Below are 104541 nucleotides of genomic sequence, written 5' to 3'. Positions count from 1 at the left end.
AAGAAACAAAGTCACCTACATCTTGGATGCCCAGACATCTGGCACTGAGTGAATTATCTGCCTTATACAAAGAAAAAAAAAGATTATTTATTTAGGTTAATTTACAATCCTTCTGTAACTCATGTTCACTAAAGTATGTAAAACATTTCTTCTCATCGAGTCATAACACAAATATGAAACGATATATTGAATTGGGGATCCACTCTTAAGATCCATGGCATCTCTTAACACTATTATTCTTAAAAAATTATATTAAAGCAGAAAACCCCTCCAGGACTCAGCTAAGCTGCACAGTACAGAGCCATTACAGTTTCACTCATAAAATTTGTTAGACAAGGTACTGAGTTTACTGTGAACTGTTGAATGATCCTTTAAGATTTATTTGAAAAATGCCACTGTATATAAATCTCAATCATCAATCTATTGCATATGTATTATTTCATGCAATCGAAATTAACATTTAAGATTGTTTTATTTTATTAATAGATGTATTAATTAATAAAGCCTCCTCATCTACAGGATCCTGTATAAAAGGACATGCAGTTTTTGTCACAGACAACACCAAACAAACCACGTAAATTTGCTCGCAAAAGAAATATTAAAACATATACAAAAATAAACGCCCTTTAGTGGAAATATGAATGAGGAAGTCAAATGTAAAGCACCTGAGCAACATCACTAACCTTTTTACACAGATTCACATAATCCACCGCCTTTCTAGCAGCTACACGAAAATCATGATAAAGGTTCCTATGAAACACTTTGATGTTCCGTAAAGAATCGATTCTGGATGTTTAAATTTTTATAGTTTAAATAGAGAAACATTAACTCTGAACATTTACTTTCACTTTTTATTCGAGACAACAAACAAAGATCGGTCACTCCTCTCACCAGCATTGCTTAAGGGAGCGTCCTTAAACTCCACACGCTGTGGGAAAACCTTTGCGATCAAATAAAGTACACGTTTTAGCCTACAAAATTATTTGTAAATATTTAGAATTTGTATTAAAAAAAATCATAAAAAGGGAACAGAGTAAAATCAAGCAGCAACCTCCCCATCTCTCTCGAAACCAACATGAAAGTGACTTAAAATGCAATTCATTGACTGGCCGCTAGAGACTCGCTCCAAAAGGGAGTCAGGCCCATAGACCTCCCATGTTAAAATTTACAACTTTAAAGGGGTCATATGAAGCAATTTGTAACTTGTAACTCTCTTTGGAGTGTTACAAGCTCTTGGTGCATAAAGAAGATCTGTAAAGTTGCAAAGACTAAAGTCTCAAATCCAAAGAGATATTCTTTATCAAAGTTAAGACTCTGCCACGCCCCCCTAAAATGGCTCGTTTAAACACTCCCCCACATCTCTACGTCACTATGTTGAAATAATTGTGTAATGCCACCCGAATGTTCACGTAAAGACAGAGTGTGTGGTTTCGTTAACACAGTTAGTGTTGAATCAGTCATGTCAGAGAGATGCTGTGTGTATCTAGGCGAAAGCGAAAACAATTTATTTGGCCTTCCGAAAGTAGATACATTTAAAGTGTACAACTTTAAAGGAGTCATATGAAGCAATTTATTTTTTTCCTTTCTCTTTTGAGTGTTACAAGCTCTTGGTGCATAAAAAAGATCTGTAAAGTTAAGTGTATCTACTTTCGGAAGGCCAAATAAAGTGTTTTCGCTTTCGCCTAGATACACACAGCATCTCTCTGACATGACTGATTCAACACTAACTGTGTTACCGAAACCACACACTCTGTCTTTATGTGATTCTCATAGATTCTTTCTGGGGTTCAGGTCTGGTGAGTTTGCTGGCCAGTCAAGCACACCAACACCATGGTCATTTAACCAACTTTTGGTGCTTTTGGCAGTGTGGGCAGGTGCCAAATCCTGCTGGAAAATGAAATCAGCATCTTCAAAAAGCTGGTCAGCAGAAGGAAGCATGGAGTGCTCCAAGATTTCTTGGTAAACGGGTGCAGTGACTTTGGTTTTCAAAAAACACAATGGACCAATACCAGCACATGACATTGCACCCCAAATCAACACAGAATATGGAAACTTAACATTGGACTTCAAGCAACTTGGGCTATGAGCTTCTCCACCCTTCCTCCAGACTCTAGGACCTAATGAAATACAAAACTTAGTCTCATCTGAAAAGAGGACTTTGGGCCACTGGGCAACAGTCCAGTTCTTCTTCTCCTTAGTCCAGGTAAGATGCCTCTGATGTTGTCTGTGGTTTAGGAGTGGCTTAACAAGAGGAATACAACAACTGTAGCCAAATTCATTGACACATCTGTGTGTGGTGGCTCTTGATGCCTTGACCCCAGCCTCAGTCCATTCCTTGTGAAGTTCTCTAAAATTATTAAATCCAGTTTGCTTGACAATCCTCATAAGACTGCGGTTGGGGAAGTCGTGGCCTAATGGTTAGAGGGTAGGACTCCCAATCGAAAGGTTGTGAGTTCTAGTCTTGGGCCGGACGGAATTGTGGGTGGGGGGAGTGCATGAGCTCTCTCTCCACCTTCAATACCACGACTTAGGTGCCCTTGAGCAAGGCATCGAACCCCCAACTGCTCCCCGGGCGCCGCAGCATAAATGGCTGCCTACTGCTCTGTGTGTGTGCATTTCGGATGGGTTAAATGCAGAGCACAAATTCGGAGTATAGGTCACCATACTTGGCTGAATGTCACTTAACTTTAACTTTTGTTCTCTTGGTTGATCGTGCAACTTTTTCTTCCACACCTTTTCCTTCCACTCAACTTTCTGTTAACATGCTTGGATACAGCACTCTGTGAACAGTCAGCTTCTTTGGCAATGAATGTTTGTGGCTTACCCTCCTTGTGAAGGGTGTCAATTGCCGCGTTTCCACTGAAATTACCCGGAACATTTGTACCAGGAACTTTTTTCCCAGGAACTTTTTTCCCCCCAGACCTGTTGCTTTCTGAGTTTCCACCGTGGTCTAAAGTACTGGGAAGATTAGGCAAATAGACTGGTGACTTAGGTCTGCGTGCATTTCTCAATACAAAGCTGATTTTGGACATGCATCCTCGGTAGTTCAGACTTTGTTAATTCGACTCGGGAGTGTGATGTCCGCGACAATGCAAGTCCGGTAAATCTGCAATCACCAGCGTACTTGATAACTTCAGTCAGCTGACCATGGCTACTGCAATGTTCCTCTCTGTATATTTGCAATAAAACGAAATAGGATATCAAATACCACTGACTCCTTTCGTTTTCATTTAAACATAATAACAGCTGCAGAAATTTACTTAGTTCAGGCAGGAATATGTGTATATATACAGCCATTACAATGAAAATAAATATTATATAAATTTGCCTTTTTTATTTTCATTTCAACATATAGATAAATCAAATACAGACCAAAGATAACCTGTTAGATTTACCCAAAACTAATGATATTTTATGTTTAACCACTAAAGAGACATCAGAGCCAGTGGCACATATCAGAAGGTCTAGCCGAGGTGAGGCTGCTTCTCGGTGGATACATGATCACTGAGCTCCCAATGATCACGTGGAGCTCACCGTCACAGAGATCGGCGAAACACATTTTTAACTAGGCGCTGTCTTTATAAATAAACAACAGATTTGAGTTTTAAACAACTACATTCTCGCATGAAATACTTTCAAAATTACATTTCATGACAAAATAACAGTAATATTTTGAAAATGATCCGAATAAATTGTGGTTGAACTCAACTAGTGATGGGAAGTTCGATTCTTTTCCGCGAACCGGTTCTTTCGGACGGTTCGATTCAATAAACCGGTTGAAAAAAACGGTTCATCGGTTCTTTCACGCTCGACGTAATGACGTCATTGGCGATGACATAATGGCGTCACGTCTATCAAACATTCAAATATATAAAGTCAGTAATCATAACTTTAGTCAGTTAAAACCTCATAATCATGAAAAGTTTACATTTGAGTTTTGCAACAACACCTAAATACAGTAACAGCAATAATGTGCATATGAGGATTTAAGTCTTGAAGATATAAAGTAAATAAATTAGGTGTCATCAGCGCAGAAACCATGATCCACTTACTAAACATAATCCATTGCGATGTATTTGTTATTAAATGAACTTACATTTCGCCAGATTGCCCTTCATCCAAGCCCTCGAAATACCCGCGCTCATAACATTACTAGTACAGAATCAGAATCAATCACCAAAAGAATCCCTTCGGTTCAGACATGCTGTGAGTCAGTTGGCTTCACGCTGAATCGCGCATGCGCAGTATCATCAGTTCATCGGTTCTCAATTCGGACGCATCCGAAAGAAACGATTCTCGGTTGAGTGTACTGATGATCCGAAAACCAATGCAACCGGTTCTTGACTCGAGAACGAGAATCGCTCTAACCGGCATGTGCTGCAGTTCAGTGTCATCACCTGCTCTACTCGTGTTCATGTTCTGTTTACTACAAACTCAATTTGTGAATGTGTCATCATTAACTATAAATACAGTACAGATATCTCATAAATCATCCCTCAGAGTCTTTAGAGTCTTAATTATTGTCCAACTTCCCTGAAAACCCATTTGGCCTATACATTATATACAATATACAGATTGGAAACATCAATCTAAAAAAATAATAATAAAAAAATCAAAATAAAATATAGTTATTTTATCACACTTTCCTATGTTTAACAAAATACTTACAAAATTACACGCATGCGCAATATCATCAGTTCATCGGTTCTCAATTCGGACGCGTCCGACAGAAACGATTCTCGGTTGAGTGTACTGGTGATCCGAAAACCGAAGCAACCGGTTCTTGACTCGAGAACGAGAATCAGCTCATCGGTTCTCAAATCGGACGCGTCCGACAGAAACGATTCTCGGTTGAGTGTACTGGTGATCCGAAAACCGAAGCAACCGGTTCTTGACTCGAGAACGAGAACTGCTCCAGCAGTGGGCGTGTTCGTTCATTATCTGGCTCGGCTCGGTGTTCATCTTCAGTTCGGTCTTCACAGCATTTCATTCAGTGTACTGTTTGAGTAAATGGATTACCCCGGGATATTGGTTTATTCTGACTAAGAGGGAGTTTCAGTCACGTTAAAAAAGTTAACAGCCTAAGTAATTTGTGAATTTATGCTTATTGGAGACGTGAACCGTTTCAAACGATTCAGTTCTATTTGGTGAACTGGTTCAACCGGTTCGCTAAGAAGAACCGGTTAAATTGAACGATTCGTTCACGAATCGGCCATCACTAAACTCCACCAGTGCTGCGTGAACTCAACCAATCAGGATGTTTAGCGCCCAAGTCCCGCCCCCGAAAGTTCCGGAACTCTGAAAAAGTACTACCTCGCCAGCAGGGACTTTCTGAGGGGCATTTTTTTTCCCTGAACTTTATTTAGTTCCTGGTTCCTGCGGTGGAAACACACCAAGTACCAGGCCAAAGTCCCTTGTTCCTGGGTAAAGTTCCTGCGGTGGAAACGCGGCAAATGATTGTCTTATGGACAACTGTCAGATCAGCAGTCTTCGCTATGATTGTGTAGCCTAGTGAACCAAACTGAGAGACCATTTTGAAGGCTCAGGAAACCTTTGCAGGTGTTTTGAGTTGATTAATTGATTGGCATGTCACCATATTCTAATTTGTTGAGATTGTGAATTGGTGGGTTTTTGTTAAATGTGAGCCAAAATCATCACAGTTAAAAGAACCAAAGACTTTACTACTTCAGTCTGTGTGCACTGAATGTTTTTAATACACTTGTATCACAATTTGAGCTGAACTACTGAAATACTTTTCCACGACATTCTAATTTATTGAGATGCACCTGTATACTTACTGCAAGTGGATTTTGCAGCATGTAAGCAGGACTGGACTGGGGTCCAAATTCGGCCCCAACAATATCCAGCCCACGAGTTCCCCCATGAATGTTCTGCTGGGTTATAGGGCCTTCAAGTGGAGTAAATAAATGAATAAATAAACCAGGACAGAAACAAATAATGATAGATATTACTGAAATTCAAAGCAAATGCATTTTTGTGAGAAATGCACTTGAAAGTAAAGCAATGATTTTGAGCTAGAATGTCCCCCAAAATTAAGCCTACTTCTAATGGATTCTGTCATCCTTTCCTCAACCTCAAGTGATTGCAAACCTGTATGACTTACTTTCTTCTGTGGAACACAAAAGACGATATTTTGTAGAATTTGACCAAACCATTTTGCTTATACCTTTGATTTCTTCTGCATGGACAAACATAAATTCATACAGGTTTGGAATGGCATGATATTGAGTAAATGGTTATTTAAATTTTTTGGGGAACTATCCCTTTAAAAAACAACTTTATAATAGACACTGATTTTTATATTTAATCAGGCTCTAACATAAATAACATGTTAATCCTATTAAAATCAATTAAAACTAAAAATCTAAAGATAGAAGTTCTTGCTAATAATTAGTATGCTGTACCGTAACAGCCGCACTCATTTGAGAGCTATTGAGTAGGAAAATAGATCAATTGACGTAGCCTATAAAGTGATTAGTCTGATTAACATTACACACACAGAGAGAGAGAGAGAGAGAGAGAGAGAGATGAATACTCAAATTGAAGAATTATGTTGTTTCAGGTTTCTAGATTCTATGTTTATCACTGTCAAATACACTTTGCATTCTGCTCTTTTTGTGTATGTATGTATGTAATAGATATGTATATCTATTTCAAGTTTTTTAGTTCTTACAATAATACATTTATTTTAAATAATTTTATTTGCTTTATGCACTTGTTTTCATTGTTTCAGAGTTAATATACTCAAAAGTTGTCACTAAACTTCCTTTCTGAAACAGTTCTCTGCAATGTACTAAATATTTAGGCCTACCTTTAAACAGTGAATGTGTTAAACACTGCACATGGACTTCTGGGAACACTTTGAACTAATTGGTTGCATTGGTTTTATTTAACCAGCTCATTGCCTGAAGAGATATAATAAAATGAATCAGACTTCAAGAAAGCTCTACAAAGCATCAGAAGTGTCACTAACTCCTCTCGATCACTGGAGGTCAGTGTTTGTGTGTCTAATACACTGCAGCCTCTAAAACACCAACACCAGAGATTCAGACTGAGAGCAAGTTCATTTACTGTAAAGAACCAGCTTGCTTTCTGACAAAACACTAAATAGCCCAAAGTAACTTTAATTTGCTGACAGTAAACACCAAAGTTTGTAGAAATCATAGAGTACAAAAATAACAAACAAGACATTATTATATATATTATATTTTATGTCTTTTTATGTCTGTGTCTTTTCAGGATAACCATTTAAAAAAAAAGATATTTCAGCTGAAGTTTAATGACAATTTAATGACATAAGAGAAACAGTTGAGATATTAGTGTTTTGTTGTTGTTGTTGTTGTTTTATGATGTGAACATTTTAGTTTGTATTCTATATCCAGCATATGTAAAGCAAATTAAACCATCATTATCAAAGCATAAGTTAATCATGCAGGTTTTGGTAATTAATAGTTTATATAGTAGGATCAATAGTCATAAAATGCAGAATAAATAATAATACCAACTCCAGCACTGGGTTATTTCACACAAGGAAGCAAGATGCCTCCTATGTTCCTGAAGACGAAATATGTTCTGGATGAAGCCTATCAGATTTCCTGGAGAGAGACTACTGGAATATTGCTATATTGAATTATCTGCAGGAGTCTGAGAAGGTGGCTAATAACATGGGCTTCTTCTTGACCTGGTGAAGCAGTTAATGTCACGCCAGTGAAACGCTGAGATGTTTGTCCAGTGTTGAGGGTGTCCTGAAGCTCAGCTGGTGATCCTGGAGCAACTCCATCACGGCTTTATCGTATTCCAGCAAATATCAAAACAGTTAGTTAAATGAGCTGGGATTTTTTTTTTTTCTGAGCTACAACGGTGGAAATGTTTAAGAGTTGTTTTTGCAGTCAAGATGTTAAGGTTTATATCTCTGCACAAATTACTCAACTTTCTTGTCAAATGTGGCCATTTTGAATAGAAAATATAATTTAATTGTATTTAATTAATGGGATTAATGTTGTTCATAATTGAATGCAATGAAACAGGAATTGAGACTTTTTTATTTTAGTGTAGTACGTTTTACAAAAATATATATTTTAGTTAAATTTATTTGACATTTAATTCAATGTTCTACTTGCCGATTTATTGTATAGCCCTGATGTTTGAAAAGTTTACTAGCGATTTCTGGATAAAAAAATCTAATAAAAATTCTGTCACGTTAGACCACCTTTATTTATATAGCACTTTTAACAATATAGATTGTAACAAAGAAACTGAACAGCATTAAAAAGGAAAATAGTGTGTCAAAAAAGCAAAGGAAAAATAAAAAAAATAAAATAAGGCAAAATCTGTACATTACTAAATATTCTAGTTATTTTACCACTTTTCTTTATTCTGTTAAAAGCCTCTTTGGGTCTCCATCATTTTGGGATCATCACAGTTTTATTTTGACTTACAGATGTACAGAAGTTTTATTTTACTACACCATCGATTAAAACATGTTGTTCATGTATCTAAGAAAATACATTGTGACAACTAGCTCTTCTCTATGTCTTGTTTCAAAGAGTAAATTATGAATTTAAGCCCAACTTGAACACAGAAGACAAAATGCTTTGCCCATCTCACAAAAAGCACAGAACATTAACAGGACGATTAAGCTCAGAGTTGGTTAGGCAGGTTATGGATCACACCTTTCAGATCGATTACATCTTTCCTCAACATCCTTATGCTAAATTCCAGTTTGTTCTACTCTAAAGGTCTAAACCAAACTTTAACTCAAATTGTAATTTTTCAATTGACTCTTTAGCTACTGTGGCGAGTGCTCTAGAAGTGCTCTTGATTGTCACATCCAGTTATTTAAATGGCCTTCTCGAGGCCAGGAGCTGGAATGGAACAATATCCTTTGGCTGGCTCCAGTGCTTCTCATTTATTTTTATGCGTAGCCGGGACAGAGCTTTGGCACCTTTCCACCGTGAAGGTAGTCCAGAGGAGCCCGACTCCTGAAGCCATGCGATGAATTAGTCCATTACAGTTCAATAAAAGTGCACAATTGCTTCTTTCTGCTCCACTTGGCTGCGATAGCACTCGGAGGGCCGGTGACGGGGGGTAAGTGAGACAATATAGTGAAATCATGAAATGCCTTACTTCCAATTACAGCACAAGAACTTTATTATAACCACAGGTATGTGTCCACATCTGTCCTTTAGTTCCTGAAGGGAAACTGTAAATGTCTTCACTCCTTTAGTCACACTTTAGTCCAGAAACTGCAAACAGCGTTCTGTGCAAGTTAAACATTTTCAGCAAAATGAGTCATTCATATAATACCTATTTTTGCCTGGTTTTACCATTGTCACATTTTTATTGTTTAATTCAGCTCATGTTTATTTGTATAGCACTTTCACAAAACATGGAGCTTTACAGAAAATGTAATTTCTAATATATTTAGCTTATCAGTGGTGACTGTCAGTTAATGTAGCTACATATGGCAGAAATGTACAGAAAAATCAATTAAACACGTAATCAAACAGATGATGAACACTATTAAAAGCAATTATTATATGATGCAATCAAACTTATAACAAATTTTGTTAGCTCTGTATGTTGTGTCAGGATTAGCATCATCTGAGGTCCTCTGAGGGGTCAGCATCATCTCTTCTCAGGTGTTCTGGATCCAGACTTTATATTGTGTAAATCCTAGTTACATCCCATGGCGAAACAGAGAAACAAATACAGACATCATTAGCGTATCTGCTGTTCCATGCAAGCTAAAGAATAATAATGTGCATTTGATCAGATAAAACTGTAGTGAAAGATTATGAGGTGCATTATTTAAATGCTTGGTGAGAGAGATGCATTTTAATTTAATCTAGATTTAAACAGAGAGAGTGCTGAACATTATAAGGAAGGCTATTCCAGAGTTTTTGGAGCCAAATGCGATTTTAATGATTTTTAGCGTTTTGTGACCTTATGGAGTGTGATGGGCTGTAGCGTGGTAGAAGGCTAGTTAGGTACGCAGGAGCTAAACCATTTAGGGCCTTATAGGTAAGTAATGATAATTTGTAACTGATACAGAACTTAATAGGTAGCCAGTGCAGAGACTGTAAAATTGGGGTAATATGAACATATTTTCTTGACCTCGTAAGGACTCTAGCTGCTGCATTTTGGACGACCTGTAGCTTGTTTATTGACGAAGCAGGACAACCACCTAGAAGTACATTACAATAGTCCAGTCTAGAGGTCATGAATGCATGAACTAGCTTTTCTGCATCAGAAACAGATAACATGTTTCGTAGCTTGGCAATGTTTCTAAGATGGAAGAATGCAGTTTTTGAAAAGCAGCAGTGATGGCGTGAATGGAAAGCTGGCAGTTTTAGTTTCTATTAAAGTTGTGGTGAGGTATGTCTGCTGGTTAAGATGATGTTCTGATAGCAGCTGCTGAGTTCAGTCCTCCTCAAGGTCAAGAATGAGGAGCTTTATACATCGACAGGACAGCTATAGCGGTTCTGGGCCAGAGCCAAACTGATAATGGAGCGACTGGCTACAGCACAGAACAAAACAAACTGAGCTCAGTGTGATTCTGACATCAGGCGATACAGTTCACAACATTTATCATCCTTTTGATGATATCCAGCATCCAGTACTCAACTGGGCTATTTTGAGACACCATGCATATGAACTAAAACGTGCATTTAATATACTATCTCTGTATTAAAAAAAGTATTTAGTTACCACTTGTAGTGCGCATGAATCCATCTTTCATACACTTTAAAATATACTCAGCATACATCGAAAATAGACTTACGAATTATTTAAAATATAAGAATAATATATAATAAGTATATAAAATGTATTTGTAATTCATTTCAGATTTAACTATGTTAACTCACTGCCCATCAGCGCCGACCTTCACTACATGTTAAAGGTGTCTTTAAATGATACAGTCAAGTACACTATTAGTATGTCATTATTAGCACTTTTTCACATTATAAAATATAGCACTTTAAGTACTTCATGCAAAAAGTATAATTACTGTTAAATTGTGAATTTTATTAGACATTTAATCTGCATGTTTCCAGCAATAAGGTTTAACACAATCTAAAATTATACATATTGTGTATGTTTTGTGTAGTATACTTTATTTCAATGCACTAAAAATCCATTTAAGTATTAGTGGTGTGTAGTATACTTTTTCAAGTGCACTTGAGTAGACTACTACTTAAGCAGAGATATACTTTTAATTAATATATTTATGGTGCATAAATATTACCATTTTATTTAGCACAAAAATAAGAATGTTCTAAATATGTACTTGTATTTAAGTGTTTATTTATTTATTTATTTTATGTTTTATTTATGTCATTGTAATTATGTATCTGCACTGAAATGGCTTAAATGTCAGTCAGAGGGAAATTAATCATTGCCATTTTATCTACTTAAAAGTTAAACCCACTTTGAATGGGTTTTTATTTTTAAATTTTCCATTTAAAATTTAGTTGTTTTAGTCTTTTTTTTCATAAGTTTTTTTTTTCTTTTTACGTGTGGTATATAGCTTTTATAAACATTTATTTTTAATTATTGTAATAATTAAAATTGAGCAAAATTTAAATGTGAAACATTGCATTAGAAACTAACTTAAAATATGTAGAATTTTTACAAATATTTTATGTAATTTAACATTATTTTATTTCAAGCAACAAACGTATTTGTCATGGTTTTTATTTTTGTTAATTATAATAACCCTGATTTGCAACAATATAGCAATGCGCATGAATAAACATCAATTGTTACCTTAAGAGACATTTTAATAAGACATTTTAATATATTACAAATGGCAATAGCAACGTTTAAACCAGAGACATATAGATGTGTTTTGTGTTTACCGTTCCAGATGAATTTGAGGGATTTTGCAGCTGAATCAGTTCACCAGAGTAACCAGAGGCTGAACAAACAGATGGAGGAGAAGGAGCCAAGCAAGATCCTGATTTATCTCAGTCTATGGGCAGTTTGGTGAAGCTTACATGGACGTCTGTGACTCCTGGGTTTATGAACTTGGAGGTGAAAGCCGTGTGAGCTCAGCTGGATGGAGAAACTCTGTATTGATGAGAACATATTTTATGAAAACAAATAGCTTATCACTTTCTAAAGTACTCATGTTTTGTGTTGACAAAACAAAATCACAAGTGTGTACTTTTAAAAAGAGAACATCATGTCACCATTATTTCTCAATAATATTATTTCTCAATCGTAGTATGCACTCAAAAACAACAGTTTTTCCATCTTCAGATTCTACATCTCAGAGCTAAAAGGTCAAGGTTCGTCTGGTTAGTACGACCTGGTTATGCGCTGCTGGTAGATTTTATAACTAAACCATTTTAATTCCAGAAAGCATCATACTGATTCTGTTAAACAATAAAGCTCTTCCAGTGACAAGCTCTTTCTGAGAAGATTTATAATGAAGCGGTTCAGAAAGAAACGATTCACTTACTCAGTCCTCCTCATTCCTGATAGCTTAATAAAGAGCATATTTAATGCACAGCTTATTAGCAGTATTTTAAACACACATAGGTCAAAAAAACAACAACATTGTAAATCATGCAAAAACATTTTTATAATAAACAAAAGCTTAATCCAGCATGTTTTCACATGAAAACACTACTTAGGTATTTCTACCTCAAAAATGCATGTTTAATTCAATGTGTTATTTTCTTTGTAAGTACTTGCAACCTGCAAAAATTTTTTTTTTTTACTATGTATATTTTTTTATATATAATTTCTAAAATCTGCAAAAAAAAAAATGGCCAAAATATTTTGGTAGAGAATATATTTAAATATATTTTGATGTAAATTTTGGTAAATATATAAATATTTTTTGACATTTTTTTATAATTTGAACTATCATCTATCTATCTATCAGGGAAAAAGCTTTGTGAGTTGAAGAAATATTGCTGTGATTATTACAGTATATATCTCACAGCACACTGGTTCGGTGTAGAAACCTAGAAATTGCAAGTAAATTTCACAGTCAATTACAAATAAATGGCAATTAACACATTTAATTACTCATGAAATGTTGAAGTAGAAAAACGTTCTTCTAAATTGTAGCGTTTGCATATTTCTAATTTGAATTTCTTTTTTCCACTGAATGAATATACTTTTACAGTAAGAAAACCGTTCTCAGTCCAGTGGTCATTTCCATGTTTATTTGATTTAAACCTAAATTAGAAGATTATGAGTAACTGGCATAAAACATGAGCGCTTTATAATATTTCAGGTAAAAACGACATGTATCTGCAATCCTGTAATTGATCACATAATTATAAAGTTCAGCCAAGTGTGTGTTTGATTTCCTCACATTTCTTCACAGTGCTGTAAGTATTTCATTATTAATGTGAGAGATGTTTCTTATGAAAGCCTCATGGAAGCAATTACTGCATGACAACAAAAGAAATGACCTTGTTTTGTTCGGCTGTTGTCATGCGCTAAAAGCTCGTCCGAGACTCGTTTGGTCATTTTGATTTGAACAAGCTGCCATTCTCTCATGACTGACCTGAACACACAACAGAAAACACGTGTGTGTGTGTGTGTGTGTGTGTGTGTGTGTGTGTGTGTGTGTGTGTTTGTGTGTGTTATATTATTCTGATATTATGAGCAGAACATAGTCTGATCTCTCTAAAGGACAAAAATTCTTCGTTTCTCAGGATCTTCTGAGGACCTTGATTTCTTCAGCTCTCAATCTCTGTGTTATATGTGCGGATCATTTACATCTCATCTCACTGACACACATTACTGGAGATATAGAGCACAGACTCACATTCAGATCAGTTTATATCAATATCTGATCTGTTATAAACATCTCACTGAACATCATATAAATATCATCTGCAGCACATTCATGTTTTTGCTCAGTTTGAGTGATTCTCACTAGATCAGACTATATGAGCCATAAAAGCTTAAAGGGATAGCTCACCCAAAAATGAGTATTTGATGTTTATCTTTTTACCCCCAGGGCATACAAGATCCACAAACAGAGGTTTTTATCTCAAATTGTTGCAGTCTGTCAGTCTTATAATGTCAGTGGATGGGAATCACGGCTTTGAGAGTAAAAAAATCATATACAGACAAAACCAAATTAAACCCTTCGGCTCGTGATGATACACTGATGTGTAAAACACAAAACGATCGGTCGTAAACTGAACAGATGTTTTCTCTTTGATGGACCAACACAGATTGGTCGACAGGTAATGGCCTGAATCATCTGTAAACAGGAGCAGAATTCATGCTGTCAGTTAAAAATCATCTATATAAAGAGTCACAAAGGTGCGTCTCTCACAGTTAGATCCATGTTTTTCTCATTAGCTGAGTAACTGTCCTTCCCTTTACCAGAAGACTTTGTCACATTCAGCTGACGTTAAAACACAACATGATAATGAGTGGAAAACATTAGCTGACAGTGAATCTGAAGCTCTCTAATGAATCTCATTCATGATCACAGCCTTCACACATTCATGATCGCTGCCCTGCGCCTGAATACAACTGCAGAAAATCACAACGGACAGCTCTTTCTGTTTCAATAGGTACCCTCAAATATGAAATATATAAATAAATTATATTTATGTCTCAACTGTATATATATATATATATATATATATATATATATATATATATATATATATATAATAATAACAAAAAATGGAGTAAATAAAATAATTGATGAAATCATTGCCTGAAATGTTTCTCTTAAACAGTGAAAAATTATTAATATTATTAATTTATTTAATTATTTTGCCTTGTACTCATTCTGGATCTTCAGTTTAGAGAGAATCTCATTATCAGGAGACCTGACACTCGATCTGCGGTGTGACCTTGTTCTGCTCAGAGGTCGACCGAACGCTGCTGAAATCACTGCTCTGAACTAAATCTGAATCAGAGTTTCCATTAATAACAGAGGAAGTCTCCACTGACCGGCCCATCTGACCTCGAAACTCACTCAGAGCTTCATCTCTACTGTTTCATGAGCGGCAGAATCAATCAGTACATGACACGAGAGTCACTCGAATCATCAGAGAGACTCGGATTCACTGAAGATCAGCTAATTACAGAGAGAACACAGAACAGATGAACGTCTGTCTTTCAGTCAGTTCACACAGCATGTTTCATCCTAAACCATACTGTTATTTAAGATTGTTTTGTTTTATCGCTGTATTGTTTTTTATTTTAGAATTTTATTTTTAATTTTACACCATATACTATATTTTATAATTTTATTTCATTTTAGAATTTCAGGGTCATCAGCACATTTAATTTGACACCACAAAATTTTAGTTTAGTTTAGAATTCAAGGTTATCAGCATATTAAATGTTGCGCTGTAATATTTTATCTTATTAATGATTTTTTATTTATATTATTTTAGAATTCAAGGTTTGTCAGAATATTTGATCTTATTTTTATTTATTTTTTAATTTTTTTAATTTTTTTTTGAGCATATGTAATTTTATAACATACACTAATTTTATTTATTTTAGAATTTCAGGGTCAGAAGCATTTTTAATTTTCATGTACTGATTTATTTTGTTGCTTATTCTGTTTTCTAAACATTTAAATATTTCTAAGATAAAAGCAATAAACTGATTTTAATTTTTTTATTTCATAAAATCGAATCATTTTTATTCATCTGTCGCGTGCAGTTCTTTCTGACGGCTCATCATCAGTCACATGACCTCTTCTCCTCTTTCGGTCACATGACCTCTGATCTTCCATCGGTCACATGACCTCTGAACGCTGCAGGTGTCTCTCATGTGTTTCTGTCCTTCACAGCACTTAAAGAAATGCGTCTCTGTTGAGAAATCTCAAGGTTTCTCCTTCATTCCTGCAGACAGCGTGCAGCGGCTCGGCTGTTAGTGCATCCAGATGTGCAGCTCGTCAGCCCATCATTTCTGCTCGTTTATCCCAAACAAATGGCTTGCACATGGGCCAGCGTTCAAACACTTGACACGGCGTTTCAACGTGAAGCAGAGCAGATGTCTGATTGATTTATGGCCATTCCTCTGTGATGAGCACAGAGCAGACATCAGACGATCACTTACTAACCAGCCAAACCCTCACAGAGACGAATGATGAGCTCACATTCACACCGTCTTCTTTAAACCTGATCTCTGTGCTGCTACCTGACAGATTCATCAGTGGAATGAGATCAGAAGATCATCAGTACACACACGCACAAAAACAAAAAAACACACAATTACTAAAACTTAAATGAAAATTTAAACTATTAATTAAAACTTTTTTAAAAATCATGAAAAATACATAGAAATGAAAAAAAATATGTAAAACACAATACAATTATTAAAACTGTACCCATAAAATTAATACAAATTTGATAAAAATGAAAACTCAAAAAATGTCAGTAAAACATACAAACACTATTTACAGAAATGATGAAAATAACAAAATTAGTAAAACTTTAACTAAATTTATAGCAAAAAAAACTAATTTATACTATTAATTAAATATTTAATAAAAATCATAGAAAAATAGATTAATATAGAAAAATATAGAAATTAAAATGGCAAAAGCATAACAAATTCACTAAAAGTTGACCTAAAATTAAAATGAATATTGTAAAGAATAAAACCTAATTTAAACTGTTAATAAAAACTCAAATGACAATTCATAAGACCTGTATAGAAAATATAAGAAAAAATGCCCGCCCCTAAAAAAAAAAAAAAAAAAAAAAAAACTTTACATAAAATTTAAATACTAAATGATCAAATAACTAGTTCAAATTATTAATAAAAACTGAAATAAAGAATTAAATATGAAATAGCAAAAATGAAAAATGAAAAAATAATGAAAAAATATATGAAAAATTTCACATAATTAAAACTATTAATAGAAAAAAATATGACACTATATTTAGAAATTATAAAAGTAATGGCAAAAAAACTGAGAAATTGCTTCAAATTTACTTATAATTATGATGAACATTATAAAAATAAAAATGAATTCAAACTAATAAAAAAGTAAATTACAAAGTCATTAGAAACACTGAGTTTAGAAATTGTGAATAAAATTTAAAAAAAAGGGGGGGGGGGTGCAAAAAACACAATTTCATGATAAAATCACATGTAACTAGACTCCATCCTGTGAAAGCCTGTTTCCTCCAGAGGATAAAAAAATATACTCTGCGTGTCTCAGAGTTCAAGATGAGTCATGAATATTTGCTGCATATTTGTGAAAGTGATTTAAAGTGTAGAGATGAGCTCAGCGCTGAAGATGCGGATTAAACATCGCTCTCATTTCATGGCATCTTTAACTCATAACTGACCTGCACCAGTCACGCTTTCTCTGATTTTATCCTGAATTAATATATTTCCTCCATATAAACAAGAAACCGAAGCACTGAACTCTCGTATAAACGTTTCCCATGAGGCCTTGCGGCTGGCAGGCCGCTCCACGGGACCTGTTCGGGGTTTTGTGAAGTTCAGTGGATCTTACAGATGTTAAAATCATTACAGCGTCCACAGCTGTTGTAAATGTCAAAGCGTGACGTGTGATCGGGACAGAAATCCACATAAACATGAGCGTCCAGTCCCTGAGCTTCATCTGAGTCAACACTTGAGGGTGATTTAAACACTCCTGATCGGGACATTTCATTGTGCTCTCAGTAATTAGTGAGTGATTATCTATCTCACTAGTGCTCATGATGGTGATTCGAACAGACCCAAACCCTAAGAGCTATGATTCATGCATCAATGATTCTTCAATGGAGTAAAACTCCTGAAGAAGTGGAGGAACCAGGTTAGGATTATTACAATTAACTAAAAACAAAAGTAAAATAATAATAAAAAAATACATTGTTACATTTCCATTTAGTTTAACTTGATAAGTTAAGTTAATGTGTTTAAAATTAAAAGTATATGTATAAAAAAGATAATTATTAAAATAAAAAATAATTAAAAGTTTAGATAAAAACAAAATAACTTTATACAGTATATAAAAATGGCAATACAAACACAAAAAAAAATACTAAATTTCAATGATTCTACAAATAAATGCAAACTATTAATAAAAAAAAAACTGGAAATAAAAATCCTAAGCACATAAAAGTATAGAAAATAAAAAATGGCAAAATTACTAATTCTTTATCGAAATTTAAACTAAAAAATTATGCAAGTAAAAAGAAAATCAAACTATTAATAAAAACTCATTTGAAGTACAGATAATAATAATAATGTTCAAAAAACAACAACAAAAGAAGACAAACTAATTCAAACTACTAATAAAAACTAAAATAAAAATATTTAAAACTCCATACATATATATACATATACATAAAATATAATAGATAAACAAAACCAACAAAATTACTATATATAAATAGTACAAATGGCAATAAAAACAATTACTAAAATACTAAAACCTCGCCTAAAATTAAAATGAATTCAAACTACTATTAAAAATCTAATATATATATATATATATATATATATATATATATATATATATATATATATATATATATATATATATATATATATATATATATATATATATATATATATATATATATATATATATATATATATATATATTTAAATCAATATATTAAACTATATATTTAAAAAAAAACTACTTTGTATATATGAAATGAAAGTCATAAGAACTACACCTGATGAACAATAAATAAAAAACTATTTACAAATAATTAATAAATAAAGAAACTATATATATATATATATATATATATATATATATATATATATATATATATATATATATATATATATATATATAATGATACAAAAAGAGCACTGAACTAGACTAAGCTGTTGAACAATAAATGTGTTAGAAAGACAGTGTAAAAGAAGTAAAATCATGAATTTAGATGTAAAGCTGATTAACTTGAGTTGATTAAAATCAATCATAAGCAGCAGGAGCTGTGGAGCAACAGCTTGTGTTTAAATCATAAAGCTTCCCATAAATGAAGAAAATAACAATGTGTTAAGAAAATGGCCAAATCTCTAAATGTTCACAAAAATAATTTCGTTTTACGAGCACTTCCGAGTCTGGTTCCAGGAAAACTTTTTATTAGATTTTTCCCCATGTCAGTTTTCCTCCAGAAACTCATTTAATATTTCACAAAGCGTAGTGATATCAGCAGTCACTGGCAACAGCAGAAACCCGTTCGTCTCTTAAAGCTCTTGGAGCAGATCATCTGGACTGAGGGATCCCTTCCAGGACTCTTTACAAGTTCAGCGGGAAACATAAAAACCTACGCTTTACTGCACAATCTCCATCAGCGAGATTATGATTAACATTCGGACGATAATAACCAACCTCCTTCTGTCCAGAGAAGACAATAATCGATCACCTGGAGCACAAATCTGTCCAGAAAACACAGAAAAGCAGAGCGAAGCTGGAAAATCAGTTCCCTGTGGATCTGCTTTGAATGACAACATTAAATACGCTCTAAAGTTCAGATCCTGGACATCTGACTGCGTCTCACACTTATAAAACACCTCATAATTAAACAAATCAATCCGGTTTATCAAATTACAGTCTTTATTTTTCACTCTTTGACTTGCAAACCATTTATGATTGCATGCAGTCATTTATTTGACTGATTTGATTGTTTGAAGTGTTTCATAATGTGAAGCTGTTTTTACACTGACTTCATTTATTTAATATTAGTTTTCTGCAAATTGCCATTTGACATTTTATGTGCTTTACTTTACTTTTTTAGCATTTAATAATCAATTTGTAATTTAAATGCAGGTGAAAAATTATTTCACACTTTTTGCTTTATATGACACTTGATACGAAAATTACACAATGAAATGGAATTATAACATAATTATACAAATAAATTTAATTATAAAAAGATTACATAAAATATGGAGTCAATAATTTGACCATTTTAAGTCTTTTTAAACTTATGTGAAGCTGCATTTATACTAATTTCATTCAATGTTAGAAATCTTAAATTTATTATATATTTTTTATACATTTATATCCATATAAAATGTAAATAATATTTAATGTAATGTTTAAATATTTGTTTTATTTAATATAACATTTTTAGCATTTAATTTTAATTTATATTTAAAAGCACAAACATTAATAATGTCCCTTTTTTATTTAATATGAAAATGACATAAAAAAATGGCATTATAAAATTACTTTAATATAATAAAAATAAAATTGGTCCTAAGCATAGTCATTAGAAAATTTTCTCACACTATTTTCATTAGTTTACTATTAGTAATCTTAAAATTTGTATTGCATATATTTAAATTCACACAAATAAATAATTTCATATCAATATCAAAATGATAATAAAATAAATAAATAAATAAATGGCATCCAAACATATGGCATTCATGTTAAAAAAATAAATACATTAAAAACATGATGATTTGAGTCTTTTAGTGCTTGAATCATTTTAAACTCGACTGTTTCATAATTCATAAATTAATTTACTATGACTGATGCCAAAACTGTCAATTCCATGCATTATTTACATTTTAGTATGTTATGAGATATATTATTTCAACTACATTGCATAACATTTCATACATGCAAAATGCACAAAATTAAATGAATAAAAATAGATCAAATTAATTAATTAGAAATTACATAAAATAAAAATATTATTTTCAAAGCAAAATAAATGTCATGACAGAAAAAAATCATTTACTAGTGCAAACTGCTATCCCACAACAACAACAACAAAAAACACACTTAAAAAGCATTGATTTAATTTATATCTTCTTTATATCTGTTTGTTAAGATCCTTCTATTATCTATTGAAACACATAATAAAATTTAAAATATTAGTAAGTTTATGTACTTTCTATTGGGAGGTTGCTCTCCCGAACTCAACTCCGAATCATTTCAACTTGAAAATTATATTGAAATATTATTATTATTAAAAAGAAATTTCATGACACTACCGAAACAGTGTGTTCTAGTCCATTGGCTGAAACTGATTTGAACTAAACCCATAATATTCCTGATGTGTCACTCTCTATGTGTCACGTATCGGTTTCTATTTAGTTCTTGTCTGTCCTTATTTGGTTAATTTCCTGTTTTCATTAGTCATCATGGTGCATTCAGTTCACCTGTGTGGTGTTAATCATCTCGTTTGCATGAGAAATGTTTAATAACATACAGTATATATTAAAAATCTAGATGTAAGCAAGATCTTAATAGGTCAATATAACCCTTCTTATTAAATTGTTATTAAGGGTTTAGGTAGTGACAAATTTGGGGAGAGGACAAATATTCCAAAACCTTCTGAAAATACAACATGAGAATTTACTGCACAATTACTAGATATGTGACTCTATATTATATTATACTTTAAATATTGCATACATACAAATCTTTTGGAAAAATGATTTTTTTTTCAAGACTTTTTCAAGACTATTTCTTCTGTAGAATGACCCATATACACTCAAAGCCTCTATAGAAAAATCTAAGTGTAAAAGGAATGATGAATGAAAGCCCATGTTAGCTCTTTTGAGCTCTGCGTTGTGTTTAGATATGAGACTGAGCGTCTGTCATGAACGCTGCGGTGAGGGACTGATTACAGACGTGAGTGTGAGTGTTTCCATCCATTCCTCTGCTTTATGTGTGTCTCTATTACACTAGGAAGGGCATTTATCATGTTTAGAGGAGCTGTGTATCAGATCTCAGACAAACGTGCAGTGCTCAATACATCATACAGCAAACGGCCACAGCAGCTCTGGACAATATCAGCCTCATTCACACAATCCCACAGAGCAAGAGAGAGGAACATTAGAGGAGAACATCAGTGCACTGACCGTCTCTGAGCAGAAACCAGTCCTGCTTTAAACCCTCAGAATCAGTGCTGACCTCTTCTGATTGGTTCACACGCTCCTGTCAATCAAACCAGCAGCCAGTGATCGAAGCTTCTGAATCCAAGACACGCCCACAGCGGTCAACTCTCCTGTGGGACATTCATTAAAATCATGAATAATTTAAATGATTTGAGTATTTCTGCTATACAAAAAGTTTACAGTAAATAATGGAACAAGTTTTTTATTCTTTCTTTTTTAAATTTTAAATAAAATTAATGATAAAAATACTTAACGTTCTATATAATATATAAAATGTATTTTTGCTGTGCAGATTGTTTACTGAAAATATAAGAGAAATAAATATTTTATTCATTACTTTTCTGATGTTTACAATTAAATTAATAATTAAAATAAAACTAATTTTTTTTTGTTTTTAGTATTTTTTCTAGACAAAACATTTACAGAAAATGACATTAAAATATTGTTTTACTCCATTTTTCAACATTTTAAATGATTTGAATTAATAAATAAATGCATTTTTGCTTATATGGAACATTTAATGAAAATAAGAGAATATTTCATAAAATATGAATGATTTCATAAATTCATATTTCTTGTTTGATTTTCTCATATTGGAGTTAAAGGTTTTTCCAGAAGGAATTTGGATTTCTCTTTTTATTACTTTAAATTACAAAACACTTTCACCACACATGTACATTTATGTATTTAGCAGACACTTTTATTGAAAGCAACTTAAAGTGCATTTAGGCTATACATTTTTTTTAACCTAACATGTTCAATGGAGATCAAACAATCTTTTGTGCTGCTAATGCAATGCTCTTCCACTGAGCCACAGGAACTGGATCTGGGGTGAGGACCACACAGAGAACAAACTCATTTTCAACATGTGTTTAGGAGTTAAATGTTCCTCAAGTGAATGATATATGAACAAATCCTAAACAGGGGTCCTATTATACTCTTTATCAAAGTCTTGATTTTGTTTTGGGGGTGCACTAGGATGGGCTCTCATCAAAAAAAAAAAGAGGTGAGTTCAGGCACATTGTTCGTGTGTTGCTATTTTGAGGAACTGAAATAGACTGGGCCATAGACCAACTCAAAACTGGACTAAAGTCTGATGCAATATTTATATTTAATATTCGTTATTTGAAGAGCATGTTAGTAATATGCACCTATAGGCGGGTGCACAATGCATGTACAGTTTGCTTATTACACAGGGACACACAGCAGCACACAAACATTTTTAAAAATGAAAAATTACATTCTGCCATTCGTTAATAGCGAACCAGCCTTGGCAAGAGCACAACTGGCTTTAAAGGGGATGGGAGATGAGACTCTGATTGGTTTATTGCAAATTACACCCAAAAAACACCCATTTCACATTAAGAGAATAGGGACTACCCATTTAGACCATGTGTGTGAGTGCGCTGACTGTTTTCCCGTCATTAAAGTTCAAAAGTGGATTTGGACACGCCCTGAGTTCACCTTATATCGTTAAAATATGCCCTCAGTGTAAATATTGCATCAAAATCAAATCAGTTTGAGCACAGATGTTAAGTTTGTCTAAGTTCATCTGCCTTGGGAAGTGTCTCTGACACAGTGATAACACTTGATGTCTTCTCTAGTGCAGCTCAACCAGGTCTCGTCCCATTCGTTGGGATTTGTGATGTCACAAATCCCGGAAAATATCTGTTGTAGTCCAAATGAGTCGTTCATTGTAGTTTTTGTAAAGTGTTTCTGTTAAAGAAAATATTTCCTTTTGAATTGGACTATGAGCTTTGTAATTATTTTTTATACTCAAACAACATTACGGATTGAAAAAAGTGAAAAAGCATAATAGGACCCCTTTAAAAGCCTTCAGAATATAGATATAAATAAAACTGTAAGGTTTAGTGTATGTAAGAAAAAAACCCTTTTTAAAGATATGGATTGAATTCATGTGCAGATGCAAATAGATCAAATAAACTCTTAAATGCATATTTTGCATGCTTTTTTCACCATTTTGAACATCTTAGATAAGTTATGGGAGCAAAACACCTCAAAATTGTTCAGTGCACAAAAAACCGTAGAAGTCAAAACTCACATGAAGTCTGCGCAGCAGCTATTTGTGGATCTGGATATGAACCCTTCATATTCTTCATGACTGTAATGACAACAGAAATGTGAGCAGTGACTTCAGTGGTTTCTGATGCTGAACAGAGTTTCAGAGTTTCTTACATCAGACGTGTTTACATGAGTCTGAAATTACTCTGCAGTACAGCAATGAATCAACATGAAATATTAAACCTCAGCATCAGGAACATGGTTAAAATGACACGCCATTTGTAAAACAGGCCATTCGTTTTCTATTTATACCTACAAATGTTTGGAGTAATTACAGTTTTTGAGAAAGATGTCTCTTCAGGCTGTTTTTACTTTTTTAAAAATTGTGAAACATTATTACAGTTTAAAACAGCTGTTTTCTGTGTGAAAATGTGTTTAATGTGTAATTTATTTCTGTGATGCTCCGCTGTATTTTCAGCATCATTCCTCCAGTCTTCAGTGTCACATCATGAAAATAAAATGAAAATAATGAAAATATGATGATTTACTGCTCAAGAAACATTTCTGATTATTATAAATGTTGAACACAGTTGTGCTGCACAATATTTCTGTGGAAACTGTGATAGATTTTATTTTTCAGGATTCACAGATGAACAGAAAGTTTAAAAGAACAGCATTTATTTGAAATTCAACAATTTTGAACTAGTGTCCTGGATTAATAATAGTATCTATTTAGCTTTGATGCTTGTTTCTTGAATGATTTCTGAAGGATCATGTGACACATTTAAATAAACCTCATGTTTAATATCTTGTTAATAATAAATGTTATGTTATGTTATTTTCTCAGACTGCCTGAAATCACGTTTCAGTCCCAGATCACTTCATTCACAAATGTCAAAGGGTTATGAATTTTACTCGTTATGTACATAAATATTTTAAGCAGCTGGTGATGTTTGTGGCTCGCTGCTAGAAATCATCTTTGTTTTCTAACCATATGCTTGTACACATACTAAAAGTCATATTATTGTAACCTGTGTAAAGACAGCCTGGTAATACCAAACTACTTCGCTTTGCTTCGTAGACAGAACAAAACCCAGTGTTTGCATCAGTGTTTGGAAATGAAGTTGTGAATCATGAGTATTTCGGGGAGGATTGTGATTGGCTGCAGTTTCTCCAGCTACAATAACTGATGTGAGTTTCTGAAAGAGCTTAAAACAACAAACTCCATCCGTTCTCAAAGTCCCTGAGAACAAACGCTGTCTGTTTTATTTGAGCTTGTTTCTCCGACACATGTTAAGACTCTCGCAGGTGATGAATTATCATTCTTTCATTTTATAATCGGTGTTATTTTATAATCAGTAGAGTTTCTGAATTGCACAACACCAGATCTTTTGTGTTTTTCCACTAACAACAGAGAAGGAGAGATGAGGGTCTGGAGCGGAGAGCAAAGCTGACATCTGTGTGGATTGTAAGAGCTGCCAAACATCTGACGCTGGCAATGAAGAAACATCAGAAACCACAGATCTTCATTTCCAACACAAGATGAGGAGAAGGGAGAGACAGACCCAGATACCTGAACATGACAATATATCGTTCTGACAAAAAGACTTTTACTGTCAGAAAGACACACCTGATTCAGAGCAAGTCCAGGTCTTTAGGATCACCAGAATCCAGATCAGACCCGCTGACATCAGCTTGAGTCTCCATCAGACCTCTGACAGCAACAGGAAAACAAATACAGGAACAAATAAAACTGGAAAACATTCATGGACAAAGGAAAAATAAATAATGTAATTAGTACATGTATAAATGAAGACATAAATACAGAAATATATAGAAAGGAAAGGAAGCAAATCATATAAAGTAATACAAATTAAGCAATAAAAAATAAAAATAAAAATAAAAAAAACGAATATGAAAATAAATGGATAAATGCATGAGCTCATAAAAATGTATTCATTAATATATAAAGGAATAAAAGCAAACCAAGAGTAAAAGGAAAGAAATAAATTAATACAAAAAATAAATAAATACTTCATAATTAAATATACAATTAATAGAATACATAAATGAGTAAATAAATAAAAACAAGATATACATGCACATACTGTAAACATGTATATAAATAAATAAGCTAATTAATAATTTAATAAATTAATGAATAAATTAATAAATCAGGAAGGAAGGAATGAATACACAAATATTTAAAGGAACAACTATATACAAATTAATTCAAATAATTAAATTAATATATAAATAAAGGAGTAAATGGATGGATAGGCAAATGTAGGAATGAAGGAATGAAACATTTATTAATAAACAAATTAATGGATAGATGAATAAATATTATATAAATAAATGAATGAATTAATGTATAAAACCAAATAAATAAATATATTAATAATGGAATATATACATAAATATATAACTACATTAAAATAAATCACTAAAATAATTAAAATACTATATATAAATAAATGAATAAAATAATGAATGAACGATGTAATAAATACATAAATGTATAAATACATAAAACAAATACATATTTTAATGAATAAATTAAATATAGAAATAGAGGGATAAATAAAATAATTAATAAGAAATAAACAGGCCTTGTATTTTCTGCTGACTAGTTGTGAACTGTAAGAGATTGATTTCTCTGATGCGTCTCGTTTTATTAAGCTTTACACAGTTCAGTTAGTTTTACACAACTCAGCAGATTTGTGTTTATATGGTCGATTCATGTCAAGAAAACTAATTTTTAACCTGTGAAACCGACCGTCCTCATCTTTATGAAGATGTATTAAATGAGTTCAGATCCGGATGCTTTTGACCGTGATTCATCTACAGCCGGATCAAACTCTGGAAATAATGCATGTGAAGAAAATGAACTCATGAACAGTCCTAATAGAGAACATGGACGTGTTATTAATATGAAATCATCCTCAGAGAGAAAGACTGGATCTGTGTGCGTCTGACAGGACTTGGCTCTTATGGGAGTCTCCTGCAGGCTCTTACATGCATGAATATTTCAGAGAGGAAGAGGAACTTCCTTTAAACATCAATTAAGCTGCCGTCTCCTCAATTACCGGATTCAGATCCGAGATGTCTGACGTACAGCCATGTTTGGCCCTGGGCATGTGAAATTAATATTCCAGCCATGTGCACTCATGAGGGAAACATTGTTAATAACATTAGACACGGATATGAAACTCAGTAGCATGAGAGTAAAGGTCATGCTCCGCGGCTCGCACATTTACAGCCATTAACTACTGCAAACTCATCCATATTCACATTAGAGCAACGGGAAACAGTTTGTGTAAAAACACCAGTGTTACGAGTAATCACAGCAACTGAAACTAAAAGAAATTGCTAGTCAAATTCATTTTAAAAATGACAAATAAACAGCAAGTAACATTTAATTAAACTATTTTTGAAGGGGAGAGACTGAAATAGTTTTATAACAAAATCTTTAAGTTTTAATTTTGAATTATTTTTTATAGTGTACTACTATCTTGATTGTTTTATTCTTTCTATTTGTAATTCAGTGGTTTTTTTGTTTGCTTGTTTTTTGCACTAATTAATTATTTTGTATTTTCTAGTGTAGTAACTTAATTTGAAATTATGTTTTTAAAGTGGACTAACTTAGTTTTATTTTGATTTTAGTTTACTAACTAAATTTTTATTTAATTGTTTATTTTAACTTAATTTTGTTTCTACAGTCTAGTAACCTAATTTTAATTTAATGTTTTTTTTTGTTGTTGTTGTTGTTTTTGTTTTTTACAGTGTACTGTAAAACTGCGTATAGTGTGTTTTGTTTTATTTTCACTTTTAAAGTGTACTAACTTAATTTTGAATGTACGAACTTAATTTAATTAGTGTATTAACCCATTTAAATTTGTCTGTTGGAAAAATACTTTTGTTTTTCTTTTCTTTCCTTTTTTCCCACAAAATGAATGTACTTCAGACATGTTTGTTTAATTGACTGGTATGAAGTAGGATGTTGTTAGTTAACACGACACACTGGTGACCAGCTGCTGGTTTGTGCTGAATCTGATGGAAAGCGTGTGTTTTTCTCTGTTTCTGACCCTGATGGATGTCGTTTGTTAAAGCATGTGTCACATTATCCTGCAGTTACAGTTAAACTCAGCAGAGGCTGATAAATGACGCTAACAATCACTTCAGTCACTTTCACAACACAAGCAGCCTCTGCTGAAGACTAGTAATCACATGGAATAGAAATTATAAGAAAGATGGGAGTCGTGCTTTCATTTGCACCAGTGACCTTTCACATTACACACCGTGAGCTGTCTGTACTGACAGGACTTTCAGGCCTTATATAAATAAATAAAATAAATGTATGCATTTAGCAGACGCTTTTATCCAAAGTGACTTACAGTGCATTCAGGCTAACAGTTTTTACCTGACATGTGTTCCCTGGGAATCGAACCAACAACCTTGTGCTGCTAACGCACTGCTCTAAACTTGAGCCGCAGGAACATATAAGGGATATTATGCAATGCATCTTTCATGTGTTTTCATGTGCTAGCTAAATAATCATAAATGAATAAATAAATAAATTTAAAAAGTAGTGATAATACTGATAATTGAATAATACAAAATATATAAACAAATAAAATAATACGTAAATTAATATTGAAATAAAATAATGAAAAAATTAAAAGAAAGAAGAAATTCACACACACACACACACACACACACACACACACACACACGCACACACACATGCACACAGATTATTCACTCAAGCTCAGGTCGTTCCATATGTATTTCTTAGGTAAATAAAAACACAAGTTAGGCATGCTTCTTCTGTTTTCATCATTGTATAAATCAACATCTGTTTTCACTGAATGGAAAAGAACACAACGCATAATCATGTTAATTATCATGAGTACAATGCAGTTTTGTAATCTGCTGCTTTAAATGTGTGAGCTCTTTAAACAGATGCTTTCTTACTGACTGTAAGTGCTTTCATCATTCATTCATCAACTGGAAAAGAAAAATCTATTTTAGTTGCAATCTGGAATTCTTGAGAAAATAATATTGAACTGGAATATGTTCAGATGAAAACAACTCTGAATTGCAATACACTGTATGAATTCAGAATTGTGTTACCTAGATTTACAAAATATAAACTCAGACTTTCGCAATGTGAACTAATTTGTGAGAAGAAAAAAGTCTGCCAGATATAAACTAAAAATTGATACAAATTAAGAATTGCAATATATAAACTGAGAATTTAAAAGAAAAGAAGTTGGAATTGAGAGATAAAAACATTATTGCATGGGGAAAAAACTCTGAGCTGAGAATTTGTGAGAGAAACATCAGATTTCTGAAATGTAAATTGCATTTTCAATTGCAAGATATAAACTTTCAGTTATGAGAAAAACTGGCAGAACTGTGAAAAAAACTGAAAATTACCTTTTTTTATTTCGTGGCAGAAACAGACATCTAGTAAATGATGAAGAATGTTACTTTTAGGGTGTACTGTCCCTTTAAGACGAGTATGTTGCTGTGGCTCAGCCTCACTGAAGGATCTGACATGTTCTCCAGCTCTGGTGCTGTGTGGGGGGTCCTCCACCAGTCTGAGACCATCCAGCATCTGTGAGGCGTTAGCACAGAGTAATTCAGAAATGACATTATCATGTTCAGCTGTGAAAGAAAGCATCCCGTCTCATCATATCTCATCATATCTGTGTGAACGCAGCACATCTGAAATCTAATCTTCAGAGTGAAGAGCGACTGGAGGTCAAACCACACCATCACTTCAGCAGCAGGGTCCCCAACACAAACAGAGCACAGCGAGAACATCAGCCGCGTTCATGACACAGTCTATGGTTAGAAAACTTCATCTGGTTGGAATGTGACTCGTCTGATCAGGATTTGAACCAAGTCATGGTCAAGTTTTCTTGCACGAAAAAGGAAAACGTCATTTTGTTCAGAGTTTCCAATGTCATGCATTAAATGCATTGTAAAAAACATGATGCTTATTTCTATATTCTCAGTGATAGTTTTCATATCAACTCATTATCAAACTTGTCAAACCCTAAAATAAAATAGATAAAATAAGTGCGAAAATAATAAAATAAGAATAGAATAATAAAATGAAAATAATACAAAATAACTCAAAATAATAATAATAATCAGTATATATATTTCTCTCCTTTATATCTCCTATATATCTCTCCTTTTGTATTTCATGGAAGAAAGGGAATTGAGAAGAGTTGGGAACGGCGTGAGGACGAGGAAATGATGACAGAACGTTTTCTGGGTGACCTGTCTCTTCCTCAGACCTTCTGAGTCTCTTCACACTGACTTCTGGATCAACGAGCCGCTGCGTTATTTGACGTTTAATTGTTTGTGCATCACAGAGCAGAGAGAGAGCTGGAGAACATCACATTCTTCAGTCATTCCTGTAAGATCCTTAACATCTGAAGTCACAAACATCCAGCTGAGTGTGTTCTGTAGTAAATAAATATTACTATAAAAGACTTGAAGAGACATTTAGAAGTACAGAGACATTTCAACTTTAGGTTTTAAGCATCTTTTCGTTATATTACTGATATATTACCAAACATGTGAATGGTTTCAAGCACCTAACAGCACAAAACATTCATAAAGTCATCAAATCCACTAATACTTACTGATGTTTGAGCTCCGGTCATGATGTCACTTCCTGTGGGATGATGTCATCCAGGAAATGGCTCTTATTGGTTGAAGTGCTTCTAAAAAACAGGATGGAAAGCGGTATAAGTTACTAATCAATTACAACAATATTCCCAATAAAACATGTTGGGTTTGAAGCATTTCAGTTTAAAAGAGATAGAAACATGAATATCCAATCAAACTGAAGAAGACAAATGATTACACTTATGTTCAATTCACTGCCATATTTTAATTAAACAAGATCATATGATGAACATCTTCAGAAATAGTATGTTTAGTGCAATGAATTTCTATATTGCACAGTTTGACTGGAAGCAGTTGTTTTAGTTTTTATTTCTGTTTTCTTTTTAATAAAAAAAATAAAAGTTAATAAATAAAATATTAAAAAAGGACAATAAAATAATAAAAAGTAAATAAAAATTAAATAAAAAAGAACAATAAAATATCAAATATAATTAAATTAAATAAAAGTTTAAATAAAAAATAGAATAATACATACAATAAATAATTAAATTAAATTATCATTCAGTTGTAGTGTTGTTGATATAATAACCCTGGGAAACAAGACCTTTGACCTCTTATTTTGCTATACTACAATATTTCCAATTTGAATATATTTCCAAGAAGAAAATGTACTCAACTCATTAAAATAGAAATAAAGCAGTGTTATTTTAATATTTTTGAAATGCTATTATAGTTTTTGCTAATATTTTGAATTAGATTTCATTTTTATATTTTCTGCTTTTATGTTAATTTAGCTAAAGTTTTGTGCTTGACATTGTTTTGGTTTATTTTTACTTATTTTAACAAATAAAGTAAAACTAAATTAAAATAATTAATAAAATATTTTATTTTACTTTAAGTAAGGAAAATGCTTTGTCATGGTAATAAGTTTTAGTTAACTATAACAACCCTGAATAAAAGGACTCTAACAAATATGATTTCCTTGTATTTTGTCCTATGTATTTAAGACACATGATGGATGTGATAATGTAGAGTATAACAGGAGCATCTCATCTCATGTGAACAGTGAAGACTCTTCTCTTGTACATTATAACACACGCTGATAAACACACTGTTGTTTTCTCTTCTGCAGTCCGCTGTAAACCAGCTTTGACAAATTCTGTCCATTATGATCTGCACATGTCCAAACATTCAGCAGGCCATGAGCCCTGCACTCGTCTGCTAATCATTAAACTATGACTGGCATTTTTATATGAGAGCGGCTGGGATCTGCGGTTCATCTTGGCCTGAATATGACGGAGCGGAGCGAATGGGGAAACAGAGCTGCTCTTGATGTTGCGTCATCTTTGTTCTGAGATGTCAAGCGTTTCACTGAAACATTCACAGGGAAGTATTAGTTCATAAACCAACATGCACTGCCTGGAAATAATCTGACCTGCTAATTAAAACATCTGAAACCCACATCTCCAGCCCTACATTCTTCTGATTAAATAGTTCACAGTTGATGTGAAACACGCACCTGTGATTAGACTTAGACCAGACAAACTCCCGACTCAAACTCAGAAATTAGCTATTATAAAATGGCAAAACTAATTACGTCCAAATGGATCCAAGCACTTCAAACGTTTCCAGATTCTCAGATCTTGATGCAAAATTAATAACTACTACATAAATTAACCTATATTATATTGCAAAATTATCTCTATTATCTCTATTATAGCAACAACAAAAAATTATTATTATATTATTATTATTATTATATTATTATTATTATTATTATTTTTATTTTTATTTATTTTTTATGATTCCCCTCATCCCCTGAGGAAACAACAACTATTTTGAAGGGCTTTTATATACAGTAGTCAACAGGCAACCTTAATAATTAATCCTTTTATTAGTTTGTGGATTTGCTTGAGCTAGAAAGAACAACTGAACATAAATAAAATGTGCAAAAGGATTTTGAAAAAATACCCTTAGAAAGAGCTACTGCATTACTGCATTCAAACTTCCAAACTGACTCAAATTATTCGCGAACCAGCTCCGAACTTCCGAACTGATTCAAATAATTTGAGATCCCCAAACTGATTCGCGAACCCGCTTTGAACTCCCAAACTGACTCAAATGATTCACGAAACCTGCTACAAACTCCCGAACTGATTCAGATGATTCGCGTTCCCCAAACTGACTCAAATGATTCGCGAATCCACTTTGAATTCTCGAATTGATTCAAATGATCCGCGTAGCCGCTCCGAACTCCCGAATTGATTCAAATGATTTGCGATCCCCAAACTGACTCAATGATTCGCGAACCCGATCCGAACTCCCAAACTGACTCAAATGATTCGCGAACCCACTCCGAACTCTCGAATTGATTCAAATGATTCGCGAAGCAGCTCCGAACTCCTGAACTGATTCAAATGATTTGCGATCCCCAAACTGACTCAAATGATTCGCGAACCCGCTCCGAACTCTCGAATTGATTCAAATGATCCGCGAAGCAGCTCCGAACACCCGAACTGATTCAAGTGATTTGCGATCCCCAAACTGACTCAAATGATTCGCGAACCCGCTACGAACTCTCGAATTGATTCAAATGATCCGCGAAGCAGCTCCGAACTCCCGAACTGACTCAAATGATTCGCGATCACGATCCGAACTCCCAAACTGGTTCAAATGATTCACACTCCATACTCCGAACTAGGAAGAATTAGGAACTTAAGGGTGCTCTGAAAAGTGGCACTGAAGGCAAAGGATTAAAACCTCTATTAAAACAGATGTCCAAATGAACGTACCTGTACGCTAAAAGCACATTCTGGGCGCACGGAGAGGTGGTGGTACCCTCAAGAGCTATATTTGGAAGTGGCGTATACTGAGTAATGGTGCCTACCGGCCCACTTAAAGCACTGACACACACATACCTATAAATATATAGTTTAAATTACACTATATTATATTATGACATAAATTAGATCATATATTTATACAATATAAAATACACGTTATTGTATAAATATGATTTAATATATATATATATATATATATATATATATATATATATATATATATATATATATATATATATATATGTACACACATGTTTTATTATATAAAGAATGTTAGCCTAAATGCACTGTAAGTCACTTTGGATAAAAGCATCTGCTAAATGCATAAATATAGTATTTAATTTAAAATTGATTATGTATTTTTTTATTAATTTATATGCACAATTATTGTGGCCAAAAAAATCACGATAATGATATATCACGATATATCTAAAAATATTGAAAAAAGAGAAAATAAATAATGCTATCAGTCATAACCAAAATCGTGTGATTTCAGTAAACTAAATATCTGTGGGTTTTTACCTAAACCTGGATCAGTTTTATAAAGTTGTAGACATGTTTAATGAGACATTTGTGTAAACTAATCCTAAAAGGAAGAATAATAATTAATATTCTTTAATTGGTTTCTTATTTCAGAATGAGGCAGAAAGTATTTGACAGTATTCTATTCAGTGATTCAGGCTATGTTGATTAGAATTGCATTAAAACATACATTATCCTTATGAAAAATATCTGAGATGGCTTAAAATAGAAAGATACAATACACCATTAAATTCTGTTTAGATTAAAAGAGCAGCATTTTCTTTAGCAACTGGTGAGTAGAGAGTAGTTAGCTGGCAGATATTTATACTTCAGCACTGTAGAACATTATAAAACAGTATGCAATTACATATTATAGATTTTATAACGTGTGGTTCATTCAGAAGACTTCACATGCTGAAACATTCAGAGATTTCAAAGAGGCGCAGGTCAGGAGCGTTTCTCCAGCTTGTCTTATTTAAGCAGTTCTCCGTCTAATTCAAGGAACGGATGGAGAAAAGCCTCCATGACAGAGTTGATTAGATCTGAGCGGCTCCTGGTAGCAGAAGCAGGACTCGGGCTCCCCTCGGAGGGAAGACGACCTTTGACCCGCGCTGAAGAGCGTCCAGATCCGTGATTGCAACTCGATACGCACCATTGTTCCTAACATCTCTACTTCCATTTGGACGTAACGCACCTGAAGATCATAACCCAGAAATCACGCAATGCACTGCAACACAATCATGTTCTTCCGCAGCGTATTTATCTTGTTTTCCAGAACAAATATTTAAACGTTGTTAAATTAAGACACGTTCATTAAAATCACATGAGTTATTAAGTCTTATTAAGTTAAGTTATCTTAAAAAAATAATCCAAATGAAGTCAGTTTTAGCAAGAAATAATATACAGTATGCCAAAACCTGTTTTTTTTTTTTTTTTTTGACACCATTTGTCTGGTTTTAAGCAAATCTCACTTACTCTTGATATAAACGCACAAGTGATAAATAGATCTGTTTTTTAAGAATGTTTATATATTTGTACTTGAAAACAATACAAAAATTCAGTTTAATATATATATATATATATATATATATATATATATATATATATATATATATATATATATATATATATATATATATATATATATATATATACATATACAGTTATTTTTGCAATAACTGGATCCTTAGCCCTTACTTTTATTGTATGGACAACAGAAACTTGGATATTGTGCCAAAGACAATAATACAAAAAATAATACTTGATACAACATGAAGGTAAATAAATCATGAATAATTTGTAACTTTTCTTTAAAATACGACCCTTATTAACATTCTCAATTTCCCCTTAAAAGCAGATTTTAGAGCAGATGACCTCTAATAAGCGTGAAAAGTTTACATATCCGCACTATTTCTAAATAAATAGAGTAGAGATTCAGATGATGGCGTCTCAGGGGACGCTCTTCAAACACAAGCAGCCCTTCTTGACCTCTGACCTTTGCCCTGGAGGGTTCATCAAATATAAGCTGTTTTGATTTGCCACTAATGACCCCAAAGAGCCGGAGTCACCATCTACAGGAGCCTTTCTAGGAATGTGTAGAATGACAGAGTAAGAAAACACATCACGCAGAAAGAACAAAGTGCTTATTAAAGCAATAAACCACTCGAGGCTGTGATTTATCCACATTATGAGTGTGAAACTGTCTTTACCGCGGTAAAATCACTGTAACTGAAGGCCTCGAGGTGCTTATTGTTTGGAAAACAGTGGAAAAAAAGTTTAAAACAGTATATAACACCAATGTTCAATACAATTACATTTAGGTTATGGAAGATTGTTTCTGTCATAGAATTACAAAGATAAAAAGATAATTGCAACTTTTTATCTCACATTTCAGGCTAATTTTCCCAATTTTTTTAATATAAATCCTCTCACAATTTTTTTTTCTGCCACAGAATAGAACAATGAAGACATTTTTTTATCACAATTGTTTTGTTTCTCTCACAGGTTACATCTCACAATTTTGTCTTTTTATCCTTTTCTCAGAAGTCTGAGTTTAAATATTGAAATTGAATTTTTTGTTTGTTTGTTTGTTTTGTTGCTGTTTCTGCCGCAGAATTATACAAAAACCAAAAATAACTTTTTATCTCACAATTGTGACTTTTTTTCTTATCAAAATTCTGAAATTGCAAGAAAATGGTTATATAAATTAAGTTATTATAAACTCAGAGTTGTGAAGAAATTTAGTAAGAATTTTTTATATTAAATGGTGGAAATAAGCCAGATGTCTACTTAAAATTTAAAGATATAAACTAACATTTCCAAGAATAAAAGTCAGAATTGTGAAATAGATTGTAAGTACCTTTTTTATTGTAAAAAAAAAGAAAAACAAAAAGGCCAATGTAAACATAATTATTAGGGAAAAAAGTGAGATTTCTCGGATGATTATTATTTTAGTTTATTTTTTTATTCTATGGCAGAAATAAGCTTCCATATTTGGTAATATTAATAATAATAATAATAAAATTTCTGGACACTGGATATTTCACAGCTACAGGTCACTACATTAAATCCCAGAATATGATGAAATATGTCAGTTAGCAGATTACAAAATAAAATAAAAAACGAATGCCTTTAAATGCATTTGTGAAATATGTGTGGTTCTCTGCTGAGAGTCCTGGTTAATCTCTGAGCGACTCTCACTGTCAGCGAGGCTGATTTGTTTCACAAACCCTTCATGCTCTGACTAACAGCTCAGTGGAGTCTGTCTCCGGCTTGGGTGCTGCCAGGAAGGTATTTTTCAGGAGTAAATAATTAGGGATCATTCATAACTTGATGGGGACGCATCAGGGAGAAGTGTCAGTGACAGATGTGTGGATGACATTATGAGTGATGCTGCTAAAGTCATTAGGAGACTTTCAGCACTGACTCAGAGACTGTATATCTTTCATAGTTCTCAAACCATACTTCAGAGAATATGGCCAAACACACACACACACACACACAGCGCTGAGAGGAACTCTGTCATTAGTCAGTGTATCTGTGTGTGTGTGTGTGTGTGGCTTTACTCAAACACCTGCAGTCCCACAGCAGTTTAAGATGAATGCACAACATATGAACAAGAAAAACTGAGTCATTCATGTTGGGATGATCATTCTTTTCATTTGTTTTCATAGAGTCAGTTGCTGATATTCTTATTTACTTTCACACTGCTGATTCACCTGTTTGTTTTAAGGCAAAATATATATTTATTTCTTTATTTATTTTGCACCGTGCACTGGTTAAGTTTGAGTTTTGCGTGAACCCTTGGTATTTCTAACTGACTCGATCCTAATGATCTGAGTGCTCTGTTAGGTTTATATTCAGTGAGCATATCTGAAATGTATTTGGGTCCTAGGTCATTTAGTGACTTATATACGCGTAAAAGTACTTTAAAATCAATCCTAAATGTAACTGGAAGCCAGTGTAAGGACCTGAGGACTGGTGTGATATGCTCAGATTTTCTGGTTCTAGTCAGAATCCTGGCAGCAGCGTTCTGGATGAGCTGCAGCTGTCTAATGGTCTTTTTGGGAAGGCCGGTGAGGAGCCCATTACAATAGTCCATCCTGCTGGTGATAAAGGCATGAACACGTTTCTCCAAGTCTTGACTGGAAACAAAACATCTAATTCTTGCAATGTTTTTGAGATGATAGTATGCTGATTTAGTTACTGCTTTGACATGACTACTGAAACTAAGGTCTGTCTCCAGAATCACACCAAGATTCCTGACTTGATTTTTAGTTGTTTGACCCCTAGAGTCAAGGTATGCATTCACCTTGAGAACTTCATCTTTGTTTCCAAATGCAATGACTTCAGTTTTTTCCTTGTTTAACTGAAGAAAGTTCTGGCACATCGAACTATTAATTTCTTCAATGCATTGGCAGAGGGAGTCAATGGAGCTGTAGTCATTTGGAGATAAGGCTAGGCAAATCTGGGTATCATCAGCATAGCTGTGATAGGCAATTTGGTTCTTTCGCATTATTTGACTTAGTGGGAGCATATACAGGCTAAACAAGAGCGGTGTTAGAATCGAGCCTTGTGGGACTCCGCATGTCATGGACGTCCACTTAGACTTATGCTCTCCTAGACTCACATAATAGCCTCTCCCTTCTAAGTATAACCTGAACCATTTGAGTACCATCCCAGAAAGCCCGACCCAGTTTTCCAGTCTCTCTAGTAGTATGTTATGATCAACAGTGTCAAACGCAGCACTGAGATCTAGCAATACCAGAACTTACAAGTACGAAAATGTACAGATTTGCTCTCGTCCACATTCTGAAGATATTTACTAAGGGGTTTGTTCATATTTAATTTGCCTGGTTTTATTGTTGCCCTTTATTTGCGTCTGTAGATTTCAATTGCTATGCATTTTTTCTCAAAATCAGTTTGTTTCTCCACTTCTGCAGAACCTAGATACACCAGATTTTACAGGTTCATTCTTCTCTGTCTTCTGAAGGTTTTACTTAGGGTTTTGTTCATATTCCATTCACACTGATTTATATAAGATTTTAGTCCTAAAAACATGGTGCAAATTGATTAATTACTGGCTATTGACAATATTTTCTGATTTATGCAGTGATGAGAAGAGTAATCCAATATCCCTCAGTAAAAACCTTTAACTCTAATAAGTTATGCATCACCAAACACTAATTTGCACATTTAAACAGAAAACGTATACAGAAAACTAAAAAAATATTGCAATTTTAAATGTAGTCAGCTGGGAAAGTCTGACGATATCTATGACATGTTTTACTCTAATCACTTGTCTTGTGTTAATTGGTGTTGGTGTATCTACCTCCACATCAGTGCTTGAGCTCTGAAACGCAGTGGGCTTCTTGCATGGCACATGTGCTCTCTGTTCTTCATTACACAGAGACCAAACATCCTAGCGGCTTGGCAGAATCAGTCTTTCATGTGCGTTAGTCGAGTTTCCCTCTGTAGAGTCTAACCAGAAACACCACAGAGCCCTGAGCAAGGTCACGGGGTCTCCTGCCAGAACCAGATATCTAATAAAAGAGAAAAGGGACAAGATGGAAAACGGTCCGATTTGGCAACAGACTTCTACACATGCCACAGAAGAGTCATTCTTGGTTTCCCAAAGAACCTTTCTGTGAACAGTTAAAAAAAATGTTTAGTAAGTGTGACTAACATTTTAATAGTCAGAAGAAACTTTTTTTCTGATATAAAGAACATTTTGTTCAATGAGAAGTTTTGATGGATGATAAGATCATTGTTCCGCCTGACGAACGTCAACCGATCATTTACTGTTTGACTTTTGAAGAAGTTCCAATATAGAAAATGAAAACATTTTAAGTTGGTTTATATGGTTCCAAATTATTAAAAAGGGATGCAGAAGTACTGGAATGATTGGGTCACAAACAAAACAAGACAAAAGAAAACTAAATTCTAAATTCAAAACACTAAATATTTAAATATTCCCAAATAAATAAAGCAGAACAAAACATGCAACAAAACCTTTATTTTTAAGATTGTAGGCACATCAACACCCATGTAAACATTTCAAAGGTTAAACTTGATTTAGATGGTTTAAAATGATTAAAAAGGAACATTGTAAAATCAAGAAGTATTGGGAAGATGGGATCAAAAACAAGAGACCAAAATTCAAATGAGCCAATTTAAAGTGCATGTGTGAACATTCAAATTGTAAATATTTGTTTGAAAATATCAGAAAGGGACACTGTGGGATGCAGAAGTATTGGAAGGATAGAATAAAAAACACAACAACATGAAAGCACAAACAAAACAAAACAAAAACTCAGAAATAAATCAAATAGAACAAAATATCAAAACAAAACCACCATCAAAATGCAAAACACTACAAATGTAAATAAAACAAACTAAAACCAAACTGAAACACAGATTAATAATCTTTATGTAAGCAAGAATTAACCAGCACAGCACAGAATATAAATAAACATGTGTGGAGATGAAAAGTGCAGTGAAGGTTGCATGAGAGCAGCTGAGTACTGCGTTAATCTCCAGAACCACTTCAGAGGAGAAAACGAGACACGTGAGACGCTGTCAGTCCTCAAAACCTCCAAGATCAAAAAACACAAGAGGAATCTCAACCGGTGCATCACAACATGCTTGCATTTAAATTAGAATCCACAATACACTGTTGATTGTCACTGTCCTTTGTTGCTTTTTAGACATTTTGAAGGTTTCAGACGAGCAGCATGGCATTTGTTGGAAAGCAGCACTGAATAGAAGGTTCTGGTTTAGACTCTGAGAGAAAGAAACCAGAGCTGAGCTCAAGAGGATTAACTCACATCGACAGTCAGGAACTAATCAATTGTGACATAATAGACCTGTACATAAACATAGTGAAAGAACATCACTGATGGATGAAGAGAGCAGGGACAGAGGGTCACTGGATAATGGACTGAAATAACTGGACTTCAGGCTCGTTTCTAATGTAAAAAGAGCTGCCAGCATTTACAGAAAGGAAAAACACAACACTGGTGTTCAAGACTCCCACAGCCTTCAGACTGTCACAATGAAGCACTGCCTTGTAAAGCACTGCCTGAAAACACTGCCTTGGAAAGCTATGAAACTAGTGATGGGGCTTTAGAAGCACTGCTTCGTGTAGCTTTTAATATATTAATCTTTAAGTTTTTAAAAGCAGTTTTCATGCACGCTTTGGCCTGAGTCTTGGTTTGCATTTACACAGCGTCCTACAAGCCATGGAGCTCTCACGTAGAGAAAAATACACCTGAACTGATCATCTCTTCCTCTTTACTAGTTATAGCATGAAATAAACATGAATGAACATCAGAAGTAATTCAATACACACCATTTTTCAAGTTTAAGTCCACCCTCTTGTCTGATTTGTGGACAAAATGTCAGATTCGGCTATAATTGGTCAGATCGCCTGTCAATCAAACCCTGTGAAAGATCAATTGATTCAAAGCTTTGAAAACGTTAGTTGCTCAAGTCACATTTCCGAACTAGTAAAATGGAGTACATCAGACAAGATTTCATGTTTATTTTTGTTATGTCATAACAGTTTTGAAATGTCTGTTTTGTACATTGGTAAACATATTTATTGACATTTGTATAGTAAAGTTTGGGCTTATTATTACCAGTTATCACCAGTGAACACTTATCAACAAGTAATCATTATGTCAAGCATTTGGTTCAAATGATTCAAAGCTTTGAAAAGATTTGTTTCTCTAATCACTACTTGAATCTTGACAAGGAAGTAAATCAAACTTACCTGAATAATAACATCCAATGAAGTGTCTCACCCAGAGAAGTTAATATTTCAATAATTTCTCAACATGTTCATGTTTTATAATGGGTTAACAGTCAAATTGCATGCAAGTATTTCATATACTTTTGAAATGATGTTGATTGATTGCTTTTATAGTGTTCAACAGAACAATTTTCTTTCTTTCTCACAGATGTGAGGTTCATCACCGCAGATGTTTTCCATAAACACAGGACTACAGATGAAGGAGTAGAGGGATTACTTTATTATTTAAAAGTATGTACAGGTTCTATCCAGGAAATAACGGAACATATGACTATATGTACAATTCACTTTTTTACATTATGTCTTTACAAGAAGTTGTCTTTAAAAAACAATGCCTTTCTAATACATGGGGAAACACAAAAACACACACGCACACACACACATACGAATGAAGCGTTGCAATACACACATAAATAAATATCAACATCAACATTCACTGACTGCCACAACAATTATCTCTACAGCCAAGAACATAAACAGTTTAACCTTTTCACTTCATCATAAAACGCGTATGTAGTCATTAATAAACAAAACACTCTGTTAATCTTTAATGAAATATTGCTAACATATTAATAAGATGCAACAATTGGACGGATCGTTTACGACCAATCAAAGGAAGAGTTCAACCAAAAATGAAATTATTTAATCACACTCATGTTGTTTAGAGTTATGAGCTAAGCATTTCCCAAAAGCATCATAAGACTTAGTTGATCGTCAAAAAACATTGGCACCAATGATTTCTGCAATCTAGTTAGGCTTATGATGCTTTTGGGAAATGCTAAATGGAAAAGAGCCGCATTAAGGTTCTTCACAAATAAACAGCACATGCTTTTGCAATGACATGAAAGCGAGCAAATAATGACTGAATAAGTGAAGGTTTGACATGCATCATCGGATCAGCCTTTGCTCTGTTAATGCTGAATGTTCTTTGATATCAAACTGATACACTGTAGTTTCTCCACAATCTCCCATTCTTCCATTAAAATGTACCTAGATTTCATATACGGTTGAGGTCAACAGTTTACATTCCCCATTCAGAATCTGCTAAATGTTAGTTATTTTACCAAAATGCATGTCATTGTTTATTTAGTACTGCCTTGAATACGATATCTCACATAAAAGATGTTTACATATAGTCCACTGAAGAGACAAAAAAAGACCCGTTCAAAAGTTTTCACCCCCTTGATTCTTAATACTGAGTCCCTTGTTTAATCTGAACTGTTAAACTGTCTGCTGTTCTTCAGAAAAACCCTATGAACCCTTTCCATCAATGACTGTATGATCTTAAGAGGAAAAACCATGCATTAAGAGCTGGGGGGTGAAAACTTTTTGAATTTAAAGATCAAGATTCAACAATTATTTTCTGTGGAGGACTACATGTAAACATCTTTTATGTGAAATATCTTATTCAGGGCAGTAATAAATAAACAATAACATGCATTTTGTATGATCCCTCTAATTTTGGTAAAGCAACTAACATTTTGCAGATTCTGAAAGTGGGGTGTAAACTTATGACTGTAGTATGACTAAATTGCCAAGATTTACTTCAGCCGTTGACATTAACTTTCTGAAATGGTGTAAATTCACTCATAAAACACTGCTGTTGCTCGAGAGTTCCAGGTTGTTGCAATGAAACCCGCAGAGCGTGAGTAGAGAACGAGGGTGAGGCGTTGAATATCTGTGGTTTCGCGTCTGTCGAAAGCTGCGATTAGCTGCACGCTGTGTTGCGTCTTCTGATCATTTCAGTGTTTCTCAGCTGAAGACTTCTGATGCTGCTGCTGATGATGATGATGATGAAGATGAGCTTCTGTAAAGAACAATAAAAAATGTAAACATCACTGTGAAGAATCCATACGAAACGTGTTATTTTATTGAGAAATAAAGCAGCATAGAGCGCCCTCTCTCGGCTGTAGACGGTAATGTTTTCTCTTGGTTAATTTCTCTTGGTTCATGTCAAATTAATTTTTATAAATAAGTTGCAACTGACTATAAGTCACAGGACCAGCCAAACTATGAAGAAAAGCTTGACTTATAGTCCGGAAAATACAGTAATTAAAATAGGTGGTTTGGTTTAAAATGTTGAAAATGTTATAAAGACACAGTTATAAAAAAAAACTGTTTTCATTACAATGGAACAGAAAAAACATTTTGCCAAAGCAAATAAAAAAACAAAACAGTTCTAATTATTTTCTTAAGGCGGGCATACACAGTGCATATTCGGATGGTCGGAAGATCGTATGTCCACGCACACGGCACGAGTGAGTTTATCTGAAAATCGTACGGACGAGATGATATACGACACGGTTTTACAACCTGCGAATTCCAGAAGCAATTGCAAGAAGTTCGCGTTCGACTTGAAGAAGCGATGCACAGAATGATCACTGAATGACATTAAAGTACAGAGAGAGCGATAAGAGAGCACACATATCCAATGCATTCGAATCGCGTACTTTGATTTCATTCAGTGATCATTCTGTGCAGCGCTGCTTCAAGTCGAACGCACCTAATATAACAGTTCTCCCTCTCTCATAACTGCATATAAAATACTGATACGAGCCGTGACTGTTTCCTACACGTACAGGTTATTTTTCAGCAATAGGAAACCAAGAAATTTGGTTAACCTGTGTGTGTGTTATAAATATCTGAAATAGATATTACAATGTAAACATGGTTTGTGAGGACAATTCCTGTGCCCTCGTAAACCAAATGGCTTTAAAAAATACTATACGGTATTTAATAGAAATTTTAAACATGCATTTTCTGTGATGGATAGAGGTAGTGTATGGGGAAATACAGTATAGAATACCGTTACGTTTATGGAGAGTCCCCGTAAACTACATATGCGTGTGTGAGAGAGAGAGAGAGAGAGAGAGAACTAAAAAGCATGGTACACGTTGCTAGAAACATCATACAGCGCTCACTGTTCCTATCAGAGTGCAGCGAGTTTATCCTCCTGGTTAATAGTCCACATTTGCCGTGGCACTGCCCTCTTCGTCTTTCTTCTTCTGTGGTTTTCCTAGTTCGTGATTGGTCAACTTCAGATAAATCAACAAATCGGCTCGTTCAACCGCACCAGTGTCACAAATTCAAACCGAGAGCTCACAAACTTTTTAGACATGTTTAAAAGTGATCGGGAGGTCCGGAAGTGCTTGTAAGCCAATCTGCTCGGCTCGCATTTCATCGCAAATGATACGACCCGCGAACGATACGAGCATACGCGATTTCCACACGATTGAAAAAAAATTTAATGCGATCTCGTACGACAGCAAAAAACGCACCGTGTACGCCCGCCTTTAGTGTGAAGGAAATTGTAATGGTAAGAAAAGGTTTTAAAGGTTCTTCTTAGAACCAAACACCAATAAAGAAGCTTTATTTTTAAGAGCATAGGAACGTCAACAACTGGTCTTTTCTGATTTTCTGGTCAAAATAACCAGTTCAACAGGAGAAAAACTGTGTTCCACTCATGGTTTCACGTCATCACTTTAAAGGGATACTCGACCCCAAAATCAGTGGTTCAACCGTACGTAACGTTATGAAGAGACAACAATACTTTTTGTACACGGATAAAACAAAAATAACGACTTTATTCAACAATTCATCTCCTCTTTGTATCTCCACATCAATGTAGCAACATTTTGGAGAATATCCATCCTATTCTGACAATGCTTTCCTGGACCTTTACAGTGTTAATTACTATGGGACAGTCTCAAGCCTCCTGGCTTTCATCCAAAATATCTTAAATAATGTTCAGAAGACGAACAAAGCTTTCACGGGTTTGGAGCAACATGGGGGTAAATGATTAATGACAACATTTTCATTTTGGGATGGAGTATCCCTTTAATCTCCAGAATCGTGTTTGCTTACTTTGCTGGAGCGGCGTCTGGAAGATCTTCTTTGTCACAGGTCCTTCTCCCACCGAGGTTATCACCTGAACCTCTAACCTGTAGAAAGTGGCCGGCCGGAGGTGGTGCACCACCAGAAAGTTACGATCCTGAAAAACAAAGCACAATACACACAGCTTTTAGACCGAATCGTCATCAGATCCTTCATAATACAGCCACTTTTCATGCAACAGAAATGATTTATATATGAAATGACTATGTTGTAATTTCTGTATAATCCACTGGATTTTCTCCTTTGAGATCATTCAGATCAGATTATTCCTGATTATGCTTTTCCAACATGTTTTGGCATGAAGCGACGTCCAGCGCCTTGGTGTTTGTCATGAGCTCATTGGAAATCCTTCAGATTTCCTCGTTATGAAGAATGAAATCATCCATAAACATCACATATTCCACATCATTCACACACGAGTCCAATCTGATAATGATGGCGTGCCTCGAACCGGCCTTCACAAAAGATCTGAGGAATCATGCGGATGAGAGCTGGATGCGATTGGATTTGATGTATTTCAATCTGATTGAGTCGATTAAAGCTGAACTGTTTGTTCTTGCAGGAGAGCAGCCAGTGTTATTGATGGAGACGGCGCTGATGTCAGATGAAGAACGAGCTCAAAACGCCTCTCAATCACTCCGAACATACTAATAACTACCATATGAACACTAATAAATCATTTACTTCCACATAAACCTCCCCATTAGGATCGGCTGATGTAGCTGGAAATGATATCTCAATATTTTTCACATATATATCGACTGTAATATTTAAAGCTTAAATATGAAATGCTTTTAAATTATATTAACTGTATTATAAATTAAATGTTATGTTCTTATTGTTTCATATATAATGTCATTTATATACATATTCATTCCATTTAAATATTAATAATTGTAACAATATAAATAATTATTATTACATATTAACGTCAATTATTTTAGAAATTAATGTATATTATAATATATTAATTAATTAATATAAATAATATGAATTGTATAAATATATAAGTGATAATAAAATGTATTGATTTTTTTATTTAATATATAATATACTATATATATTCAGATTATTGAGAAATTCCATTTAAATATTTTATTGATATAACTGTAATACCATGTAAATTATTGTATATATATAAAAATAAACAAATATTATACTATATTAATGAATAAATATTTATAAATAATTCTATATAAATTATAGGTTTCTATGTTGTATTTTAATTTATGTAGTATATAGATTTTTATTGTAATTTTATATATGAATTAATATAAATAATTACATATAATATATGTATTTTTTATCATATAGTAGTTACATATATATATATATATATTAAGTAATGATAAAATGCATAAATAAAATAAGATTTTTTTATTTCTGTATATATATATATATATATATATACACACATACAGAAATAAAAAAAATCTTATTTTATTTATGCATTTTATCATTACTTAATATCATGTTAAGTTATATTTTTATTAGCAACCAAACCATACTAAAACATTGTGAAGATTTGATATCTCTCTCAACATGACTTCATCCAGAAAGCATGCAGATGGTGACTGAAGGAGCAGTCTCTGTGCCTCATGCAGCGCTCCATTCATCAGCCAGCGCTGGCGTTATGCACACAAGATGATTGTGTATCATATTTTACACTCTTGGACTGGAATATGTTACTGAGTTTCCATGAGAGGTGCTCCGGCGAGAAAGCGTGGCCAAGAGCACGTAATGTAAGTGTAATTTATGCAGCTTTCACGAGAGAAGAGCGTGTGTGGAGACGACTCACAGGTGGCAGGATCTGAGACTGGGAGATGATGCTGTTGGGAAGACTGTTTGGGCGGCTCGCGCTGGAGACCTCCGCCCATGTGACCTGGAAGCCCGTGACGGGGCGAAGCGGCTGCGCCCGCGACACGCTCCAGACGAAACGAGCCGTCACGTTACCGTCGCCGAAGCTGAAGGACGCCGTCAGATTCTCAGGCTTCACTAAAACCTTCGGCGGCGCTGAGAGAAAAACATCAGATATATATCAGGAGAGCACACAAACTACACACTAACACTTCAGGAGCCCATCAGACTGAAGGAATGAGGTGTCAGACTCACGATGTTGTAATTTTAATAAATATACTGCATAATGAAAAAAACATATAAATATTATGAAAAATACGGGAACTAATCACTGAATTAAATGGTTTCATTTTAAGCACTTAGTACCAGGGTTGTTATTGATAACTGAGACTAAACAAATTTTGAAAACTTTTGCAGGCTTGAAATAAAATATAAACAACTTAGTTTGCTTCAGTCAGCTGCCATAGCAACATTTCACAATTTAATTTGATTTAAGTTGATTGTACTTAAAACAACTAGATTCAAGTTTAAATAAAAATGAATGAAATAGGTATATTAACAAAAAACAAACAAAAACCGACAAACATGAAAACATGCAACAAAATTTATAAAAAAAAAAAATTAAAAAATTAAAAGGGAAGTTAAAACTAATGATTTATGATTGATAATGATTTTTTTAAATGGAGAAAAAACAAATAATATGATTTTAAAAAGTAAAAAAAAAATTTTTAATGGAAAACAAAAAGTTAAAAATTTATGTCAATTTTTATATAATCTATAATATTAAAATATATAAATTGATGAATTATAAATCTATATCTAAAAATAAATGTTAACAGAAATAAAATAATAATAATACAAAAAAACTTCAGTCATAGTTTAAATAAATATTTTAAATATCTAAGTTTAGTTGAAATACAAAAAAAAAAATTAACAAAACCATTTTAATTAATACACCACTCAATTAATAATAAAAAAAATGCATTTAAACTATTAGACATTTAAAAAAAAAATCTAATGAAAAATAACAAAATTATTAAATCACTAATTAAAATAAAATGAAATAATTTATAAAATACAAAACAGATTTTTGGGTGTACAGCAATATAGTGCTATATAAATTCATCATTCATTCATTATAATACAGTAACAAAAATAAAAATAAAAAAACTTATTTATTTCCCTCACTTTAATCCCTCAAATGTCATATTCCAAGCTGAATGAAGCCAGATCCTAAAGAGTGATGAGTGTGTGTGTGCTCACGTGTGTCTCCGGGACAGGCGATGGGTTTGGTGCTCTTGCTCTGGAGAGTCGCGCAGGACGGGGTCAGGAAGCTGACGCTCTCGTCTTTAGAGCGACGTTTAGCGCTGAGCGTGTGAACGGTGACCCTGTACTTACAGGAGAACAGCAGACCGGGGAGATTGATGAAGTTCTCCTGCAAAAGAGAAACACCTTCATCAGAGAGACCCGTGGAAGAAGACAACTACAACTGTACATCTTCTGAAGAAAACAGTGTTTGTTCATGCAAACGTCTCATGTCTGATGCTAACGTGTTCCAGTTAGCAATCACATCAAAACACAGCAACTTCTAATAATATGGAAGGTGGATAGGGCCAAAATTCTTCATATAAAATGTGACTGAGTTTGTGTACATTAATGTGAAAACACACACAGCAGCCAATTAAAACTCTGTATTTGAGACCATATTTGCATAAGTGACATGATATGCACACTGGTATGATCGTATGCAAACATCAGATCTTATATGAAGGATAATGCATCGGAACATAGTGTGTGATGTCAGTCTTGTGTCATCATTTGTCATGTTCTTTGTAGCAGTTTAGCTTAACATTCTTTTTCAGGTAGAAAACTCTTACTATGTGAAATTAATTTACTCTTGCAGAATAGATATAAGTGAAAGCCCCAACACTCATCACTGACATTTAACAAGCAAACAATGACCCCTCTATCTCAGGAGAAGGTAAAAATGTAGTTTTTCAGTCATGGATCAGAAAGCGAATGCGTGTTTCCTAGCAGCTAGCAGCTAGCGGTTAGCGCGCGGCTCGGGGCCGCAGGTTAAGGCTCCGCTGGGGCCGCTCTGGGGGCTTGATGAATTCACTCCCGCTTCCTGGAAATGTGATTTTAATGCCTGTGTTTTCTTAGGCACTGGAGCACATTCTGAGCACATCATCTGAAACAACACACGCTAATCAGCTGCAGTAATGAAGAGAAATGAACACTAGCACACAAACCTGAGTCAGAGATTTCTGCGGCGCTCCGCTTCGGTTGTGACTGCAGTACTCCGGCGTCCACTGAACGTGATAGCGGTTCACTGCCGCATCTGCACCACAAACACCAACACTACTTTAACATCTTTAACTGTACAACAACTATTTTACAGTAGATTACTTTCAACTTTTGATCCCAAATTACAAGACAAAAACTGTAGTCAGTAGCGTACCATTAGATTACACATTTTAGGTAAAATAATCAGACTACTTTTAGATTACTTTTAGATTACTTCTGACGTAACTAATTTAAACTGTTTAATTTTGCATGATATTGATATAAAATACAATATATATATATATATATATATATATATATATATATATGTGTGTGTGTGTGTGTATATATATATATATATATAAATAAAGGGTTAAGGTATTTTTTAAATAAAAAATTTACATTTTATTAAAAAAAAGATCTATATAAAAAATATATAAAAATATAATAAGAAATAATTTTCTTGTTAAAGCTATAAAAATCTCAAGATATTCTGTCATCGTGCATCTCACTATTTTATCCATTTTTTTTTCTTTTAAATAACACCACTTCATAAATAAGAAAATTAATGAAATATTAAATAAAATCAATCCAGACATTTTTGGAATGTTCAAAATTATTTTTCATATATATAAAAAATTTTTTAAATGTAAATATAAATATATATGAATTATTCGTATTTTTCTAAATTAGACTAGAAATTGCAATGCATTAAATTATAAATAACAATAATAATTTATCTATAAATAATAAATATAATGTAGTTTTTAGATATTGTTATCATCCTGCACCTCGTTTTATCAACGAATAATTTCCTAAATTAGACTAAATATAATTGCTTACAATACAAAAAGTTCAAGATATTTGTCTATTTGTCATCCTGCTTCTTACTTTTTTATCAACTAGTCATTTTTCTAAATTAGACGAAATTAAATATATGGAAAATGTGCATGAAAAAAGTGCATTCAAATCATTTCAAGATTCGAGCTGCATGAAATTTTAATTTCTGTCTGAATTATTCCTCTGGCTCCATCCCGTGTTTATTTTCATGAAGTACCTGTGCGTCTCTTGGAAAAATACATTAAAGTGAACGGTTTCCTCCTGCGCTGAGATTACAGAACAGTAGAGACTCGCTGCGCTAATCAGCAGTGTTTATGCAACGCCTCCCGTTTATTATTCATCAAACTCAGCCGTTTGGATGTCAAACGATACATTTCAGATTAATAATAGAGTAAGCTCCGGCCCTTCAGAGGGACTCGACTGCGGTCGCCCAGATAAAAGAGCCTTTGAAGGAGAAGACCTGAAACATTTCTGGAAGCAGAAAAAAGGAATTGCTGCTGGAGATGAAGAAAAACTACAGAGTCAAATAAACAAGAATGCTGAAAAATGCTCCTGTGCATGCTGTATTCAGAGCAAACATCCACTGAGTTACTCAACATTTTCTAGTTGAGATATAAAACTAAATACATTTTTTGTTATCCTGCATCTTAGCATTTTAGACTAAATTAAAAGTTAGGAAAACAAATAACTTACACTAAATTTTGTAGTTTGTGTTTTAAAAAGTTTTATCAACTAGTAATAAAAAATATATTTTTTAATAAAAGAATACATAAAAATATTATAATAAATAATTTTGTTGTTAGTGCTATACAAATCTAAAGATATTCTAAAGATATATATCTAAAGATATTCTGTAATCTCACTATTGTATCCATTAATATTTTCTTTTTCTAAATAACACCACTTCATAAATGAGAAAATTAATGAAATATTAAATAAAATCAATAAAAAACAATTGGAATGTTCAAATTTCTGAATTAAACTAAATTAATAAAAATTAAACATTTAATGAATTAATAATACATTAAGTTATTCTAAATGTTGTGCTTCAAATATTTCATTTTTTAAAATATTTCATTTTTTATATTTTTCCATAATATATATATATATATATGTTTTCTAGTCAAGATAGTTTGCACTGTGAAATGTTCAGGATATTTGCCAAGATATTTGCCATTCTGCATCTTGCTGTTTTATCAGCTATTTTTTTTTTTTTTTTTCAAAATTAGACTAAATTACATTAAAAAAATACATTTAATAAAGCAATTAAATTACATATTTTTTTAATTTGTTCAATAAAATGTCTTTTTTTTTGTCATCCTGCATCTTGCTGATCATAAAGTATTTTTTAAACCCAATTACAAATTTGAAATAAATACAATTATTGTAGTTCAATTATTCTACAAATGTTTTCATATCCTGGCTGTCACTGATTAATCAACCAGTTTCCAAAAAAAATTAAAAAAAAGAAATCCACCAACAAGCTGATTAATATCTCTAGCTGGGATATCTTGAGTGTGAGTGTGTGATTTCTGGCTGAAGCAGAAGTGAAAGTGCTGAGCAGGATCTGAGTCACATGAACAGCTCAGACTGTGACAGAGAATCACTATCAGCAGCTCCAGACTCATTTAAAACCCTCTGGGGTTCTTCATTTATGAGTCACACTCAGGACCTTCGGGTCAAAAATGACCCAGAGGCCGGGATTCAGGTATACTTTTTTTCAGTAAAATCAATCAAATGTATTTTTGTTCAATAATATTTTTTCTTTCTTTTTTTGTGTTTTGAGAGAATTTTATGATAATAATAATGAATAATGAATTTTTATGCAATAATTATGATCCATTTTTTCCCATTGAATATAATAGAAAATTTATATATATATGTATTTTTATTTTTATTTTTATTAATGCTGTATTTTATTTTAAAGTACAGCCAAGGCCTATAGAAAACAATTTTTGAAATTAGATTGGTGCCATCTGGTGGACAAATTAAGCATTTTTATCATGCAATAGCACATTTTTACCACTAGAGAGAATGTACAGCTCTCTGTAGAAAGGCTTGTGAATTCTAGTGATTTTTGCACATATTTGCCTATTTATTTCAGGTTGTGGATTTTAATATATAATCACAGATTCTCAAAGACTATTTTTGTCAAGTTTTTTTTTTTTTGTTTGTTTGGTTGATTTAAATGGTAATTTCAAGTGCCAGTTTTACTTTATAATACAGTCAAACCTGAACATTGCACTAGAAAGAGAACAAATGGAAAGCATTTTGTTACCCATTGTTTTAATTCTAACTTAATAAAAAAAATGACATTATTTAAATCATAACATATTTTTATTTACCTTTTATTATAAACATTTCCATTAAAATTATTTTTTGCAATTCAATGAACAGTAACTCTTCAAAATTGCCAACAGCAATTATGAACAAAAAACAAAAATAACAGCAAACGTATAATCATTTTCAAACAGTACATGTAAATGGAAAATAGAAAAATAAAAAAAGTGTCACGCTGGGCCTGGGTCGCTCGAATAGGCCTGGAGGTTACTAGGGAAGAATTCCATCCTTTGACCTTACTCTGTTTGTGCGTGTGTGCGTGCGTGCGTGCACACGTGCTTGTGTGTGTGTGTTTGTGTGTGTGTGTGTGTGTGTTCAAGAGAGAGACATGGTGTGTGACTTTTGCATTTTGGATCCAATGTCTCCCTTTTATTTGATTCATTGATTTTATTTCACATATTCTCACATATCTCTGTTACAGTTTCACCAGTCTCATATTTCCCTATGTGTGTGTGTGTGTGTGTGTGTGTGTGTGTGTGAGTGAGTGTGTCTATTTTGCAACCTTGATGGCTTACAGCCTCATGCTTTTATTGCTGTGCACTTTATTTCTTACATTGATGAATAATTTCTTTTATTTCACACATTTCCCAAAATTAGCTTTTACAATGATACTTTCATTTGTGTGTGTTTTTGTGTGTATAAGTGTGTGTGTGTGTGTGTGTGTGTGTGAATTTTTTTGTCTGTTTTGCACTCTTGATGTTTTAGAGATTCACCCCTTCACTGTTGTATGCTTTTTTTCTGCATCGTGGCTGATTTGTAGATTGTACACACAAAAAAACTCAGTATTTTCATATTTTTGCAAATTTCCCATTCATTTCCTATGTCGGGTCATTTTTGACCCGAAGACCCTGAGTGTGACTATTTTTTTTACGACCACTTAGACTTTTAAAATCCTGTCCCCAATTTTTTGGGGTGTTCATATACCAAGTACCAAAAAAGTCACCAAGTTTCGGACCATTCCGATGAAGCTACGATTTGTAACATTTTTTTTAAAAAAAATTTCGGGTCATAAATGACCGAAGAACCCCAGAGGGTTTTAAAGGCTCAATTTTCTTCTTGTTTTCTCTAAGATTTAATGAAATTACAGAATTTTAAGAAAAACACAACCAACAATTTGGTGTTTTTTACTGTGTACTCAAAAAGAAACTCCTAAAGTTTGGATATTTTTCTTTTGAAAGTTGTATCTGGGTGTTATACACTTCCAAATAAAATATTGTTTACATATACCAATCCCCAAGCAAGTTATAGCCATTTATTACAATATTGTTATCGACGCTTTTAAGTGAAAAACAGACCTATTTTGTTTATTAAGAATAGAGAAACATTTAAGGAGTTAAGAAAATGAAAAGAGTTTTATATAAAAACAAAACAAAACAAAAAAGTTTTTTTTCTTCTTCAGAGAAATATATTTTCAATCTGAGTTTGAACAATAAACACAAACTGTGCAGCATGTAGTTAAAACAATTGCACAAATTGTCTTCTGCAACAAAACAAACAGAGCAAATGTTTCACAAACTACATACACACAAAATGAGTGAGTCATATTCAGAGCGCAACAGAACTAAGCATCAACAATCGTTTCTGTTTGGCTCAGAGGAACGAAATGCATTGGTTTCTTCTGACGAATCAGTGTTGTCAGAATGTGATGATGTAATCACGTACACTACGGTGCCTCTGAATATCCAAATGAGAAAATATAGGTTATCTCCGAAACGAGGAGAATCTCATTTTAACATTTTAAATCATTCAGATTGTGTCTTTGAGGGTTAAAGGCTGTTAACTAATGAAGGTATTGAACTTACACTGATATACATCTACAGTATGTATTATAAAAATCAGAAAATAATCAGTCAGCATAATTACTCTGAAACTAAAAGTGATTCTGAAAGACGTGTCAACTGACTCAGACTTGCTCTGTCCACTGAGTGACTGACATGTTTGGACTGATTTCACAGAAAGCAATGAATCACAGGAAGTGTGTGTGTGTGTGTGTGTGTGTGTGTGTGTGTGTGTGTGTGTGTGGTACCTCCTCTCTTCTTCCAGTAGATGCGGACCTGTAGCTGTGTGTCCTGGTAATACGGTGTGCCGACCTCCAGAGCTCCAGCGGCTCTCTTCATCGACACCAAACCCAGATCAGTGTCCAGTCTCCTCGGCTTAGATACAGCCTCTGAACAACACACACACACACACACACACACACACATCAGAAACGCCCAGAGACACAACGCTGGGTCACACTCCTATGTTTAGTCCATTTCTAAATGATATGTTCCTGCCTCAGTTTTTTTCAAAAGTCTCTTCCACTCAACCAAGGCTGCATTTATTTGATCAAAAATACTGTAAAATTGTGAAATATTATTATAACTTTAAATAGCTGTTTTCTATGTGTATATATGCCAAAATGTAATTTCTGATGAAATAATCAGAAATGTTTCTTGAGCAGTAAATCATCATATTTTCATGAAGAACATGTGACACTGAAGACTGGAGGAATGATGCTGAAAATACAGCGGAGCATCACAGAAATAAATTACACTTTAATACAGATTCACACAGAAAAGAGTTATTTTACATTATAAAAATATTTAACAATTTTTACTTTATTTTTTATCACATAAATGCCTTTATGAGCAGAATAAAAATATTTAAAATCATGTTTCCAAACTTCCAAGCAAGTACTGTACACTGAAACACTATTCACTCAGAATGCACTAGTGATTTCCTCAGTAATTAGAAAGTAACAGTGAATGGATCTGTTGTAAGAGAGGCGGGCCGCACTTGTCTGGTTGTGCAGTTGTGTGCTGAACTGGACGGAGGCTTTGTTGCTCTTCAGTCGGATCTGACCCCAGTAAGAGACGGCCTGGACCTGCACACTGTAGCTGCTGTTGACCTGAAGACCGTCCAGATCCACCCAGCTTCTGGCCTGAAACCACAGAAGAGACCCGACACTAGACTACATCACTACATCACTGTCTCACACTCAACAGATCGCTCTCCTTCTGTGCAAATACCAGTTCATTCCCAAAGATCATGTACATTTAATACATGGGAATTTACTGCTATGAATTTGATTTATTACATTACATATACATACATTCAGAAAATTGTGAATTTGTTGTGATCTCATTAGATTGCTTTGGTTTTCTCGGTCTGAGTCTGCTGTGAGAGGCTGGTGATGTGCTGCTGGTTCTGGACTCAGACTGACCGCTGAACTCAAACAAACACGGGCCGTATATGAGGAACACATGTGGACACGACGAGTGTTTCTCAGCTGATCATTCCTCCCGCAGCGTGAGCTGGGTTAGTTTGGGCATTCCTGCAGCAGCGGGTCACTAACCGAACCCTGAGGAGCTGCGTGTCAACAGAGCGATCGAGTGTCGGCGTTATGAACACAGTCACTGCGGGGTTTGCATCGGTCTACAGGAGCTTCAGGAGCAGCAGCACTTCAGCATGTCATCAGATCTGGAGCCCACCGCCGGCCTTCGACACATCACACCCAAACATGCTGCTTTTCATTTCTTTACATTTCATACTTTAGTGAAACTTGGTGACTTTCTTGACACTTGCTATATGAACTCGCTAAATTGTGGACATGATTAGAAAAGGTCTGAAAAACACTTGTGGTCTCTGCGGTTAAAATAACCACCATTAATAAGAAATGTGAAAATACACAGCCATTTTTGGAGCAAACAATCATCAAATCAGCCATAATAAAGTAGTGTTTGATAACTTCCATATATATATGCAAATGCAAAACTTAATAAAAGTAAGTATGTCTGAAAATGCTCTTATAAATGTGACGCTCGACGTCTTCAGTCTCTGGGGTGTATTTGTAGCAATAGACAACAATACATAGTATGGGTCAAAATTATACATTTTTCTTTTATGCCAAAAATCATTAGGATATTAAGTAAAGATCATGTTCCATAATTTTCAACCGTAAATATATCAAAACTTAATTTTTGATTAGTAATATGCATTGCTAAGAACTTCATTTGAACAACTTTAAAGATGATTTTCTCAAAATTCAGATTTTGTTTTATATATATATTTATATATATTATGTATAATATATGCATGTATTTAATGTAAAGTAGCCCCTAGATATAAATAACATATACAAAAATGATTTAAATTGCACACTAGTGTGATACTTGGTAGCTATAAATGAAATTAATTGGAAATATAACATTTACAAAAAAAATAAAATAAAATGAATACTAAAAATATTGTTATATTATTTCAATGAATGTAGTGTGAGATGTAACTATTATATACACAGTGGCTAAAAATTTAAATTAATTAATAACAACTTGTAGTATTTTTTTTATATCTTTTGCAGCATTTGCCATGTAGCCACTAGATATAAATATTAAATTTGGTTCCAGGAACAGTAAAGGGTTAATCGATGACGTCTGAGTGCTCGTGTGAATGCATGATCTTGTAAATAAAGTCTAATGAAAGAACCTAATGAAAGGTCTGCTGTGTGATGATGTTTCTCTCAGTGTTTGGTGAAAGCGGCTCTCACCCCATCACTGGTCTTCCTCCTCTTCCTCCGGGACGGGGCGAGTGATTTCCCCGGGATGGTCCAGCTCCAGTAGATCTTGTAGTGATGGACAGGGAGGTCAGGCTCTGTGAGGAGAGTCCAGCTGATCCGGGCCGTCAGCAGACCGTCAGGTCCCTCTGTGATGTTAGACACACTCAGTCCAGACGGAGCTGGAGGAGGAGACGGGTCTGAACACAGAGAACAACACACGAGTCTGACACAGCTGATCTCTAGATTCACATTCATTACACAGAAAACTGTGCTCAGATATTCATTCAAATGTACAGAAATATAAAGTAACACAGGTTTACAACAAACATTTTATGTCAACAAACACAGAATACAACAATAATAATGACAGTCAAACCCAGAAGTGCACTCTTACAATATTTATGTCAACAATAACAACAGTGTCGTGGACAAATGCGGAAGTAGCTTCGCAACAAACTTCAACTAGAAAGAGATGCCGATCTCGCTTGTGTTTTACTCGACAGGTGAGTTGCTTTGATTCGTATCTTTACAGAAAACGTATGCTATTATAACGATCAACAAGATTAGTATTATGGGGCATACACGCCAAACGTGGGGACCCACGGGAGGATGTGTCTGATCCATAGTCTGATCGCGTCTTTGCATTGACTTTGTACATAATCTACTCGCGCAAATCTTTGAACTTGCGTTAAATCCATGATTTATCGTTCTATCTGATTGATGCCATCAGCGGTTGGGTAGAAGACAACAAATCCCATCATTCCAGCTCCTCCTTAGCGTCATCAAACCACGCGATTGTTATTGTTTTGGTAGTGCCCTCTAGTGGCAGCTCCTACAACCTGTACATTTAATTATATAATATTAAATAACATAGAGTATTATTTATATTCTATAGTATTAGCTTTCATATTACATTTATATTTTCAGTTATAATTTTTATTAATAATTTTCTATTATTTTAGTAATTTTCAAAGCTATCGTTGTTAACTTAAATTAGAAGCAGAAATAATATTTTTGTTTCACGATAGTAAAATAAAATAAACCTTTATAATTTATTTCATTTCAGCTAGTTGCCAAAGCAACATTTCTTATTTTAATTTAGTTTAAAGATGCACTTAAATAACTCAAACTAAAATAAAAATTAAAAGGAAAAATTTAAACTATATAAACATACAGACATTTATAAAAAGGCAAAGAAAAATCGACAACAATTTTACTAAAACTATAAAATATATAAAATCAAATGCATTATATATACAGAAATTCTAAAAATGAAAATATAATAAACACAATAATATGTCAATGATACTAAGTGCTTTAATTATTTTATTAGCTTTTGTTTTAATTAAAGAATTAAATTTAGCTTCAAATTAATTTGCTTTATTTTTTATTTCAGTTTTTGTTTGGGTAATATGTATAATTAATTTTTTTTAAGTTTAAGTTTTTTTATCTAATAATTATATGTTATTTTTCTATTTCAGCTTAATTTCAATTAACAATAATGATTTGTAGTTATTTTAATGAACAAAAACAACAACAACAACACTACACAAGAATTGAAACAATTTAACAGTGATTAAATTGTTAAAGTGTATAATTAAAATAATTAAAAATAGTTAAAAACAATTATTTTAATTATTATTCTTTTTTATTATTATATATTTTTCTCTTTGTGATAATGGAATTTTTTGACTATTTTATATTTTATTTTATTTAAATTTTACAGGTTTTTTTCAGTACATTTGAAGCAGTCACCTGCTGGATCAGGCTCAGTATAAACTAAAGTTAAAAATAAATAAAAACACATGATGTAGTGAGTTTTCTTGCGATCCCTGAGCACATGTGAACGTGACGGTGGCGCTGTCCACATCTAAGGGAAATGATGTCATCTGTGTAGAGGAAGTGGAGTTAAGAAAATGGGACTTTAATGGGAAAATGGGCCAATCTAGAGGCAGTCGGTTCCTGTTATTGAGGCCCGTCTGAAGACCAGATGCTCACGCAGGACATAAATAATCAAAGAAATTCTCTGCAAATCAGGTGATCTGACCAAATGTGATATGAATAACTGCACTGACATACTCATTAATTCTATAGAGCTTTCTGACTGAATAAAAACTAGCAAATACATCACAAAAGATCACTAACTATAGACGTTACACAGCTGCTCGTATGAGTTTAAGTCATAATTACGGTCCTGGAGTGATTTTGGTTGGAATAAACAAGACTGGATTTTGATCCTGTGAATAAGCAGCCTCTCATGACAGTCCAAATAACAAGAAATTACACTGACATATGAGAAATAAAGCCACAATTAGTGGGCGGAAACTCACAAAACTGCAATTTACAAACAAAACATTTACAAGAATGAACTTAAGATGTATTATACACGGCACAAGAGAGGAGAAAACTAGTCTTGAGTTCATCTTTAATGCTATTAAGTGTTTAAATTTTTCCACTTTTCCATTACTTTGTAGACTGTGTTATAGATTATGAAACAAACAAAAAAAAGCTATTTACATTTAACTGCTTTTTTATGCATGCATTAAAGCGGTGACATTTCTATACATTTCTACATTTTGCAGCGCCACTTCAAAGCCAACATGACCATGGCCAATGGTTCAACGCACCAAATGGTGCACCCAATTCGTTCCAAACGTGGATTAAGAAATGAAATACTGCTGTGGGTTGCTCAGAGATGAACAGTTCTGCTTTGTCGTTATATTTTGTTAGCAAAATTGAGCAAAACAGTCAACATTGTGTCTAAAATATCAAAATATTAACTTCTTACTAAACTGTTGTATAAGAGGAGTATCACATTTGCACTCATGTGATATTGCACATGTATATATAGTAGTATTTTATATGAGATAGATTGTCTGGTCTCTGATATTTAGCAGCTGGTGCTGAGACTCGTTTCATGACACATATAAAGCTGATGTAAACATATTTTCCTGGAACAGCACAGATAGCAGATATCAGAGAAACGAGTGTGATGAGAAAGCACATCTGTTTCTGTAACACAACTGAACTCCCAGCGTGTGGGAGAACTTTGCAGAAAATAGTCTACAGCACATTTAACAAGTTAAAATTAGATATAAAAAGAAAACAATGTGAGTCAGTTTAGATATAGACTTTTCTTTGACCCAGATGAAGGTTTCATTTCTCTTAGGCATATCTAGTTTTCGTTAAAGACGTAGGCGTAGGTTCACCCCAAAACAGAAATTCTTTCATTATTTACTCAACCTCAAGTCGTTCCAACCCTTTCTTTCTTTCTTCTGTTGAACACAAAACAAGATATTTTTATGAATGTGGATATCCAAACTATGGCAGTCAATGGCTACCAGCTAATTGATTATGATTAATCTAATGATTATTAGAATGATTAATTGACTAATCATCCGTAGAATTTGATTATTCAGCTTTTGCAATTAGTTAAAATGTTAAGTTATACATGTTATAAAAAATAAATAAAAGCTTTTGAAAATAATTTTATGTAATTACAATAAATTTATACAAATAAATGAGTTGCATGTTGCTAGCATGATTTTAACACGAATAGCATGTTGCTAGCATGTTTTAGCATGAATAATATATTGTTAACATGATTAGCATGTTGTTGGGATGTTTAATCATTATTAGCACATTGCTAACATGTTGTCCTATGATAGTCTTTAAGCTTTGCCAGTTTAAACCCTCTGTAAGTCTTACAGTGCAAAAGTTTTGAAAGTCTATGGGACTTTTCGTAAATTTGAGCTTGCGTTTAAGGAAAACCGTTAGTCTGATCAGTCAGAAAATACAAAGCAACCCGAGTCAGACCAATCTGAAGGTCTGTGCCATATTTGGTGTCTGTAGCGTGAAAACTCTGGGAGGAGGTACAGTCCAAAATTAGTCTCAGAAGAAGAAGCATCTTAAATGGCAGGGATGCACGATATTATCATACCTAATGGTCTGGTAAGGCTTTTTATTTGCATAGGGGGCGCTGTTGGCCCACGTGTATCACTTAGAAAGTTGTGTTCTGAATAAATAAAGCCGTATCAATGTCATAAAATCATGAGTATGTTTTGATGTAAAGATCAGAAACTATAGATTACATGAATAAAAAAAAAAATCACGACCATGACACACAAACACATTTATACAGTACAGACCAAAAGTTTGGACACACCTTCTCGTTCAAAGAGTTTTCTTTATTTTCGTGTCTATGAAAATTGTAGAGTCACACTAAAGGCATCAAAACTATGAATTAACACATGTGGAATTATATACATAACAAAAAAGTGTGAAACAACTGAAAATGTCATATTGTAGGTTCTTCAACGTAGCCACCTTTTGCTTTGAAAAACAAGTGGCCATCATTACTTTAAGAAATGAAGGTCAGTCAGTCCGAAAACTTGGGAAAACTTTGAAAGTGTCCCCAAGTGCAGTCACAAAAACCATCAAGCACTACAAAGAAACTGGCTCACATGCGGACCGCCACAGGAAAGAAGACCAAGAGTCACCTCTGCTGCGAAGGATAAGTTCATCCGAGTCACCAGCCTCAGAAATCACAGGTTAACAGCAGCTCAGATTAGAGACCAGGTCAATGAACACGGAGTTCTAGCAGCAGACACATCTCTAGAACAACTGTTAAGAGGAGACTGTGTGAATCAGGCCTTCATGGTAGAATATCTGCTCGGAAACCACTGCTAAAGAAAGGCAACAAGCAGAAGAGACTTGTTTGGGCTAAAGAACACAAGGAATGGACATTAGACCAGTGGAAATCTGTGTTTGGTCTGATGAGTCCAAATTTGAGATCTTTGGTTCCAGCCACTGTGTCTTTGTGCGACGCAGAAAAGGTGAATGGATGGACTCTACATGCCTGGTTCCCACCGTAAAGCATGGTGGAGGAGGTGTGATGGTGTGGGGGTGCTTTGCTGGTGACACTGTAGGGATTTATTCAAAATTGAAGGCATACTGAACCAACATGGCTACCACAGCATCTTGCACCGGCATGCTATTCCATCCGGTTTGCGTTTAGTTGGACCATCATTTATTTTTCAACAGGACAATGACCCCAAACACACCTCCAGGCTGTGTAAGGGCTATTTGACCAAGAAGGAGAGTGATGATGACCTGGCCTCCACAGTCACCGGACCTGAACCCAATCGAGATGGTTTAGGGGTGAGCTGGACCGCAGACAGAAGGCAAAAGGGCCAACAAGTGCTAAGCATCTCTCGGGGAACTCCTTCAAGACTGTTGAAGACCATTTCAGGAGACTACCTCTTGAAGCTCATCAAGAGAATGCCAAGAGTGTGCAAAGCAGTAATCAAAGCAAAAGGTGGCTAACTTTGAAGAACCTAGAATATTACATTTTCAGTTGTTTCACACTTTTTTGTTATGTATATAATTCCACATATAATTCCACATGTGTTAATTCATAGTTTTGATGCCTTCAGTGTGAATCTACAATTTTCATAGTCATGAAAATAAAGAAAGATCTTTGAATGAGAAGGTGGTTCCAAACTTTTGGTCTGTACTGTATGTATATATATATTTAAAAAAAAATCTGATTTTTTAAGATTTAAGATGTGTTTCTAATTTCCACACAGGAGAGACTTGGTGTTGTTTTCAAACAAAATAAAATATATCGTTATCGGCTATCGGCAGGAATGAGTTGAAAAATATTGGCATATCGGATATCGGCAAAAATTCAGTATCATGCATCCCTATTAGATAGTAGACCAAAGTGATAGAGGGAGTAAATCAGGCTGCATGTTGTGTGTGGTGAAGCTCTGGACTCACCTCTGGAGGAGCGGAAGTGTTTGCTGGGAGCCGTGAAGCCACGCGTGCCGTGAACGTTCACCGCTGCCACACGGAACTGATACCACCTGCTCGGCCGCACATCGCTCAGCAGCGCACGCTCTACAGCAACCTGGGGGGCACAGGGGTCAGAGGTCACGGGGTCACAGGGTCACGTACAGGGTGCTTTGAATATGAGCCTGGAATCTGGTCTATTTTAAAACATGAAGGACTGGAGAGACATCTGAGCATCTGTTTATTTTAACTTGCTTCAACAGCAAAAAATTATTTTCTAACTCTGTATTTGTGACTCGGAGTCCTAAGTAGCACAGGTATATTTGTAGCAATAGCCAACAATACAATTTAAAAAATTATATAAATTTTTCTTTAAAATTGATTTTAATTAAAATTGAATTTAATTATTTATTATTAATTATTTGAATTATTTAAAATATACAAATTGATGCATATGAACTTAATTATGAACTCAAATGAGTCTGAATATCTTAAGGCTTTTTGCCCAAACTAAATTACTAAGTAAGAAAAATATTTTTGCAGTAAAGTTTTCAAAAAAAAAAAAAGTTTTCTGACTTAACTATTGTAACGTGATTAACTGTTGAGGGAAAAACAGCTACTGAATAAGAACATAAATTGACAGGACTTGATTTTATTTGTGTATTTGATGTTAATTGCCTTTTAACTCCCAGCTGGATTACTAAATCACTAAATAATACGATCTTAAATTAACCCAAATATTAGTTTCTATTGTTTTCTTCAGCAAGAGTGTCATGATTTCCGCTAACCTGTGCGATGTCCTGCCACGGCGTAGCGTCGTCTTCGCTGGGATGGATGCCCAGGTTCCAGCGGCGCTGCAGCACGTAAAGCACCGGCTCCACAGAGACGTTAAATCGGGAAGACCAGCGAATCTCCAGCAGTCCTGACGCATGCTCCACAAACAACAGCTCCTTCCGTGGCTTCAGAGGAGATCCTGAGACGACAGAGGGGCTTTAATTACACGAAACATCACCTCAAAACACCCAACACTAGCACTGAAATCTGCACAAATAAATAGACTTTAAACGTGTTTCTTGTTCTTTAAAAATGTACTCAAATTTCAATAAAAACGACTTTGTTTATTTGTATTTTAGTTTTTAGTTTTTTATTTGTGTTTCGTAGGAATAGCTAATATAGGGTTATTATCGTTAACTAAAACTAAAATCATAAGAAACATGTTCATTACTTGAAATAAAAGAAACATTAACTGAAATAAAAATACAGTAACTAACACACAAAAAAAGTTCAATTTAATTTTTTTTTACAGAAAACAGAAAAAAAAAATTAAAACATTTAACTAAATTTAAAATGGAAAATACGGCTAATTAAAACTTTAAATAAAATAAAACACAACAAAATTACAAAAATTTTAACAAAAATTTAAATGGAACATAAAACTAAAAATAAAATAGAAAAAAAGTGAAAATAGAACCAAATTACCAAAACTTTCATGAAAATTTAAATAAAATATTAATATAAAAATTAAATAAAAATTAAATAATTCAAAATATTAATAAAAACTATATTAATGATAACACTGATCGAATAAATAAGATATTCTGTTTAGAAAAAAATGATTACAAAATGATAAAATTTTTATAATAAAAAAAGAAAGAAAATCCAATCTTTAATTTGTATGTTCTTTTAGTTTGCTGGTTTAGACTAAAAAATACATTTTCACATTGTTTGAATGAATGTGCAATAGTTAAAAAAATAACTATGTTAAGTAACTCCTGTGATGCTCTCACTGAAGCTACAGCAAACCTCCATCTGCTCCACATGGCAGTGACTTCCATTTAACCCTCAAAGACATCTCAAATTCTTCCATATGCAATAAATTAAAGATTTATTAAGTACAAAGCTTCGGGGGGGGAGGAAGGGAGAAAATGTTCTGCTCCGTGTCTTTCCTCGATTCGTTACAGCTGTGATGGAGCACCGCTGATTGAGGAGCGATGTGAAGGACCCAAAGATGTCCAATGCTATCCACACAATGGTCTCCGGAAATCAGAGCGACCTCACTGCTGACCGATACACTTCCATCGGAGAACAGCGCTCAAGATGTGGGGCTTTCATTTATATCATATTATTTCAGATGTCATTTTTTTGTCTGTTTTTGCTCAATTTCACAAACAAAAAGAGTTGAAAACAAATAAACCCACAGTTGTTGTATGATAAAAACACATTTGAATGAATCAAGTGAGTAAATGATTCAGTGGCTTGTTCATAAGACAGTCAGTTGCTTAATTTCAGAATAAATCAGCCATTTGAACACATTAAGTGAGCCAATGATTCAGAGACTCGTTCATAAAGAATGCAACTTGCTTTGTTTCTGAATGAATCAGCTGTTTGAATGAATCAAGTAAGCCAATGATTCAGTGATTCATTCATAAAGACAAACACTTGCTTTGTCTCTGAACAAATTAGCTATTTAAACAAATCAAGTGTGCCAACAATTCAGAGACTCGTTCATAAAGACAGTAACTAGCTTTGTTTCTGAATGAATCAGCTGTTCGAATAAATCAAGTGAGCTAATGATTCAGAGACTCGTTCATAAAGACAATCACTTGCTTTGTTTCTGAACAATCCAGCTGTTTGAATGAATCTAGTGAGCCAAAGATTCAGTGATTCATTCATAAAGACAATCATTTGCTTTGTTTCTGAACAATCCAGCTGTTTGAATGAATCAAGTGAGCCAAAGATTCAGTGATTCATTCATAAAGACAATCACTTGCTTTGTTTCTGAACAATCCAGCTGTTTGAATGAATCAAGTGAGCCAAAGATTCAGTGATTCATTCATAAAGACAATCACTTGCTTTGTTTCTGAACAATCCAGCTGTTTGAATGAATCAAGTGAGCCAAAGATTCAGTGATTCATTCATAAAGACAATCACTTGCTTTGTTTCTGAAAAATCCAGCTGTTTGAATGAATCAAGTGAGCCAATGATTCAGTTATTCATTCATAAAGACAGTCACTTGCTTTATTTCTGAACAAATCAGCCGTTTGAATGAATTGGTTAAATTGATGATTCAATGACTCATTCATTAAAACATGATCTGTGTGATTTGCTGAATCAAAATATTTCTTTATAAAACTCCTTTTTGTAATGTCTATTCAAAGTTTTTCTCATTTAACACAATACTGATTCTAAATTATATTTCAGGGCTCATTTCTCAACCCAAATTGACGTGCGATCAGTTACTAAACATTTCAATCACTTGACATAATAAACTGAAAAGCATCAGTGATTCCCAGCATGGAGAAAGGCAGCAGCAGTGGGATGTGGATGCAGATGCTGGAGGACTGAGATGGGCTCGTGTTAAACGATCAGTGACGGTGGGATCTGACGACAGGAGCACAGCTGTGGTGGATTGTGCTGCGGTTTCACAGCTCCAGCACGTGTGTGTCGTCTGTTCCAGTAAAATCCCACAGCGTTCCTGAACTCACACACTCGCTCCAGAGCAGGAGCTGGAGATCCAGAAACCACACATAGCTCCACGCAGCTCCAGAGTCCTCCAAAACACAGCGGCTTTACTGCAGGACAGTATCTCTGGAGCTCAGCTTCAATTCCCACTGAATGCACTGACATATGAAATCTATAGATTTAATGCAATGTAGATTGCTTTGGATAAAAGAATCTGCTAAATGCATGAATGCAAATGTAAATGCAATGTGAGTTTGTGGTGCAGTGACACTAAAAATTATTTAAATAAAATAAATTAAACCTAATTAGTAATATTACAAATTTAACTAAACATGTAAATGAAAATATAATATTTTGAAGTAGATTTTATATTACATACATACATACATACATTCTTTCATAATTATTTTATGGTGTTAGAGTCATTAAAAAAAATATTACTAATTAGATTTAATTTGTTTTTATTTCAGTTTTTAGTTTAGGTTTTTTTTTCTCAGAAAAACTAGCAGAAAAGCAGAACAGAAATCCTGTGCTTCTCAAACGTCCCACTCTCACTGCTGAATTTCAATGAGCTCAAGAATGAAATCAAAAGAAACAAACTCTGAAACACGGCTCTGGCTTCATACTCTAAACAGCATTATTACTGAGACATTGCACATGTGGGTTGTTTTGACATTACAGTAACACTTTACTCAAAGCCTTCATACATAATGCATTCCAAAAGTATTTTAATGCATTGAATAAACATGATTATAACCTCAGTTATAATACATAACAATCCTCATCTATTCATTGTTACACCTTACACCTTACACCATATAATGCATCTTAATGCATGGTAACAGTTAGTTGTGACAAGATATAATGCATTACACTGTACATGATGAATACTTCGTAATGCATTATAAATAAAGGCTTTGAGTTGAATCGGGCTTGGTCTCTGGGTCAAGGAGAGAGACGAGGAGGTTGCAGGAACATCTGACAGCCATCGACAGAGCAGTGCTAATGGTTTCCAGCATGGCTGATCATCATCTTCTAACAGAGAGAAACGATTACGCTCCTGACACCAGCGACGCTCTCTGATTGCCTTTGGATTTCAATAAAAGGCTTTACGGCTCTCTGCAAGCCAGGGGGAAGCAGTAAATCAGTACAGACGAACCGTGAAGCACACGCTTTCAGACGCCACGCTTCTGTGTGACTGTAGCATTCCTCACATACTCCAACAGACTTACTTTCATTCACTGATTTCCTGTTTTAACCTAATCACATTTAAAGAACTTGTGTTGTGTTTTTGTCATTTATATTTTATTTATTGATAGATTTTAAATGCTCCTATATACTTGTTTTTAGTCTTTTTAGTTATTTTAGTACTTAGATTTTGTTCAAAATTTGGATTTGATTATACTTATTTATTTTTAGTTTTAAGACTTAAGTCTTAGTTGTGTTTTTTGTCAGATATATTTATATTTTTTCAGATTTTTTTATATATATATATATTTGTATTGATTTTGTGTTTATTCCTTTTAGTTATTTTAGTAGTTCAAATTAAAATACAAACTTTTTTTTTCAATGTAATTTTAGTAATTAATACAAAATTAAAGTTATTGTTTATGTTTTGAATTACATTACATTTCTACAGTTGTCACATGCTTTTATACAAAGTGACTCTTTCGCATTTAAGTATCATTTATATACTATTAAAAATTTTTATTAATATTGAATAAGCAGTTATTTTTCATTTTCAGTTTTCATTTCAATTTATTGCATTTTTTATTTTTTATTTTTAGTTATTTCAATTTAGTACACTCAAAAAAAGGCTGGGATTTTTATTTATTATTATTATTATTTCGTTTACTTGTTTTGCATTTTTTATGTATTTTTCAAATGTATTTTTATTATAATACTTACTATATATATATATATATATATATATATATATATATATATATATATATAAGTGAATAAAAATATTTTATATATATATATATATATATATATATATATATATATATATATATATATATATATATATATATATATATATATATATATATATATATTTAGGTTTAATTCATTAATAAAAAAAAATTCTTTTCTTTTTATCTTTATTTCCAGTTAGTAGTTTTATTGTTTTCAATGAATAGTAGTCTTTAATTGTTTTAGTTAATGATAATAATTATATATATATATATATATATATATATATATATATATATATATATATATATATATATATATATATATATATATATATATATATATATATATATATATATACACATATATATATATAATTATTATTATAATTATCCAATCAATGGAAGTCAATGGAGTCCAAAAGCATAACATTAGACTGTGATTGAGTGGACACAGAAATCTTCTCATGGAATTGATGAAGTCACTCAGGTCTGAAGGATGATGGTTACTGTGTGTACCTTTATAAGGGTTCTTGGGGGTCTGGCAGGTGTGTCCGCATCCGTTGGGACAGCACTTCTTCAGAGCCGTGCACTCGGCGTCTGCTTCACAGCTCTCCACACACGCAGCGGCGAATCCACTCGCTCGCTCCGGAGCGGGACAGTCCCCCGGCTTCAGCGTCTGGACGGAGCGCAGGAACTCACAGCTCGTCAAACACTCGTAGTGCTTCTTCGGGAACTGAGTCTGAAATCACCAGACGCTGATCTCAGATCCGACAGATCACATGTGCTGTCTGTGTCTCAGAGTTAACTTACCTCACACAAGTCCTGACACTGGTTCTCCTTCAGGTCCCATGATGCCCTGCATGGCTCCAGACACTGAACGGAAAAAACAGAGAAGAGAGAAGGACGTCAGCTCGTCCAAAAACACAGAGATGACAGCCTGAGCTCCACAAACACTCCTCTAGAGCATGAAAAAGTCTTCAGGGTTTTCCAAACTTGGATAAATGCTAAAAACAAAATAAACCACTTACTAATGAGGAATTAAATCATAAAACAAATTCAAATTAAACAATAAATAAAAGGTGTTCAGGGTTTTCCAAACTTGGAACTGCAGGTTTATAACAACGAACTAAATAATAATATTTTTTTTAAATAAATAGACCACTTACTAATGATGAGTTAAATCATAAAAAATGTCAAATTAAACAAATAATTAAAAAGATAAAAGCAATCAAAATAAAAAAACTCATAATAATTACTTATATTATAAAAAGGTCAAATAATTGTTAAAATTAGACAATATAAACACTTACTATCATTTTAATGATAAAAATTTACAGTAAAACAATACTTTTTAACAGTAAAAACTTGCTATTAATTAATTTCATCATAAAAATATTAAACAAATAATTTTAAAATAAAAGCAATCAAAATAAAAAAAACTCATAAGAATGTTAAATAAATAATTGTTAAAAAAGATCAAATGTCAAATTAAAATAAGCAATTAATAAAAAATGATTAGCCAATACAAGTGTTTAATTTAAAAAATATATTTTTTAATTAAAATAACAAAAACTTAAACACTTACTGGTTAATTACTTTATAATAATTTTCAAATAAAAGCAGTCAAAATAAAGCACTTACTAAAAATTAAATATTTTATTTGTTTACCCACATCATAAGACCTTTAACCAACATGTGAATGTGCTGTTCAGTTATTGAGTAAATATTGCATTCAAAAAAAATAAAAATAAATAAAACTGACAGATGTAGCTTGTACTTCTGAGGATCTTTCTCCACATGATTCAGTCTCATTATCTGGTTATTAAACACGAGGTACACAGATCAAGAGCTGATGAAAAGCTCCTCATCATCCACTCTTCAGAAATATAATGCTTGATCATAAAGGCTATTGTGATGCTGCTTTTTATGATGTTTGACAGCAGAAATAACTCTCTTTGTGTCTAAACCACAGAAGTGTGAGTGAATGATCCTGAAACCCAATATATTCATCAGTAGACTGTGTGTAAGAGAGAAATCACTCCTCACACACACGCTTGAGAAACTGAGAGAGACGTCCATCAGTGAACCGCTGATCTCCACCCAAACCACACCAGCAGAGCCAAACCAGAGACACCCAGAGCACTTTAGCTCCAATCCACTCATGCATCAGTCACACACACGCAGGAGCAAATACATTCATCATATCATACACATCTCAAAACAAACAAAGAATTATATCATACAGATGTATCAAGTAAAACCAATCAAAAAAATAATACAATGCATCATTTTCAAATAAAACCATTAAAAACAGTTACTATTAATTAAATGGTTAAAAACTTAAAATTAAAATAATGTTAAAATAAAACAAATGAAAATAAAACACTTACTGATAATTAATTAATAAAGCTTAAATTAAAAAAAAATCATTTTAAAACTAATAATCAATTAAATAAAAAAAGTAAATAAAATAATTTTCGAATAAAAAAATAACACTTACTATATACTACAAAATATATATTTTGTTACAATAAAATGATTAAATAAAAAAAAACTATTCTTATTAATGAAATATAAAATTTAAAAATAAAATGTAACAAATGATTTGAAAATAAAAAATTATTATGATTTGAAAATAAAAGAAAAACTACATTACCCATGATGCTGTACACAAACTTCCACCAATCAGAGAGTCATGGCGTTCTTTAGCTCCGCCCGCTCCGCAATAGTGTCTCCCTACTCTTTCTATAGATTAAAACTTACTTTAAATCGATAGTTTTAGATTTCTCCATCATTTTTATTTTGATTCATGTAACTCACAATGCTGTTCATAATCTGGTATCTTTGTCATTCTATGATTTGTTTTGCTTCCAAATCAAAGTTTCTACTGTTGTGATTCTGCTCGGAGCTGTTTAGTATGGTTCATGGCTAATAATGCTTTAATGAATACTTTATTACAACCCCTATGGGAAAAATAACTTAACACGCCCCTTTGGGAAAGTGGGTGGGGCTAATTCACTTAGAATGTTCGTCAACCAATCAGAATGAAGCATTCTACAGCCAACACAGTATTCTGAGTGTCTCGGATCCATCATCAGTGAGAAGAACTGAGTAAGCGAACAGAGCTGTTTATGGGCTTTTAATGAGCTCGTTAGCAGCGCTGTCATTATTCTGAAGGTTTATGTGCTGTTTAATGGAGTGTGAGACACAAACACACATTTCTATGTAGAATTTTACATTAAAAATATGAAATATTGTATCAGTGTGATAAATCCTGTTTCACTAATCTCCATGTTCAACTTCAAGAAGTCTTTTATTGGCTGATTTCTGTTTGCGGTTCCTCGTGTGAATTACTGTAAAGTGTTGGCGTAAATCACTAGGTTTTAACACTCTTAAGAGCGATAGTCAAGAAGTGTAATGACCAAATTAAGCCTGTGTTTCTTCATTACACACTGGCAGAAACATAAATATCATGTGAATATTGGACTGGGCTCCACTGGGCCGGAGTTGTGTGAGGAATGAAGCGGTTTGTGTGTGTGTGTGAGAGAGAGAGAGAGTATGTGTGTGTGTGTGTGTGTCTCTGTTGCTATGTGTCTTCTGTTGGACTTCTTCTGCTCAGCTAAACAGAAACAGACTGAAGGCATTTCATTTACCTTCATTAAATGAAAAAAAGTGTCTGAGCAACAACACGTTTTCCCAAAAACACAGAGACTGAAGCTGCTCACACTGAACGACAAGATGGCACAAGAGCAGCATGGAAAAATAAACACGACACAGATGACAGATGAAGAAATAAACTATAGAGAAGAGCGGCTGGAAAATATTGCTGTTCTAATGGAGCGTGAAACACACACTACAGCAGAGAAGAGACGAGAGGAGACGAGACGAGACGAAAAGAGAAGAGAAGAGAAGATAGGAGTGGGTGAAAAAAGCTGTGATTTCATTTATCACACTACTGTAAGAACAACACCAGACGGCTTTGAGAAATGATTTATTCTGACTGACTTCTAATGCAACTACACAAATGTGTTTTATACACACACACACACACACACACGTCTATGATGAGTGTGAAGTTCTGATCCGAGTCGTCAGTAAAGCTGAGCGTGTGAGTGTGTAATGTTTACATCAAACTGAACTCCAGCAGATCTGCTCTTTACAGTCAGAGAAACACCGGAGCGCTGGATGATGTTCAGCAGTCCTTCTGTGTGACGCCCAGAGCCTCACCAGAACACTCTGATGCTCAATATAGCTGCATTTATTTGATCAAACATATAGGGGGGAAATTATTTTCAGAATTCACAGATGAAAAGAAAGTTCAAAAGAACCACATTTATTTGAAATAGAAACCTTTGAAACATTATAAATGTCTCTTCTGTCACTTTTCATCAATTTAATGCATCCTTGATTAATAAATGTTTTAATTTCCTTCAGAAATGTATATAAAAATTTATATATACATCAAAGTCTTTACCAATTAAAAAATACTTTTTCTTTCTTTCTTTCCCTTACATGTATTCATTTAGCAGACGCTTTTATCCAAAGTGACTGTCAAATGAGGACAAAGGAAGCAATCAAAAACAACAAAAGAGTAATGATATGCAAGTGCTAGAACAAGTCTCAGTTAGGTTAAACACAGTACGCATAGCAAGGGCTTTTAAATATAATAAATGGAAAAAAAAACCAGATAGAATAAAAAAAGAATAGAGCAACCTAGTGTTAGAGGTCTTTTTTTTGCTTTTGTTAATTGTATAATAAATGAAAAGAAAACAGATAGAATACAAAAAGATTAGAAAGCTAGTTAGATTTTTTAAGAATAGAATCAGAATAGAGAGCATTTAAGTTAGAGGGTCGAATAAAGATGGAAGAGATGTGTTTTAAGCCGATTCTTGAAGAAGGCTAAGGACAGGCTAATGGCTGCTCGGATTGAGTTGAGCAGGTCATTCCACCAGAAGGGAACATTTAATGTAAAAATCTGTGGAAGTGATTTTGTGCTTCTTTGGGATGAACAATAAAGTGACGTTCACCTGCAGAACGCAAGCTTCTATAGAGGGGACATAAGTCTGAAGTAACGAAATTAGGTAAAAGGGAGCAGAGCCAGTGGTGGTTGTGAATCTGATGCGAGCAGCTATTGGAAGCCAGTGCAGATTGATAAACAGAGGTGTGACGTGTATTCTTTTTGGCTCATTAAAAATTAATCTTGCTGCCGCTTTCTGAATTAATTGTAAAGGTTTGATAGAACTGGCTGGAAGACCTGTTAAGAGAGCATTGCAATAGTCCAGCCTGGACAGAACAAGAGCTTGAACAACGAGTTGTGCAGCATGTTCCGAAAGAAAGGGCCTGATCTTCTTGATGTTGAATAAAGCAAATCTGCAGGATCGGACAGTTTTAGCAATGTGGTCTGAGAAAGTCAGCTGATCATCAATCATAACTCCAAGGCTTCTAGCTGTTTTTGAAGGAGTTATGGTTGATGTACCTAACTTGATGGTGAAATTGTGATGAAACGATGGGTTTGCTGGAATCACACGCAGTTCTGTCTTGGCAAGGTCGAATTTAAGGTGATGGTCCATCATCCAGCAAGAAATGTCTGTTAGACAAGCTGAGATGCGAGTAGCTACCGTCGGATCATCAGGATGGAATGAGAGGTAGAGTTGAGTGTCATCAGCATAGCAGTGGTATGAAAAGCCATGTTTCTGAATGACAGAACCTAATGATGCCATGTAAACAGAGAAGAGAAGTGGTCCAAGAACTGAGCCCTGAGGCACCCCAGTAGCTAAATGTTGCGATTTGGACACCTCACCTCTCCAAGATACTTTGAAGGACCTTTCTGATAGGTAAGACTCAAACCACTGGAGTGTGGTTCCTGAGATGCCTTTCGCCAGTAGGGTTGACAGGAGGATCTGGTGGTTAACCGTGTCAAAAGCAGCGGACAGAACAAGCAAGATAGGTACTAAAAGATTTGGATTCCGCTCTTGCCAGTCTTAGAGCTTCAACCTATAAGTATTACTTATATAAAAATATTTCTATGTTCTAGAAAAACTAGCTAAAAAATAATCCCAAAACCCCAACAGCTTAAACTCCTCAGTGTTTTACAGCATTTACAGCAAGTTAATCTGATAAACATTACAAAACAAACATAACATTGACGCTCCACAAACACACAACACAACACCCGTATCAAACACACACTCTGTGAAATATGATTTCAATTATTGATCTGAAGGCAGCGAGAGAAGCGACAACAGAAGAGTGGAGAGTGAGCATGAATTATACATGCGTCTGTGTTATTAATGAGCGCTTTGTCTGCGCTGGAACGTAAGAGCACTGTGCTTTAATATTGCATGAACCTAAACTGATCCTCTTCAACATCACATGCGTCTGGAAGAACTAGCCAAACAACACTGGCTTCATCAGAAAACAAACACATTCAGTTCTTTCTAGTGAATTTCTAGACTTGGTGAGCAGAAGAGACTACTTTAAGAAAACATAAAAAAAAAAATGGAACTGTTCGAAAACTTCTGATTAGTGTATTTAGGCTTACATATATAAACTATTAAATGCAGAGACTTAATAGCGTCTGATTCATTTCAGTGTAGTTTTTTTCATCAGGAGACTTGATGAATGATGAATACTCTCCAGAGTCTCTACTCCAGAGTGGACAGAGGCTCGTCTGATGTGTGAGGAACACACAACACTTCCAGGCCAAATAAATGAGGACAGAGTCAAGGAGACACTGAGCGTTATTAATGACGGCTGATAAGAGAACAGACTCTGCGCTGTTTATCACCACCAGAGGATTGAGAAAATCCCTCAAGACTGAGAGGAAATTAAAAACGCAAGCTGCTATCATGACAGCTGTGAAGAACAACATCAGTGCCAAACCGCTGTTTATCTGCACCGACGCCGGCGAAGAAACACACGCAGAGAGAGAGAGAGAGAGTTAGGATCATGGCACAATAAGACGAAGAACGAGCACAGATCAAATGAAAATGCAAAAAAAAAATGCAGTTAAAATTGTGAAACATGCCTATAATTTGAAATATATGTTGTCTATGTGAATATCTATTAAAGTGTCATTTATTCCTGTGATGCACCGCTGTATTTTCAGCATCATTCCTCCAGTCTTCAGTGTCACATGATCTTCAGAAATCATGAAAATATGATGATTTACTGCTCAACAACATTTTGAAAACAGTTGTGCTGCACAATATTTTTGTGGAAACTGTGATGCAATTAATTTTTTCAGGATTCACAGATGAACAGAAAGTTCAGAAGAACAGCATTTATTTGAAACAGAAACCTTTTGTAACAAATGTCTTCACTCTCATTTTTGATTGGTTTAACACAGCCTTGATGAATAAAGGTATTAAATAATATGAACTGTATACATTATTAATAATAAAACATTGTATTATTGCATTATATTTTCATTTTTGCACCACTATCGCAATCAAATAGAATTGCAACATGCCATTATCCAGTAAATGTATCTTGATTTAAGGATGTTGTTGTTGTTTTTTGAAGTATATTCAACATTTAATCCCATGACGATTTTTAGCCTGAATCTGTGGAAAGGCAAGGTAAGACTTTTCAAAATCCTAAAGCATCTCAGTTTTAAAAGAAGAGAATCCCAGAAGTGCTCTCACTTAACTAACACGTCTAAAGAAGTTATTAAACTGATAAAACCACAGCTGTCCTCTCAGTGATGTGCAAGCGTGTGAACGTCTGGATCCGTGTGTGTGTGTGTGTGTGTGTGTGTGTGTGTGTGTCTGCCACAGACTCTCTCCTCCGCTCTGCCACCCACCATGAAGAGTAACGAGCAGAGAGCAGACACACAGCCATCAAACTTAACAGCCGCGTCCCATCAGAGAGACCCCCGCAGAGTCTGACCGGACCGGCCCTGCGCCACACACACACACACACATGCGCACACACACACACTAGCTTCCTGCATTTTTACAATCTCAAAAAAAAAGAAATAATAATAAATCTGTATTATATTATAAGCTTGTTTCCCCATGAGAACCTCAGTTGAGGTCCCCACAGTGACACACACACACACACACTCACAGCGGGACACTGCTATCATCAGGAAGCTAATAAAGCCACTCATTTGGCCGTTTATGTACACTGAGGCAGCAGAAGAATATTTGTGTGGTTTACAGAGAGAAACAGAAAAAAGAGTGATGTATTCACACAGACTTCACTGCTGAAGTCAAATTAAACGGCTGCTTTGAAGTCTAAAATCTCAGAGTCACACCAACAGCTAGTGCTTCTGCTGGGTGAGAATCACCTCACAAGACCGAGATCATGTGAACTGCCAGGTTTAATAATGCTAAGAGCAACTCAAGCACACTTATTATTCATAAAGGGACAGAAATCATAACAAATGAATCTGGTTCTGGTTAATTAATGATTCTGTAAACTATTCCTTCAAGCTTCACTGCCAATGATTGGTCTTACATCTTATAAACAAATAAATAATGTGAAGAAATACAAATAAACAAACCTAAAAAAAAACTAAGAAATATAAGAAGTGATTCTCTGAATGATTCAGTGATTCAGTCTTAGACTGATTCAAACCAATACAGTTCAGGATCATTACTGATTCAGGATTCTTTTGAGCTGATTCATTAAAAGAATCAACTCATAGGAGTAATTAATTTGTAATTTGGACTACACAGGTTTTGCTTTTTTGTTTCTTAGGACAACGCAATAGAAATTTGCTTGACATCTCTTGAAATAAACATTAACTGAAATAAAATAAAATATAAAAAAAATTAAATCTGCCTTTAATAAAATTTGAAATTTTATTTTGCTAACTAGCTGACATAAAATAAATTTAATAATAAAATAACTAAAAACTAAAATATAATAAAAGCTATATACAAAAACACAACAAAAAAAACTAAATTTTACAATGAAAACTGTATACAATATAAGAAAATATAAATAAAATACAAAAATAAAATCTGATTCAAAATATTTACATAAACTATTAACTGCTCTGAATCTTCTCGATTCCCAAGCTTGGACGTGAAAATGCAGATCATTTGAAAACACAATCAAAACTGAACTGCTATTGAAGCAACTGACCTGGAAAAGCACTTCATTGAAAAGCCACAAAAGTCAGACTAATTTCTACCCTGTGAAAAGAAGCTGCTGGTGACGGAGGGGGGCTCAGAAATGCCTCGTCTTTTCCCCTTGATTCTTGAGAGACACAAAAACTTAATCTCAGATCTTTAGAAGAAAACACAGACATGCAAATCAAACAAACCAACACACACACACACACACACACAAACGTCAGTCATCGCAACAGCAAAACAGCTTTTCTTGAAAAGCAATGCAACCAAAAGTAAACATGTTTTTAGAGATCTTCAAAAGGAATAGTTGGCCCAAAAATTAACATTTGCTGAAAATGTGTTCACCCTCAGGTCATTTGAGATCAGGATGAGTTTGTTTCTTCATCAGATTCTGGGAAATGTAGCATTGCATCAGTGTCTCATCAATGGATCCTCTGCAGTGAATGGGTGCTGTCAGAATGAGAGTCCAAACAGCTGATAAAAACATCACAATAATCCAAAAAATACTCCATAATCCATAATAACACTTCCTCCAGTGAAAAGTCCATTTCCTGTTGTCTCTCACATCAAAATCAAGCCACATATTTGTTTAGAGCTGATTTCTCTCCTGATTCAGACCAGAACACTTTTTCACTGGAGGAGTGTTATTATGTATTGTAAACTATGTATTTTAGTTAAAAACATCTTAATGCTGGATATGTTTCATCTTTTGTCTTCTCCAGATGTGAACTGCTGGACTGGAGTGCTGTGGATTATTGTGATGTTTTTATCAGCTGTTTAGACTCTCATTCTGATGGCACCCATTCACTGCAAGCAATGTTCAATTTCTAAATTTCTGATGATGAAAAACTCTACATTTTTGCACGAACTATTCCAGCAAAGACCAGCCGAATTATAAACTGTGGCAAGTCTATTTCTGAGAGCGACTCTTATTTGCAAAGCAAATCAATTCAAGCCTTGGGGGTCTTTGGAAGCCCGACCCTTACAAGCAACTCAAACAGCTTTTCAGCTCCTTGTTTTTTCCCCTTTCGCTTGAACAAGCATCCAGAAGTTGTCAAACTCTCCGAGCTTTCCCTCACTCCAGAAGAAGTGCTCACACGAAAGATAAAGAAAGGGGACACAAAAGGCGGAGGCGGGAGTGAATGGAGGGTGATGGTGGTGCTGTGGCATGCTAATGAAGCTCTAATACTCACAAATGCCCTCTCCCTCCGCTCCAGCAACAGGGCAGCGGGGTTAATTATCATAACAACGGGGCGCTGGACATTTCGCAGGAGACGCCAACACTGTCCTTCTCCGAAGCGCTGACGGATCTCAGAGGTCACTTTATCTTTGTTTAAATAATTAACCTACCTTTGCTTCACTGTTGTTGGAAGAGCGACACCACGATGAGCCTTTCTCGTGGACAGAAACCATGACGGGTGGCTGTCGGAGACTTCTTTGCTTTTGTTTGTCGTCTACGGTGGCTCAGGCTAAACAGAGCTTTTCACTAGCATAAAACACACACACACTGTACGGGACAATATAGCAGGATACCCCATATAAGCAGCCCAGCGTGGGTCTGGCTTTGTGTTGTGAGGACTTTACAAACAGATCACTTCATTAAGAGGTGTGTGAGCACACAAACTCCACAAACCTGCAGCAACAATCCACCTCATTAACATCTCTGAGTGGAAAAGCCTCGCCACATACTGGGACGACTCTGGTTTCACAGCATCGCTCAAATATGTTCAAGAAACTTTGGCCAAACAACAGCTAAATGAAAAGGACCTGTGTCCCTTTAGTTGGACGTGGTTAAATATTTCAGCTAGTGTTGATGTAAAATCAATGTTGACGATTAAATATTTGCTCAACGTTCACTTTGAGCTTTACATTAGCAGAAGAGATATCACTAGAAAGCTCTTGTGCAACAGTCAAGGGTTTAATCCTTTATCTATCTATCCATCCAACTATTTATCCATCAATGCATCCATCCAACCAACTATCTATACATCTATATTTTCAACAATCCATCCATTCATCTATTCATCCATTCATCCATCTGTTCCTCCATCCATCCATACGTTTATCCATACAACCATCTATGCATCAATCTATCTATTTATCAATCCATCCATTTCTCCATTTATCCCACTATTTATGTATCCACCTGTTCATCCATCCAACCATCTATCCATCCATTTCTCCATCCATCCATCCAACCTATCTATCTATCCATCCATTTTTCCATCTAACCGACTATCCATCCATCCATTTATCCATCATCCTTCCATATGTTCATCCATCAAACCATCAATTTATCCATCCACCCATCCATCCATCCAACCTATCTATCTATCCATCCATTTTTCCATCTAACCAACTATCCATCCATCCATTTATCCATCATCCATCCATATGTTCATCCATCAAACCATCAATTTATCCATCCACCCGTTCATCCATCCAACCATCTATCTCCATCCATTCATTTCTCCATCTATTCAACCAATCTATCTATTCACCCATCCATCAATCTATCCATGATCATTATGTTCTTTGAATGCCAAAATTGGAATTTCAATTCTGCATCCCTACATCAGTTCAAATTCAGGAACTGAACTGGAATTTGAGACGTTCTCAATTTAATTCCAAAGGCAAGCAACCTCATTTCTTGCATTCAGAAACATCTAGATGATTGATTATAATGGCACAGAACACATTTTTAAAAAAAAAAAGTCAACTATACTTCTGAAGACATGAAACATGACGCAACAGGCAAAGCCGTCCATCTGACGCATGTGTACACATAAAATTAGCACAGACTGAACTCGTTCCACAGGCCCCGTCCCACCCAGAGAACGACAACATATGCATTACTAATTACCATTACAAAAAACATGATTCTGAAGCAGACCTGACAGATCACTAGCAACAGAAACACACCGAGTCCAAGCATGGCATGATCTCCTCACAGGCGTCAAGAGTTCTCAGACTCTCAGAGATGAAGAGGGCCAGTTGTAATGGGAACGCCCAACACTGAGACACACAAACAGCCAAATCCTTCTTTAACACAGCAGCTCTTGATGAATGACTGGGGACAACACGGTTGCCAGGATCCAACACTGGCCAAGTCCATGGAAAGGAAAAGAGCAGGTCTTTTGTTGCATTCGAGCACAAAAACAAAGTGGCTTTGCTTTTAAAGCACAGTGTATCTCCTCTGTGAAGCCCTCTGACATCCTCATTAACTCAGGGAAAAAACTTGTGAAGCAAAATGAATTTTTGTTTTGCCTTGTTAATGTTGTTCTTCTTGGCTGAACTTCACTCGCCTCATTCTAAAACACCAGCGTGACGCGTTTTCAGAACAATGTCATAGAAAACCTCAAATACATGGCAACTGGTGAGGAATTAGACACTGGCTATTAATAAAATAACTGTTGAAATTCAGCAAAAATGTCAAATGCGTGAGAGACTCAAAATGAACTTCAATGGAGTCCGCTATCGGTAAACTATTAATGCAACACAAAAATATGATCAAACTTAGATTTGTATCAAGCAATTAAAGTAAATAAATTATCACTTTTTTTCTTGCATTGCAGAAATTAGATGTATTAATACTTCAACCTTACTTCTTTAAATTTGTAAACTTTACAAATATTCTAATAAAACATTACTTTTTCTTACATTGCAATAATGAGATATATTGATACTTTAACCTTTCTTTAAGCTTGTAGACTTTACAAATATTTAAATAAAATATGACTTTTTACTTGCATTGTAGTAATGAGATGTATTAATACTTCAACCTTACTTCTATAAACTTTACAAATATTTTTATAAAAATATTTTTTGCAATATGAATACTTTTTAAACCTTCTAAATATTACCAATATTGAAATAAAATACCACCATTGTCTTGCATTTAAACATTTTATAAATACTTGACTTTTTAAACTTGTAATCTTTACGAATATTTAAATAAAATCCCACTATTTTTCTAGCATTGAAATAATGAGTTTTTTTCCACTTTATAAATACTTAAATTAACATTCATATAAATAAAATACCTGTGTCTTACCTTATTTAAAAATTCTGCAAACAAGTAAAACGCACAAGAGACTCAAAATGAACTTTGATAGAGTTTGTTGTTGCTAAACTATCAATGCAACACACAAACTTGGATTCGTAACAAGCAAATCAAACCCTTAAAACAGTCTTAAAGTTAAAAACTGAGCCCTTTCTTTCTCTCTTTTCAACTGTTGCTCATCGTTTGCTCTGCCTTCATCGTTTCATACCTTTAAAATGAATCTGTCTGTCAGAGTCTCAGTTAAACACTGTTGTGTGAATGTGCGTCATGCATCAGCTCATCCTGTGAGTGTGCAATGATTCAACACAGAACATGTCTATACCATCAGACCCCAACAGAGACTCAATATTACTGTTACCATAGAAAACTGGAGAGTATGCATCACATTTACACATGATACTGCTGCAACCGCATACATCAAATATTAACAACATGTTGAGTGAGGCATTGGGTTTAACAAAACATGTCCAGCTCACATTTCACTTCTAAATGTTGAGTCCGGTTACTGCAATACAGTGTTTTTAGTGAACATAATTTACACACGAATCTGAAATAAGGTTAGTCCAAAGACTACCATGATGCATAAATACTATAACCTTATCTTTCAAAAACTGTAAACTTTACGAAGGTTAAAACACAAATTCAATTGCATTGTAGCAAGGAGATGTACAAATACTTAAACCATTTTTTTTTACTTGTAAACTTTATGAATATTTAAATAAAATAGCACTTTTTTAATTGGAGTAGTGACATGTACAGTATAAATACTTTAACTTTACTTTTTAAAACGTATAAACTTTGCAAATATAAAAACAAAATAATATGTCCTTAAGTAGTACTCGTTTTGCGTCTCTTGTTTCTCATATCTCTCGTATTGTTCCCATTCTGTTCTCTCTTTCTATTTCTCCTGGTGATTTAAAGTGAACTATGACCTGGACATGTTTTTGACGAGTTTCACAGTCTTACCTTTGAACACTGCTTGTGATTCTGACACCAAACCAATGATCCATTGCTCTGAAAAGAGAGAAAACACATCATAAAACACTGGGAATCACATCAGATATGAAACATTCACTCAAACAGGTAAATGATTAGAAGCAGTAAAAACAGATAAGTTTGATTGATTTAGTGAAAATCAAACCACTGATTCAAAGATTCATTTGCACCATCATTTAAAAAATGGTGCTTGACTAAAAATGTTCCAGTAAACTATTTGTTCCAATGTATTGATTCACAACACTGATTCAAAGACTCATTTGCACAATCACTCAGAAAAATGGTGCTTGACTAAAATGAATTTAATTAAACTCTTTGTTTCAGTGAATCGATTTAAAACTTTGATTCAAAGATTCATTTGCACAATCACTCAAAACAAATGATGCCTTACTAAAAATCTTCAATAAAACTGTTTGTTTCAGTGAATTGGTTTAAAACACTGATTCAAAGATGGTTTTGAATCATCACTCAGATGGTGCCAGACTAAAAATATTGTGATCGGACACCTTTTTTTTTCTTCAGTAAAATCAAATCTAATATATTTTTGTTCAATAATATTTTTTCTTTTGTATTTTGAAAGAATTGCTTGGTACGTATTAACATTTATGCAATAATTATGATAATATTTTCCCATTGGAAATAGTTTTTTTTTTTATTATTATTATTATTAATGCAGTATTTCAGATTAAAATAGAGACTAGGTCTGAAGGGAGAATAGCACCTCCTAGAGAGATTAAAAAAAAAAATCCTTTAATTTCATGGTGGAGCCACTAGATTCCTGTACAGGGCTCTATAGAGAGGCTTGTGAATTCCCTAGTCGTTTTTAAACATAATTGTTTACTTTTATTAGGTTGTGGATTTCAATGTATATTAAGGCATTCTCAAAGATTATTTTTGTCAAAGTTTATATCTTGTTGTTAAATGTTGATTTGAAGTGTAGGTTTTTGCGTTATTATTACTACATTCAAACCTAAACACAGAAAGCAGATTGTTACACAAAACATAAAGATTCTATAAAAATGTAACAAAAATTGGATCTGAACAGACTGTAACAGACTGGGTCTGATCTGATCTTAACCTCTTATTTCAGTCTTATTTATGGTTATAGCCATCCCAATTCATTTGAGTATGTTTAAATCTGTATGTGTGTGTGTCTGGGAGTGTGTGTACTGTAAGTAAGTGTGTGTGAGTGAGTGGATGTATAAGTTTTACACTCAAGCAGTTTTAGAGTGTAACCCCTTCCTTGCGGTCCAATTTTTTAGATTCAGAACACAGATTCCAAAACTTGTTTACACAGAACACAGACTAAAAATGTAGCATTAACTACAGTCTGAAATGAATCGTGGCTTTCTTCCTTTCTCCACAAGTCTCTGAACAGGCAAACTTCACGGGTCTGTACACCAAAAGTCTGCTTAAGTTCAATGTCAAGTTCAAAGGAATCTAGAACAATGTAATCCAGTGGAAATTCCCCGTGAAACCTTGGAAAAGAACTTATCATTAAAGGAGTTAATTTGCCCTCCAGTCCCGCAGGGTGTTGTGCACTCGATGTCAAGGATAACGGTCAGCGGCTTCAAAGCCAGGAAGAGCCTTGAATGCAGAACATGTGCGTTGTTCAAGATGTTTACGATGCTTTAATGGAACGAAAATGTGTGTCTTCAATCAGAGATATAAAACCAGTTTCAGCTGCTCTACAGGACAAGATATGATAATTGGATCATCTTTATGTGAGTGTAAATCAAACATTATCAGCTGCACCTCAAAACATAATGAGCTGCCTAATGCCTACACGATAGAGCAATTCATCGAAATAAAAGCTAAATTGTGATAAGGTAGTGATTTAATTTAATAAATATGTGCACTTTGTGTTTCAGAACTCAACATGCGGCAAACATTTTCCCGTTCTTGTAATGAGAAGCATTTATCAACAAGAGAGCGGCTTTTAAGAGACTCGCTGTGGATTTCTGTCAAAATAAAAGTTTGATGCTTTATCACATTAAGATGAATATAATAATAAAGATTAGTATTGCAATTCACAATTGTAATGTAAAATTAAACAATTATTAATCATTACTATTATTTTTTTTAAATACTCATTATTACAATATCAATAATTCTTATTTTTATTTTATATTTTTTATTTGTATTTAGTAGTAGTAGTTATAATAATAATAATAATAATAATTATTATTATTATTATTATTATTATTAATTATTATATAGCCATATCATATATTAATCACAAAATGTTGGTTAAATTGTGCAGCCCTACAAACAAACACTGCAAACCTGTATTTTATTTTAATATATTTTTATTTTACTATTATTATTATTATTTTATTTATTTATTAGCACAATCACAATTAGATTTTTCCCCAATTTGTGCAGCTCTTCTACAATCTTCTAAGGCAATGATAAAAGTGCACAGACAAACTTTTTGCAGAATGGATTTAGGAATGTATTAAATTCAATGAAACATGCTGACTGATGGAGGCATAACCAAATATGATATATAAATAATCAGTAAGCGTTAGGTAGCACTGTTGAATTTCTGCCAAAATCTATGGAGATTTATTTTTATAAAAGCTTTAAGGCATCTGAGATCAACCTGAGCTCCCTCCTGGACTCTGACACCTCTCCAGACCCATCAGAGGTGGACTGTGAGGCGTGACAGCAGTCCTTGGACACTCTGCGGGATGTTGACCCAGCTGTCGCTGACCTCGCGCTGATAATTATAGGTCAGCAGTGTGACCCGGCTCTGTGGAGAGTCAAGGGTATTCCTGGAGCATTTAAAGCTCACAGATTTACAATCAGTCACTGAGGGATTTGTGTGTCAGATCAACTCTAATCCATCGAGGAACTAAACACAACATCATCCTGAGAGATAAACTGTGCCTTTACATGTGTGTGTTCAGCAGACGCTCTCATCTGAAGAGACTAACAATAGAGGAATAGAAACGGTTCTTCACAGAGCCAACAGTGTTCACAGTGTACACACGCGGGTTAAAGGTGGTAGAGGAACATCTGAGAAACACTGGAGAAAAACACTGTGATCCTGCACTGAACTTAAATCTGTTACATTTATCCAAATTTACATCTAAAGAACAGGAACGGTTTTGAAAGCCTAAAGGTTTATAAGTCTTACGGACGGACGGACAGATGGATGAATGGATGGAAGGATAGATAGATGGATGGACAGACAGCAGAACAACAGATGGATATATAGAAAAATGGAGAGATAGAAACATGGATTGACAAATGATAGATGAATGGATAGATATGGATGGATGAGAGATGGAGCTATAGATGATGAATAGACAACAAATGGATGGATGGATGGATGGATGGCAGAACAAAAAATGGATGGATAGAATAATAGATGGATGGACAAATAATAAATGGATGGATGGATGGCTGGACGGATGGATGGATGGATATGATGATAAGATTGATAGATGTCAATTTAAAGGATATATGGATGGATGAATGGAAAATAAATGGATGGATGGATGGCAGAACAATAAATGGATGGATAGAATAATAGATGGATGGACAAATGATACATGGATGGATGGATGGATAGATGAATGGATATGATGATAAGATTGACAGATGTCAATTTAATGGATACATGGATTGATGGATGTAGCAACAGATGGATGAATAGGTGTTGGATGGATGGATGGATAATGGCGCAACAGTTGAATGGATGGATGGATAGATGCATGATGGATGGATGGAACATAAATAGATAGATAGATATTGCATAACATTGATAAAACATATGATAGTGATGTAAATCTCTACACAGTGACATCATTAAAGGTGATGTACATACAGTACATGAATTACTCTTGATCGTACGTCATTTTCTCGTACAAATCTTGTGTTTATGCGTTAGAACATCTGTTCATGAAATAATGCGTGTAGACACATTTTATCGTCTGTACACGCTATGTGTAAAGACATATGTGATATAATGGCACGTGTCACATGTTAAGTGCTCTAGTTAGTGTGTAACAGTCAGCGGCAGGTGCTTTGAGCTCTTCTCGCTCACATTGTTCAGAGTTGAGCGGTTCTTCTGGCTTTTATTGACATTGTTGAGATGCTTTAATCAGAGCGCTGCTTTAACACGACACAGCTCACAGCCTTCTGCTTAAATCATTCCATACGGCTCTCATTTCACTCAGCAGACGTCTCGGAGTAAAACAAGCCAGTGTCATCCATCATTTTGTCATACCTTTACAGTCCAAAGCTGTTATCCTGAAGGCTTTCAATGTTTTAGACCAAATTATTCTGTGAAGATTAGTATTATGAATACTAATTTTAATTTATTTATTTCGTTTTAGTTCATTTAATTTTTCTACTCATAATAGCACTGCACTGTTAGATGTATTATTTAACTACAAATTTAATTTATGCATTTTTTATTTTACTCAAACATTTCTCATATTAATCCAAAAGCTGTTGTTGTTGTTTTTCTAGGAAATATTATTATAGATATATCTACATTTTCCCCCCTAAATTCTAGCTTCTTAAAATGTTTAATCATATAACATAATATTAAGAGTATCCGTATTATTCAAATTGCAAAAGATAACCAAAACCATGAGAGACTAGACATTTTTGGATTGGGCAACATGCTGGTAAACCAGCAAACTGACGTTCTTATCAGCATTTCATAAGGTGCAAAACATCTACAGATGCCACATTCCGGAGATAAACGGGCTGTAAAGTGGAAATAATGCACTCTTGGGTTGTTTAAAGAGCCATTATTACTTAGATAAGTTCAGCCGTAACACACCCCGCAGTCAGACCGGCCAAAGAGCAGATCTCATCAACACCAGTTATATTCAGAGCCAATCAAGCGCTGAATCTGAAGGGTTGTGGATGTTTCTGAGCACATGAATCGGCACAACACTCCATTCATGTCTCTGCTAATGAAACCCTCACACATAGGAGTTGCTGTGGTTTGATTCCCTTCCAAAGTTGTTTCATATCAAAGGCCCTTGACAAGCGACACGGCACCACTTCTTTCCAATGTTTTCCTTTCCTTTGGATCAGAACGTGCGTCCCTCGAGACGAACGGAGGGAACTAATGGCTTAATTTAAAACGCAATAATTTTTACGACGCCAGGCGCACTCGCAGGACTCTCTGACACACCTTTGGCTTCATACGTCCACACATAAATAATTCCACACGCAGCAGATGCTTTCCCGAACAGAGCCGGCCTTTCAGCTCGCAGACGCTGGATTTACAGCCGGGTGTTTCCCTCTGTCCGTTACACAATCACCGATACATAAATACTCTCCAATAAGACAATAAAAACTCCAGAAAGCTTCATTTCACTGTTTTGATGACCTGCACTGACATACTTATTTGGGACTTAAACTTTCCAAGTTTTAAAAAGTGGCTTTGATAAATAAAAGAGACTGATTCTAACAAACTGATTCTTACTAATTATTTGAGCGGCAAACCTGATGATGAACACATTCTCCAGCACTAGATGAGATGAGAGCTTCTTGTTCGGATGGATGGATGGATGGATGGATGGATAAAACAATAGATGGATGTATGGATGGATGGACAGACGGATGATGGATGGATGGATGGATAAATGGATGGATGGATGGATAAACCAATAGATGGATGGATGGATGGATAAAACAATAGATGGATGGATGGATAAAACAATAGATGATGGATGGATGGATGGATAAATGGATGGATGGATGGATAAAACAATAGATGGATGGATGGATGGATGGATAAAACAATAGATGGATGGATGGATGGATGGATGGATAAAACAATAGATGGATGGATGGATGGATGGATGGATGGATGGATGGATGGATGGACAAAACAATAGATGATGGATGGATAAAACAATAGATGGATGGATGGATGGACATATGATGGATGGATGAATAGATAAAATGATAGATAGATGGATGGATGAATGGATGGATAAACAATAGATGGATGGATGGATGGATAAAACAATAGATGGATGGATGGATGTATAAAACAATAGATGGATGGATGGATGGATAAAACAATAGATGATGGATGGATAAAACAATAGATGGATGGATGGATGGATGGATATATGATGGATGGATGAATAGATTAAATGATAGATAGATAGATGGATGGATGGATGGATAAACAATAGATGGATGATGGATGGATGGATGGACAGACGGTTGATGGATGGACGGATGGATGGACGGATGGATAAAACAATAAATGGATGAATGGATGGATGGATAAAACAATAGATGGATGGAGGGATGGATGGATGTATAAAACAATAGATGGATGGATGGGTGGATGGATGGATGGATGGATGGATGGATGGATAAAACCATAGATGATGGATGGATGGATGGATGAATGGATGGGCGGAAGGAATGATGGACATATGATGGATGGATCAATAGATAAAATGACAGATAGATGGATGGATGAATGGATGGATGGATCTATAAAACAATAGATGGATGATGGATGGATGGATAAAATAATGGATGGATGGAATGATGGATGAGAGAGAGAGAGAGAGAGAGAGAGAGATGATGATGATATATATACAGAACAACAGATGATAGACAGATGGATGATAGAACGAATGAAGGATGAATGGATGGACAGAGAGATGGTTGGACAAATGGATGGATGGACGGATGGATGATCGAACGAAAGAAAGGATGGATGAATGGAATGACAGAGAGATAGATGGACGGATGGATGATGGAGGGATGGATGGATAAAACAATTGATGGATGAATGAGAAAGAGATGGATAGATGGATAAATGGATAGATGATGGATATACAGAACAACAGGTTTTAGAACGATATCACTAGTTAATCAACTAAATATAATACTTTTCTTTCTTTTCTATTTTTTGATCATTCCTAAAAAAGCGTTGATTCCCAAGTTTTGTTTCTGAGTGTTCCAGTGTTTCAGTCTCTCAGGCTCTGAGTGGAGGTTGATCTGAGCGATGCAGAGGAACTGAGGGCAGCAGCTCGGCGTGTGACGCTGGCATTTGGTCATCAGGAGAGTTCAGAGGGGGGTGCATGTTTTTGCAGCTGACCAGACCTCCCATTTTCACATGAAAGACCTGCGAACACACACACACACACACACACACACACACACACGGCCTCCGGACACTCTTTATGGAGCACCAACAACAATCGCTTTCTATTCCTGGAGCTCCCAGCCAGTTCAACCAGCCCTTTATCAAGCTCAGCCTGTCACGGCACTTCCTGCGCAGACAAAAGACTTTGCCTGCTTTCTCCATACGTCCCTTTTGATGTTAAGAAAGATGTTCCCCTCAAATCATTAACGGCTAGCTGCCAAATGGCAACATCATAAACCGTCACGACTGCATTTATCCTCGGATGCATGTCAGCTTGTTTGGGTAGCATGGTAAGTTTCACGCTTTAGATGCATGCATTAACCTTGAACACACTTGTGTGCATTCAGATGCAAGCGGAGAGGAAACATTAGAAGGAGAAGAGCCTTTCGCTGAGCTCTGAGGAAACTAATACAGTGTAGACGCAGGACTTCTGATAAAACAAGAGCGTAAGAGCAACACAAACCCTCACTTTCTAACAAGGAATCATGTGTTTCACTGCATGCTCTCATACGCTGGAGATTACAAGGATCAGCCAAAATACAATAAAGTCCCAAAAAATGCCTTTTAAACACACATTAAACCAGTTTCAATATCTTACAAGGTACAACCAACAAACAAGAATGCAGCTTGAAAACGACAAAAAAAAAAAAGCTTATTTTTTTGCTTTTTCATTAAAATCAAGCACTCTATACTAAATACATTTTAAAAATACATTTTCAATTTACATTTATAAGATTATGGGATGGAAATGTGTTTGAATTTAATTTAAGGGGGAAAGCATTTACATTTTTTGACAATTAAGCACTTTATCCTGCACAGATACCATTTTTTGATAGATAGATAAATAAATAAATAAATAATAATTATAAAAATAAAACACACACACACACACATTTATATATATATATATATATATATATATATATATATATATATATATATATATATATATATATTTATATTTATATAATCTTTCTCCTCTGATTAGAACCATTCAATGTTGTTTTATTTGTAAAGAACCCAGAGTGACTTTACACATCAATCAAGTATGCAATCTGTTTTCTGTGAATATGAATCACTTCTTTAAACCAGATTAACCAGAACAGAACAGATGGACGTTCAGAGCTGAAAACTGATTTCAACACCTCATCAATAAATTACAGTACCAGCAGCCAACCGGATGACCACGAAAAACATTTCATTAATGAAACTCTAAACATGAAACCTGAATAACCATAGTAATAATTAAATGGACTAAATAATTCATCACTATTGACGGATTGAAAACTGACGATATTCCATGGGTCTGTTCCAATATGAACTCAATATTTAAATAAATATTATGTAAAATAAGTATCCCTTTCATATTCTGTCATGAAATAGTTTTATTTCTAGGCCTCTGTAATAATCATCATCAATGTGTCAGGTTCAAACAGTTTTGCCAACAGATAATGTGCACTTAGTTTTTAAACATTAAAATGAATTTAAATAGTGTAAAATAACAATAGGCTAATGTTGTTCATATATTATATAAATAAGAGATTAATCTGATTTCATTTCTGTACATTCCATTTGAACACATGCACTCTTTAAAATAAAGGTTCTTCATTGGCATCAAAGGTTCCACAAAGATCCTTTACATGAAACCTTTTCATTACTCTAAAGGTTAGGTTCTTTACAGTGGAACAAGTTTCCTTTAGATTATAAAACACTAAGAAAAACAAATACTGGTTTAAGAACTGTTCACTGAAAGTTTCATGAAAACAGGTTCTTCTGTGCATCTGTATGAAAACCGCTTTTGAACCTTTATTTTTATGAGCGCGTGCTATAGCCTATATATCGGTCATTCAAAAGCGCTTATCGGTTGACCATTCTGGCAATAATCCTAATAATAGCCTATTAATAACCAAACATATGTATCTAAATGTCAAGACTGTGTATTCAAAGTCAAAGTTTTATAATGTTGCACTGAAGCTGATGTTGAAGAAGCGCGAGTCTGTGATAATGTCACATTCTGACATACCTGGAAATGTTTGAAAGCGGCAGAAATGCGCGTGATGTGCAGGCTGAGGCATCGCGACGCGCACCTCGCGCGGAACACGCTCGCGCTGAAGAACTCGTCGGCGGGTTTCCTCGCGTCAGCGCTCGCGGCGCTCCACAGCAGCCCTGTAATCCACATGAACGCGAGCATCGCGGAGCTGGTGTCTGCAGCTGCACAGAGAGAGAATGTGTCTGAAGAAGACTGAAGAGAGACTGAAGAAAGTTTCGCGCTGAAGAGGGGCGGAGTCAACGCGCGTCACTGCACGTAGCCCCGCCCCTCCAGACGCAGGTAGAGTATCTTCAGATGATGGACAAAGTTCTGCTTCTTCATGCCATCATCAGTTTTGTGGCATTTTGTTTACATAATATGTCTTCTTTAAGATTTGAAGGAAACAACTAAAATTCACATCAAATTGTTTATTTCATTGCACTTTATCTATTATCCTCCACTTCAGCAGCTTTTGCACATTTTATAGTCTTATTCTCTGTAATTTATAAATGTGAGCAAGGAGCACAAAAGCAGCACAAATATATTTGTAGACATAGACAACAATACATTGTATGGGTCACAATTATATATTTTTTATTTTATGCCAAAATGTTACATGAAGATATTGTGTCAATTCCATGCCATAAATATATCAAAACTTATTTTTTTATTAGTAATATGCATGGCTAAGAACTTCATTTGGACACCTTTAAAGGTGATTTTCTTTTTTTCTATTTTGTTCACTCAGATTCTAGATTTTCAAATAGTTGTATCTCAGTCAAGTATTGTCCTCATAACAAACCACACATCAATGGAAAGATTATTGATTCAGCTTTCAGTGAAGTTTTGACCCTTAATTGACCCTTATAACTGAGGTCCAGGGTCTCACACACACACACACACACAGACACACACACACATTTCACATATATGACAAAATCAAACAAGAATTATGAGCCTGGCTGTTCTGTAAATATATGCAAATTAGTGCATATTTAATTAGATAAACTAAAGTTCGGCGTATGTTAGAGCTGCTGAAGTGGAGAAAGCCGGATTGAAGATATGTATTGAAATAGAAATAGATCAAGTGCAATATAATAAACATTTAAATATGTATTCTGCATGTCTTCTTTCCAGTGCATTCAAACACAATGGCTTGCAGTGATTCCAGTGGAAACTTCCCATGTGAGCTTCACACCGTTTTACAAGCATTGCAGACATGTCTAGCATTATTTCTGCTCGCCAGCCACGAGTAGAGTAGCGTGGAAAGAATGACTCCAGCGCTTATTAAAACAACACAAATGCTCCCGAATCCCGCCGGATAGAAATCGCCACGTTAAAAAGCCGCTGAAAAACTTCCCAGAAGGCTTCATAAAACATCATGACTTCACTCTCTCGAAGAAGCAGCAGCGTTTGGTTTGCATCTAATGAGTTTTTATGGGTATTCCTCCTGAACAGAGCAGGACAGAAACTGGGGCTCGTAATCGGTAGGTTTGGCCTGCGACTGCTGCGCCGCGGGCCAGCCGGAGCCCGGCCAAATACTGCAGCGTACTTCTCTAATGAAAGCAGTCAGGACTGGGTTCTCAAGATGCATTGGCCACACGCATCTGCTCAGGCTCCGGTCGCTTAACGTGGCTCAATGCATTCAAACACTGTTTTTAAAAGACAGCACTCAATAAACACATTATTAATTAAGCATATATGTACAGCCAAGCAGATGAATGCAATGCGTTTAATTACGCATTAAGCGTTTTCCTCCCATAAGTTAAACACTTAAGGTGGCTTACTGCATTATAACTTTTTTAAATGTCCAAACTCAATAAACGTTAATAATAAATCATGCTGTGTACATACATACTTTGGTGCATTAAGAAGATCTGTAAAGTTGCAAAGAATAAAGAGATATTCTTAATAAAAATTCAGGCTCGTCCACAACCCTCTAAAATGGCTCGTTTAAACACGCCCACATCTCTACGTCACTATGTGTGAAGATTTGCATAACACCGGCCAAATGTTCACGCATAAAATGAAGGCGCAATATGCAATGTGTAAAAAGACAGTGTAAGTCATTATAATCAGTAATTATGTCCCCACTGGATGCAACAAATGCCTAATTTATTACTAGTTTTGTCTCATTGCTTCGGGAGACACCATCACAGTGTTAAGGGGCACAACATTTCCGTCACATGCTTGAGGCATTCAGCCAATCACAGTGCACTGGATAGCTGACCAATCAGAGCACACCTCACTTTCAGAACGATGAGCTTTGTAAAAGTCGACGTGTTTCAGAAAGGCAGGGTATAGAGGAGAAACAGTAATGTACATTATGTGGAAAATAATGTGTTTTTTTTTATCTTAAACCATGTAAACACATTGCATTACACCAAATACACAACATAATGTGCTTTTTAGCAACGTTGTATGACCCCTTTAAGTGTTTTCCTCCCATAAAAAAAAAAAAACATTATTAGGAAAATGCTTAAGTCCAGAAGAATTCTTATTCTGGACTCATCTGCTTGTCTGTACATTATGCTTTATTAATAATGTGTTCACTGGGGTTGGTCCTCTTAAAACACTGTCTTAAGCCACATGAAGTGTTTTTCACATGAAGTGTTTCTGAACGTCTCCTGGTCGTGGGTGTTTTTCTCCATCAGCGGTGGATTGGTTGTGTACGGGAGATCCTCGTCCACTCCTGCACCCTTCAAAGGTGGATGTCTGCGCACCTTGAACGCTCCTGTAATGGTTTAAATAGTTGCTCATTGCAGTCATATGTTGGCTCAGGTTATGTGTGTTGCGAGCGCATGTGGACAGTGTGCGGTCTCAGGAATCAACTCAAGATTCATGCTTCTGAGATTTGACACAAACAAATAGTAAAGTTAATGTGGTGTATATCTGCGAGTCATGAATAAACGCAACAGGTTAGATTTACACAGTAACCAGCTTTATATATTTATCATCAATAAATCCAGTGTCTCAATCTCATACATTTATATGATCGATTAAAGCTTGTTCCACAGCCATTCACAGCAGTATCTTAAGTGTTCATACATTTTAAATTACATTTAGCATTTTGATGGTGGATTGTATCCAGAAAATGATTATGTATTCATGAAATTAAATCATATTCCAGTTTTAAATGGGTTTCTGATTACAGATAGCCTGTGATTACACAATAATAGTTTTTTGTTTTTTTGTTTTTTTACAGAAAACCAGTTTGAAGGGAGCATTGTTTGCTTTTTGGGTTTAAAGAATTTCTTAATGTGATCATATGATGCTGCTTAAAAGGACATTATTTGGTGTATTTGGTGTAATGAAATGTGTTTATGCGGTTTAAGTTTAAAAAATTAATTTAAAAAAAACATTATTTTCCACAATAAAATACATTATTGTTTCTCCTCTATGCCCCGCCTCCTGAAATGCGTTGATTTTTCACAAACTCATCGTTCTGAAGCGAGGTGTGCTCTGATTGGTCAGCTGTCTGGAGCGTTGTGATTGGCCGAATACCTGAAGTGTGTGACTGAAATGTTACGCCCCTCACCATAGGTGATGCCATCTGCTGAAGTAATGAGACAAAACCAATAAAACCCATTGGAAACAAAGCATTTGCTGCATCCAGTGGAGACATAAATACTGATTATAATAACTTCTACTGTCTTTTTATGCATTGCGTTCCGTATCCCACTGCGTAAACATAAAATCAGGTCTGGAGGAACGACGAACAACAAGTGCTACTCTACTCTATTATTTCAGAAGCTTTCGACACAATGCACATTAGCAGCATCTGGTGGTCTGACTTGTTTTCTCCACCGTATCTGACAATTTATCGTGGAGCAGAGGATGTTTTGAAGGAGCTTCATTAGTTTATGTTAAAATGATCTAATCCAAATGCATGGACATTTTTTAATGCATGAGCCTTTAATGTAGGCCTAAAGAGTCACGCATCTCTGCATCTGATGACGTGAGCCGGCGGTGCACAGCTGAAGTCAAAGGTGGGACTCTGGCTCTCCACATCAACACTGACCCTGAGTCTCGCCTGGAAACAGCTGTTTACATCTGTGTAAATATGAAACACTCTTTCCCTTCAACAACTGACGCTTATGAGCCATTCAGAAACACTCACACATCTCAGACGCCAAGTGTCTGGCCTTGAAAACAGATGAGAGAAAACAGCATCATGTTAGACGATCCGTGAGAGAAAATCAACACATTTAATTTTCTAATCTATTATTAGTTTCTGTTAAAGAGATTAAAATTCTGTTTAGAAATCAGAGAGTTTGAAATAATTAATTTTTTTTATGTTTTAAAAAAGAACGCCTCTTCTGCTCAGCATTTATTTGATCAGAAATATGGTCAAATAATCTGAAATATTATTATAATCTAAAACATCTGTTTTCTGTGTGAATCTCTGTTAAACTATAATTTATTTCTGTGATGCACAGCTGTATTTTCAGCATCATTCCTCCAGTCTTCAGTGTCACATGATCTTCAGAAATCATGAAAATATGATGAATTACTACTCAAGAAACATTTCTGATTATTATCAATGTTGAACTCAGTCGTGCTGATTAATATTTTTGTAGAAAATGTGATACAAAAGTTTGGGATCAGTAAGATTTACAAAAAATAAATAATTAATAATAATTTTATATTTATCAAGAACACATTAAATGAATCAAATGTGACAGTAAAAACATTGATACATATTTATTTATACAAAATATTTATATTTCAAATAAATGCTGTTCCTTTGAACTTTCTGTTCACCTGTGAATCCTGAAAAATAAAATATATCACGCTTTCCACAAAAAATATTTTCAACATTGATAATAATAAAATTAACTTAATATAATATATAATAAAATAATATATCAACAACATGAAACAAGAATAATTATTTGTGCAATATAATTATTTTAAATATTTTATACATAAATTATGAAAACATTAAGGAATAAGAATTGATTCAATGCAATACATACATATATATATATAATAACTGCAAATTATTAGTCCAAAGCTAAATGAGTTTCTTTTTTGTTTCAGTGAAGCGTGTTGTGTGTTTAACTGTTCATTTGAGTATTTTGTTTAGTATTTAAGTCTAATTATTGAGGAGGGACTAGAATAATCATTATTAAAATTGCAGAGAACTGGAATTCAAATTGGAGACATAATTCCCCGCAATTTCCATTCCATCTTTTCATGTTTAGCTAAAGGAAGTCGAGGCAATCAAACACAATAACTTTCAACAATAACCTGCAAATGGTCAGCTGTTGAAATAACAGCCATCTGCAGATCAAGTGAAGAACAGAACGACTGAGAGCACAGATGTCCCTCTCCCTCACGCTCCTGGAGGACGCTTAACCTCTCGCCCCGGTCAGACGTCTGCAGCATCTGGAAGGACTTTTCATTCAGAACTCCAGCGTGTGCAAACGCTGCTACCATTAAAGAAGCCAAACGTCACGGATTGAAAGCATTTGAAAGCATCTCAGCACACCCAACCTGAGCAAACACAGCTCACAATGAGGAGCCGAGCAAGTCGCTTCACGTCCAGCCGACGAGAGAGTCTTCATTCTCCTCCATGAGCTCACGTCAGCTCAGATCAAACAGTGATCTTCAGCTAATGCATTGATTTTTAACTGTGCAACTGATGCATCATGACCAATGCTGCTTTTATCTGATCAGAAATACAGTCAAAATGTTGAAATATTATAGAGTATATAGTAAAATAATCAGAAATATTACTTATGAATGCAACATTAACACTAACTTTGCTGTTTATTAATGCAAAGCTGCTTCGAATGGAAGCTTGTTTCTGCCACAGGATACAAAAATTACAAAATGTGACATTTTATATTACAATTCACGCTATTTTTATTTCTTTTTTTATAAACATTGAATTTCAAGGGGAGAAAAAATATCAAAATTGTAAAATACAAACTCTGGATTATGAGAAAAGTCATAATTACTCTTAGGCTTCCATAAGCTATATATATTTAACATTAATATGATCGACCAATGGAGTGAGATTGGGGGCGGGGCTACCTGTTTGTTCGACCAATGGCAGATGGAGAAATTGTTTGAAACTTGCTTGGAAACAAACATTAATTTAGCAATCTTAGAATGATTTCTGACTGAAGTAATGATGCTGAAAATACAGCTTTGATCACAGGAATATATTATATTTTAACATATACTCATACAGAAAACAGCTGTTTGAAATTGCAATAATATTTCAATTTTTTTCATAATTTTCAGATCAGGATACTCAGCAATACTAATAAACAAACACTATAGTGGGACTTCAGGAAGTGAATGGATGATGTCACATCAAAGAAGTCCTGAGGATGTTGGACAGAAATAACAGTCGTTTATTCTATTCTGAATAGCAGAGAAAGAGCATAAAGCAGGCTGTTTGAACGACGTTCCCAGATGAATCGTTCCCAAACAGACAGGAACATGAATCACAGACACACAATGACACTGGCCCGTATTTGCTCAGCGGGCGTCTGGCCCTTATTTGCTGTGTTCAGGTGATGGGGTGCAGGTGTGCTCATTGTTCGGTCACCTGTGCTGGATCTCAGCGCTGTTCGGCTGAAACAACAAAGCTCTGCGTGTGAAGGAAGTGGAGTCAAGCCCGGGCACAGAAACCCTCTCAATATACTCCATCCCATCCATAAAACTAGATGAAACACTTCAGCAGAGAAGCAGGTCAGCAGCCAAACATCTTACCAGCAACATCTGCCAAAAGAGCTTTTTATGGCCAAGTTTTATTAAGAACACGAACACTACCAATCAATTATATATATATATATATATATATATATATATATATATATATATATATATATATATATATATATATATATATATATATATAACAAGTCTCTTCTGCTCCCCAAAGCTGCATTCATGTGGTTAAAAAATACAATAAAAATCTGAAATATTATTACAATTTATAACATCTGATATCTATTTGAATAGATTTTAAAAATGTAGATTATTTACAGCATATTAGTTATATTAAATATTACTTATTTTATATATTTGTATTTATTTAAATCTAATTTGTATTCATTTATGTACTTATTTATTTACTTATTTTAATATATAATATAATATACAATGTGTTTAATTAGATCTAAAAATTGTATTTATTTACAGAATAATAGTTAGATTAAATATTACTTATTTTATGTATTTTTATTCATTTTAATCAAATTAGTATTCATTTATGTACTTATTTATTTACTAATTAATTCACTTATTTGAATATATATTATAATATAATATAATATAAAATGTTTAATTAGATCTAAAAAATGTATTTATTTACAGAATATTAATTAGATTAAATATTACTTATTTTATCTATTTTTATTTATTTTAATCTAATTTGTATTAATTTATGCACTTATGTATTACTCATTTATTTACTTATATTAGTATATAATATAATGTAATGTGTTTAATTATTATTTAAATGCATCTTTATTTTATTTAAATGTATTCATTTATTCATTTACTTGTTTATTTATATATTTTATTATATTTGTATTTATTTTAATCGTATTATTTATGTATTTGTTTGCTTTGATATTTATTTACTTATTTTCATACATAATATAATATAATACAATAATATAAAATGCGTTTAATTATTATTTAAATGAATTTTTATTTTATTTACATTTATCTGTTAATTTACCTATTTATTTACCTATTTTATTATATTTTAAATTATTTGAATCTGACTATTTATGTATTTGTTTGCTTGGATATTTATTTACTCATTTTACTTTGCAATTACATTTTAAATATATATTCAGGTAGAAATCAGCTTTTTTTAACTGTAATAATATTTCACAATTCTTACTGTATTTTTGAGCAAATAAATACAGTCTTGGGCAGTAAAACTGAAAATAAAAACTGATTTGAAATATGAATCAGATCTCTAATAGTATCTCAGAATAACTCTGTTCTGTAAATGTCATGAACATCTGAGCGGTCTTTGTTTCTGAAACTGATTTATTCTCGATCAGTATGTGTGCACTTTATAAATATTTCCTCTCTATAAAACAGAGGAGAAAGTCCTTCTATCAGAGTCTGTGTCTGAATGCAGCTCTGTGACGGAGCGAGAGCAAATATAAACTGAACTATTTCTGCTCATGAAGCGTCACATAAAGCATTTCAATACACAATATCTCTTCAGATGGTGGAAAATCCCCACAGAATTCCCAGCATTCCCTGTTCCGAGCTCCACATAAATATCCCAGCCGTCAAAACCGGACACTGAATTTATGATTCAGATCCTGTTGATCTAAAGGCTTACACGCTTAACATGATTTTTGTAGACTATAGCGTCTAAAATTGTTCCTACATTGAAAACATTGAATGAAAAGAAGAAAGGAGTTGACACGCATCATGTCCTCCCTCAATAGTGCTGAAGAGAAGATTGCTTTATTTATTATTATTTTGTGAAAGAGTCATGATGAGGAACGAGCTTATTTATTCAAACACTTAATCATTTTCATATTCACCTTATTCTATTTCAGTATGAAAGAGCAACAAGTTAAAAACATTAGTTTAAATATTAACCATTTATTTATTCATTCATTCATTTTACTATTTTTTTATTTAAATCTATTTTCCTTAAATTAAAATAACTTAAAATTACTTATGTAATTCTATTTTTATTTATTTTAATCAAATATGTATTTACTCATCTCTATGTGTTTATTTAACTTTGTTTTTGTTTATTTTAATGTATTCCTATTTTATTTCAATGTGTTTACTTATTTATTTAATTATTAATTTATTATATTAATTTAGTCTATTTTCTATTTATTTTATTCTATTTTTATTTTAATCAATTTTTTTAATTTACAAATATTTACATATTTTTCATTTTATTTTAATCTAATTTATTACTCATCTTTGAATCTATCTATTTATTTATTTAACTGGTTCTATTAATTTATTATTCATCCATTATTTACTTATTTTAATCTATTTCTATCTATCTTAATCTCATTTGTATTTGTTTTCTTGCTTACTTGTTTATTATAATCTATTACTTCAGAAACGTTTTAAACACTATCTAATTGTGTGTTATGCTGTGATCAGTAGGTGGCGCTGTGTCCCATCATTTACAGCTTCATCTCCTCATAGACACACACACACACACACACACACACACACACACACACACACAAACCTCAGAATGAGATGACATGTATTACATTTCCAGCAGCATCTGATATTCAATTATTAACTATAAAACTACACACTACTGGGCTAAGCTTTGGAATAATTAAAGTTTTTTTTTTTTAATGTTTTTAAAAATTATTTTAATTTAATTTTTCAAGATTCACAGATGAACAGAAAGCTCAAAAGAACAGCATTTATTTGAAATATATATATATTTTTTTTTTGTTTCATTACTCACGTCTTTACGGTCAATTATGATCAGTTTAATGCAATATTTGTTTAATCTAATTTGTATTTTATTAATTCATTTATTTACTTTTGCTTATTTTAATCTATTTATTTATTTGCTTATTCATAAAATAATGTAATATATATTTTATGTTGTACTTAATATTGTTTATTAGTTTAATAGTTTAATAATAAATATTTATTAATATAATTTACTTGTTTTAATCTATTTTTAGTTAAATACAACACCCATTTATATAAACAACAATTTTATTCATTTTTATTCTATTTTAATTTGTTTACATATTTATTTACTTTATTTAATTTTTATTTATTTTAATCTAGCATTAATTTATTTTTATTCATGTAATCGCTTTATTTTTATTTGAAATCTATATTTTAATTTAAATTGTTCATTTGTGATTTACTGGTTTTAATCTATTTTTATTTTGCTTTGTTTTTGTTTTTTTTTTTTTTTGTTTTTTTTACCTTTTAACTATAACTATACACGAAGGTCAGAAATATTTCTAAACACAAACTGGATCTGTGCTAACAATCAAGCTGCTCTGAAGGGCAAAGTTCATGCAGCTCGTGACCTTTGAACCCTCACAACCATAGACATATAAATACCTAGACGCTTCATTGGCCGCTCGACTGCACGTCAATTGTCGCCGCCATATTGGAGCGGGCAACTCTCATAACTCTCACATCTGGAAAGAAGAAAACATACCAGACTCAACGACAGATTGGACACCTACAAACCGTCACACGATAATAAAAACAGATCTCGGGGTGTTATCTTTCACAGGTATGACTCAGCTGTTCTTCCTCGATGTTTTTTGGTCATTTTTAACATAATGTTGCCAGCCAGTGTCAGACTATTAATAAATAGCTAGCGATATCGCAGTGAAAGCTGAGACTTCATAAGAATTCAAAGTTTAAATGAATTCTTATTACGTTTTAACTTATATTGCCGTTTATATAATAAACTAAATGGTGTTATGAGCACAATATACAGAGTGAGCCCTTTGGCTGTCTAGATTAATGATGGAGCCAAATCTTCTTTCTTTAATTTCACTACCGTTACTTATTTACAAAGATGAAGTGGTAACACTTTAGAATAATATAGTCCTTTAGTTAATGTTAGTTAATTCATTAACGAACACGAACAAACTATGAACAATACATTTATTACTGTATTTATTCATCTTTGTTCATGTTAGTTAATGTTTTTCATTGTATCACAACTTTTGATTTAAATAATGCATTAGTAAATGTTGAAATGAACATCAACTAATATTAATAAATGCTGCAGAAGGATTGTTCTTGCTTAGATCATTTTAACTAAAGTAGTCAACTAATATTAACTAATGGACCTTTATTCAAAAATGTTACAGATTAAGTTTATCATCACTTGATTATAAGGATTTCATTGCTTTCCATAAAACTGTGAACTGATTCTGTGTATTCTTTTTTCTTCCCTTTTAGCCATTTGCAAACAGGACAAGGACAGCCTTAAGGAAAGCTGAGGAAAGCTGTTCTCAGAGACAAGACTATTCCTCGTGTTGTGTTTGTACTAAACCCAGAGCAGCCCTGAATGAATCGACAGAATGACCCAGCTCATATTCTAAAGCCATTAATCGTCTGAAAGCATTAACTTATACCAGAAAACAAGACAGAAATACTAAGGGGAAAAAAACTCTGCATTAATCACTTAATCGTTTGATTCTGATTCATTCAGATATTTCTAATAATGTTGATACAATTGCTAATACTGCTCTGATGTTTATAATAAAAGATGACATAATCATTCATAAAAAAAAAAAAATTAAACACAGCAAAGAAATAATGGATGTTGCATTAAGTAATTTATTTTCTCATTACATACAGTCAAGTATATTACAGATCTCTTCATACTCGATATAAAATTAGATTCATTGGCGTCTATATTCAGATTTGAGAGGTTAAAGGGCAGAGAGCATGATCACTATACAGCGGATTCCTCACTGCTTCCTCTCATCAGCAATAATCTGGGGAAGAAAAAATGATTACACTCTGTATTCCAGTGCTAATATATGAACATCATGAAACCAAGACATTTGCAGGGGATGCATAATGACCTCAGATATTAATTTTTATTATCTACTCAATATATTTATTTTTAGATTTTTATTGGTTAATTCTTAAAACTGAGAAAAACAGATATATTTTCTTGTTTCAAACTTGAACTCATTTATATTTCAGTAAATGCTTCTCAATTTAAGGATGTTCAGATATTTGAGCTGGAAAACAAGAGGAAGAGCATCATTCTCTGTGGTGAAGAAGAACACCATGACCTTCATCAAATTAAAATCTCTCGTGTTTGTGTCCGAGTCGAATGGTGGCAGGTAAAAGAAAAGAGTAAAAAATAAACCCTGGACAATCTTCCTAAAACATACGTCTGCAGGAGCCTCGATGATTATAAATATGTTTTATATTTTTCACAGTATAATTTCATCAAGCCTCGTGTTTTCAACTCCATATTTATACTGAAAATAAAAGTAGCTGTGATCTTATTCTAGTTAGCGGCTCTGAAATCGAGTGACAGCTGATTGGTTGATTCACAAACTGCTCCATATTCAAACACAGTTTAGATTAACACTCATATAACTGGATTGTCTGTGTGAGAGGAATCAAACAATCAAATCCTGCGATCGTTTACTCTTCTTCAGCCTGAAAAAATTGTTTTTTTTTTTTGTTTTTTTTTTTTTTGCCTGCTGACCACTAAAGATGTTTTTTTGAGAGCGAACAGTTGACGGCACCCATTGACTTCTATGCTACAGGAAGAAATACTATGGAAGTGAATGGGTACCATCAACCGTTTGGTGTTTAAAGCATCATTTTTTTAGCATTCAGCAGAAGACAAAAACTCGTACAAAAAATATATATAATTTTTACATTTTATTTAAAAAAATAAATATGTAAAATAAGCACACACAGCTGTGAACTCAAGTCTCAATGACAATGCACCGCCTTCAGGGCCGGATGACGCAGCGCAAAAAGGGCCTATTCTTTCTAGCCGTTGGTGGATGTGCATTCGACACTCAAGTAGAGACCAGCATTCCTGCGGGAGTACCGCGGGACCCAGCGCAACCGAGTGCGTCGCGGGACAATATTTGATTGGTGAATGCAGACTCAGGCGGCAAGATATTATTGTATACGGGTTGCGGGAAAATGAAGTTATTTGCGGGACTCCCGCAAAGTGGAAATATCTAGCAAAATAAAATTAGCCTACTAAAAGTATCACCATTGGAGAGGGCGCATAAGTAGGCAGAGACGAGTTAATCTGAAGCACTCATCAATGAACGACATGCTACTCCTGCACGGACTACATTCTAATTTTTTTTAAAATTCCGTTTAGTTTTAATTAATTTTTTTGCTAAATATTTAAAATTGGTCTATTTTGTTATTGAGGAAAATGATTTTGTTGTTGTTGTTGTTGTTTACTGTTTGAATAAAAGAAGACATATATAGACTAATTTTCCTTTGAACATGAAATAAATCCAGGTTTATTATTATTAGGCCTATATAATTCATTAGGCTATACTATAGCCTAATAGGTATATTTTTTTATTTACATTTTTACTATTTCTATGTTCTATGA

General features: G+C 34.0%; 1 protein-coding gene across 1 annotated transcript; it reads right to left on the bottom strand.

Moving 5' to 3' along the window:
- Positions 1-41411: 41411 nt before the first annotated feature.
- Positions 41412-91680, bottom strand: LOC127965569 (anosmin-1). The gene is made up of 14 exons (XM_052566392.1): positions 91458-91680; positions 82258-82305; positions 68953-69015; positions 68659-68881; positions 63550-63734; positions 62750-62879; positions 56960-57165; positions 55210-55354; positions 54458-54598; positions 49218-49306; positions 48229-48400; positions 46907-47121; positions 45079-45205; positions 41412-43021 (listed from the first exon to the last, which is right to left on the bottom strand). The coding sequence occupies exons 1-14, from the start codon at positions 91623-91625 to the stop codon at positions 42957-42959; spliced, it is 1977 nt and encodes a 658-aa protein (XP_052422352.1). The 5' UTR covers positions 91626-91680; the 3' UTR covers positions 41412-42956.
- Between the last annotated feature and the right edge of the window lie 12861 nt (positions 91681-104541).

Source organism: Carassius gibelio, chromosome B9 (genome assembly GCF_023724105.1).
Source record: "Carassius gibelio isolate Cgi1373 ecotype wild population from Czech Republic chromosome B9, carGib1.2-hapl.c, whole genome shotgun sequence".
NCBI classification, from domain to species: Eukaryota; Metazoa; Chordata; class Actinopteri; order Cypriniformes; family Cyprinidae; genus Carassius; species Carassius gibelio.
This window is presented reverse-complemented; position numbering and strand designations above follow the sequence as displayed.

Coding starts and splice junctions, on each gene's coding strand:
- LOC127965569 (XM_052566392.1), bottom strand. CDS start 91,625: ATGCTCGCGTTCATGTGGATTACAGGGCTGCTGTGGAGCGCCGCGAGC. Junction 63,735..68,658: donor CCCCAAGAACCCTTATAAAG/GTACACACAGTA, acceptor CTGTCGTCTCAG/GATCTCCTCTGAAGCCACGG. Junction 45,206..46,906: donor AGTCTCAGATCCTGCCACCT/GTGAGTCGTCTC, acceptor TTTGTTTTTCAG/GATCGTAACTTTCTGGTGGT.